General features: G+C 44.0%; 3 protein-coding genes across 4 annotated transcripts; 2 read left to right on the plus strand and 1 right to left on the minus strand.

Annotated features, from left to right (window-relative positions):
• The first annotated feature begins 21,387 nt into the window (after positions 1–21,387).
• Positions 21,388–104,770, plus strand: LOC147445993 (uncharacterized). Its single transcript, XM_086525313.1, has 16 exons — positions 21,388–21,567; positions 21,657–21,720; positions 22,140–22,237; positions 62,527–62,627; positions 89,493–89,571; positions 89,677–89,737; positions 89,833–89,879; positions 89,961–90,053; positions 90,152–90,242; positions 99,133–99,181; positions 101,883–101,999; positions 102,085–102,232; positions 103,527–103,619; positions 103,717–103,785; positions 103,848–103,890; positions 104,184–104,770. Exons 2-16 carry the CDS (start codon positions 21,663–21,665, stop codon positions 104,282–104,284), a joined length of 1,248 nt encoding a protein of 415 aa, XP_086381439.1. The 5' UTR covers positions 21,388–21,567; positions 21,657–21,662; the 3' UTR covers positions 104,285–104,770.
• Positions 104,771–107,158: 2,388 nt separating this feature from the next.
• LOC147445994 (uncharacterized) lies at positions 107,159–110,075 on the minus strand. 2 transcript variants are annotated; one of them, XM_086525314.1, is made up of 2 exons: positions 109,603–110,075; positions 107,159–108,725 (listed from the first exon to the last, which is right to left on the minus strand). In XM_086525314.1, exon 2 carries the CDS (start codon positions 108,447–108,449, stop codon positions 107,583–107,585), a length of 867 nt encoding a protein of 288 aa, XP_086381440.1. In that variant the 5' UTR covers positions 108,450–108,725; positions 109,603–110,075; the 3' UTR covers positions 107,159–107,582. The 2 variants fall into 2 exon arrangements, with proteins under 2 accessions (XP_086381440.1, XP_086381441.1); XM_086525315.1 differs by lacking the exon at positions 109,603–110,075 and adding an exon at positions 109,107–109,548.
• A 16,202-nt stretch (positions 110,076–126,277) lies between these two features.
• On the plus strand, positions 126,278–131,182 carry LOC147445995 (uncharacterized). Its single transcript, XM_086525316.1, has one exon. The coding sequence runs from the start codon at positions 129,846–129,848 to the stop codon at positions 130,350–130,352; it is 507 nt and encodes a 168-aa protein (XP_086381442.1). The 5' UTR covers positions 126,278–129,845; the 3' UTR covers positions 130,353–131,182.
• The last annotated feature ends 12,997 nt before the right edge of the window (positions 131,183–144,179 follow it).

Raw genomic sequence — 144,179 nt, forward strand, 5'->3', positions numbered from 1 at the left:
ATCTTGTACTGCTAGAAGTGCTTCTATTACAATGATGTTATCACCTTGTTCTGTTAGAGTAGTTGCTCACACTTCCAGGAAGATATGGAATGATCAATACATATTGTTTTTACCAATGTAATTTATAAAAAATCATGATAATGTAGTTACAATCCAAAATTGATCGTTGGTAACCAATGACCATCGTGTTGAGTTAGAGTATTCTGCTCACACTTCGAGATGATCCGATGTAACAAAATATTATTTAGAATACAATCCTTACCATTTGTAGGTGTAAAATATTCAAAATTTATTCCATTTACCTAAATAATGAATTATATTCTCTTTTTGGATATGTGCATACATTGTAAAACTATTGTTGGATACAATTGACTCTGTACTTCCAATTTTTTGGCATAATCAATTAATAAATTGTCTACTTCACGTGTGATTTATGAAAAGGATCAATTTAAAAATTAAAATTGTCCATTTTTACATATCTCTTTTGTGCATCATGGTTTGTGGTCATGAGTGGACATAGTGCTTGAAATAGTGTCAAGACGAACTGCATCTCGATTGAAGTGCAAGTCTTGTCACCATGTGTTCAGTGGCAATGCTACGAGGATCAAACAGCATTTATTCAAAGTTCTGGGAAATGTTGGGCCTTGTACCTTGCCTCCACGAGACATATATGAAAGATATCCGGATTATATACAAAAAGTAAACGATGTCCTTGAGGGCAAAAGTAAAGGGGCAAGCAAAAGCGGTTGTACTATGGGAAGAAAAAATTCAATGGCTGAAGAAGAACCTGTTATGAATGAGGATAGGAATCTAATGGGAACTAAGAATAGAGAGCAGCGCCATCCTTTGATCTAGGTACATCTAGTAATGCATCTAATTCAAATAGAAGTTGTGCCGATGATATTGGAAGAGGGTTATCTACGGATCAAACACTCCATCAAGCTTTTGATAAATAGTGGTTATACATGCTGCATTTGAAGTGGATGCAAGAATTTCTCACATGTGGTATTCCATTCAATGTAGTGCGGAACCCTATCTTCAAAGATGCATTGATGAGCACGACCAAAAGAGGATTTGTGATGTTAGGTTATAATAAAATGCACATAGAGTATATTGACAAAGTCAAAGATGAGGTAGAAAGAACGCTCAAATGTACAATGTTGGATTATGTTCCTACTTTTGGATGTACTATAGCTTTGGATAAATGGACTAATTGTCAGAAAAAACCTTTAATCAATGCGATGTTGATTTGTCTCCGAGGGTCAGTATTTTTAGAAGCCATTGGCACGTCCTTGAAGGAAAAAACCATTCCCTTCCTTTCAAAGATCTATGACCGTGTTACATCAAAAGCAGGAGGGCCAAAGAATGTGACAGTCATCGTCACCACACAATGCTGCAAATTACCAAGGTGTAGGTCTTGTAATTCAAGCAAAGTATCCAAAATTAACATTGGTACCATGCACTGTAGATACTATCAATCTTCTTTTGAAAGACATTGGAAAACTTGACAAAACAAATACTACTTTGTTGGAAGAAAACACAATAGTAAAGTTCATTAGAGAGTATCAATTTTCATATGCTCCCCTTCAGAACCAAGTTGCCTAGCAAGGCATTACAAATCTTTTGTGCAACTCGGTTTGCTACTGCATATCATGTATTGTTAACATTGAAATATGTTTGACATGCGTTGGTGGAGACAAGTTTGGACAGGCAATGGGATGCATGGCTTAATAAATATCCAAGCTACCAAGCTACAATATTAAGGGTTCATCAACTAGTCAATTCTCCAGTGTTTTGGAGAAATGTGGAAAAAGTTGTCAATGTTACAAAAACCTTTGTGGACCTGTTACGCTTGGTGAATAAAGACTCTTTTGTCTTTGAAAAGGTATATTGGTATATGTCAGAAGCCATTGAAGAGCTCAAGGAATTTCAAGGATACATTGGTAGATGCAAATGCACATGCCGTTACACATCGCATCATTCACCAAAATTTTAGCTCCATGAACAATCCTCCAATTCAGGAGTGACGCATGGTTTCAAACCTGTGTGCATGCAACTCTTAGGGTCAGCTGACGGGAAAGATTCATTTCATCAATGCATTGACTATGCCAATAGGATTGGTATGTTTGGTGATCTTTGGTACATTGACGCCATCAAAAAAGTTAGCACACTATGTGGTGGAAAGAATATGGTGGAGAAAAAATAGAACTACAGCACGTAGCTGTCAGAGTATTATCGATTATTGCTTCAAGTGGTAGCTGCGAGAGAAATTGGTCTGCATTTGACTTCTTACACACCAAGAAGAGGAATAGATTAAAACCAAAACGAGCTGAGACTCTGGTATATGTGTTTTGTAATATGAGAATGTTGCATGCTCCAACCAACATTGCAATGAGAGAAATTTAACATTGATTTGGTATAAAGAAAACGCATGAAGCAGTTGCTGTTGAGGTGTAAAGTGACGGTGAGTCAAAGTGGGAGGTGGCTTCAGAATGTTTAGACATGGACGAAGTTGATAACGTGGTTCTGATGTTTGATTGTGACGACATTGTTTAAAAACACCTTTGGTACAATATACTTGTAATCAAAATGAGTTTGCTAGCCATATCTTATGATATCTCTCTTTTTGCCATATCACTTTGTATCTTATGATTGTCAATCACTTTTATTTTATACTTATTGTATAGAATTTATAACCACGATGAAAAAGAGACAAAGAGTTTAATATCAGAGTTGATTATGTAAAATGATTACAAAAGTTGGTATGGAGGATTACAACAATAGAATGTATAGCTTTTACAACTCAGCATGATGCTTTCATGATGTTTGAGGTCAATTAGGATGATAAACCTTGTCGGCAATGCAGCCAAGCCCAATGCCCACGTTAGGAGGCTTATCATCCTAATTGACTCTCTTGCCTAATATGTAATGTGCATAGCACTGCTGAATAAAGTATATGACAATCTGGTTATTATTGGGGATAGCTTGTTGTTGATGAATAAACCATTGGAGAAGAACTCAAGCTAAGCCCACATGTTGCAAGTCAGAGAGCTTTACTGGTGGATTTCTCTTTGCGTGGCCACTTGTTCTAAAAAGTATATTTCGGACAAAGTTGTTCGGACATATGTCTTTGCATTGTTTATGACTCAAGGGCTCGTCTTCTAGATTTGATTCATTCTCTTGAATTCTGACAATAGCTAATAAGTCTGATTGTCCACATCAAATTTGCTCCGCGCTGATAATTTGTTGTGCCATATTGTAATCAATGTCTTTAGCCATCTCTACAAACAAAATACCAAAATCCAACAACCATATAACCAATGCAAATCTTTTGCAAATTGAAATTGATTAATCAATATATATGTTGGGTTTCAGGCCTCGTGGCCAGGTTGTGGCCGGACACCCGCCCACTTATTGATTGGTTAGAATCGAAGAGTTGAATTTCTTGAGAAAGCTTTGAATCTCTGTAGGTCACAGGTTGTGTTCAGAGCAAGGAATTGAGGGATGCAGTGAGAAAAATTTGAGTTTTAGAGAGCAATCAAAAGCAAGTGCACACAAATTGGCATAGTCGTGCAGTGAATTGACCAGAGCAAGGTTGGACACGGTCCTCAACATTGGGGGAAAATAGCAAACAACGTGAGCACTCAAACGAGTGTTGGAATGAGCACAATGAGCAGGGCTATGGCCAAATTGAAGCCAAAACAAGGGTCGAAACGCGCCTGAAATGAAAATCTGGCTGCACAATTGCAGTTTAAAGGACTCCATAGAAACTTGAGACACACACTCTCCAAGTGGAATCACCTGAATCGGAGATCGTTGATGACAGCTCTCAAGAAAATCGAAGTCGCTTCCTAGACTAATCATGCCTACTTCTCCAAGCTCTTCAGACACAATCAGGCTTTGATACCATGTCAAGAGATAGAGAAGGAGAGATCTTGAGCTCTTGCAAGCACGCACACACACAAATAGATGGAGGCAAAAGACTGTATTTCTTCTTCTTCACAAACTCAAGATAAGAGTTCTACAAAACATAAGAAAAAATACAACATAAAATGGGAACTAGTACAACGGTCTAGTATGAACTGCTAGTGAGTGAGGTGAGTAGATAAGTGTTCCATCACTCCGGTAGGTAGACCAACTTAGTGTAGTCCAGCTGTAGTATCCACCAAGGCGCGCCAATGATGATGAATGTCGGTGATAGTCATCCAAGAGTCGTACATGTTGAGCTTGACATCTCAACACCAATGAGCAACCAATCACCTTGATATAGGCCCTCTATAAATGACTCAAGTCCCTTTGACATACAAACATGGTCACCTGTGGCATGTGAGCTATTATAAAACTTGGTGCCTACATCATTGCCCTCGACAACATTTTTTCTTTATTTTCATACCTTACTCTAGAAATAATATCTACAACTGGATTCTCTTTACCCACAATATGCTTAAATTTGGGATTCATAAAATTTATGTAGGCAATCAATCTCAACATAGGCAATGTCGAGAGTTGAGCAGATTGTGATCATTCCAAGAAGGGGTAGACAATCAGTCTCCACTATTACATTTGCTTCTATCAAATACTTTCATCACATTTCAATCCTATGAATTCTCTCCATTATTCTCTTTTCACCTGTGGATAATTGCGTTGACAAGCACTTAGGACCTTTACTCCAAATCTCACCACACATTGCTTTCCATTGTCATCATTTTGCCCAATCGCCCATCTGATTCCTGTGGGGTCAGTATCCATTCTCACAATCACATGTCTTCCACGTTAATAGTTTACTTTCCTCAAAGTTGGAGACATAAGAAACAACTTCTAAAATTTCCGCATGACATGTCTATGCATTTCTTCCCATCAAATTTTTTGGTTCTTTCTCAAGAGTTGATACAAAGGTTTTGCCACATGCACATAATGTGGAATCCAAATAACACATGCAGCCAAGAACCTTCAAACCTCAGTCACATTACTAGATGTTTCTTTTATGCTTAAAAGTAGGTCTAATAGACATAAGATATAATAAAATTAAAAAAATTGATAATTCTCGCATTTTGTGAAAAACTATATGTAGTAAAAAAATTAAAGGGGCCCATTGCCAAATTAAAACAAAAGAATATTTCAATGTTTTCATAGAAAAAAGGTAGGTTTAATAGGCATAGGATATAATAAAATTTTTAAATTTGGTAATTTCCATATTTTGTGAAAAATTTTAAATGTATAAAAAATATAAAATAAAAAGATACATTAAAAATTTAAACAAAAGAATATTTTAATTTTTTTTATAAGAAAAGATGGATTTAATAAACATAGAAAATAATAAAACAATTTAGTAAGATGAATTTTTTAAAGTCCTTAACTAAAAGGACCCTTTATTAATTCCTCACATCATGGGATCAAATTTGCTCTTTCTACTCTCATTAGATCAAATCTTTGTAGATCCCACTTCAACTTAGCAATTTAAGCTCGACACATATCAAATAAGCACCACGCAGCGAGCGACCTCGACCTCACGACCTCACCAACAAGCGAGAGATAAATCTTTGGGCTGAGCCACTCCACCTGTGAGCTATTTTGCATGAAATGCAAGCACAAACTTATTAAAAAAATGCAATCTTCTTCTCCTAGATTTGTGACGTAGCTTATCACTCTCCTACCTCCAGTTGGTTGGTTGTCCATCATTTTTTACCTCTCTCCTATGACTTTGCTTGTTATTTCCTCCCTTCTACAAAGCAACATCTCAGTTCGATTCTTACTAAAAGAATCAACCCAAGATCGTATCCACATATTCCTATCTTTTATTCTCTAAAGTCTTTTTCTATCTTTTATTCTCTAAAGTATTTTTCAAGCATGCCCCAAAAAGTGAATATAGGTTTTAGAGAATAGCATTTGAAAATCTAAGACTTTTAAAGCTTTTAAGGACACTTGTCTAGAAAAAAAATTTTGAACTACCTTCAACCCTCGAGGTGCTAAGGCTTTAGGAGGCCAAAAATTAAGGATAGAAGATAATGATACAATGTGCGTTGTTGCAAAAAAGGAATGAGTTCGTATGCATAAGATGCACAAATTTTTGGAAGTGTCAACTCCACCATAAGGCCAGTAGGGAGCCAAAACGTTGTTTTCACAAACCTATTAATTAATTAGTTTTTTTTTTTGGGGGAGGGGGGGGATTGTTTTTTTTTAATGCTTAAGGGGAAACCATAGGGCAGCACAAGCGTATAGCCTAGTGGTTAAACTTGAGTCTTTGTTCTCCTACGTGCTGAGGTCAAATCATGTCCATTAGCAATGGTTTTAAATCGTGGGTTGATAAGAGATGCTAATTAGAGATGCTGAAGCATCTTGGGGAGATTCTGTGTAATGGAAAGAGAAAGTAGAGCCAGTAGTATGTCCCTACAATCTTTACTTAAAGAGACCAGCCTTACAAGGTACTTTGTAGTAGCCAAGATTGGAGAAATTTACAAAACTCACAAGAAAGATAAAGTAGCACTAGTCGAGAAATTTGTTCAACCCTTCAAAACATTGCTTCAATCAACCTATGCCATTTTCTAGATTCATTGGGAGGCATATATTGGGTCAATGACTCTTCATTAGACGAAATCAACCCGTGATTCCCTCCCTGTCTCCTCATTTCCCAAACAAAAAAGGGCACCCACCCCGGCCCCACGCGTCGTAGCCCTTTCTCTCGTCCTACAGCATAGAGCGTCTCTCTCTCTCTCTCTCTCTCTATCTCTCTCTCTCTCTCTCTCTCTCTCTCTCTCTCTCTCTCTCTCTCTCTCTCTCTCTCTCTCTCTCTCGCCTGAGTTGCATTCGCCCAGAGCTACGACCCACACGAAGCTTGCCCTGCCCCCTTCCCCATCCTCTCCTACTGCTGCAGCATCCCCCCCGCCCAAGTTGCGGATTAAGCTGGACATGCAAGCTATGACGCCTTGCTGCCCATAGTGCGAGCGCGATTTGCCCTCTTTGTTGCAGCGGGGCTAGGCCTTCCCCTCTATGTCACCACACACGGCCTTCCCAATGAGCTGCACTGGAAACCAGCATGCACACTTCTTTCCAACATTCCCAGTGGGCCTGCAACATGCGGAGCCTCAGGAAACCATCCAGCCTGACACACACACACACACACACACACACACACACACACACACACACACACACACACACACACACACACACACACACAGAGATCACTCCCCCATCCTGTGTTGGGCACATATCAGGCAATTGCTGCCTCGTCTTTCCTTGCCTAATACTCCCGACCTGCTACCCAAACTCATCTAGTAATGAGACCATCGTCCTTATCTCCATCTCCCACTTGGTGGGCACAATATCCCCATCTCCCACTTGGTGGGCACAGTACCTTGGCCTATCTGACGCACCTACATGCACCAGACAAGGCTCTTCATGAAACGAGAAACATAAAAATCTCTCTCTCTTGCTCTCCTGACACACGGACACCTCTTTTTGTCTCCTCTTTCTCTCTCTTTCCACGTGTAGGCTCCTCCCCTTTTACCTTGGGAGTATCTCATGAGATTCTTCCTAATTCGACGTGCTTGCAAAATTTGGGAGACATATTGGGTCGTTTTGCAAGCATTAATTAATTACTCATTGCGATGCCAAGAGAATCTTGCAATCCTAAATGAAAATCAGATTGGCCTGTCGCCATCAACCCCCCCCCCCCTCGCGCTTGTAGCCATCCCCATCGCCATCGCCATCTACCTTCGTTCGGCCCGACAAACACCCTCATACAAAATACTCCCCCTCCGAAGCCTACAATGCATGTCTGTGTTTGTCCATCGCTGCCTCTCTCTCTCTCTCTCTCTCTCTCTCTCTCTCTCTCTCTCTCTCTCTCTCTCTCTCTCTCACACACACACACACACACACACACACACACACACACAATTTCTGCGCGTCGTGCCCTCCCCCCCGATGCCCTGCTCTTGCGCATCTTCTTCTGCCTCACGATGTCCTGCTCTCAGAAAATCACCTCCTGTCCTTACGAACGTTATCCACCGGCTTCTACCTCCTCCTCTCATCTCCTTGCTTAATTAGCGCGCCACAAACACCGAGATACAAAAGAAAAAGATATCTTTTTGCTCACTCAGACCCTCGCCTCATCTATCATTTTTTCACTCTCTCCAGGCGTCACCACCTTCACCTCCCACACGAAAATTTCAAAAATTGCGAAGAGGAAATTGTATAAAGTTAGGTTTATTCTTTTGATTTTTACAATATTTTTCTCTATTTTGATTTCAGACAGAGTCTCTCCTTTTTCGCTTGGCCTCAAGCCGCGTCCACGTGCCACCCTCCCTTCCACTTACTTTACCTTCCATCCAAACCTTTGCCAAAGCATCTTCAAAGGTTCTAATTAATTCAGCTGCTTCGAAAAATTAGGGAGACATCGTAGATTGATTGATTAGGTTCCAACTCTCCCCACATGGAGGGGGTAGTTGTAAATTTTTCAAATGATTGGATTGATGTGATCTCTTTCTCATACTCTCACAAATAGGTGAAAGACGGAGCAACCTTTGCATTTTCTAACGACACCTCTTTGAGATGGGTTTTTTTTTTTTTTGGGGGGGGGGGGGGGGGGGGGGGGGGGGGGGGGGGGGGGGGGGCGGCTTAACTAAAAAACAGTTACCGCATGTGGATCTAGCTTATTAGGGATCACCACATGTGTAGTTAGATACGGACAGGTTACCCCCACCTCACTTGAATGGCATGGAACTTAGTCTAAGTAAGTGTCATCATTACAAACTTCTAGCCATCATAATGACTCATCATTAGTATTTAATGTTGGTAGAGATCACATTTTACTTATTTTTTGGCTTGTTTTATGGACAAGGATGAAAAGTTATTCATTTCCTGTTGATGGGCATGTATCATGCAAGGAGGGAAGTAAAACTATTGAAGACAAAGAAATCATGTACTTTATGGGAGGGTGGGGTCTTGACTTTAAAAGATATTTCCGAAGGTGGGTACTTCACTTTTTGGCTTTGATTATGTTACATCTTGGGAGAAATTGTGGAGTATGGACCGTTTGAGAAAGCTTGTTTGGTAGTGCCACATCTCACGTTAATGATGACAAATTTTTTGGCTTTTTAAAAGAAGCTTTAGAGATGTGTTGGGTTAGGCATACTTTCAATGTTTTCAGTTATTCATTTAGAATGATAAAGTGAAGTTTCACCTTGCATAATTTTAGTAGGTTCTATACATTCTATACATACATACACATACACACACAATACAAATAAGTAAATATATAATATATGTTAATGAGTTATTTTTATTATATGAAAATTTATTTATTTATTTATCATTTTATATACATACATATATATTTATATATATTTTTGTATTTATTTATATTATATATATTTATATATATATATATATATATATATATATGAGCAAACCATGGTAAAGAGAAGAAAAATTGGTGCAATGATGTCAAAACTTAGTTCAAAAATCTCACAAATTTCAAAAACTTTGCTAGTAATTTTTGTTTGCTTCTTTGAGAGGACACTCGATTGCATAATAAAGAGACATTCTCGAATACTGCTTCACCTTATATAATTCTAGTTAAACTCAACCTGATGATTTTATCACTTTCTTATTGTTTTAAAAAACCATCGTGACCCTTTCACTTGTTTTTTACACTATTTTTTGTGGGAGGGACATTAAGTAAGCATTACCTTATGTAGGACCTTGTAAAGGGATGTCACCACTTGTTAACATCTCTCTTTAAAGAGGGTCATTGAGTATTGGGTCACACAAAATCTTTCTCATCACTTTAGATGGCTTATGCCATTTTCCATGGAGGAAATTTATTGGTAGAGCTCAACTCCCAGTGCTTGTCATTTCATAAGTGGCCAAGTATGGTCTTAATCACTAATGAACATCTTTTTACATTGGGAATTGTGCATAGCTACTAGAAAATTATCATACTATCTTGCACCTGCTGCAACCTATTTTGCTAAAATGGCGTCAGTTTGGAGCTTCATTTGTGACACTTCCATCCCGATTCTGCAGCTATGAGTAGCAACAGCCCTGACATTTTCAGTGATCTTAATGTGAAAGTAAAGAGAGAAGGAGATAGAACATACCTTGCTATCTAAAATAACGACAAATCCAGTCTCCATCCTCTTCTCCTCTTTTTAAATGTAGAGAAAGAGGTGTGTAGAAAAAGAGAGAGAATGCGTTTTTTTTAAAATTGAGAGTGAATTGGAAGGGAGGCACAAGCGATATTGCTAGTGCCTCCAATTTCTTTTCTTTTCTTTTTTTGGTTCACTCTTGTCTATCTTTCCCTGTATACCCAAAAAAAGAATATCATGAATGACATTAGAGAAATCTCTATTGCCCTCATACCCACTCTCTCTTTTCTTTGGTATAGTCTCTCTCTCAATATCTCTTGCCCCCTCTATCTCTCTCTCTCCCCTCTCTCCTCTCCATCCCTTACCCTCTCCTCTCTTTTTCTTCCCTCTCTCTCTCTCTCTCTCTCTCTCTCTCTCTCTCTCACACACACACACACACACACACACACACACTCACTCACTCTCACACACACACTCATTAAAAATTGACTTGTGTCAATGCATTTAAGGAGATGCAAACAAAATAAGATACTATATATAGACATGACTCATTTGAGTTGCTCATTTTTCCCTGCTACTAGTGCTCCAATTTTCTTTAGACATCCACCATTAAATCCTTCCCCCATTTCTCTCTCCCCACCATTTGGCACTTTGTTGGTTCTTTTAGAAGCTAACATAAATGCACCAACTAGTCTTAATGAGGAGCTTTATACACAATGTGATGAAGGTGAACCGATATTGTTACCATTGCAAAATGAAGGAAAAGTTGATAGCTTTCCCCTATATATTTTGGATGCTAAAATTTCAGCCGAATATGTGGCATTCTTAGATCCTCCTGCAAGACCTATATCCGCAATAAGCCCAATTTAGTGGTATTTTCTTCTGATGAAGAAGAAGAAGAATTTTTGTGCAATCCCAACAACAAAGTAGCAAAGGATGGGGTGATCAACTTAGACTCTCCATTACAGGAGTGTCGTAAGAGGGGCGGGGTTTCCAACAAGGAAGCTATAAGCGTAGTCAAGCTAGCTTTACATCCCTCCTTACGATTTCATCTTCTGAATGAAAATGGATGGAAGAAATTCCATCATGCTAAAATGGGAACATGATATTTGAATCACCACCCCAGCCAGTTATAGAGAAGTCAGCAATGGATGGAATGGAGCAATCAATGGATGGTCACATGTGGACAAATCCAACTACCACAAACATCACATTTTTGGCAATTAGTATACTGAAATTTTATTGTGGAGGGGATTTTGGATGTCTTTGTAGAGTGATCTCAAGTTTTGTCTACTAGAATTTGTAATGGATCATCTTGGACATCTATGGTTTCTTATTATTTTACTTCATATACAATGGATAATAAATGGAATGACAAGTATATGGATGTGGTATATAGGTAAATCGAATGAGAGACCAATGCCAAATGATGACGTGATAAAGTACGAAACCTTGAAGTGCTTTTATTGTCAACATGTGCCTGTTATTCCAAGAAACTTGTGACTGTCATGTATTCTACATTTTCCCAATTGATAGACGATATACTCAGTCCATGGTGCACCAAGGGTTCCATGACGATGAAGTCAAACTAGGGTCATCCAAAAGCATCATCGCAAGGGTGAGGACATTAGTGGTTGAGGTCGCGGATATGCTTGGCATCCAAGCCACCCTGAGAAAAATCCAAATGGAGGTGGTAAAGGTCATTTATCTATCCGTGCTTCAACCTTCTTTAGATCAGTGCACGTCACACGGACATGTTGAGTTGTTGGTTCTGTCGCAAGAAATATTTCCTCTCAGTAAAAGTCAAAGGTATGGGAATTGCATTTTTTCCAACTAGTAGTGTTTTATGTTTCTAATCTTCCTTCATGATATCCGCAGGATAAAGAATTGGGTGCATAACTTCCATGGAGAATCAAGTTCTGAAGGGGGAGAGTCACACCATCTTCATTCCACTCGAATATTGGGATGAGAGCATAGAGAGGTTTTGTAGCAACTGTATACATGCAGATAAACCTTTGATAATAGCCGCAATGGCCCATAAAGGCTTGTACCTCTCTAACTTTGGGGGGTCTTGGAAGAGCAACAATAACTTGTATCTTCTTGAGATCTGTAGAATGCCATTTTTAGACACTATATGTCTCAAAATCTTGCCCTGTCTTACCATAAAGACACATTTTTCAGGATTTCGGAAAATGTAATAAGTTTTGCACATTGGATAGGGGGAAAGGGGAACACACCCGGCACACAAACAATATGCCTCTCTATAGCCCATGATAATCACTGCATCCCAATCCACTAGAGTTCACCTTGAAAACTCGCACAATTGACAACACACCACACCAAATTTTGCATGTTTACGACCGTACCACAGCACACACCGTTCTCTCTTTCTCTCTCACACACGCAAAGGCTCGGGGAGGCACACACAATTCAAACATCAGCACTATACGATGGGAGCAAAACAGAGAAGAGAAGGGGAGAAAGAGGAATGAACGGAAACAAGTCCTAATACGGGTTGCTTTAACTGTGGCAAAAAACATCATCTACGACAACCATGAAACCTGCTGCTACAACCGGCTTGGCATGACACCATCGAGCATAAAAAAAACTGGCAATCTCTAGATCCATCACTGTGTGTGGCCCTCCTCATTGAGAGCAGCAAGAAAAGTCTCTGTATCAGTGCCCTCATTGGCTCCGAGCTTTCTCTCCCAAGGCTCCTCCTTGCAAGAAAACCACCTCCTCTCTAGCTCTTCTCCACATGAACTCCTGCAAGCAACCCCCCTTGAACTTGCCAAGAACTCCCCCTTAAAGCAAAAAATTTGGCCTCTATAGGACGTGTAAGACCTTCCTCTATTTTGGGCCCACTTTTTCCTTTTTTAGCCCTGCCGTTCCCGTAGGGAAGACTCCCCCTTTTACTTCTCAATTTAAAAATTTGCGGCCTTTGAAGGCTCGCGACTTGCATGAGCCACCTCAAGCTAGGCATGCCACATCAGCACTACCCAACGCAATCAACAATCACCAACGACAACGACGACGACGAGAACCACTGCACTCAACACCTCAGCGCGCCAAACACTAACAGAACACCCGAGAGCAGTGCCTGACAGGAATCACCATCACTAGGAGCTCGTGAGAGCCTTTCTCCAACTGATTAAACCAAGAGGGTGTGCCACTCAAGCTATATACCATGCATCCGATCCTTGTACTTTTCCCTATGGGATTTGTATTGGCCATGTGGCGGGCCATGAGACACTGAACCTCCACACTCCCCACTATCTCTTCAAAGACCACCGCAAAAAGCTCTTGACAAAAGAAATTCCCCCTACTTTGAGTAGCAACCATTCTCTGCTTAATGAACCACTTGCCAAGCCATGAATTGCCACCGAAACTCCCGGTACTTGGCTCCAAATGGTACAAACCCCATTCCTTTTCGGCTTTGTTGACTCCTCCAACCATCAGCACCAAAACTAGGAGAAGTCATTTGATGATGCACTGACGGCACTTGCTGCCATTTTCAATTTCTAATATCTCACCGATCCAATGTCCGATTGACAAGTCGTAAAGTCCCATGGCCTTCATTTGCCGTATTCTTCACATACAAATCCTGCCGAGGCTCCAAAAATCCCAAACGACACACCGATTGAGGCGACCAAGTTGGCATAGAACTGGCCCCCCCAGTGAAACTTCATCTGGCAATAACTTGGCATCCGTAACTCCAAATGACAATCGTCTCTTCGTTGAGAATGCACACACAGGTCATCCATATAAATCTCTAAGAATTGTTTTATTTACTCCTTGAATGCATGACTCATCAGCCTCTGGAATGTGACAGGTGCATTGGTTAAACTGAATGGCACATGTGATAAGAAAATATGTCTCATTCTATGGCAAAGGCCATTTTGTTTTGATCCGCTGGCTTTATGGCAAGCTGATTATAGCCCAAAAATCCATCAAGAAAGCTATACGCTTCCTTGCCCATTACTCTCTGAATCACATGATCTGTGATGGGTAAGGGGTAGTTTTCTCTTATCGTGGCAGCATTTACCTACTTGTGTCTTTCGGTTCACATTGTTTGCAACTCGCTTGATTTTGCTTCAACTCCTCATAGTAAGAGGCCCGACACTTTCCTAGCTGCACTGCGCACTTCTTGACACATTTTTTGTGAAACCAATGTGAAGTAAGATAGGATGAGGGATCAAAAGCTTCAACGTAGTTCTCAAATCAAATCTTCGAAGCTATGGAGCAATAGGAGCAACAAGGCATGCAATTTGATCCAATCACAATTCAAGTGTTTCAAGCCTTTGCTGTGTTTATGCAACAACAACAAGCTGCTGAAAGAAGGAAACTTTCTTCAACCAAATTTCTTCAATGAGTGGTGAATAAAATGGACCAATTTAATGGTAAATATGTAACAAAGTATCTTTGTGGGTATCTAAAGGAAATGGAGCTGCATCGAGTGCCTGAAGCATAGACGGTACAAAATTTTGACCTAGCTTTAGTTCCCGAGATCAGAGACCATGTAAGGGGAATTAGAAATGAACATGGGGAAACTTGCGAAGCATTTAAATTAGCCTTAAAGGAAGATTATTTCATGGAGAAGCCATCGATCTCACCGAAGAGGAAGAGAAGCTTTTGATAGCTACTCTTAAACAATATAGAGATGTGTTTGCTTAGTCATACAAGGATCTTAAGGGAGTGGATCCGAGCATATGTCAATACAGGATACCACTTAAGAGTGATGCTAAGCTGCACAAACAACGTCCTTATACATATAATGAGACATTTTCAAAGAAAACAAAAGAGGAGATAGATATTCTTAAAGAAGTAGAGTTTTTCTATGAGATATATAAGCTTAAAGAAGCAGAGTTTATCTATGAGATAGAGCACACAGAGTGGGTGTCGCCAATTGTGGTAGTACCCAAAAAATAAGGCAAATTGTGAGTGTGCATAAGACAAACATAAAATGAGAAAATTTCCATAAATTAAAGCTTTGCTTAAAGAAAAAACCAAGTTCAACTCAAAACTCTTGTGTGTGTGAAGATTTGGTATAGACTCACTCCCAATAGCATAGAGCAGTGCTCTTTTTTGCCTTGATAAAAACCCTAAATTAACGCTTCAATTATTCATTGTGACTGTTTCATGAAAACTTCAGAACTTCATTAGAGAATCTCAAGTATTTATTTGAAGAGGGGACCCCCTAATTGGCAGCCTTATAGCCTTGAACATGTAGTGGAAACGGTTGGGGATTATAATGGCACCTTGACTTGGAACGGCCGTATCTCCTTTGTTAGATGTCTAAAAGGGCTGATTCTTGGCTCTAGAAACTCACTCTCAACTTGAGAAGGGATAGAAAATCATGATACAAGTTTTTGAGCTATTTTATGTTGATTATTGGGTGTTGTTTGACCATTTTAAGGCCATTTTTAGCCCTTTTCACCCCACAAATGCCCTTTTTGTTTGTAAAATGCCCAAACGAGCTAGGAAAAATCCCTAGATTGGTGGAGAATCCTCTTGGGCTCAAATTTCATGTTTAAATTCATTTTCCCACTTGACAAGCACTTTGGACACATCTTTTATGTCTATATACGAGAGCACATACGAAACCTACTATTGTTGGTCGAGATCATCCGCATTGAACTTTCTGGGCGAGACAAGTGCTCAACCATGTTGCATTAGGTCCATTGGCATTCCCAAACATATTAGGGACCATTTATATTTAAGAAGCACTTACCACACTCAATAGAGGGCCATAAATCCCTATAAAGGTATGTACACGACAACAACCGTTCCCACAGATAGCACACTATGTACATGGTGGCACTTGGTCCCACATAAACAAATGCATAAGAAGTGAAGTGAAAAATTATATTTCACACTATAAATGTGCCATGACATGAAATCTTCTGGATCATTCACATTTAAGAGGCACTTAGGACGCTACATCGAAGGCAACCAGTAAACTCACGAAACCTAAAGACACTTAGGATGTTAGCAGCCTCAATTGCCTACGATATTTATAGCAACCTATCTTATAATTTCAATTTTTTATTTGCAAGTGCTTTTAGGTCTAGTCATTTGTGGACTAGATGGGGTGAGGCACAAACTTAAGTTTGAATCTCCACCCCATCTAGGTCGGGAACAACCCCATGGTTTTCCATCTTGACAGTTTGGATCCTTGAATGGGTTTTTTGACCTCGAAAGGATGGAGGTTTGAACTTAAGTTTGAGCCTCCAAACCATCTAGTTTAGAAATAGGCTCATGGTAATTGCAAAAAAATGGTTTCAATTATGGTAAGTTTTGAGCATAGTCTTTGACTAGCTTATAAGGAGTCGATAGATGGCTCAAAATCATCATATTAGAAGCTTATGATAAGACAAAGTCTATTGAATTAGACTCAAAATCATATACTACATGAGTCCAAAGATTGGTCTTTGTGCAAACATACTTGGATTTTTTTATTACAAAGCAATCAATTTATAAGTTGAATTTAGAAAAATCAAGCACTTTATAGCCCTTGTTTTGGATACATGTATGCAAATTACTTGATGAAATGGATTATTTTTATTGAAATCTTTAAAAATGGGACTTGAATAAATCCCAAAAATTCATAAATATATCTTAAATGTGTTGATGATGGGTCAAGGGATCCATACGTATATATGTCACTTTTAAGAGTTGAATAAGTATTTGATTTTCATACACAATATGAGGCATTTGGCTTAACCTTGGAAGGGATAGTGTTGGCTTGGTTCTAACCATTGATTATAGACGCTTTTTCAAACATTGAACAACTTTTGCAAAAAATTGGAGAGGCTTTCCCTAAAAGGGGGATTAGGCACAACACGGTATCACATATCTATGCTTTCAAGAAAAAAAACACTAAAAAGGTGACGGCAATGTTGCTTCATTCAAACAATACCACATGAGAGTTACCACAGGAGGAATGATTGTCAGGCCTCTTTATAGAGGGCTTATAAAAATGAAACTCTCAAAAAAATCCACACATAAGAGGATGTACCACCTTTGAACAGGTCACTAGAGAAGCTTTATATCTAATTGACAATTCTAAGGCCTACAGAGAGGTGACAAAAGATGTAGACAATGCAACTAGTAGTGCCTCTTCTACGACTAGTAAATCCACAACAAAATGGATTGTTCAAACTCCTACAATTCTGAACATTGATCAATTGGTTGAAGAAGTGGTAAGGAGAATGAACCAAGGCTATTACAACCAGAACTTTTTGCGGGAGAGGCCACTACCACCTCCAAGATTCCCAATGGATCAAAATAGGATTGTGTCAGGCGTTGAGAGACCGCAACCATCATAGGTGTCACAACCCTTGAGAAAACATTATTCCATGAATGAGAACACCTTAATGTTCATATCCAATCAAGAGTATGGATCAAAGACCATTCTTACTAGGCAAGAACAACCATCGGCTGCACCACCAGCTACGCAATAAGTAGGACCATGGTATGAATGTGGAGGTGATCATTGGACAAAGAGTTGTCCACACAAGTTGTGCACGGTCAGTCTCTTAGAGTGGTTGAAAATTAGACCACATCCATGGAGAGAAGTGGAAAAAATCTAGAAAAAATGGGATTGAAAATTCCTCTTTAAGATATTCCCTTAGATGATCAAACGTAAAATGACACAAGAGAAACCTAAGGCAAAACCAATACCTATAAACAAGGTGGGTGATTATTGTGAAGGGGAAGAAGGGAATGCCACCTTGCCAATGGAACATAAAGGGATAAAAACAATTTCTATACTTGATAGCGGGGCCAGAGTGGCCATAGCCACCAAAGAGGTTACGGAAAAATGGAAAAAAAATGGCTCTTAGAAAAACTAGAATGAAACTACAACACACAAATGGTTATGTTGAGAGACCTATGGGTATGTTGGAATAAATAGTTGTAACATCTTGTGGGATAGATACGAACATACATTTGCAATAGTAGATTTTGAGAAAGACAATAATTTTATTTTGATATCATTTTGGGGTGTCCATTCATGAGACAACTTAAAATGATACAAGATTGGGGCTACGTCCATATCTACTTGAGTCACAAAGAGGTTACAGGAAGGATCAATGTAAAATACCATAGCTATAGAGGTATTAGTCGTAGAGGAATTTGACCCAGCAATGGTCAATGAGTAAGAGATACCTGCATGGCTACAAAGTAAAGTACATCTCTGGATGTGTGGAGCTTCTGAGTGTGAGAGTTTGGCGAGAGAAAATTGCATCTTAGAGAGGGACCAGTAGAGGACAAAGAGTATATCCCAAAACCATTTCTTGAGGATTTATTTGAGCCATTTGGATGGATCGTATCTTGGCTACTCTAGAATTGTGCATAAATGAAACAATGCCTATAAAGTTTTGTGATGAGGAAGGCTTTGACATAGGTCCCTATTTTATGATAAAAATGTTGTAGGAAGCTAATGAAAATTGTGAGTATGAAAGCTGAAAATGTGAAACAAACAACTATGTTATGAATCATGATGAAAAAGTACAAATGAAGGAAGAAAAGCAACCACAATAATATGTCATCATTGACATACCTGAAGAATTATAGTTGTTTCAAAGAAGATCAAGAAAAGAACAAGGATAAGGCAAAAGATCGAATGTCTCCTACATTGATCAAATTCAGTTTATGTGGAGAAACTCGTGGAGAAATAGGACTCAAAATTACATGTTCAACAATGATAGATCCTTATGCTACAAAGATTCTAATGTCTTATGGCACTTGGATAATGATGGGAAAGTTGCCAATCAAAGAGCTAGAAGAAATAGTGTACACAAGCTCTAAAATGCCGACTCCTAGCTTTTGGTGTGGTACAAGCCATTCTCAAGTTGAGTACCGGGAAGTTCAAGAACAATTTCTACATAATCGACTCCCATCACATCAAAGAGAGTCTGGTCCTAGCAAAAAGCTAGATGAACATCTTCTTGTAAAAAAAAGCTTCAACAACAACAATTGTAATAGTTCCAGAAGGTAACAGAGGTGAAGCTAAAGCAACCACTGAAGCAATTCAACCTCACAAGAAAACTTTATCTTCAATGAGTCTCCATCAAACTTCCTACACATCCTCTATATCAAAAGCCAAACCATCAAGATGGATGTCATGCCATGGAGCATTTATAGTGTGAAATATAAATTTTCACCTCACTTATTATGTATTATTTTATGTGGAACCAAGTGCCATCATGTACATAGTGTGCTATGTGTGAGAACGGTTACTACCATGTACATACCTTAATGGGGAGTTATGGCCCTCGATGCAACACAGTAAGTGCTTCTTAAATGTAATGTCATGCTATGGCATGTTTATAGTGCGAAATATAAATTTTCACCTCACTTCTTATGCATTTGTTTATGTGGGACCAAGTGCCATCATGCACATAGTGTGCTATGTGTGGGAACGATTGTTGCTATGTACATACCTTAAGTAACAGGGAGTTATGCCTCTCGATGCAGCACCATAAGTGCTTCTTAAGGTAAATGATCCTAATATGCTTTGGTAAAGTCGATGGATCTAATGAACATGGTCGAGCACTCGTCTCACCTCGAAAGTTCAATACGGACGATCTCAGCAAAAAAAATGCAAGTTTTGAGCGTGGCCATAAAAGATGTGTTCAAAGTGGTAGAATAATGAGGTTCAACATGAAATTTGAGCCAAAGTGCGTTTTCCACAAATTTAGGGATTTTTAAAAGCTCGTTTGAACATTTTACGAACAAAAAGAACATTTTTGTGCTAAAAAGGGCTAAAAATGGTCATAAATAGCATAAAATAGCTCAAAATGCCACATTACTCATGAGGCCATCCTTTCTCAAGTTGAGAGTTAGTTTATAGAGGCAAGATTGAGCTCTTTTGGACATCTAACAAAGGAGATAAAAATTCCAAATGAGGATGCTAGTACAGTCCCATGCTATTTCCACTGCATGTTCGAGGCTGTGTGGGTTTCCCCTCTTTAAATAATCACTTGAGCTTCTCTATTGAAGTTCTGAAGCTACCATGATATGGTCACAATGAATAATTGAAGCGTTAATTTACGTTTTGTATCAAGGCGAAAGAGCATTGTTCGTGCAATTGGAAGCGAGGTTACACCAAATCTTCACAGACACAAGAGATTTGAGTTGATCTTGATTTTTTAAAAAAGAAGCTTTCATGGATGTATTTTTCTCATTTTATGTGTGTCTTTTGCTTTGGATTGTTTGCAATTCGCTTGATTTTTCTTTGAACCCTCACAATCAGGTGTACGATGCTTTACTAGCTCCATTGTGCACTTCTTGACAACATTGGAGAGGAGGAATGGTAACACACCCAGACACTCCAAATTGCCCCTCTATAGCTAAGGGCATTCACAACACCCCACTCCTCTCAAAGATCACCTTCAAAACGACACACTTTCACAAAAACGCACACACAACTGTGCACCAACAAACACAAATGCACCCTTGAGAAGAATCAACCACCATGCACTGTTTCTATCGCACATACCACAACCATACACAATACCTCTCTTACTCTCTCCCCCTCTCTCTTCTTACCACAAGCGGTCTGGGGAACACACTTCCACACTGACATCGTCACACCAAAGAGCAACAGAAGGAGAAGAGGAGGTGGGGGGATAGACAACAGAGGGGCCACAATGGAGCTTGATTCAATCACCAAAAATACCACACAACACTACACCCTTCCAAAAACTTCTTTGCAAACTTCCTTTGGCTCCAAAAAAGCCCTACACAAACTCACTTACACAACGTTGACGGCACCTCTCTAGCTTGCAGGGCCAAAAGACCCTAAACAGACTAAGAAATGCCCCTTATAGGGTGAACCTAGGACGTCATGGCTTCCATGCAAAATCTTATGACCACTCTATTACATGTCACGTGCCTATGGGTGTACACTACGACAATTTACTCCTAGTTTACTTGATAATTCGACGATGGAGACCAAGCTCATTCCACCTCACCTAATCTGGGGCCTAGATCCCGTCTGAGGGACCCCGTGTTAGACAAGGACGAGGCTTTAAAGGTCCTTAGTGATAATCGATACATGCAAGTGACAAAGGTATTTTTTTTGTTGCCTTGTTGACCCCAACCTAGTCACATAGTGGGCGCCCAAAACAAGTCCCCATTTTGGACGTCCACAACAAGATGGACCGTGCGCGCCCAACAGCATGGTGAGGTGGACCACACAGTTCAAACATCAGCCTTAACTTTTCGTCCGCTAGATCGGCGCCTTTCAAAAAGCATGTTTTCTTTAGTCAAAAAACAAGCAGCAGCAAGTTGGCTAAATTGCAAATTCAGTACGAGCATACTCTCTTTTACTCGTAATCTTCTGCGCACCACACTCTCATAGTTTATATCTTATCGACCCACCTCTACAATTCTGCTGAATTGCAGAAGCACTCTTGTCGGTGTTGATTGTGTTGCAACTTGCAAACCAGCAGCTTGAGATCTATTATCAGTGGTAAACTTGCTTAATTGAACTTTTCTGAATACAGTAGAAGCTCTGAATTCACCTAAAGCTTCAGCTTCTTCTCTTTCATGATTGCTCAGGCAGTTATGGCAAGCTCTGAAGAGGTGAATGTAGCTGTCATCATGGTTGGAGGCCCTACCAAAGGTAAGATGTATGCTTATGCCTGTGAGCATGGGTGCCCGTGCACATACACATGCTTTTTACGTGTTCACCTCTGCATCATTGGCTTGGATGGTGCATGGCTTTTTATCAAACTAGTAATTTCACGAGTGATACTTGAACATTATGCCAGATTGGCCAACATCAGGGATAATTTTCTAGATGTACTTGTTCTGGAAGAGTTTTCATCTAGTGAAGAAGCTGTTTGTGTATGTGCCTGCATGCAATAGTATAGCTATGCGGCTGGATCCTCTCAACCCACTTGGGCTTGCATGTGCATGTGCATGGACTGTACTGCATATGTGGATGCTGAAACAAAAAGAAGTTGAAAGTTTCGAGCTGCTTATGGCTACCTCAGCTGCTTTGGGCTATCTGAGGAATCTTATGTTTACTTGTGCAATCAGGAACCCGATTTCGTCCTCTATCATTGAATCTTGCAAAACCCTTGTTTCCCTTGGCCGGTCATGCAATGGTGCATCATCCAATTCTTGCCTGTAAGAAGGTGATTTTCAAATACAATTTGAATTTCTCTGTTGGGTATGGTTTTCCATTTTTCTTTTTTTCAAAACCTTTAAGTGAAAGCGAAAGGCCTATTTATAGAGTTATTTTTTGTTTGTGTCTTCAACCAACGCCACATGCATGTGCTTAGGTTTTGGTGTTAAGGTATCGATACTAGAGTCAGAATTATGCTGCACAAGCTGCCAGTCTGTTTACTATAATGGCTGAAAATCAGCTTGTGCAAGCCCACTGTGATACTGTATCACTGACCGGAAAGGTCCAATGGCTTCCGTATCTCCATCAGAGGAGAGAAATCTGCGTTTTTGGAGGCAGTGGCAGGAGGTTTCTTGGCTGTGTTTCCAACTCAATTTGGAGGCCCTGTACCTGCATCTTTCACCCTTGGAGAGAAGGATATGCGGTGCTGCGTTTTCCCTGCAGAAGACGAGCTTTGGGGTCTTATCTGCAACCCTGGGGAACCCCCAATGTATGTTATGGGGGCCTTGTACTTGTGTTTTTCAGCCTTGGAGAGAAGTGTGCGGTTGCTGCGTTTTGCCAGCAGAGGAGGGACGTTTTCGCCCCAAAGAGATGAGCCAGATCTGCATCTTTACAACTTATTTCGGAGAAGACTTGATTAGCTTTGGTTTTTCAGCCGTGGAGAAGTGTGTTTATGACCACGCTTTGTGAGTCAAAGGCGGTTGTATTGTGCTGTATTTTCAGCCTGTACCTTCTTGGACTTGCTGCGGCAATTTCTGGCTATAAAGATTACATTTTGGAAGTTGGGAGGTTTGTTTGCTGTGTTTTCAGCATTGATTGTGGACTTGATATGTTGAAGGGCAATGGAGATTCTAATATTTGGTACACCAATGGAGACATGGTGGCGATAGTTTGCATTGGAATTTCAAGGTCCCTAGAGGAAGATGTGTTGCTAGAGATAGTCTAGATCCTTTTACATATTTTCTTTGGCAGTTGATGAGAGTTGTCCTATCAAGCTTTATGTAGCCTATTTGCTTTGGGTGGTTTATCTCTTGGCAAGGGGATGCATGTTGTGGATCGAGCATCTAGTCCAGAATTTTTCTTAATTAGGTGGAATAGCTGGATTGATGGTATTGGCTGGAGGTGTTGCAACTATCTCATGCCTGTGCTTTATAGCTAGAGGGGGTTTGTGCCACTTGCAGAGACAATGTGTCTCGATATAGGAGCAGGCTCTTTACTCAAAAAAGAAATGTTGATGCTTCTGGGTCTAGTGAAGTGAAAGACTAGTAGATCTTTGTTCCACATGTGGTATGGAAGGATCTTTTCGAAAGCATTACCTGAACTGGCTTGATGCAGAATCCCCAAGCCATACTCTTGTTTACTTCTACCCGCGAGTCCTTTGCCTAGATGGTATTGGAGTTCTAGAGGGCGATTCCAAGTTGCACTAAGAGACTTCGAGGAGGATAGGCCTCTTGTATCCCCTTTGCAGCAGGCTCAAGGAGTTATGCTAGCTTCTTTGGTAGAGCCTAGACCTCTTGTTCAGTTTGTTTGCGAAAGCTATGGACGAGGCGAGGATTGTTTATCTTTGTAATCCTCAGTCACGGGACATCTATAGCATGTTGGCCTCTTGCATTGTGAGCTCTAAGGAGTATGTTTGCTCACCCTGTCACAAAATGATGGCATGGCATGTCAGCCCTAGAAACTGACAAGAATTCAAGAATAAATCTTTCCAACTTATGGGGTCCCGTCCGATGGGGCCCACAGGACATAAAGACTTTAAAAAAATATACTTGCGTGGGAAGAGCCGACGTGACAGACTGTACGGACTGTCGTAAGTCGCGCTGGGTGCTGACGTGGCAGGCCGTACTGACGCGTGTAATTCGCGGCGCAAAACGCGTTGGCAGCGCTGCTGCTTTAGATGTTTTTGAGACTTGAAGCTTTTTACGTACGAAGGCCATGGGCCTATAAAGTTGTACTATCTAGGGTCTCTCCTCCCTCAGATTAGCCTGGGAGGAGCACTGAGAGGAGCACTTTGCTCAATCATTAATATAAATATAAATACCGAAAGGGGCGCCAGACTTTGGGGCCAATACCTCTGGGCACAGAACTACTCCGGGCCGTGTCGTCTCTCTTGAATTTTGATAAGCTTTGTTAAGTGATTTTTAAAGTGTTTTTTCGCATGTCGTGCCAGATTCTTGACTTGGGGTGTCCAAATCCGTTATAGTGGTATTAGAACTCAATTGATTTTTCCTTCTATTGGAGATCGATCCCTTCTACCGCGACACACATGGATTCAGTCAATGAATCCCGCAAGGATCAAACCAATCCACCTGACGACTCAGGGTCGGGTGAGAACATGGAAGATTGAATGGACAACGCCCACCTTTTGTCGACTCGAGAGAAGAATACCGGCCATTCCCACCGACGGAATATGAACGAATGGAGATGCAGCGTCAACAGCAGGTTGATGTGTAACAAACTTGGACACTCCAAGTCAAGATTCTACCACGACTGTCACAAACTGCTGACGTGTCAAAGCCTAAAGAATGGAGCCAACTTACAGATGCCGGCCAAGGGGCCTAAACCCTAAGAAGAGCAAGTAACAGAAGAAGTCCTACCACCTTATGGGGACCCCGTCCGATGGGGCGCCAAGTGACATAAAGATTAAAATAAAGCAAGACCCGCAGCTGATGACGTGGCAGTTTTCGAAAATTGCACTGACATGATGATGTGGCAGGCTGTACGGAATTTCCGCGTTGTGCACTGGCTGATGACGTGGGAGTTGTACGGATTTCCGTAAATTGCGTTGGCAGCTTTTTGGCTTTGCTTTTGGACCAAATGCTTTTGAGTTTGAAGGATTTTCACTGTAAACTGCTTTTGGGGCCTAGGGCCTTTAAATATGAGGTTAGGGCTCATTCTCTGGCATGCTTCGTGGAGGAGATGCAGAGTTTGAAGTACCGGCTTGTACTGTGTTGATGCAAAATAAAGAAATACCGAAAGGGGCGCTAGGGTTTGGGGCCAATACTCTCTGGGGTGAAATTCCGCAACTCCGTGTCGCGTGTCGTCTCTCTCTTTCAGTTAGTTGTTATTAGAGTGCTAAAAGTCTGTTCTTTTCTATTGGCACGTGGGGCCCGGACCCTTGTGGTTATTTACGGGGGGAGTATTGTTGTTGTGACTCTCGGACCGGACCTGGATGGTTATGCGGGAGGAGTATTAGGAAGTCTGAGCAGTGGTTACTCTCAGCACCTCCAAACGACGCAGGCTGTGGTCTGGGGGGCGTTTGGTTGTAAAAGGCCTCTATATCTCATGGCCCAGACCTTTTTAGGTTATTTGCGGGAGAAGTGATGAGGGAGTTGTTGAACAGCTCATGGCCCGGACCTGGATGGTTATTTGCGGGGGAGTGTTCATCGGCGGCTTTATGTTTCTATGTCTTGTAACATGCATATGTAAGCATTTGTGTTGCATTGTGATGTATCAACCACTGAATATTCCTAATTGGATGAGATTGCCTGGGTATGTAATTTTAGTGCATCAAGACACCCGTGGAAGATCAGTACGGTTTGGGTGTGATGGCTAATTTTACTACGCCGGAATATCAAGAGTTCCGATCTGGACGAAAGGAGAAGCTAACTCCTTGATCAAAAGAGCTGAAAGGAGAAGCTAACTCCTTCATCAAAAGAGCCGAAAGGAGAAGCTAACTCCTTAACAAAAAGAGCAAACTGAATGTCCCTCGGAATGTCCCTCGGAAATTATTGAGCTAACTTGAGTTGTTTTGCAGATATGCTGTAATCGCGGACGACTACTCTCTTTCAAGAAGGGGAGATGTCACAAACTGCTGACATGTCAAAGCCTAAAGAATGGAGCCAACTTACAGATTCCGGCCGAGGGGCCTAAACCCTAAGAAGAGCAAGTAACAGAAAAAGTCCTACCAACTTATGGGGACCCCGTCCGATGGGCCCCTAGTGACATAAAGATTAAAATAAAGCAGGACCCACAGTTGATGACATGGCAGTTTTCGAAAATTGCGTTGACATGGTGACGTGGCAAGTTGTACGGATTTCCGCGTTTTGCGCTGGCTGATGACGTGGCAGTTGTACGGATTTCCGTAAATTGTGTTGGTAGCTCTTTGGCTTTGCTTTTGGACTAGATGCTTTTGAGTTTGAAGGCTTTTCACTGTAAACTGCTTTTGGGGCCTAGGGCCTTTAAATATGAGGTTAGGGCTCATTCTCTGGCATGCTTCCTGGAGAAGATGCAGAGTCTGAAGTACCGGCTTGTACTGTGTTGATGCAAAATAAAGAAATACCGAAAGGGGCACTAGGGTTTGGGGCCAATACTCTCTGGGGTGAAATTCCGCCACTCCGTGTCGCGTGTCGTCTGTCTCTTTCAGTTCAATTGTTATTAAAGTGCTAAAAGTCTGTTCTTTTCGATTGGCACGTGGTGCTCGTCTTGTGACAGCGACACAACAGATATTTACTTCAAAACAATTCACAATTCACAATTGATTCGACATGGCCCGACAGAGTTCAGTGCCTAGAGATATTGGCCTCAGAGACTGGCGCCCCTTTTAGTATTTCTTTTTGTTATAATCTGCAACTCAAAGTACAAGGAGTGGGAGGGGTCTCACTCTCAGACTCTGCGTCCAGATGCTCTGAGTTGTGAGGGCCCTGCCCACTTATTTATAAATTACAAGGGATGCCCAAAAGCAGAGCCCCAAAATCAAAAGCCCTTGGGCTTTTAAAAATAAAGCAACTCATCTCACAAGCCTTGCTTGATAAATAAAGCAACTTTGCGTAAGATTTTCAGCCAGCTTTGCATGGGAAAAAGCAATCCGCACAGCTCAGCCACATCAACGCTTTTTCCACCGTTCTGCTGCCCCACTCTAGGGTTGTGTCGGGTCATGCCACGTCACTAGTTTGTGACATACCCCACTCTTGAAAGCATTGTAATTGCCCTCGATTACGCTTGCAAAACAGACACAAGCCATAAACTGTCTTAGCAGACACTGACTGTTAGTACCGACGCACCGTGTACCAATCGACAGTCACATCACATGACATCACATGACAAATCACATTCAAAATTCATTCGGATCTCAGACCACGATTAATCGGCAACGTATTTAGCAATCGCATCTAGATCCACTCGGACCTCATAGATGCCCGATTAACTAATCCTTATTGCAATCACGTCTATCGAGATCTTTCAGACCGAAATGGTGCAGTGTCACAAACTGGTGACATGGCTGCCCAGTACACACACACCCTCTTGCAGGAACCCCCGCTAAATGATGACGTGACCGCACTGTACGGACAGGCTCGCATTTTGCGGCGCATATCACGGAGATCCGTACAGCTGGCGGGCAGCTTTTGCATGGGCAGCTTTTGTGACAGTTTTGCCTTGCTTTATTTTGGCTACGCAATTTGAGAGAGAGAGAGAGAGAGAGAGAGAGAGAGAGAGAGAGAGAGCTTTTGCTTTATTCTCTCAAGAGAGAGAGCTTGTGAGAGAGAGACAGGCTTTTGGTTTTGAAGCTTTTGGGCTCTGCTTTTGGCATCCCTTGTAACCTTTAAATAAGTGGGCAGGCTTCCCACTTCTCAGAGCATCTGCAGGTAGAGTCTGAGAGTGAGAGCCTCCCACTCACTTGTACTTTTGCAACAGATTAATACAAAAACAAATACCGAAAGGGGCGCCAGTCTTTGGGGCCAATATCTCTAGGCACGGAACTCTGCCGGGCCAGTGTCGAATCAATTGTGAACTGTGTGTTTTGAAGTGAATTCTTGTGGTGTCGCGGTAGAATCTCAACTTGGAGTGTCCAAGTCTGTTATAGTGGTATCAGAGCACGACCGATTTCTCTTCTACCAGGAAATCCGATCCTTTTTACGCGGCACTTATGGCTTCAGATAAAGATCAGTTGACTTCCTCTGCATCCGGAGATGCGGGAAGAGATCACAACGAGGATTCACGCGAGGAGTACGGCCCGCTTCGACCTACTCAGGCGAAGCTTGAAGAGATGGAGCGTCGACGATTGATCCGCAATGCAACAAAGATGATGCTAAATTTTGCAAAGGACCCGAAATTTGCAAAATTTATGAGTCAGACCTCCTTCGACGAGGTGCACGCACAGTGGCGGCAGACCACAAAACCCCCTCAAACCGGCACTGAAGAAACCTCCTACTCCAAGGATGTATACAAAGCAAGAATTAAAAGAGGTGGTTGATGCACGAATTGCTCAGCTTTTTGACGAGCAGACAAAGCATAACAAAAAGCAGAAGAAAGGAATTGACTTTCCGGGTTATCTGGGTCGTCAGTCTACATTTGCATCGGCAAGAAAGCAGAAGAAGCGTGTTCGATTTGAAGGAGTACCCAATTCTTCTTCTTTTTCTTCTTCTGAGAGTTCTTCTGGCTCCTCTGACTCGAGCGAAGAAGACAGAAAAGCCAAAAAGCGAAGCAAAAAGAAAAGCTTCGGAAAGGGTAAGAAAAAGGCAAAGAAGCCTAAATCTCGCCCAGTTGTTGACAGTTCTACTGAGGACTCGTCTTCGGATAGTTCGGACCCTGATGACAACAGCTTTTACGCAAAGAAGAAGAATTTTTATAAAGCCAACCAGTATGACTTCATGGAAGATAAAAGCAAGAAAGTCCGAGAGTTTAAGGAAGGTGGACAGTCAATTAAATTTGACACATTTTCTGGTTATAGAGATGCTTCGAAGGCTTTGTCTTTCATACAAAATTTTGACATAGCTTTCTCTAGAGGGCGTTACTCAGAGCACTCCAAGATTCAGAGAGCTACCTCTTACTTCAAAGGAAATGCTCAAACTTGGTGGTCCATGCTTTTATTAAGCAAGACAGCGCCAGTTAAAGCTTTTTATTTCTTCTTGGCTGACTTGAGAGTACGAACGCGACATACAAATTTCTTGGAACCATCTTCGGATGACCAAGAAGGATACATTGGACGCTTATTGCAAAAGATTCTGGAGCTCTTTTCTACCAGCCTCTTCATTTAAGAAGATCTCGTTCAAAGAACAGATTGAGCGGTTTACCTTGGGTCTTCCTACAGAGATCCGAGATCACTACTTAGAGCAAAAGTCAGATTCCATATAGGAACTGATGAGTCATGCGAAACGGGGTTTTGCCATTCACTCGAGCAATTTGACCTACCCCACAGATGAAATCATGATGCAAAGGACCGAACAGACTTCGCAGTAGCGGGATATTCCATTCAGGATGGCTACTTGATGAAGAAAACCATGTTGTGCGTTACACAGCCGTTGAGGGAAAAGGTTATGACCGAATGCCACTGTCCACCTTTTACGGGTCACCGCAGCATTGCTACCACCTTGAAAGGGGTAGAGAGATACTTCTTTTGGCTGAGACTCAAGAAGGAGGACGAGTTTGTGTGCAGTTGCTTGGTATGCCAGAAAGTCAAGTTTGACAGGCATAAAGCATAGGGATTGTTACAGCCTTTGCCCATACCCACCCGCCCTTGGGAAAGTATTGCAATGGATTTCATTTTTTATCTCCCGAGAACACAGATTGGTCACGATGGTATTTGGACTGTTATTGATAGATTTAGCAAGCAGGCTCATTTCATTCCAGTGAAGAAAACAGTCAAGCCGGATCACTTAGCGAGACTGTTTGTGGCCCAGATTTTCATATTACATGGCATGCCTGAGACGATTGTCTCCGACAGGGACCCCATATTCACGAGTTTGTTTTGGAAGGCAATCTGGGAGAACATTGGCACGCTGTTGCAGTTCTCATCATCTTTCCACCCGCAGACTGACGGGCAATCTGAGATTGCTAATTCAGTGGTACTAGATTTATTGAAGTCTTACATCTCTGATTAGAAGACTCAATGGGAAAAGTATTTACCTTCGGTGGGATTTGCCTATAACAGCACGGTACACTCTTCGACGGGAAGGCGCCGTTTGAGATTATTGAAGGTGCTCTGAAGGTTCCACCCTTCCTAAGCACGAAGATAAGATTTTTGAAGCCGATGAGTACACGCGCGACTTGGACACGGCTTTTGCCAAGGTCCGCAAGGCTTTGCAAAAATCTCAGGAAAGACAGAAAAAGGCAGCAGATCGCCATCTTCGCGATTTGAAATTGAAGGAGAACGATTGGGTGCTCTTACGTTTTGAGAATGCACACCTGAGAAAGAAAAAGGGAAAGGAGAGGCTTTTTCCAAAGCTTAGTATGCGATACTACGGACCTTTCCAGTTCTCCGAAAAGATAAATAATGTCTCCTTCCGACTGAAGCTGCCCGACACTTGGAGGATTCACAATGCTTTTCATGTGAGTCTCTTGAAGCCTTTTAAAGGCGATGTGCCCGAAGATTGGGGAGCCTGATGAGCAACCCGAAGTGGAAGAAAACGAGGAGATCGTGCATTGGATGCGAAGTGGATGGAGGAGGAGGACCTAGCAGATACTCCTCAGATTGTGAAACTTTACCTTGAAGCTTTTGGTTTAGCATAGTCTATTCCAAATGGAACCCAGAATTCAGCTTGGCCAGATATCTGGTGCAGTGGGTATGCACAAGAGGGGAGTTACTCCGCTCCTTTGTCAACAGATGCCTCGATTTTTGATACTAGAGTCATTGATATCTCTTTGAGCTTCAGGGATAGTGAGAGCTGACAGTATTTTGCTGTATGACTTTATGAAATGGAATTTCCTATAATATGATACTGATTTGTTCTTGACTTATTTAAGTGCAGGAACTGATAGACGAAATGACTACAGCATTTTGGTCTAAATGATCTCGATAGACATGGTTGCAATAGGGATTAGTCAATCGGGCATCTATGAGGTTCTGAGTGGATCTAGATGCGATTGCTAATTGCATTGCCGATAAATCATGGTCTGAGATCCGTATGAATGTTGAATGTGATTTATCATGTGATGTCAAGTGATGTCCTGTGATGTGACTGTCGATTGGTACATGTGCTAGATGTGTGTTTCTAGTGCGTCGTTACTAACAGTCAGTGTCTGCTAAGACAATTTATGGCTTCTGTCTATTTTGCAGGCATAATCGAGGGCAATTACAATGCTTTCAAGAGGGGGGTATGTCACAAACTGGTGACGTGGCTGCCCAGTACACACACACACCCTCTTGCAGGAACCCCTGCTAAATGATGACGTGGCTGCACCGTACGGACAAGCCCGCCTTTTGCGGCGCATATCACGGAGATCTGTACAGTTGGCGGGTAGCTTTTGCGTGGGCAGCTTTTGCGGCAGTTTTGCCTTGCTTTATTTTGGCTACGCAATTAGAGAGAGAGAGAGAGAGAGAGAGAGAGAGAGAGAGAGAGAGAGAGAGAGAGAGAGAGAGAGAGAGAGAGAGAGAGAGAGCTTTTGCATTATTCTCTCAAAAGAGAGAGCTTGTGAGAGAGAGACAAGCTTTTGATTTTGAAGCTTTTGGGCTCTGCTCTTGGCATCCTTTGTAACCTTTAAATAAGTGGGCAGGCTTCCCACTTCTCAGAGCATCTGGACGCAAAGTCTGAGAGTGAGAGCCTCCCACTCACTTGTACTTTTGCAACAGATTAATACAAAAAGAAATACCGAAAGGGGCGCCAGTCTTTGGGGCCAATATCTCTAGGCACGGTACTTCGCTGGGCCAGTGTCGAATCAATTGTGAATTTGAACTGTTTTGAAGTGAATTCTTGCGGAGTCGCGGTAGAATCTCGACTTGGAGTGTCCAAGTCTGGAACATGCAGTCATTTCGTCTATCAGTTCCTGCACTTAGAAAAATCAAGAACAAATCAGTATCATATTATCGAGAATTCCAGTTCATAAATTCATACAACAGAATACTGTCAGCTCATAGTATCCCTGAAACTCAAAAGAGACATCAGTGACTTAAGTATCAAAAATCGGGGCAATCTGTTGACAAAGGAGTGGAGCGACTCCCCTTTTGTGTATACCCGCTGTGCCAAATTCCGCCCAGTTGAGTTTGGGTTCAATTTGGAATAGACTATGCTAAACCAAATGCTTCAAGGTAAAGGTTCACAATCTGAGGAGTATTTGCCAGGTCCTCCTGCTCCATCCACTTCGCATCCAATGCGGGATAGTTCTTGAATTTAACCAAGAACCGCCTTATCATTTTACCTTTTACCTTTCTATCTTTATGTGCCAAAATCTGTTTCTGGAACGAGTATCTCCTCGTTTTCCTCCACTTTGGGTTACTCATTGGGCTCTCCATCATCGTGCACATCGCCTTTAAAAGGCTTTAGGAGACTCACAAGAAAAGCATTGTGAATCCTCCATGTATCGGGTAGCTTCAGTCTAAAGGAGACATCATTTATCTTTTCGGAAATCTGGAAAGGTCCATAGTATATCATGCTAAGCTTTGGAAAAAGCAGCTCCTTTCCCTTTTTCTTTCTCAAGCGTGCCTTCTCAAAACGTAAGAGCACCCAATCGTTCTCCTTTAATTTCAAATCACGACGATGTCGATCTGCTTCCTTTTTCTGTCTTTCCTGAGATTTCTCCAAAGCCTCTGGACCTTGGCAAAAGCCGTGTCCAAGTCCCGTATGTACTCATTGGCTTCAAAAATCTTATCTTTCTTGCTTAGGAAGGGTGGAATCTTCGTAGCACCTTCAATAATCTCAAAGGGCGCCTTCCCCGTCGAAGAGTGAATCGTGTTATTGTAGGCAAATTCCACCAAAGGCAAATACTTTTCCCATTGAGTCTTCTGATCCGAGATGTAAGACTTCAATAAATCCAATACGACTGAATTTGCAATTTTCGATTGCCCATTTGTCTGTGGGTGGAAAGATGACGAGAACTGCAACCGCATGGCAATGTTCTCCCAAATAGCCTTCCAAAACAAACTCGTGAATCTGGGGTCTCTGTCGGAGACAATTGTCTCAGGTATGCCATGTAATCTGAAGATCTGAGCCACAAACAGTCTCACTAAGTGATCCGGCTTGACTGTCTTCTTGGCTGGAATGAAATGAGCTTGCTTGCTAAATTTGTCAATAACAGTCCAGATACCATCATGCCCACTCTGTGTTCTCGGGAGATACAAAAATGAAATACATTGCAATACTTTCCCAGAGGCGGGTGGGTATGGGTAAAGGCTGTAACAATCCCTGTGCTTTATTCCTGTCAAACTTGACCTTCTGGCATACCAAGCAACTCCGTACAAAATCGTCCACGTCCTTGAGTCTCAGCCAAAAGAAATATCTCTCCACACCTTTCAAGGTGGTAGCAATGCCGTGGTGACCGGTAAAAGGTGGACAGTGGCATTCGGTTAAAACCTTTTCCCTCAACGGCTGTGTAACGCACAACATCGTTTTCTTCATCAAGTAGCCATCCCGAATGAAATATCCCACTACTACCTCCCCATTCCGTATTCGAGTGAAAATATCTACAAAATCTGTATGTGTGGCATACTGATCGACCATATCCTCGAAGCTCCTATGATGCATCGCGGAAATAGCCAAAACCAACGGCTTCCGGGACAAAGCATCTGCCACCAAGTTCTTCTGTCCCTGCACATGGACAATCTAGAAGTGAAATTGTGACAAGATGTTCGCCCACCGCATCTGCTTTTCCGATAGCTACTTCTTTGACAAGAAGTAGCGTAAACTCTGGTAATCTATGAAGACCGTAAGATCGGCTTCGAGTAGGTAATGTCGCCACTGAGTAAGCGCATGGATAACCGCCAAAAGCTCTTTCTCATATATATGTGCTGTCAATTCCGGCCTTGAGAACAATCGGCTCTCGTAGGCAATGACATGGCCTTCTTGCATTAAGACCGCGCCTAGACTATGACCACAAGCATCACAATATACTTCGAATGACTTCTGCAAATCCGGCAAAGTCAAAACTAGTCCTGTAGTCAATTTCTCTTTCAATGTTTGAAAGATAGTCACCTCTGTGGGTCCCCACGAGAAAGGGACTCCTTTCTGTGTCAAGATATACAAAGGGGAAGCAACCTCTGCAAACTTTCTAATGAATCGCCGGTAGTAAGAACATAAGCCCAAGAAGCTTCTAACTTTATGGACATTCTTCAAATCGGGCCAATGGATCCCAAAAGGCATCACCAAAAACTCGAATAAACCGAAAGTCGTCCGAAAAGCTGTCTTGTAGACATCTCCCGGCATGATTCGGATCTAATGATATCCGCTCTTCAAATCGATCCTGCTGAAACAAGAGGATCCCTGTAGTCGGTCTAGAATATCATCAATCCTAGGAATCGGAAATCTGTTCTTGATGATGATTTTGTTGAGAGCTCTATAGTCAATGCACATTCTCCAAGATCCATCTTTCTTCAAAACCAACAACACTGGAGAGCAGTAAGTTGAAGTACTCGGCTGCATAAGACACTTTTCCAAGAGGTCTTTCGCTTGGTTCATAATCTCTTCATTATGGGCTCGGCTCACACGGTAAGGTGGCCGGTTCGGTGGTGTGCTTCCAAGTATCAAATCAATGGTATGATCCTCGGGACGAGCTGGTGGCAACTTGCCTTGCAGGCCCTCAGAAAAGCTATCGGTGTGATTGTGGAGAAAATCTTGGCGTTCTATTTCTAGATCAGACATATTTGTCCTATGATCATCATTCAACTCTTTCAAAAAGATTGAGTAAACAAACAGACTGGATTTCATTAATTTTGAAACGGCCAAAGCCGATACAATAGGGGCAGACTCACCCTTAAGTTTCGCATCAAGTACAATGGTTCGGCCCTTTTCTGTAGTCAAAGTCGCTTTTTTCGCCCGATAATCGACCACGGCGTTGTTCTTATGGTACCAGGAAATTCCTAGGAGGACATCACAACCTTCCAAGGGCATTATGTAGAAGTTCTCGTGCCCCAAATACCCTTGACAATGCAATTGAAGTTTGCCAATGGCAGGTGTAATGGCTACGTCCTTGTCGGGTGCCGCTAGAATTGCCTCTGCTAGTGGTCCCATCCAATCGGGTGTAATCTCAGGCCGCGTGGCCAATTCAGGTGAAATGAAGTTGGTCTTGGCTCCTCCATCGAAGAAAATCAGGGCTTCTTGATTGCAAAAGGTCAAGTTTGATAGGCATAAGTCACCAGGACTTCTACAGTCTTTACCCATACCTCCCGTCCCTGGGAAAGCATTGCCATGGATTTCATTTTTTATCTTCCCAAGACTCAAAGTGGGCATGATGGCATTTGGACAGTCATTGACAGATTCAGCAAGCAGGCCCACTTCATTCCAATAAAGAAGACAGTCGAGCCCGATCATTTGGCAAAACTGTCTCACAGATTTTCCGATTTCACGGCATGCTTGAGTCCATAGTCTTGGACAGAGACCCCCAATTCATTAGTTTGTTTTGGAGGGCAATCTGGGAGAACATTGACACGCGGCTGTAGTTCTTGTCCTCATTTTACCCACAGACAGACGTGCAATCTAAGATGACCAATTTAGTGGTTTTGGATTTATTGAAGTCTTACATTTCGGATCAAAAGACTCAAATGGGAAAAGTATTTGCCCTTGGTGGAGTTTGTCTACAAGAACACAATTCATTCATCGACAGGGTAGGCGCCATTTGAGGTAATCGAGGGTGCTAAGAAGGTACCACCATTTCTAAGCACACCAAGGATGAGATTTTTGAAGCGGATCAGTACACACGAGATCTAGACATTGTTTTTTCTAAGGCTCGTGAGGCTCTTGAGAAGTCTCAAGCACGGCATAAGAAGGTAGCCGATAAACATCGACGCGACTTACAGCTGAAGGAGGATGATTGGGTGCTCTTATGGTTTGAGAAGGCACGCTTGATAAAACGGAAGGGAAAGTAAGTATGCGCTACTATGGCCCTTTCCAGATTCAAGAGAAGATAAATGATGTATCCTTTAGACTGCAGGTGCGAGATACTTGGAAGATTCACAATGCTTTTCATCTGAGTCTCTTGAAACCTTTCAAAGGTGAGGTGCCAGCTGACAAGGAGCCTGAGGAGCAACCTGATGTAGAAGAGAGCAAGGAGATTCTCGTTCCAGAACAAATACTGGCTCACAAGGAAAGGAAAGTGAAAGGTAAAGTGATAAGGCGGTTCTTAGTTAAATTCAAGAACTATCCGGCGGATGCGAAGTGGATGGAGGAGGACTTGCCAGATACTCCTCACGTACGGTCACGTACGACGGGTACACGTACGAAGATGTGCGGTACTAATCAAACTAAAAAAAAATTAGACATGCGTTGACGTAACGTACGGTGCAAAAAAAAAATCATACGTGTTGCACACTACAAGAGAGACTGAACCAAGAAGTTTTAAAACTCAGAAGTTAGAACATGATAGTTCATATGAGTCATGACATAGACCTTAGTACTTCGTACTAAGTACTTGCAACTTAAGTCTTACAAGTTAGAACATGAAAGATCTGTCCATGGACATTGGAAACAGCAATGTCCGAAAAAAGAAGAATCATGATCTCCAAAGTGGTGGCGGCCATAGTAGATCCGCTACCCGAGCCTCGCCGCACATAGGTCATGGTTTTTTGAGCCAATGCAGCCATTGGGCTCTTGGTCAAATGCAGTCGAAATTGCGAAACGATCCCACCCCACAAATCCCTCCCCCACCCCCCTCAAAAAAAAAAAAAATCCCGGACAAGTCATGTACGGAACGTACGAGTTGTACGATACGCCGTACGAGGACAACCTTGGTTGAATCTAGTGCATACGGTACTTCACAAGAGGGGAGTTACTCCGCTCCTTTGTCACAGGTTACCCAGACGGAATAAAGTCACTGGTTTTCCTTTGGATTTAAGAAATATTGATGGACTGATAATATTCTATTGTATGACTTTATGAAAGAAGTACTCGAAATGGGAATTCCCGAAATGAATTTGATTTACGTGTGCTCTCTCATGTGAGTAGCGTCTGACTGCATGTTTAAAAGATGAAATGACTCCAACAATTCGGTCTTGTGATTCCATATGAGATGGACAAGATATCAATAAGATTTAGTCAATTGAAGACATTTGTGGAGATTTGGGATAGATCTAGATGTGATTGCTAAACACGTTGCTAATAGATCATGGTCCGATATCTCGATGGACGATATGTTGTGGATGTGATTTGAATGTTAAGTGACTGTCGTCTTTGTGCAAGTGCTTGATTTGTATTGTCTAGTGCGTCAGTACTTAGAGTCAGTGTCTGTTGAACTGGTTTCTGTCGTATGTTTCATTTTGCAGGCGTAATTACAACTCTTTCAAGAGGGGGGTATGTCACAAAATGATGGCGTGGCATATCCGCCCTAGAAACTGACAAAACTTAAAGAATAAGTTGTTTGCAACTTATGGGGTCCTGTCCGATGGGGGCCAAGGGACATATAGACTTTACAAAAATAAAGACTTGGGTGGGGAGTGCTGACGTGGCATGTTTTACTGATTGCCGTAAATGACGTTGGCTGCTGATGTGGCAGGCCATACATATGCCCGTAATTCGCGGCGCAAAAGCGTTGGCAACGTTGTTGCTTTTGGAAGGACCAGATGTTTTTGAGACTTGAAGCTTTTTATGTACTGCTTTTGGAAGGCATGGGCCTATACAGTTGTAACTAGGGTCTCTCCTCCCTCAAATTAGCTTGGGAGCACTGAGCAAAGAGGACCCTCGAACTTTGTACTTTGCTCAAGCATTAATGTTAAAATAAATACTGAAAGGGGCGCCAGACTTTGGGGGCAATACGTCTGGGCACGGAACTACGACGGGCTGTGTCTCTCTTGAATTGTAAAAATCATGGACCTATACAGTTGTAACTAGGGTCTCTCCTCCCTCAGATTAGCTTGGGAGCACTTAGCAGAGAGGACCCTCGGACTTTGTCTCCCTCTCTCTCTTTTTAGATCCAACAAGGGGGCGACCCTATTTTCAGCCCCTAGAAAAGCAGGGTGCCCCCACATTAGCCCTCTATTTCTGCCGCCCCCCTACACCTATAAAAGCAAGCCCCAACTTCGGGCAGTTTTGGCAAGTGCCACAAGAGGAAGAGATCGAGGAGGTTCTACTACAATGACAGCGCAAGTTCACGCGACAAGTTTGCAGTTGGAGGTTGCTTTTGATGGGTTGTGGCTAAGCAGTTGTCTCATGCACCGTGAGCAGAGGTATCTCTTAGCGAGTCTGAGACTGCATCTCCTGTAGCTGCACCTTCTTGCCCGCTGTGTGTCTCCTGAAGCAGATGCCGGATCACCGTCAACAGGGTCTACACCATGCAGCACAGCGTTTCGAGAGGGAACTCAGCCTCTTGGGGCTTCATCGCCTAGGAGAGCAATCGATTGGGGCCCTGCGTTTTCTACAACGTTTCAAGATGATTCCAAAGCTTGCCGTGTCTTGCCAGTGCCAAGGGTTCCACTCCTTACTTTGGCGGCCCACCTGATGGGTGCAGCTATGGGGGATGCCACGTGAGAGGTGTAATGGCGAGAAGGGTGGTATGCAGGTAAGATTAAGTTCAAAGTTCACTTTGCTAACTTTGCATGCCAAGCTATATATGTAAGGTTATTTTTACACAAACATCAATCATCAATCATAGCGTGCTTGTTACAAGCTGTGTCGAATTCTCTCTCTCTCTCTCTCTCTCTCTCTCTCTCTCTCTCTCTCTCTCTCTCTCTCTCTCTCTCTCTCTCTCTCTCTCTCTCTCTCTCTCTCTCTCTCTCTCGGTTGCTCTGCACTTCCTCGCCATGTCTGCAATCCGGTACCACCCACCATAGCCACAACCCATCATCTAGTATCAGAGCCCAGGTGGGCCGCCAAAGTAAGGAGGAGTGGAACTCTTGGCGCTAGCAAGACACGGCAAGCTTTGGAATCATCTTGAAACGTTGCAGAAAACTCAGGGCCCCAATCGATTGCTCTCCTAGGCGGTGAAGCCCCAAGAGGCTGAGTTCCCTCTCAAAACGCTGTGCTGCATGGTGTAGGCCCTGTTGACGGTGATCCGGCATCTGCTTCAGGAGACACACAACAGGCAGGAAGGTGCAGCTACAGGAGATGCAGTCTCAAACTCGCTAGGAGATACCTTTGCTCACGGTGCATGAGACAACTGCTCTGATACCATATGATAGGTGCAGATATGGGGGATGCCGCTGAGAGGTTCCATGGCGAGAAGGAAGGCATGCAGATTAGATTAAGTTCAAAGTTCACTTTGCATGTTAACTTTGCATGGCAAGCTATATATGTAAGGTTATTTTTACACAAACATCAAACATCAATCATAGCGTGCTTGTTACAAGCTGTGTCGAATTCTCTCTCTCTCGCTCTCGGTTGCTCTTACCAGTATCAAACCAGAGTAAAACAATTCAAATCGGCACCAAAACAGGTTCAAAACAGATACCATCCATTTCAAACAAATTCCAAACAGGATTACCAAACAAGATCAAATAGAACTCAAACTTCAAAAGCAATCTCGACATCAATCGAGCTCGAAAAGTCGATTGACTTTCCATCTTGAAACCTGCACCAAAAATTAGGTTTAGGTTCCTTCCATGAGGTCGTAGCCGAGCACAGCATGGTCCGTCAGCTCTTGGACAAACAGTGTTGCTTTGGCGGCGATGGTAGTCCCAAGATAGCAATCGCACTAAACCTCCAAGGTTTGCTCTTGAAGAGACATCTACTGAGAGATGTCGAGAAATTTCAAGATATAATCTGCTAGGGTTTCCATGGCAAGCATTTCAGGATACCCCACTCTGCTAGAAGTTGCACTCCGAAGGAAGATGTCAGAAACCATATAACTTCGGGCAAATTTTATTTTTTTCCCCTTGAAAGCTTGCCAAGTACTTGGAGTATGCTGCTTGGTAGCTGTAGACATCAACATCTGCATGGCACTACTTCTGAGAAAAACAGTGACTTGAAACAAATCTGGATCCTTCTCTTGCAAATGATCTTAATTGGCTTATGACCTGTAAGACATGAGCGGTGAAGACGGGAGCGCGCCCGATGCGCGATGAAGTAAGGGTGGGAGTGGCTAATAGGTCCGGGTTAGAGGGTGAAGATCTCTCAAATAAAATTCCATCAATAGCTCCGTCTGCTCTTTTGTAGGACCGGTATGCTTTCAGAAAAGCACACGCCTAATGCTCTGATACCACTCTCACAAGATGGGCACCACGTGCCCGCCACGTGCCAATAGAAAAGAACAGACTGAACAAACTTTTAGCACTTCATTAACAATTGAACTAAGAGAGAGAGACGACACGCGACACAGAGTGGCGGAATTCCACCTTACAGAGTATTGGCCCCAAACCTTGGCGCCCCTTTTGGTATTTCTTTATATTGCATCAACACAGTACAAGCCGGTACTCCACACTCTGCAACTTCGCCAGGAAGCATGCTAGAGAATGAGCCCTAGCCTCATATCTAAAGGCCCTTGGCCTAAAAAGCAATTACGGTGAAAAGCCTTCAAACTTAAAAGCATTTGGTCCAAAAGCAAAGCCAAAAAGCTGCCAGCATAAATCACGAAAATCCGTACAGCCTGCCACGTCATCAGCCAACGCAATTTTCGGAAATCTCCCTGCTGCCCTTAGGTTTAGGGTTAGGGTTTCTGCAGTTTTAGGGTTAGGGTTTCCAGAATTAGGGTTTTTGCAGTTTTAGGGTTAGGGTTTTCAGAATTAGGGTTTGCAGGTTTTAGGGTTAGGTTTTCCAGAATTAGGGTTTCAGCAGTTAGGGTTTTTGGCAGAAATTAGGGTTAGGGTTTCTACTCTCAGGCAGCCACGTCATCACTTTGTGACAGTTAAGGCCCCTCAGCTACATCTGTAAGTTGGCTCCATTCTTTAGGCTTTGACACGTTAGCAGTTTGTTACAACCCACCATAGCCACAAAGAGACTCGGTACAGCAGTAGAAAAAACAACACGCTCTCTACTCGCCATGGACCCCCACCGCTATCATCCTCCATAACCTTCACCCTACAGCTTTTGTCCAGGAGCAACAGGTAATGATTTGTGTATGAGTTCTTCAAGTGTTCGCTACTGTATTTGTGTTTTGCACGTACTCTACCTCGCGTCATTTAGAGGAATAATCGATTAGAGCAATATAAATCGGAATATATGTAGGCCACCAAGAACAGATACTTCTGATGCATCACATTGGCAGAGAGCATCGAGAAGAAGTATTTGACCATCTCTGATGCGGCATGGGATGGGTGACATAGAGCATGGCGTCGGCGTTGTTCCATAAGTTGGTTGAGAAATGACTAAGTGATGGGTATTCGTGATGCGTCACATGGTGGGTGACAGAAGCATCGAAAAGGGAATATTCCATAGTCAGGAGGTATTCCGAGCTGAGTTAGAGTTGTGTAGAAGAAATGAGGCAAGCACTTTAAGGAAGATGAGATGCTTTCTCATAAAGGAGCATATGTTGGCATTTCATCTCTCTCTCTCTCTCTCTCTCTCTCTCTCTCTCTCTCTCTCTATGAGAGCTTGATGAGGGGAGAGGCTAGCCAATCTCAGAGATGGATCACAGATTTCTTTAGGGCCGACACTGGGCAGCCGGAGGAGCATCTACCACAGCAAAGCTCACATTCTCCTCACACTAGAGGCACACTGATCGACGAGCGACCGAGCTCGGGAGATCCAAACGCCCACGATTGCAAAGGACTACACAGCATCGATGGATGCTACAAGAGAGGATTCGGATCACTTTGGCCAGACATGCATGACGCTCGGTTAGATTACTTACCATGGAGGAGATTGATGAGATCCGCTAGCGACGGATGATGGACCTCCTGTGATTCAGATTTTCTGAGGATTGTACACCCTGCCCATTTTGTATGAGCTTCTACTCATATATCCCCACACACCCACGTTGTGTTGTATTAGCCCTCATTCACTACATCCACCCCCTATTCATATCCTGCACAGTTCTAGTTAGCTGCTTAGTTCACATCTAGCAGTTTAGGATTTTAGAGTAACCTTTTTTCAGTACCTTTTTATTTTTGGTATTCAGACATTGTATTAGATTCACCATGTTGTAATACTTTGGTCTCATAGGTCATTTTGGCCTTTTGAAGACTTTAATATAACATTTTATTTCATTTCTCTCTCTCTTTGGCGTGGGCAGCAAGCCAGCAGCTTTTCCCCTCTCTAGGTGCCCACTATTCCTCTAGTTTTTCTGACAAACCCTACTCTTGCCCGTCCCTAGTGACTATAAAAGCAACCTAGCACCACCCAAGTTTTGGGCAAGAGTTGGAGCAAGAAAACAAGGCGCCAGAGTTTCTACCCTGCTGCTGCAGATTTCAGCCACCTAGAAGAAGTTGCCGACGACCCCTATGGCTACCCCAAGTGCAGGAGTTGACGGCAAGACCAAGTAGGCAAGCTCCATCGCAAAGAAGTGCCTTCGAAGATTGTTTTCATTGTGACAAGCTGTTGTTTTTCTCTGTTTTCAGCCCATACACGTCGTAGATGGGGATGATTTACGAGAAGGAAAGCCGAGAGCACACCTCCTTTGTGTGTATGATTGAAAGAGGAGCTTCTTTGCATAGAGATCTCTTCCGGGAGTTGTTTTCCGAGAACCAAGTTGCTTTCCGAGTTCCAAGTCTTCTAAGGTGATGCTTTTCATGTTTTATGCTAAGTGTTTGTGTGCAAGTGCACTTGTGCACGAGGAAGTAGGAGTAGAGGAAGGCATGAGCCTTTGTAAGAGAAAAGCGCTTTGTGTAAACAAAGCCAGATCAGCCCAAGGGTTTCACACCCCGAGATTGGGAGTAGATCCATAGATCTAAGAGTGGTAGACTCTCGAGTTGGGTCAAGGAGTAGAGATTCTTGAGGAGGGACTTGATGTCTAGGATTGAGGAGCAAATGTCACAAACTGGTGACGTGGCATGGTGACACACACACACTCTCTCCTGAAGCAGTCCCGGAAATCACGGACAGCTAACGTGGCAATTACGTACGGAAAAAGCAGCTTTTGTGTGGGCTGGTTTCTACGCAAGAGAGAGAGAGAGAGCTTTTGAGGATTACTTGCTTTATTTTTAATTCCCAAGAGAGCTTGTGAGATTAACTGCTTTATTTTTGCAAGGCTTTTTATGGGTGGCTTTTGGGGCTGTGCTTTTGGCATCCCTTGTAAACCTTTATAAGTGTGGCTTGGGCTCCCACTCTGCAGAGCATCTGGACGCAGAGTCTGAGAGTGAGACCCTCCCACTCCCTTGTACTTTGTGCAATAGATTTAATACAAAAAGAAATACCGAAAGGGGCGCCAATTTTTAGGGCCAATACCTCTTGGCACGGAACTCGGCCGGGCCAGTGTCGAAACTAATTGTGAACTATTTTGAAGTGAATTCCTGTCGTGTCGCGGTGGATTCTTGACTTGGAGTGTCCAAGTCTGTTACAGCAAATGCTAAGATTTCTATGGGAGAGGCCTCTGGGAAGAGAGTCAGGACCAAGTTAAAGGGCGTTCCAGAGGTGAGAACCTTGGTTCTCGAGGATCCTGCGTCAGGAACAGAGGTTCATAGGATTAGGGTTTGGCCCTGAGATTAGGAAGTAGAGGCTCCTGAGCTCCATCAAGTCCGAGATCTAGAATGGACGTGGTAATTTGTTCGGTTCAAGTGCTCGTATAATGACTTCTCCCCAATAATAAAGATACTTTTTTTTGGAGGGAGGGGGGATCAACCCATCTTGTGGTCTCAATACTGTCTCACTCTTCTTCTCTCTCTCAATTTCTCTCTATATAAATTAGCTTCAATATTAAATGATAAAGTCTATTTATTAGAGTATATTTTATGTTGTTATTCGCTTCCATTTTTGACAGTGGTATCAAAGCAAGGTCTCTTCTCTTTCTCTACAAAGGAGGATGACTCTGGCAAGATACGGGAAGGAGCCATGACAAGCCAAGAGAGAAGCAAGGATGAGGAACTTCAGAACTTGCAATGAAAGCTTGCAGGGTTGGAAGATTTTTTCTCTCTGTAAGGAGTCAACAAGACATGGGATTCTTTGAGGAGGCGATGAGAGCATGATGCTCAAGAACCTAGAAAATTCGAGGAGCGGAATGCTCGAGATCCTTAAACGCCCAAAAGTGAGCCGAATTCTTCTATTTCAATTGAGAGAGTTTCAAAGACCTTTCTCTGTCATCCACAGTTCCACCTCACTCCTCTTTTAGAATGCCCATGAACATTAAGTCTAGAACCATAGCCAAGAAATCCCGCCATTCTTGGAAGGATATGAAGGTGGTCTCTCAATCTGAGAACACTGTAGTCAAGTTTGATACTTTTGACGGAGAGGAGATGTCCCAAAAGCTACCTCTTTCATTTGATAGTTTAAAGTTGCCTTTGCTGATGGTAATTTCTTAGAAGAGTCAAAGATGAGGTATGTGAGCAGCCTCAAGGGGACTGCGAAAACTTGGTGGTATATCAAAACGTCACAGGGAACTCAGGAAGGGAACTTGGACTCAATTCAAGGCCGAGCTTTTGGAGAAAAATTTTCCTCTCCACTTTGAGGAAGGCATCAGAGAAGATTGGGATTTGTTTGCCCAAAAGGAGACGAGCGAGTCATAGTATACGTGAACACGTCAACTCTTTCCTAGGTGGCTCCATCCTTGATCCTTTCTGATGGAGAAAAGATGAAGATGTTCAACGAAGGACTTTTACTCAAACTTTGTAGAAACATGAAGATGTATCTGCAAAATACTTTGCAACGGATGGTGGAGTTAGCAATGCAAGCTGAAAGTTTACACTATGAAGAATGTGTTCCCTTCAGTGGGATGAGAACCCTAGAGAAGGGAACGGTATTTTTATTGCCTCTCCTTGATGGATGTAGTGTTATCCCGAGGAAATTTTGGAGTAAAGGAATTCTATCTAAACTCCTAAGTTCTGCACAGAAGACCCTCAACTTTAAGTGAGAGGGGTAGCCTTTGATCAAAGTTATGTCTTTGAGGAAAACATAAAATGCATTTTTTCTTCTTTGATTTTTCACACAAGGTATGGATGTTTCTAACAAACACTGATCACTCTTGAGTGTTTATTAGAGTAGATTTGAGTTAGTAAATTGTGATAAACTGGTTTGACCAACCAATCTGGTGCACACGGGACTGCACAAGAGGGGAGTTACTCCGCTCCTTTGTCACAGATTACCTAGATGGAATAAAGTCACTGATTTTCCTTTGAATTTCAGGGATAATGATGGGATGATAGTATTTTGTTGAATGACTTTATGAAAGAAGTACTTCAAACTGGGAATTTCTGAAATTAATCTGCTACATGTTCTCTTACATGTGAGTAGCGTTCGAGTGCATGTTTGAAAGACGAAATGACTACAGCATTTTGGTCTTGTTTTCCGGAGAGATGAGATGGACATGATAGTGACAAGATTTAGTCAATTGAGATATCTTTGGAGATCAGTGACAGATCTAGGTGTGATTGCTAAATACGTTGCCGAATGATCATGATTCTCATCCAAGATCTCGATGGAAGTAGTGATGTGAATGTGATTTGAATGTTCAGTGTGAATTTAATGTGTGATTTATGAATTGCATGCTATGTGGATGTAATGTCTTGTGGGGATGGTCATGGGCATGGTTTTCTTGATTGAAATGTGACATGAAAAGATATGAATTAGATAGTAACCCGATTTAGTAGATCAAGGATATCCATAAAAAGGTCAGTGTGGTCTGGATGTGATCGCTTAATGGTTACAATGATCAGGATTTGTATTTGAGACCCTTGATAGAAATATAATTGATCAGACTGATGTCTTTGTAGAAGTGCTAGATTGGTTGAGTCTGGTGCATGAGTACATAGAGTCAGTTTCTACTGAAGAAAGTTTTCTGGCCTTTGGCTATTTTTGCATGTGTAATCGAGGGCAATTACAATTCTTTCAAGAGAGGGAAATGTCACAAAGTGATGACGTGGCAGATCGTACGGAACTGCTGACGTGACACACTGTATGACAGAAACTTTAAAACCACTAAACTTTGAACGAGAGAGAGAGAGAGAGAGAGAGAGAGAGAGAGAGAGAGAGAGAGAGAGAGAGAGAGAGAGAGAGAGAGACAGTTCCGCGCCCAGAAGCATTGGCCCCAAAGACTAGCGCCCCTTTCGATATTTCTTTATCATTGATCATTGCAAAGTACTACTTCCGAGGGACCTTTGCCCTCAGACTCTGTGTCCAGATGCTCTACAGAGTGAGGCCCCAGGGGCTCTTATAAACAATACAAGGGATGCCCAGAAGCAGAGCCCCAAAAGCAGAGCATCTATGTCCAGATGCTCTGCAGAGTGAGGCCCCAGGGGCTCTTATAAACAATACAAGGGATGCCCAAAAGCATAGTCCCAAAAGCAATCAGGTTCAAAAGCACTAAACCCAAAAGCATCTGCTCTCAAAAGCTCCTTCAAAAGCGGCCAGCAGCTAGCAACGCAAAATGCGGAAATCCGTACAACCTGCCACGTCACCACGAGTAGCACAATTTACGAAAATCTCCCTCGAAGGTACTTTATGCTCCGAAGCTGGGATTTCATCTTATGTTTGTGCATGAGGTGTGTAAGCTAGGCATGGAGGTGATTTTTACAGAGGATGCGGTATCTATTGGGGATCGAGACTTTGGCAAGGAGGTTAGAGGGGGCTCAGTGGAGAACGGACATGCTCTTTCTTCAGCAATCAAGATATCTATTGGTGATCTTTGGCATTACAGATTTGGTCATTTGAACAATGATGCTCTTCGACTTGCTTTTCGTGAGCAGATGCTTACAAGCTTACCATATGTTGCACGTAAGCATGGGAAATGCATTACTTGCATTCATGGGAAGCAACATCGAGATGCTATTCAGAGGCTTACTACACGCCGAGTCATTGCTGCTTTGGAGTTGGTTCACACCGACCTTTGTGGACCTAGGTCCTATGCAGACTCCTTGCCTTGGAAAAGCTCTCTATTTCATGTTGCTAGTGGACGATTTCAACTGCTTTACTTGGGTATATTTTGTACAACACAAGTCCGCGGCATTTGGCCTCTTCAAGAATCGGCGTGCTCTTGTGGAGAGGGAGAGCAATAAAGTGTTGAAGACTATTCGGTCGGACAAAGGTGGAGCATTCATTCAGTTTTGTACAGACAATGGCATCAAGTGAGAGCTTGTGAATACTGGATTGCCTTCAGAGAATGGAGTTGTGGAGCGGAAGAGTAGGACAGTGGTTGAGATGGCACGGACTATGCTTGAGCATAGAGACCTCCCAAACTCTCTATGGACGGAGGCAGTTGCGACGGCAGTTCATACCATAAATTGATTTCTTGTTGGGGGTAAATGCCCTAACGTCACTTCCGATCTCCTTCGGACGGCTTCCACCGCGTAGCTTTGCAAATATATTTTTTACATATTTTTAGCCCACCATTTTGGGCATGTACAAGAATTACCTCATTTTATTGACCTTTGGGCCACTTGGACTATTTTCAAAGGTTTCACATTGTCCAAGTGATCAAATGGCCCATTTTAATAAAAGATTCCCAAAAACCTCATCACTTGAGTTTTTGGACTTCTAAAAACTTACGTTGCTCTCTCCTGCAGCAAGCGCTCAACCCTCTTTCTGCCTCTCTGCACTCCACCTACGTGCACGCACTTTGACAGACTTGGACACTCCAAGTTAAGAATCAACCGCGACAGCACCAAATAACCACTTCAAAACAAGTCATAGATCACAATAGATGTACACTGGCCCGGCGGAGTTCCGTGCCTAGAGATATTGGCCCCAAAGACAGGCGCCCCTTTCGGTATTTCTTTGTATATTAATCAAATCAAAGTACAAGAGAGTGGCTAGGGTTTCACTCTCAGACTCTGCGTCCAGATGCTCTGAAAAGTGAGGCCCTCACCACTAATTTAAAGGTTACAAGGGATGCCCAAAAGCAGAGCCCCAAAAGCTTTTTAAAATAAAAAGCATCAGTTCTCTCTCTCTCTTAGAGAGTCTTTTCTCTTTTTTTTATTAAAAAAAAAGCAAAATTCTCGTCGCTCATCATTTTCAAAAATTAAAAAAAAAATTTAAAAAAATAAAATTCAGCCTCCGCGATTTCCAAAAATTAGGGTTTGCAGGAATTTTAGGGTTTCTGGCAGAAATTAGGGTTTCTGTTGTCCACCACGTCATCACTTTGTGACATACCCCCCTCTTGAAAGCATTGTAATCGACCGCGATTACGCCTGCAAAACCGACAAAAGCCATAAACCGTCTTAGCAGACACTGACTGTTAGTACCTATGTACTAGAAACACACATCTAGCACATGTATAAAATCGACAGTCACATCAGACGACATCACAGGACATCACATGACATTCAACATTCATTCGGATCTTAGACCATGATTTATCGGCAATGTAGCTAGCAATCACATCTAGGTCCAATCGGGACCTCATCGATGTCCGATTGACTAACCCCTATTGCAACCATGTCTATTCGAGATCAATCAGACCAAAATGTTGCAGTCATTTCGGCTATCAGTTCCTGCACTCAAGAGAAGTCAAGAACAAATCAGTATCATTATCAGGAATTCCATTTCATAAAGTCATCCAGTAGAATACTGTGAGCTCTCAGTATCCCTGAAGCTCAGAGAGACATCAGTGACTTTAGTATCAAAACCGAGGCATCTGTTGACAAAGGAGCGGAGTAACTCCCCTCTTGTGCATCCCACTGCACCAGATCTTCGGCCAAGCTGAATTTATGGGTTCCGTTTGGAGTAGACTATGCTAAACCAAAACATCGAGGTAAAGTTTCACAATCCGAGGAGTATCTGCTAGGTCCTCCTCCTCCATCCACTTCGCATCAAATGCAGGAAAGTTCTTGAACTAAACCAAGAACCGCCTTCGGACTTTACCTTTCTTCGTATCGTTATGTGCCAAAATCTTTCAGGAACAAGGATCTCCTCGTTTTCTTCCACTTCGGGTTGCTCATCAGGCTCCCCATCATCAGGCACATCACCCTTAACAGGGTTCAAGACACTCACATGCAATGCATTAGGAATCCTCCAAGTATCTGGCAGTTTCAATCGGAAGGAGACATCATTTATCTTGTCAGTGATCTGGAAAGGTCCGTAGTATCGCATACTAAGCTTTGGAAAAAGCCTCTCCTTTCCCTTTTTCTTTCGTAGGCGTGCCTTCTCAAAAGTAAGAGCACCCAATCATCCTCCTTCAATTTCAAGTCACGACGATGGCTATCCGCTGCCTTTTTCTGTCGTTCTTGAGAATCCTGCAAAGTCTCGCGAACCTTGGCAAAAGCCGTATCCAAATCTCGCGAATGTTCATCCGCTTCAAATATCTAATCTTTCGTGCTCAGGAAGGATGGAACCTTCGTAGCACTTTCAACAATCTCACATGGCGTCTTCCCCGTCGAAGAGTGTATCGTGTTATTGTAGGCAAATTCCACCAAAGGTAAGTTCTTTTCCCATTGAGTCTTCTGATCCGAGATACAAGACTTCAATAAATCTAAAATCACTGAATTGGCAATCTCAAATTGCCGTCAGTCTGCAAGTGGAACGATGACGAGAACTAACCGCGTGCCAATGTTCTCCCAAATTGCCTTCCAAAACAAACTCATAAATCTGGGGTCTCTGTCGAAGACAATCGTCTCAGACGTGCCATGTAATCGGAAAATCATCGTTATCATTCTGTGTTCTTGGGAGATCAAAAATGAAATCCATTGCAATACTTTCCCAGGGGTGGGTGGGTATGGGTAAAGGCTGTAACAATCCGTGTGCCTTATGCCTGTCAAACTTGACCTTCTGGCATACTGAGCAACTGCGCACAAACTCTTTCACATCCTTTTTGAGTCTCGGCCCAAAGAAGTATCTCTCTACCCCTTTCATGGTGGTAGCAATTCCGTGGTGACCCGTAAAAGGTGGACAATGGCATTCAGTCATAACCTTTTCCCTCAACGGCTGTGTAACGCACAACATAGTCTTTTTCATCAAGTAGCCTTCCCGAAGGGAGTATCCAGCTACTGTCTCCCCATCCCGTATCCGTGTGAAAATATCTGCAAAATCTGTATCTGTGGCATACTGATCGACCATATCCTCGAAGCTCCTATGATGTATCGCGGAAATAGCCAGAACCAACAGTTTCCGAGACAAAGCATCTGCCACCACATTCTTCTGTCCCTGCACATGGACAATCTGGAAGTGGAACTGTGACAAGATGTTCGCCCACCGCATCTGCTTTTACGAAAGCTGCTTCTGTGACAAGAAGTAGCGCAAACTCTGATGGTCTGTAAAGACAGTAAAATCCGCTCCGAGTGGGTAATGCCGCCACTGAGTAAGAGCATGGATAACCGCCAATAGCTCTTTCTCATAAATCTGTGCTATCATCTCCGGCCTAGAGAACAAACGGCTCTCGTAAGCTATGACATGGCCTTCTTGCATCAAGACCGCACCCAGACTACGACCACAAGCATCACAATATACTTCAAATGACTTCTGCTAGTCCGACAAAGTCAAAATAGGTCCCGTAGTCAATTCTCTTTCAATGTCCGAAAGGCAGTCACCTCTGTGGGTCCCCACGAAAAAGGTACTCCTTTCTGTGTCACGGTATGCAAAGGGGAAGCAACCTCTGCAAACTTTCGTATGAACCGCCTGTAGTACGAACACAGTCCCAAGAAGCTTCTAACTTCATGGACATTCCTCAAATCGGGCCAATCACGGATAGTCTCTATCTTGGCCGGGTCCATTTGCACTCCTGCTGCTGCTGACACAATGTGTCCCAAAAAGTGTATCTCTGATAGGAAAAATTCACTTTTCTTTGCATTAATCACTAACGTGTGATCTCGTAATGCCTGAAAGACTTGAAGCAGATGATCTTTGTGTTCTACCTCATTCTTGGAGAAAACAATGATGTCGTCAAAGAAAGTGCTAACAAATAGCGTGTACTCTCGAAAAATCATGTCCATCATCCGGTTAAATGTCGCAGGAGCATTGGTTAAGCCAAAAGCCATCACCAAAAACTCAAATAACCCACAAGTCGTCCGAAAAGCTGTCTTGTAGACATCTCCTGGCGCTATCCTGATCTGATGATATCCACTCTTCAAGTCAATCCTTCTAAAGCACGAGGATCCCTGTAACCTGTCCAGTATATCATCGATCCTAGGAATCGGAAATCTGTTCTTGATGGTGATTTTGTTGAGAGCGCTATAATCGATGCACATTCTCCACGATCCGTCTTTCTTCAAAACCAACAAAACTGGAGAGCAATACGGTGAAGTACTAGGCTGGACAAGACCCTTTTCCAAGAGGTCTTTCACTGGGTTCATAATCTTTTCATTTTGTACTCGGCTCACACGATAAGGTGGCCGATTCGGTGGCGTGCTTCCAGGTATCAGATCAATGGTTTGATCTTCAGGCCCTCTGAAAAGCAATCGGCATGAGTGTGGAAAAAAATCTTGGCGTTCTTTTGATCAGGTCAAAACATATTCAACCTTTATCCAGCGTTCAGTTCTCTCCCAAAAGAATGAGTAAGAAACTGAAGTTTATCAAGTACAATCTCTAAGCCCTTCATTTATCAAAGTCGCTTTCTTAGCCCGGTAGTCAACCACGGCGCAGTTCTTGTGGTACCAAGGGATCCTGAGTAGAACGTCACTCGTGTGCCCTGAACACCCCTGTCATTGCAAACGAAGTTTGCCAATGCTCGGTGTAATGGCAACATCCCATTCGGGTGCCAGTCGAACTACGTCCGCCTGTGGCGTCAATCTGTCGGGCGTAATTCCAAATCGAGCCGCCAATTCCAAGTGAAAAGAAGTTGGCCTTGGCTCCTTCAAAAGAGCTTCCTGATCCTTCACTTTGCCCCAAAAGCGGCAAAGTTTGTACTTTCATTCATTAGATTCGGTGCAGGTCCCACGCCATGTGGTACTAGTTCTGCTTTTCTATCTGCCTTTTCTGCCACATTCCTTAGCTGCTCTCGAACTCTGAGACCTGTCGTCGTCTTTATCATTCTGTTCTTTCTGTGCCTTGTTAGGGCACTTCGCGGAGATATGTCCCTGCTCCCGCATCCAAAGCACTTCCCCTCTCTGATGAAGCGAGCTCTCTCCTCAGGAGTAAGCTTGGGTCGTGCATCATTTTTCTCTGGGTTGCTCTTTTTCTTTCTACTTTCATTCCCAGAAGTCGTTTGGCTCGTTGTGTCATGGCCTCATCTGTGGGGTAGGTCAGACTGCCAGAGTGAATGGCAAAGCCCCGCTTCGCATGACTCATCAACTCCTGAATAGAAGCTAACTTCTGTTCCAAGCAGTGATCTCGGATCTCTGTAGGTAGACCCAAGGTAAACCGCTCAATCTGTTCTCTGAACGAGATCTTCTTGAATGAAGAGGCTGGTAGAAAAGAGCTCCAGAATCTTTTACAATAAGCATTGATTGTATCTTTCTTGGTCATCCGAAGATGGTTCCAAGCAGCTCGTACATCTCGTTCATATTCTTGCGTCAACCAAGAAGAAATAAAAAGCTTCTTAAATTTTAGCCATTTAACTGGCGCACTCTTGTCAAAAGAAGCGTGGACCACCAAGTACGAGCATTCCCCTTAAGGTAAGAGGTAGCTCTCCGAATCTTAGAGTGCTCTGAATAGCGTCCTCCCGCGAAAGCGATGTCAAACTACTGTATAAAAGACAAAGCCTTCGAAGCATCTGAGTATCCTGAAAAGTATCAAACTTGATCGAGTGGCCACCTTCCTTAAACTCTCGGACTTTCTTGCTTTTATCTTCGAGAAAGTCATACTGGTTGGCTTTGTAAAAATTCTTCTTGTTCGTATAAAACTTTCCGTCATCGGAATCTGAGCTGTCTGTAGAGGAGTCCTCAGTAGAACTGTCAGTCTCTAGGCGAGATGTAGCCTTCTTTGCCTTTTTCTTGCCCTTTCCGAAGCTTTGTTTCTTGCTTCGCTTTTTACCTTTTCTGTCTTCTTTGCTCGAATCCGAGGAGCTAGAAGAACTATCAGAAGAAGAAGAAGAAGAAGAAGAAGAACTGGGTACTCCTTCAAATCAAACACGCTTCTTCTGTTTCTTTGCCTTGTCAAAAGTCGACTGACGACCCAAATAACCTGGAAAGTCAATGCTTTTCTTCTGCTTTTTGCTGTGCTTTTTGGCTTTCTTTTGTGCGTCAAAAAGCTGAGCAATCCGTGCATCAACCACGTTCTCCAGTTCCTTCTCCGTATATTTTCTTGGAGGCAAAAGGTTTCTTGAGAGCGGGTTTCGGGAGTGGGGTTGTGGTTCTCTGCCACTCCATCTGTACCTCTTCCAAAGAGGTCTGGTTCATATATTTTGCCATCTTCGGGTCCTTGGCAAAATTGAGCATCATCTTTGTTGCATCGCCGATCAACTGGCGACGCTCCATCTCTCGCCGCTCCGCCTAAGTAGGCCAAGGCGGGCCATACTCTCTACCAGAATCTTCGTTGTGATCCCAGCCCGCATCTCCAGATACAGAGGGAGTCGACTGATCATTGCCTGAAGCCATAGGTGCCGCGGAATAAAAAAATCGGGGATCGGATTTCCCGTAGAAGAGAAATCGGCCGTGCTCTGATACCACTGTAACAGACTTGGACACTCCAAGTCAAGAATCAACCGCGACAACACCAAATAACCACTTCAAAACAAGTCACAGATCACAATAGATGTACACTGGCCCGGCGGAGTTCCGTGCCTAGAGATATTGGCCCCAAAGACTGGCGCCACTTTCGGTATTTCTTTGTATATTAATCAAATCAAAGTACAAGAGAGTGGCTAGGGTTTCACTCTCAGACTCTGCGTCCAGATGCTCTGAAAAGTGAGGCCCTCACCACTAATTTAAAGGTTACAAGGGATGCCCAAAAGCAGAGCCCCAAAAGCTTTTTAAAATAAAAAGCATCAGTTCTCTCTCTCTTAGAGACTCTTTTCTCTTTTTTTTATTAAAAAAAAAAGCAAAATTCGTGTCGCTCATCATTTTCAAAATAAAAAATAAAAAAATTCAGCCTCCGAGATTTTCGGAAATTAGGGTTTCTGGCAGAAATGAGGGTTTGCAGGAATTTAGGGTTTCTAGCAGAAATTAGGGTTTCTGCTGTCCGCCAAGTCATCACTTTGTGACACACTTTGTTGCCCAAACTTACCCAACTTGGGTTCCCGAACCTTCTCTTTTAACTGGTAGCAGAGCCTCATGCAAATTCCTCATGAGGAGTTTGTCGCGAACAGCTGAGGATTGCCGCTCTACATCCTCGAGAAGCTTTCTCTCCCATTTGACGAAGTTTTCATCGCGGGTAGTCTCTCCGACAAGGAAATTTGTAAACAAAGGTGTTTTTAATCCATTTTTGGACAAATTTTAGCATTTATAGGTCAATTTTAGCAATGAAAATCAGGCATTTTGATGCACATAGCTTGCACATTTATCAATTTGTGGTTTGTGCACCTGCAATTGTGAAAATCCCCGAATTTTTTGGTGAGAAATTCGAAAATTCAGCATGTTGTAATTTTTTGCCGAAAATTTCAAAAATTAATAAATTTTAGAAAATTCGAAGGGGAGCTTCTATAAGTGTTGTAATACCTTTGTGGCACTTTTTTTTGCAAAAAGTTTTCAAAAATGAATGAAATTTTCGCAAATTACTAATTTCTGAAATTTTTTCAGAAATTTAATTTTCAGTTTTTTGTGCACAAAAGTGATAATATAGCCTCCTTCTCTTCGGACGTGAAGAATCTCTTCGAAATCAAGAGATTGAGGGCACTGGATCTGATTTGTGGATAGAGAGAATGCAAGGCAACCTTTAGCTATGATAGATGAGGCGTGGTTAAATCTAAATAAGAAGGCTATTGCGTATGTAAAAATGGTTGTTTCGGATGGCGCACATCATCGCATCAGCAAGAGATTGAGACTGACAGATTTAGGAGAGTACCAACAGAGGCCAGGATATGCTGGTTGTGTCATATAGAGCCAGAGAAAGATTTACATCACATTTTTCATTGCCCGGTATACTATGAGATACGAGACTGCTTTCATCGTCTATTCAGAGAGGGCTTTAGACCATTGGCTAGAGTCATGAGATATCAAGATCAGAGATGCCTCGGGTTGTTTTTGCTAGAGCTGCGTAGATACAAGGAGAGAACCGTAAGGGAACGGTGGTTGCACTAGATTAGGGTTAAAGGTTGCACCATGTTCCTAAAGGCCCCCAATAGGAACAGAAGTCTGGGAGGGTTTTCGGTTAGAGGCTCTTGCACTTTCTGATGCCGGAGGAGGGGGTACCACCTAGGGCATCAGAGGGGGCAACATGTAGTTTAAGAAGTGTCGTAAGCTTTACAGCATCGAGAGATTCTGCCGAGGATGCTGCGAAGCTTGTCGAGAAGAAACTGTAGATACTCTATAGAATCCAAGAACGCCATTGTGCTCTGTCTGTTCTATTTGAACAGACTTTGGACGCTTCAAAACAATTGAAATGAAAGAGATGCACGACACATGAGACACGGAATGGCAGAGTTCCATCCGAAGAGAGCATTGGCCCCAACGTGCTTGTGTTGGTGTGAATGGTGGTGCAGCCAAAGTTGGTCGACCGAAGAAGATTGCATGGGCAGGTATGTACAGGCTAGCAGATACAGGGCAAAGGGCTAGAGCAGCTACAAAGATCCTGGGCTGACAGGTAGTAGCGGATATGTATGACTGATGCGGTTTACATGCCAAGAAGGGCTCCAAAAGAGGCTAATTTGGGTGGCAGATGAAGGAGGTTCAAGGTGCAATCTTTGGGCCTAGATATGTAGAGCTTGAAGTGCTGAAGGAGCAGGTCCAGACGGCTCATCAAACAGAGCTACGGAGCCCAAAGTATTGGAGTTTGAAGGTGCAGTGCGTTGTAGATCCTCGTCGGGCAAGGCAGCTGGGGACAGGTGGCCCAAGTGGATGTCAGTGTATAAACGCGTGGTGCTCGAGTTACGGAGCATACCCGTCTTTTCAGATTGCAGATTGGAGCTACGGATTGCAAGTTATGGCCATCTAAAGTTTTGCTGGGGGTTGGGTTGATCGCATGGGGATTCGTGCCATTTGGCATTTTTTGGGCTCGACAGGGTTCGAGTAGATAGAGCATACAGTGTGGAGTCAGTAGGGATTGACGGTTCATGATTCTGAGCCTCGAGCGCCAAGTTACGGCCTGATGAAGTTGAGAGCATTTGGCGGTATTGATCTTATAGATGATTTTTTTTTGGTTTTGGCGGCCTCGGTTCGAGGTCTTCCCAGATTCCAGATAAGGTGGGGGTTATGCGGCTTGAAGCCGGAAGCAAGCAGTCTCGGCTGGGCTTCGCAAATCGGGAATCGGACCAGCAGATGGCAGTTGGCAAGCAGGGCAAAGAGGTTGGATTATTTGGGGGTTTTTTTTCATAGTTACCAGGACCGGGAACGGGGGACAGGAACGGGAGGGTCCGGAATGGGAATGGAACAGGGAGGAGAAGGGGGGACCGGAACGGTCAACTAAAGTAATGTTTGAATTACCTCCATTCAGCTTAGTCCTAAACAACCCCAAAACTGCCCGCAAATCTGCCCCCAAACCTGCCCGCAAACTGTCCCAAATATGTCTCGCAAATATGCCCCCAAATGCCTACTTCTGCCCGTCCCGCCCCGCGTTCTACCATTCCGTGTCACGTTCTGCCCCATCACCCCTCGTTCCGGAACACCGTTCTGGTTACACCCTGTTCCGGAACGGTGTTCGGTTTCTGACTCCATTTGGGAACAGGACTCGTCCGGAACACCGTTTTCGAACGTTTCGGCTGCTTTCCGCCCATTTCCTATCACGCTGGTTTTTTTAAAAAGCCTTTTTGAAAATTTTTGAAGGCTTGGAGGTGAGGGCTCTAGAGGCCGCCACGTGGCGCTGCCTTAGTCCATATGCGCAGCTCGAGTCCCTTGGAGGAGTCTTTATATAGTGCAGTGTGGCCACTATTCGTGTGTACAAGGGAGAAGGGAGAGCTCTCCCACCCTTTGGGCTATGGCGATGGCGCCATGGGCGCTGTTTATGTTGTGCGCAGTGGCGCGCTGGCGCAGTCAGGCGGTTTTTAGCTGGCGGTGGCCGGCGGTTGGCAACGTTCATTGGCTCTGGACGAGCGGCAGGCGGGGATGATGTGGCGGTTCGCCCGGTTGGGGCAGTTCACACGCGCCCATAGGGGCCAAGCTTTTTTGAGGGGAAGGAACCCCCCACTAGCGATATCGCTGGTGCCATGGGGGGGGGGGGTGTCCTACGATAGTTGGCACAGAGGGGGAAAGAGGGCAGATCCAATGCAAAGAGAGAGAGAGAGAGAGAGAGAGAGAGAGAGAGAGAGAGAGAGAGAGAGAGAGAGAGAGAGAGTTTAAAGATTCCCCAAGGGGGGTTCCATATGCAAAAAGGGCGAGTTCAAAGGGCCCAGAGGGCAATCCAAAGCGGGCATTCCAAGCAGCCAAACAATGTGAAGTGTCTACCATGCAAGAGTTTCCAAAAAAAGTAAGCCAAATGCAAGCAATGCAAGGAAAATTCTAAAAGGGGCTCACGTTGAAGTGCACGAGCTGGGAATGCTCCCATTGTTTTCTTTTTGAGGTCTTTGAGCCACCCCTATAAAAGGGGATGAACATGATTTTTCATGGGCTTTTTGCCAATGCTGCTTTTTGCGATTAGGCTTCTTGGCCATTGTGCTCTTTAGCCGAGGATTGTGCCGGCTCAAGGCTTTTTTGTATGGTTGTGTTGGTGATAGAAGAATCCCTCATTGCTGCTTCTTGGTGTCAATTCCCCCTCCCCCCTTCTCTTCTTTGCTTGTGTGCGTGTGTTTTCGGGCGTGTGTGTCCCCCCGAGGTTTGTCGTGCAAAGAGAGATATAGAGAGGTTGTGTGCGTGTGGAAGGCTATGAATTGGGCAAAGCGGAATGATTGGGTTTGTTTGGTGCATCGCAAAGCGTGTGTGCGTATGGTCGTGTGCAGGCGGTGGTTTGCTTGCGGATAGTGTCGAGTTTTGAAGTTGAACTCTAGTGGATTAGGGCGCTATGTAAACCCTGGGCTATAGTGAAGCATTGTGTTGTGTGCTGGGTGTGTTCTCCTTTCCCCCTCTCCATCTACTGGTGCCCCCACGGAGGAGTTGTCTGATGCTCCTATTTGAGGTTTCAAGCAAGGTTTTGTAGCCGACGAAACGGTTGGCTGATGGTCGAAGTGTTCGGTGGTAGAGTTTGAAGCTAGCAGAGATGGTAGAGCCAAGTTTTGGTCCCATATTTACGGGCGTTGAAGATCCTGAGGATTGGTTAGCGGATTTCGAGTTATGGCTGCTGTCGATGCATATGTTGATGGATGCGGAGAAGTTGCAGACGGTGCCGTTGTTGATGCGCGGACGGGCCAAGATTTGGTTCAATGGTTTAAAGGGCAGGGATCGAGGAGCATGGCAGGAGTTGCGAAATCAGATTCTGGAGCGGTTTCGAGAGGTGGTTACTGCAAAGGAAGCTGGTGCAAAGCTAAAGGCGGTACGCTAGGATGTGAGTAAGGATTTTTCTATTTTCATTGAGCAGTTTGAAGCGTGTTGGAGGCAATTAGAGGTTGCTATTGGGGTAAAGGGCAATCGCTGTTTGAAGCTGTCGAAGTTGCTAGAGTGCTTGCATCTGAGGATTAGAGAAAAGGTGGAAGACGGTGCGGATACATATGAAGACATGGTCTATCTGGCCAAGATGAAGAGCAGAAAGGTAAAGCGGAAGCTGGAATTTGGCGTGTTGAATCATGCAGATTATGTGCCCGTTGCGAAGGTTGCAAAGTGTTCTTTGGTCCGACCAAAGGCAGTTCCAATTGTTCGAAATGCAGAGCCTATGGAGGTAAGGCCTATGGTTGGTTATGTTCCTTGGAGGTTTCCAGTTTGTGGTGTGCATGTGCCGAGGGTGGACGAGCTTGTCAATGAGAAGAAGCCCCATATCGAGGTGAACCAAGGTGCAAAAGTGGTAGAAGATGTTGAGGTTCTACTGTGGATTAAAGAGGTAAAGCCTGTTCTTGTGGAAAGTTTGCATGAAAAGGTAGTAGAGTGCAATCAGGTTGCGGATACCGAGGGTTCAGAAGCAGGTGGAGAAAGTGATCAAAGTCATGAAGATGATCAAATATTTGTGGAGCAGCAAGCGGATGAAGATGCAGATACGGAGTCGGTATATGATGCCGGTGATGATGAAGATACAAGCTCAAGTTGTTGCGAGACAAGCGAGGAGGATAGAGTGGATGTGTCCACATCCTATGGCGGAGAAACGGAGTTTGACGAACCTGAGCTGGTAAAGGTAAAGCTGCCTTATTATATGTTTGGTGATATGGTGATAGCTAATGTTCAAGAAGAGCAGGGAACGGAGCAAGCCGATGTGTTTGATGGAGACCAAGTGGAGGAGTCTATGCCCACCAATGGAGTTATATAGAAAGAGACGGTGCAGATTCTTGCAGCAAGGGATGAAGTGGCCCTACCCATGGATGATGATCAGGAGGATGCAGTGTGGGGAGAATTTCTCTCTACCTTGGCAGAGCATGATGCAGCGATAGAAGAGGTGATTGAAGCACAAGCAGCTAAAGCTGAGAGGTAAGTGGAGTTGATTGATCTTGAAGAGCAACTGGTTACAGCAGGAGGGAGGAGGGCTGGATGATGCTGGAATCGAGTGTGTGGCCAAAGAGGAGGTTGGGTTGCCAAAGACGGTGGAGATTCCGACACAGCAAACATGTCCAGTGGTGGATAAAGGAGAATCCCAGACAGTGGCTTTGCTTCCATTGAAGGTATGTGAGCTATGGTTGATGAATATGGTGGTAGATAGAGCTATGTGGTGGATGACTCAATAGATACAAGGGTCTATGGTCGAGGCCTTCACTTTACTTGGTTGGAAGGGAGGGTCAGACATGTGTTTGAGCTTGTTGTTAGGTACATGTTTTTTGGATGGTGGTATGCTTGGTGCTGCTCGGTATGGAGTAGACAGTTTGCAAATGAATGCATGGAGTGTTGAAGGCAGGCTATGGGCAGCCTATATACATGATGGGCTACGTGCTTGGGTACGGCACTATGGTGAGCATGTACAAATGGGTGGACGACACCAATTGCACGTGTTTGATCCACGCGGAAGTTATCTGATGCAGGGGGTGGGGCAACCCACTTGAAGGTTTGGCAGTAGGATGCAATAAGACTATGTGTATATGGTTTTGGTTTTCTCATAGTGTGTGCCAGGTTTTGCAGTTAGAAGTGGAATAAAGCTCTTTTTTGGTTGAGCATAAATGCTTAACTGGGGGGTGGGCAATGATGGTGCAGCCAAAGTTGGTCGATCATAGAAGATGGTGGGCAGGTATGTACAGGCTAGCAGATGTAGGGCAAAAGGATAGAGCAGCTAAAAAGATCCTGGGCAAACAGGTAGCAGCGGATATGTATGGATGATGCGGTTTACAAGCCAAGAAGGGCTCCAAAAGGGGCTAATTTGGGTAGCAGATGAAGGAGGTTCAAGGTGCAATCTCAACACCTAGATATGTAGAGCTTGAAGTGTTGAAGGAGCAGGTCCAGACGGCTCATCAAGCAGAGCTACGGAGCCCAAGATATTGGAGTTTGAAGGTGCGATGTGTTGCAGATCCTCGCCGGGCAAGGCAGCTGGGGACAGGTGGCCCAAGTGGATGTCAGTGTATAGACGCATAGTGCTCGAGTTACGGAGCATACCCGTCTTTTCAGATTGCAGATCAGAGCTAGGGATTGCAAGTTATAGCCATCTGAGGTTTGGTCGGGGGCCGGGTTGGTGCCCAGTTGACCGCATGGGGATTCATACCATTTGGCATTTTTTGGACCTCGATTGGGTTCAAGCAGATAGAGCATACAGTGTGGAGTCAACAGGGATTGACGGCTCGTGATTATGAGCCTCGAGCGCCGAGTTACGGCCTGATGAAATTGGGAGCATTTGGCGGTAGTGAGCCTACATATGATTTTTTTTTGGTTTTGGCGGCCTTGGTTCGAGGTCTTCCCAGATTCTAGTGGGGGATATGCGGCTTGAAGCCGGAAGCAAGGAGTTTCGGCCGGGCTTCGCGGATCGGGAATCGGATCACTAGGTGGCACTTGGCAAGCAGGGCAAAGAGGTTGGATTATTTGGGGTTTATTTTTTTAAAAGCCTTTTTGAAATTCTTTGAAGGCTTGGAGGTGAGGGCTCTGGAGGCCGCCACGTGGCGCTGCCTTAGTCCCATACGTGGAGCTCAAGGCCCTTGGAGGACTCTTTATATAGTGCAGTGTTGTGGCCACTATTCGTGTGTACAAGGGAGAAGGGAGAGCTCTCCAACCCCATGGGCTATGGCGATGGCACCATGGGTGCTGCTTATGCTGTGTGCAGTGGCGCGCTGGCACAGTCGGGCGGTTTTTAGCTAGCGGCGGCCGGCAGTTGGCGGCGTCCGGTGGCTCTGGACAAGCGGCAGGCGGAGATGATGTAGCTGTTCGCCCTACTGGGGGAGTTCACACACGCCCATAGGGGCCAAGCTTTTTTGAGGGGAAGGGAAACCCCCACTAACGATATTGCTAGTGCCATGGGGGGGTGTCCTGCGACTGTTTGCAGAGAGGGAGAAAGAGGGCAGTTCCAATGCAGAGAGAGAGAGAGAGAGTTTAAAGATTCCCCAAGGGGGGTGCCATATGCAAAAAGGGCGAGTTCAAAGGGCCCAGAGGGCAATCCAAAGCGGGCAGTCCAAGCAGCCAAACAATGTGAAGTGTCTACCATGCAAGAGTTTCCAAAAAAAGTTAAGCCAAATGCAAGCAATGCAAGGAAAATTCTAAAAGGGGCTCAAGTTGAAGTACACGAGTTGGGAAAGCTCCCATTTTTTTCTTTTTTGGGTCTTTGAGCCACCCCTATAAAAGGGGATGAACATGATTTTTCATGGGCTTTTACAAATGCTGCTTTTTGCCATTAGGCTTCTTGGCCATTGTGCTCTTTAGCACGAGGATTGTGCCGGCTCAAGGCTTTTTTGTACGGTTGTGTTGGTGATAGAAGAATCCCTCATTGCTGCTTCTTGGTGTCAATTCCCCCTCTCCCCTTCTCTTCTCTGCTTGTGTGCGTGTGTTTCCAAGCGTGTGTGCCCCCCCGATGTTTGTCGTGCAAAGAGAGATAGAGAGAGGCTGTGTGCGTGTGGAAGGCTGTGAATTCGTCAGAGCGCAATGATTGGGTCTATTTGGTGCATGGCAAAGCATGTGTGCGTATGGTCGTGTGCAGGCGGTGGTTTGCTTGCGGATAGTGTCAAGTTTTGAAGGTGAACTCTAGTGGATTGGGGTGCTGTGTAAACCTTGGGCTATAGTGAGGCATTGTGTTGTGTGCTGGGTGTGTTCCCCTTTCCCCCTGTCCAACAGTGTCCATGTGTTTATGTTTGCTAAATTTCTTATTGTCGCTACTGGGTTAAAATACAAATTAAAGCTGAAGCTAGTTTTGCTATTGGTCATTGTGGTGAATTTGAATTGACATAATGTTATGATGCTTTATCTCTTCTACTGATGCTTGTCAAGGTTTTTTGGCTTACTAAATGAAAATATACAAATGTTTAACATTGTGATTGTGATTGCAGATACCAAATCTGGCTCACATCTATCTTGTTGGTTTCTATGAAGAGAGAGAATTTACATTATATGTGTCTGCTGTTTCAAATGAGCTCAAAGTTCCTGTGAGGTAATATGTTTGCACTTGTCAAAGGCATGTCTTCTTTTCTAGCTGGTTTTGCTTGCTTTAATTCTCTTCATTACCATTGATAGCTATATTACCGGCTTGTTTTTCATTGCAGCAAGAATGGACTTTTATATGTGATCTTGACTTACATTTTTGCAAGGAAACTTGCAAAATTTTAGAAAGTTCTATTTCTATGCATCTTATGTTTGTGTACTCAAAGCTAATTACCCAAGCGTGACGCAAAGGAGTTATGAAAAAAATTGAATAGGGCATGTCATTTGCCAAAGCATGGAGAAGGTGACGGAGAATAGAGATGTCATTTTGTTTACAGAGACCCATCAGAGTTACGAGAGGGGTTTACCCTTGGTGCAGGTCTTTCAATAGGAGTTGACCTTCAAAAGGATCACACAGTGACATGGTTGCTCTACAGGTTTAGGTGGAATTGCTCTATTATTTTGGAGGAAGCTTCACGACAGGGTCAGTGTAGTGAGCAGAGATGAGGATACTAGGTCTATGTGAATGAGGGTTCGCCTCTCTAGCTTGTAGTTAACTACTATTGCTACAAGCCCCCAAGAGGCTCTACATATGCTAGGTGCGGGACAAACAACCACACTCTGATGTTTTAGGGTTAGGGTTTTTGAGTTGAGCTCTCTCTTGCCCCCTCCGTGCCACACGAGATCACTAGAGCAGTGCTAGCAGCCCCATGGGCCCTATGGAGATAGAGGTGCTTACCAGATCAATCTCCTTTATGCATAGCTTATGGGGATACTACTTGAGACAGATATGCCACATTGGCCCTTGAATCTTCTAGACAGTTAGCTTTACAGGGGGACACATCATGCTGTTATGCACAAATGTCATCATGGTTCCAGATACTGTAGCAAGGCTTCAGTGTCACTGGCACGGGACAGACAGTTAGCTACAATTGGGCTGGAGTTCACATTGGACGGACTCTTGCCTAGGCAATGACACGTGGCGGGGATACGGGTGGTAGCCTAGCCGACACAGGGCCATATTACCACCACCACAGTTTGGAGATGGACTTAACTGGATTGGATATTTTGTGAGTTGTTGGTGGCCCTTTTGGTTGTATATATCCGTACTTGTTTGGAGTCATTGGCATCATCATCTACTTTGTATGGTCAAGCGTCTTGAGTCTCGAGTCTAGAGTTCATGCACAGCACGTCTGCACCATCCTTGCACATTTGAGTCTCGACACTCCCATTGTACCCGGGAGTTCTGAGCATGGAGTTGAGTGTGCTGCCATGCCAGAGTCTGTACAGAGTCTGTACTGTTTCATTCGAGTCAGTCGAGTCCCATGTTGTTGATGAGTCGCTGTGTTGCTCTGTTATTCATTGTTTTCAGTGTCTTCATTCTGTTGGAATGAGATTTCACGCACATTTCACTGAGGAGGACCCACTATAGAGAGCACGACACATTATCTCTCCTACAGGTGCTCTCATTTTTGGCACGCCCTGTAGGACCTCAACTAAAGTCTCGCTTCGTCGAGAGTCAAGTCAAGGAGCTAGCAGGTTTAAGCTCTCACTTGTGCTAGTCTGTTGGTTTCGACTGGTCTGGTCCAGCTTCAGCTTGGTCTCGTCCAACTTTCCCTCAACCAGCTTGTCTAGTCTCTCGTGCTGGTCTAGTAGTCTCTCGTCCAAGACTAGCCAGGTGGTCTAGTCACTCGCCCTGGTCTAGTGGAGTCTGGACCAGTGTTGAGTAAGTTAAAGGTCTTCGTGCCCAAAGCTTGGATGGGCTTCTGATTACTGCATGACACATACAAGGTAGTCAAAAGAGCGATAAAGTCCACTACTAAGTCCTCTGAAGTACTACCATTGGAAACGCAAACCCTTTGTGCCCAATAGAAGTCCACCATCCTCGTTACCCCTACCTTCCTACGCAGCTACCTCCACTCCCTCAACCAATTCTATACCTCCTGGGTCCCCTTCCGCAGTACAGTTCTCAACCACTGTGTTACAGCAACCTCTTGAGCAACAGACTCAGGATTAGATAGCCATGGAAGAGCTGACAAGCGTTCTGGCTAAGGTGAACATCAAGTTCCTGACTTTCAAAGGTCTCTCCATAGAGGATGCCGAGGACAATGCTCGGAGATTTGTATCCCTCTGCAGGGGCTGTGGCCTCGAAGACGCCTACCTAGTACTCTTGCCATCCACCTTGGATGGCTTAGCAGATAAATGGTACAGTCAATTTGCAAAGAACCACTTTACGACTTGGGCCACATTATGACAACAGTTTTGTTAAGCTTTCATACCATGGGCCTTTCAAGAGAAGGTTCTGGATGAGTTGCCCAACCTGATACTCCAGCCCAATGAGACTTTTGCAAAACTCATGACCAGAACAAAGTGTTTGGTCGCCAAGCTTCCCCAGCAACCAGGTGAATTTATGGTCAAGAAGTGGATAGAGAAGGCTCTTCCTAAGACTTCTCAACAAAAGCTCAAAGAGAGTGTCTGACTTGAAGCCATCCTGGAGGAGTTTGTTGCTGCTGCTACTAGGATAGAGGAGGCAAGGAAGCTATTCAACGACTCTCCTCAGGTAGAGACTGCCTCTGTACTCCCGGGAAGTCCATCTGACCCCTTGACCTCCTTACGCAGGGAACTCGAAGCTCTAAAGTTACAACAAGCTCTTCAAGGGGAGAGATCCTTCTCTCTTAGATAGGAGAAGCCTCCACATTGCGAGGCTTTGGACCAAATCAAGCGCGAGCTAGAAGAGCTCAGGTCTTAGTAGGAGACTAAGGCTATGGTCTGGTGTAGCTCATGCCGCTCTCCAAGGCACCCTCCACATGAGTGCCCCCTTTGGGCTTATTGCCACTTCTGTGAAAAGTCTGGACATGAGGACAAGGATTGCTACTACCTAAAGGGATTGCAGAAAATACAGCAAAGTCTCGGTTCTACTCTCCAGTAGGGGTTAGCACCTATATCCAACATGGTTTTCCCTATGGCCATCCAAACTACATGCCACCCTTGCTAAATATCCCTCTTATGCAAGGTATGCCAAGCACTTTTCCCTCTCAAAGTTTTTATCATTCCAATGCCCCCTCCACCCCTCGGAGCTTCTACACTTCATCCTCTACCTCGATGCAGCAGGAGCAGAGACCACCTCGTCCCCCGCCTCACCCGTCCAATCGGCCTATTTTATGCTACAGATGCTGGGAATATGGACATTACCAAAGCAAATGTCCTTTACCTGAAGGTTCTCCTCCTTGCCGTCATTGCCCCGAAGCTGAGGACCACTACAACAAGGATTGTCCCAAGCAAATGGCATCTTTGTCTTCAGGTCCAAGTCAGAACCAACAAGAGTTCACATTTCCGAAGATGAACCTGATAACGGTGAGCACCCATCCCTCAGCCGTCACCTGCTACTCATGTGGTTACCCCTAAGGATAGGCCACAGCAAATGGAGGAGGCTGCTCGTGTCCTCACTCGGGCACAAAGAGCAGCTCTCAGTCTCAGCCTTCCAAAAGGTCCACCTCGTCCATCCCCACTTCCACAAATGAGTATACCTGCCCTAAGTGACAAGCCATCCACTGGTGCTAAGAGCCGACCAATCTCCATGCTATCTGATATTAATGGAGCTTTCTTGGAAGCAGTGGCTGACTTGCAACAAATCAAAGTACTAGAGGAATCTCAGATTGAAGGAGCCAAGCCTACAGGAGAAGCTATCTTGAAGAACACCTTTGAGCAAGTGTCAGTTTATGACATGCTTCGTCTCGATGCAAATCTAAGAAGTGACACCCTTACAGTCAGTCAATCTGTGTACCCGGGTGCAGGGCCTAGTGGTGGGCACCTCCCAGTACAGCCCTCAGAGTCCTACATGATCTCCTATCCCGCTGCTCCCCTTACTGATTACAGGAGTCCTCGTCTCACTGTATCTATTCTTGGGTGCCGATTCTCCGGTGTCATCGTCGATGGTGGATCTGGCATCAATCTGATGCCTGAGTTCACTATGTTGGCTTTAGGTCTGCAGCCTACCCGGCCTGCTCCCTTCACAGTTACGTTGGCCGACCAAAGGACACTCTACCTAGTGGGCATAGTGGACAAGGTGCCTCTGCAAGTACAAGACTTCACCTTTAGCTTGGATTTTGTTGTGGTTTGTCTCCCCCAGGTTAAGGGAGGATTTCCTTTGCTCATCGGCAGACCATGGCTGCGGCACACTAAAGCATTTCATGATTGGGGAAACGACGCCATGTGGATGTATACTCCTGGCTTCCCAATGAAACCCATTTGACTTGAAGGAGGCATGGATCTAGTAGTTTCAACTCTCATCATAGTTATTTGTCAGTGGCATCCAACCTCGACCTGGAGAAGCCTACCCCACCTGACGGGTCCGACGAAGACATACTGCAATAGTTGGAGGCTACCACATCGATGCCATGCTATGTGGTTTCTGTTGAACCCTTGCCCGAGGATACACCCTCTGCCCTTGCTCCTCCAGCTGAGACCAGTGAGCCACATCATCCAGAAGCAAGTGTGATAGTCACTGAGGATCACACTTCAGTTGCCCCCTTGATGGAAGCCATCGGCCTTGGCGAACCTATAACACACCATAGAAGGGGGAAGAAATCTCCTTTGCAAGAGTTCACCAACGTCTCACCTCCCTCCTTAGCTTCCTCTGTGTCTGACTCCCCGACCACACAAGAGCACCTTCGAGGAGTTTCCACCAAGATGGTTGCAAGAAGAGTATGCTGATTTTCACATTGATCAGACACCAGCCCATGATGTCTCGAAGCTCCAAGAGGCGACACAATCTTCCTCTTTTGATGCACCCGCGCCAGCTACACCTCCTGACCGGTCAAAGAAGTCAACCTGGGCAACCTTGACAACCCTCAGCCCATCCTAATAGCCGCTTGGCTATGGGATCTCCCCGCGCTACTCGATTAGATAGTCTCTTTTATGCACTCTTTTAAAGATGTTTTTGTCTGGTCTTACAAAGATTTGGAAGGAATTTCACTAGAATTGGGTGTCCATACTATCCCTTTGGTTGAAGAGGTTAAGCCAGTCAGAGGCTGAGCCTACAAGCTCAACCCTAAGTATGCAAAAGTCGTCAAACTGGAGCTAAAAAAATATAAGAGGCAGGGATCATTGTACCTGTGGAGCACTCTGAGTGGCTATCACCCATGGTCATAGCGCCTAAGAAGCAATCCAATGAAATCCGCGTGTGCGTCGACTACCGCGCTCTGAACAAGGTAACAATCTTAGATGGTTTTCCCACACCCTTCACTGAACGTGTACTCGAATATGTTGCAGGGCACATACTTTATTGTTTCGTGGATGGGTTCAGTGGCCACGATCAGTTGGGCATCCATCCTGGTGATCAGATCGAAACTGCTTTTGTGAAGTTTCGACTCCATGGGGTATTTTCATTTACACCAGAATGTCTTTTGGGTTGCAAAACGCTCCACCTCTTTCAATCGAACAATATATCTCATCTTTTATTCTCTGCTCACAGATCATCTTCGCATATTCATGGACGATTTTTCGACCTTCTCCGGTGCTCAATGTTCCATCCCAGTGGAGAATCTGGAGGAGCATCTCGCTCAGCTCACTACCGTCTTCCTCGGGTGTAGAGAGGCACGCCTGAAGCTCAATCCGAACAAATGTCATTTTTTGGTCACTGAAGGTACGCTTTGGTTTAGCGCCTGACCTAGAGAAGATAGTAGCCATCTTGAGGTTGCCTCCTCCAATCAATCCCAAAGGTGTACAGAGCTTTGTAGGCCACACAGGCTATCATTGTAGGTTCATCCGTATGTATGCACAGGTGGCTCAACCATTTACACGCCTGACCAGTGCTATTGTACCCTTCCAATGATAAAAGCCTGAGGCCGAAGCATTTACTTATCAAAAAAATCGCTTCATTGAAGCACCTATTCTAGTTGTCCCCGATTGGTCTCTCACTTTTTATATGCATACGGATGCTAGTTAGACTGTTGTGTTGACTCAACCTAGCAAGGAGTTCAACCTGGATCAGCCCATTCACTATGCAAGTCGACTGCTCACTAAGGTAGAGCACAACTATAGCACGACGGAAAGGGAAGGTTTGGCTATTGTGTATGCTCTACAAAAATTTCGTCACTATTTATTAGGGGTCCACTTCACAATTATTAATGATCACCATGCTTTGCGCTATCTGCTTAATAAGCCACAAGTTGCAGGTCGAGTGTGACAGTGATTACTTCTCTTTCAGGAGTTTGATTTTGAGGTGGTCCTCTGTCCCGGCAAGCATCACGTCATGGCTGACCATCTCTCTCGCATTCCGACAGGTGAGGCAGCTGTAGGGATTGCGAGTGACTTTTCCGATAGCAATTTCTTTAAGGTGGATACCACTCCGTAATGGTACAACGATGTATTGCATTTGCTATCCACTGGCCTGTACCTAGAGGATGCATCCCCCTTGTAGAAGAGAAGATTGTTGTTGAAGTTTCGCCCATTCACTCTGATAGGAGGTCAGCACTACAAGTCGGGACCAGATGGTGTTCTGAGGCGGTGTGTCTCCCCCCATGAAGTTGAGCATATTCTTGAGGATGCCCACAATGGTCCCATTGGTGGCCATTATCTTGGTCACATCGCCTCCCAAAAAATTCTACAAAGTGGTCTATGGTGGCCTCATGTATTTAGGGATGGAATAGCTCATGTCAATGTTTGTGATGTTTGTCAATGCTGTGGACCGAAACCAAGTAAGCAGTCCAACCGTCCTTTGCAGGTCTCTATGGCATGGTTACCCTTTGAGAGATGGGGCTTAGACTTGTGGGTCTAATTTCTTCCCCTTCTCAACGAGGTAATCGAAAGTATCTGCTTGTGGCTACAGATTATGCAACCAAGTGAGTAGAGGTACTAGCAACCACCCATTGTATTGGCAATACTGTAGCAAACTTTTGTATGAAAATATATCGTGTAGGTTTGGGTGCCCTCTGGAGATCACCAGTGATCGGGGCAGTCACTTTGTCAATGAGCTAATTTTGACTTTGCTCGCTAACTATAAGATTTCTCATCGCAAATCTTGCACCTATTACCCTAGAACCAATGGGCAGGCTGAGAGCACAAACAAGGTTCTTATCGCCCTCCTACAGAAAGCATGTCATCTCCATCGGGTGTTATGGGCTCATACTATCCACGGCACCCTCTGGGCATACCGCACTTTTTTTCAAAGCCACAACCAATCACACACCATTTCAACTAGCCTTCGGCTTGGAAGCCATAGCTCCGTTTGAATTCAACTCAAGATCTCCTCTAGTAGGTAGTCTGCGTGCCGATTGGGGTATGGACTCTGCCTATGTCTCTCGTCTCTCCCTGTTGGACGAGAGCCGCGTATTGGCTTCCCAAGCTTTGCAAGCAAAGCAACTTTGGCGCAAAGCATGGCATGATTGTCATCATCGCAAACCTCAAATAGTACAAGGCTCGCTCATGCTGCTATATCAGGCAAGATATCTGAACAAAGCAAAGAAGCTTGTTCCAGCCTAGCAAGGGTCATACAGAGTACAAGAGATTTTACCACAAGGAGCAATACAACTAGCCACTTTGGATGGTGTTCTTTTGCCGCTTGTAAATGGCTCCAGAGTAAAATGCTATCATCCCTCATAATAAGCCATCTGTAGCTGTTCTAATATAAGTTTAAGTTCCAACGTTCCCATCCTCTTAGCATATGCCCTCATTCTTTCCTTCATTTAACCTCACACAGAGAATTTTGCCTTGCAAATCCTTCAGACTCTCATGTGCTCATCTATCCCCAAAAATTTCTTCCCTTGGACTCATTTCTTCCCAACTGCCACACAGTGTGCTCTGTTCTGTCCCACAACTTCTTGTATTCGGATCATTGTTTCCATTCAATTTTTATTGCCTTGTTGTATTGTCAATTGGTTCACACAATTGGTTCTTTAATCAAGTATCTTTCTCATGGAACTTCCACTTCACATTTCTCATTGGTATTACTTTTGCAATGTCCCTTCGCCATGGTCTTTGTGATTTATTTTTCACCAATCCCCTTGGGTTCGGTTTCTATCCAGAGTGCTGAATTTATCTCAACTAGCACCTCTCAGCGTAAAAACGTATTTGCCGTGTTCATCCTGGCGGCTTTCCTACGTCAATTCTCTTTCCCTTCTTCTTCTTCCCGTCGCTCTCAATGTGGACTCGATGTCCTTGGTCATTTTGATAGTAGGCGTCCTCTCTCAATTCTGCACGCTACATTTGAAAGTTGCAGCAACTCTAAGTATTCGTTCTTCGTCCTCTACAACTATTCAATCTTTGTCCTCTGTAAGTATTCAATCTTCAAAGATTTCTCCTCTACACTTTTTGCCCTCACCCCCTCGAACCTGTCTACTCTACCCTCTCCCAACACCCCTCTCCCAACACCCCTCTCTACCCCTCGCCCCTACCCACCCCCTCTCTAACTACACTCGACCCTCCCTCTCAATCGCTCGCCCATACCTACCTACCCTCCCGTCTCCCTCTCCTCGTCCCTCACCATCCTCCCCTCGTCTCTCACCAGTCCCCCTTCGCTCCTACCCCCCCCCCCCCCCCCCCCCCCCCCCGTCGTCCCTACCCACCTCCTCGCCCCTAAGTAGCCCCCTCGCCCCTCTCGCTCCGAAAGATTATCTATCCAACGGCCCTGCCCTTCGGCCATCTGCGGCTCCTACTCAACTAAGATAGCAATTACGTTCACAGGGCTCTGCCTCCCAAGTACTCAGGAATTCCTTCGGCTTCTACACTTCGTTCGCTTAGCAGTAACTCATAGTCACGTCTATACAGGTCTGTACAGAGACAACCACGGAATATCTACAAGTTAATGTATGCTATTGTGCAATATTCAGCTCTGTTGAATGTAAGCTTCTGAAGTGCGTAGACGGAGTACTTGACAGTTACACAATTACAGAGACTCAAGTGTGACACAATACATCTGTATCACTGTGGCTGGTAGTAGATTACAAAGAAAGACCTTGCGTCAGAAGCCTGCACTGTCTGATAGAACTGGGAGTTCTTTTGTGGAAGACGCAGGACACAGTAGCCATGGCCTCACAGATCTGTCTTCAAGTGATTACAGTGATGAAAGTTATCAAGTATCTCCAGAGGCCTCGGATTCAGACTCTAGCTTTGAATCAGACCCTTTTGGCGACCAGGACAAACATTTTAAAGACAAAGCGAACATCAGATCAGCAGGCCTGCAACATCGAAAAGTCAAGCCAAATTCAGCTTGAATTTTTACCTTCAGCTACCTCATCCATCCCTTGGAAAAGTTCTATCCCGAGATCAGCTACAAACGCTATGTCTTACGGCATTGGTGGCTACCTACTGATGTTCCTGTGGATATGGTCTCTGAAGCTTTTCCCAGAGGTACGGGGTTACACACTTACTGCTATTCGCATTGGTCTTGCCTTGGGAATGACAAGCTTTCCAGTCTTGAAACCGGCTAGTAGAACCTACTCACAACTTTCGAAAGATACGACCATTCAAGCATGCCAAGAGCTGCTTAGTGTTGATCACACTGAGTATGCAAGGAATAAAAAGCTTTTGGCCATCTTCATGTAGCAGGCTACAATGTCACTTTCACAGGACACTCAGTTAGTACAGTTGGTCTGGTGTGAACCGTCTGGTCTGGTTCACACTGGACGCACTCTCTGTGCTGGGCTGGGCAGTGACACGCGGCAAGATACGGACGGTGGTCTAGTGGACATCGTGGCCAGGTCACCACCACCACTCACTTTGGAGATTGGCTTAGGTGGCTGACATTTATGGGCCGTTGGGTCATTATCATCATCTTCTTCACATCTTCACGTAGTCGTTTAGAGTGAGTCTATACACAGAGCACTGATTCACCGTCCCTACACATCTGAGCCTCGACACCCCATTGTACCTGAGAGTCCTGGGCTGGAGCTGAGTGTGCTGCCACACCAGAGTCTGTATCAGTTCTTTGAGATAGTCGAGTCATTTGTTGTGGTCTACTGTTGCTGTTGTGTGTTGCTGTTGTGTCTCTGTGAGCTCAGTTGTTGTCTATTGTTTCCCTTCTTTTCAGTCTGTTTGAATGAGATTGTCACGCACATTGCACTGAGGACCACCCACTGTAGAGAGCACGACACATTATCCGCGCTACAGGTGCTCTCATTTTGGCGATCACGGTGGGACCTCAATTGAAATCTCACTTTGTGAGGTACAAATCTTGAAGCTAGTTGGGTCTATCTAGCTTCACCTACCTTGCCTAGCTTCGCCTCCCTTGCCTTGCATTGTTCTCCTCTCGCCTTGTCCAACTGGTCTAGTCCTCCTTCGCCCTGGTCCAACCTGTCCTCGTCCTTGGTCTAGACCTCCTCGACCCTGGCCTAGTCCTCCTCGTCCTTGGTCTAGTCCTCCTCGTCCTGGTCCACCCAGCTTGGTCTAGTCACTTGCCTAGTCTAGTAGAGTCTAGACCAGTCTTCAGCCAGTTCAAGGTTTTCTTGCCCAAAGCTTGGTTGGTTTGGTGGTCCCTGCATGACCCATACAAGGCAGTCAGTCGAGCGTCAAAGCGCACTCCTGAGTCCTCTGAAGTACTACAACAGAAGACGACCCTTGGAACCCGTTAGAAGTCCATCAACCTCATCACCCATACCTCCACATATGACATCACCCATTCCTCCCTCCTGTTCCACATCTTCCAGATCACCTTCTCCAGTAAAGCTCTCTCCTATTCTGCTACAGCAGGCCACTGAGCAATAGGCTTAGCAAGGTGCCATGGAGCCGTTGGCTAGCGTTTTGGCTAAGGTAAACATCAAGTTCCCTACATTCAAAGGACTCTCTTTAGAAGATGCTGACGACCATGCAAGGAGATTTGTATCTCTGTAGGGATCGTGGTCTTGACAGGGAAGATGCGTATTTGGTACTCTTTCCATCCACCTTGGATGGCTTAGCAGACAAATGGTACAGCCAGTTTGCAGAGAACCATTTTGCAACTTGGGCAGCCTTAAGACAATAGTTATGTGCAGCTTTCAGGCCAGGTGACTACCAGGAGAAGGTGTTGGATGAGTTGGCCAACATGGTGCTCCAGCCAGAGGAGACTTTTACAGAACTTATGACGAAAACCAAGTCTCTGGTTGCCAAGCTTCCCCAGCAACAGGTGAATTTATGGTTAAGAAGTGGGTAGAGAAGGCGCTTCCCAAAACTTCTCAGCAAAAACTACGAGTCTCCGACCCAATGCCACTCTAGAGGAGTTCATCGCAACTGCTACGAGGATAGAGGGGGCTAGGAAGCTGTTCACCAACCCCCCTCACATAGAGACCCCCTCTATGTTTTTGGAAAGTCCTTCTGATCCTTTAACTTCTTTACGCAGGGAATTGGAAGCCCTAAAGTTACAGCGATCTCTTCTAAAAGAGAGGTCCTTCTCTCTTAGACATGAGAAGCCTCCACATCACGAGGCATTGGAACAGATCAAGCACGAGCTAGAAGAGCTCAAGGGTCAGCAAGAGACTAAGGCTACGGTTTGGTGTAGCTCATGCCGCTCTCCAGGGCACCCTCCACAAGAATGCCCCCTTCGGGTTTACTGCCACTTCTGTGAAAAATCTGGACATGAGGACAAGAACTGTTACTACCTCAAGGGATTGCGACAAATACAGCAAAATCTTGGTCCTACTCTTCAACAAGGGCCAGCACCTGTATCCAACATGGTTTCGCCTTGTGGCCATCCACACCATATGCCACCTTTGCTGACAACCCCTCCTGGTATGCCAAGTACTTTTCCGTCTCAGAGCTTTTATCATACCCTTGCTCCCTCATCACCTCAAAGATTCTATGCCTCCACCTCCAACTCAATGCACCAGGAGCAAGGACCACCTCGCCCTTCGACTCGCCCTTTGAATCAGCCCATTTTATGCTACAGATGCGGGGAATATGGGCATTACCAAAGCAAATGCCCCCTGCCAGAAGTGTCCCCTCCTTGCTGTCATTGCCCTGAAACGAAGGATCACTACAATAAGGATTGCCCTAAACTTCGTGCATCCACGCCTTCGAACTCAAGTCAAAGCCAGAATGAGTTTGTCTTCCCAAAGCTCAATTTGATAGCAGTGAGCACCGTTTCTCAGCCGCCCCCTTCTACCCACGTGGTTACCCCTCAAAATAAGACACAGCAGTTGGCAGAGGAGCCATCGGGTATCCTCACCCGGGCCCAGTGAGCCGCTCTCGGTCTTAGCATTCAAGCAAGTTCAACTCCCCCACACAGTCTCACACGAGTGGTTACCCTGCCTGTAGTTGTTATCAAGCGATCCCCCAGTGCCATGAAAGAATCCAAATCTTTGCTCTCCGATATTGATGACGCTTTCTTGGAAGCAGTTTCCGATCTACAACAGATCAAGGTACTCAAGAAACCACTGGTAGAACAGGAAAAGATTACAGCAGAGACAGTCTTGAAGAACACCTTCCAACAAGTGTCCCTCTATGACGTGCTGCGACTAGATGCAAATTTTAGAAGTGACACCCTTGTTGTTATTCAGTCACTTTATCCTGGAGCAGGTCCTAGTGGCGGGCACCTCCCAGTGCGACCATCAGAGTCCTATATGATATCCAATCCCGCTGCGCCACTCACTGATTATAGAAGCCCTCGCCTGACGGTGTCCGTTTTGGGTCGGCAATTCTCAGGAGTGATAGTGGATGGTGGATCTGGCATCAACCTGATGCCCGAGTTCACTATGTTAGCTCTAGGTCTACAACCTACTCGCCTTGCTCCCTTCACAGTTACATTGGCCGACCAGCGGACAGTCTACCCAGTGGGCATAGTGGACAATGTGCCTCTGTAGGTACAGGACTTTACTTTTAACTTGGATTTTGTTGTGGTTCGTCTTCCCCAGGTTGAGGGCGGATTTCCTTTGCTCATTGGAAGACCATGGCTGCGACACACTAAAGCACTTCATGATTGGGGAAACGATGCAATGTGGATACATACTTCTGGCTCCCCAATGCAACCCATTCTCTTAGAAGGAGGTATGGATCCCGTGGTGCAGCAAGTTTCTTTGTCAATGGAAACCAACCCTGAACAAGAACAACCTACTACACGTAAAGGGTCAGATGAGGATCTATTAGAGTGGTTGGATGCTACCAAATCTATGCCTTGTTATGGAGTCTCTATTCACTCTTTGCCGGCAGGTACACCCTCTTCCAATGTTTCCTTGGTGGACGCCTTTGAATTTGGTACGCCTATGAAGAATCATAGAAGCGGGAGGAAATCACCGCTACAAGAGTTCACCCCCCTTCAAACATCAGTGGAGTCTGCTTCTACGACCAGAACAAAGCTCTCCTCTGGGTCTGGCGAACTCCCTTCACGGAGCCCGGCCTGCTTGAAGAATTCCCTCCTCTTGATAGTTGTCTTGCTCATGGTACATCCTCTTGCTCTCCATCGACTACCGCGCTCTATAGCAACTCAACTTTCAGCTCTTGCTCTCCACCAACTGCCGCGCTTTGTAGCCTATCAACTTTCAGTTAGTCCTACATTTTTTCCCCTCGACCCTAGTCCCCATGCCCACTCACCCTCGCCCCTAAGTCCCTTGCCCTTGCCCCTACCCAATCCCACCCCCTTGTCCCTACCCTCTCTCAACCCTCGCCCCTACCCTCTCTTACCCTCGCCCCTACCCACCCCCCCCCTTCCCCTCGCCCCTACCCTCTCTTGCCCTCGCCCCTACCCACCCCCCTCATCCTTACCCACCCCCTCTCGCCCCTACCCTCTCTTGCCCTCGCCCCTACCCACCCCCTCTCTTCCCCTCGCCCCTACCCACCCCCTTCCACCACTCGCCCCTATCTAAACTTCCCCACCCCTCTCAGCCTCAGCCTCAGCCTCATCTCCCCCACCCCGCTGATCTACATTGTGTCTTCAGTAGCCTCAAGCTCCCTTTGCAACCTAAGAAATCTCGTCAAAGAGTCTGCATTCCAATCTGCTTCGTGAACCCTTCCTGCTCTTCCTCAACAACTAGGATTGAAATCTACAACTTCTTCAGGAGCCTCTCATATGCCTCCTTCAGAGCAACTACACTTCATTGGTTTTCAGCTCGAGAAGTGCCAAGAGTTTGTTGCAGCTCTTCACACTCTACTTGGAACTTCCTAGAATTCTCTTGAACTGTCATCATCTCTACATAAGAATCCGCCATCCTGTGTTCGAGCAGAGAAACCTCCTCCAATTGTTGAATTCTCTTGCCAGCTGCAATCATTTCTTGCATGGTTGGGCCAAGCACCTACTTCAAGAAAGATGTACATGCGGTACCTATTGGTTTTATTTCACAGTTTTTCAGTATTTCCTAGTTTTTCAATATTTCCTCTCACCGAGACGGTGAGTGGTCTTGTGGCGGGCAACCTGTAGCAGGCTACAGTGTCACTTTCACAGGACACTCAGTTAGTACAGTTGGTCTGGTGTGTAGCGTCTGGTCTGATTCACACTGGACGGACTCTCTGTGCTGGGCTGGGCAGTGACACGTGGCAGGATGCGGACGGTGGTCTAGTGGTCATCGTGGCCAGGTCACCACCACCACTCACTTTGGAGATTGGCTTAGGTGGCTGACATTTATGGGCCGTTGGGTCATTATCATCATCTTCTTCACATCTTCACGTAGTCGTTTAGAGTGAGTCTATACACAGAGCACTGATTCACCATCCCTGCACATCTGAGCCTCGACACCCCATTGTACCTCAGAGTCCTGGGCTGGAGCTGAGTGTGCTGCCACGCCAGAGTCTGTATCAGTTCTTTGAGATAGTCGAGTCATTTGTTGAGGTCTATTGTTGCTGTTGTGTCTCTGTGAGCTTAGTTGTTGTCTATTGTTTCCCTTCTTTTCAGTCTGTTTGAGTGAGATTGTCACGCACATTGCACTGAGGACCACCCACTGTAGAGAGCACGACACATTATCCGCGCTACACTTCAAATATTACTTTCTGCTCAGAGATGCTAAAGAATGTAAGGGAAGACGTGATGTGATTACGATCTTCTCTCACTGTGATGGCCTCTACTGCTTGATTCACATTATACCATGTGGATTTCATCAGATTCTCTATATCTCCCTACAGTCCCGGGCCAAACGATTTAGAGCACAGGTGTAATGTGTACAATCGAGCTTTCAATGTTTTACAACTGCTATGTTTGCTTGAGTCATAAATATACATGTTAGCCTTGTGGATGTGGATGTGGATATGCAACGTGTGCACTCAAAACGTGTGCACTCAAAAAAAAGGAGGAAAAAAGTGGTGAAAGACACAGTCGAGTCACTACTTTTGTTACCAATATCAGAGAGTCAGCAGACTAGGGCAACGCACCTTGCACAATGCTCATCGTCAACTTCTGCTCCTCTTCTACGTAGCCGGTGCTTTGCTCTAGTCTTTCAGATCACACTCTTCATGTCTCAGTTGTGGATTCTTTATCGTGTGCTCCTCTTCCTACCTCTCCTATCTTCACTTCTACCACAGTGACTACCTTCCATACCCCGCCTACAGTTGTCTCTTCCCCTATAACTATCCCAGCTACACCCACTCCACCTGTCTCAGCTACATCTACTATGCATCCTACTAGTTCATTAGCAGTGCCACCTGCAAGCCTTGTCCCACTAGACACCTCTATAAGATCCTCAACAGTGGTGGACTCTATCCGCTCTTTCGGCTATCTGAGAAGATACTGATGGAGTCTAGACAGGCTATTGCTACCATTGAGCTTGGTGCAGAGAGATTAGCTGCTACTCACCAGCGACACTCAGCCACATGCAGCTATGGAAGGGTCTCTGCGTGTCGCCGAGAGTGTGATCGCGGATAGAGACGCTACAGATAACTATTTTTCGGTCCAGCTATCATGGAAGAAGGGACAACAAAAAACCATAAGTATAGCTTCAAATAAACCGAGTGTATATATGTAAATAACGCTAATGACTTAAGTATAGGTGACCAAAACACACTTTCAAGGTTTCTCGTGGGAACCCTACTCTTCATTCCATATTTACCATTAGGTGTGCGTTTAATATTAGGGGTGAGTTCTCTATATGTAAATTATGGTTTAGCCGGTATCTTTATAAATAAATGAGTGTTTCATCTATGCTTACGTATTTTAATTTATATATTTCCTCTTTTACTATCACTTGTAAATATCCATATAGAATAATAAATAAAATTTGATGATTTACTTCACATGGAAAACAACTTGAGATGGAGGTATTCGAAGCAAATATTCATTTCCTACAATTTTCAAGGAGGCTTTAATGCAAAAGAAGAGGAAGAGTTCTACTTGTAATTGTCTTCTTAGGATGGGTAGTCTTCAAAGGCTATGGAAAAGGAAATACCACTATTGTTCTCCATAGGCTTTTATGCAAAGTGAAAAAGAATGGGGACACATAATACATAGGAAATTGAAAACATGAAGGACTTTAGGCAGCATTCAAATTTAAAAAAATGGACTCGTCACTTGTTGTCTAGATACAAACTCGTTTTTGAGTCTCTCCTACTATTGTAGTCAATATTTTCTCTCTTTTGTTTCTTTTAAAATAAAAAACGGCACTTTGACCAATCATCATGATCCTGGGAGCTTGTTCGTGCCTCTCTAGGGCTCTAAAATGCACCTATCCATGAAAAACAACCCATATCTTTTTTTCTCTATTTTTTTATATTCATTTTACACACTCTCTTTTCATTACACACACACCATTTCACTAGCAAGAAGAAGAATCTTCAGAGATTTGGCTCTGGCTTCTATGTCTACATATTACATTACTTTTCAAGCATACTCCACCTATTTTTCTTGCTCTATCTCTTATATCCTACCTTCATAGCTCTACTTTCCTATGAATTTCATCCACAAAGCAGCAAACGAAGGATAAATTTAGCGAAGTCCCGACTCCATTCAATGGAATCAATACACAACACGCGAAAATGGCGGCAACAATTCAACAAAAAAGAAGGAGAATCTTTCAGATTGGACTATGTTGTTATCTCTCCAATTTCACCATATGTAAATTTTTCTTTATGCTATCAATTGTATAAATCCATACTAACTCTAACTCTAAGAATCTTACTAACCTATTAACCTACTAACCTACACTCTAATGCTACCACCTATCTCTTCACTTAAATCAACTATCTCCTAAAGAAAGCTTTGTTATGTAATTAAAAGTGATCATGCAAATTCTAATCCCTCCAAAACCCTATAAAAAGAGAGCCTCTCTTTGCAATGAAAAATATATGAGAAGAAGAAGTGAGAAGTTTAGGAAAGAAGAGTGCGAGAGGCTACAAGCTTTGCGCAAGAAGCCTTGCATTATGCCATGCTAATTTTGTGAGTGCAAATATCCATAACCTTTGTTCAATGCTTGCTAAATCTGCAAATGCAAAGTGCTTTACATAGTGTATGCCTAAGAGAAGAGAGGAGAGGAATTAGAGGTTGTTTCTACAATTGTATGTTCATTTTTGTGGTCTCATCAAAGAAGAGGTAGTTTGGGCTCCGCGTCTTAATGGTGTTCTTTCATCTTGTATTTGCTAAACATCATGGAATCTCCGCAATTGTAAGTTTTTTCAAGTGTCTTGTGTTTGTTGGTTGTTTAAGTGACTTTTTGTGTGTGTAGCCTTAGCCTCGAGTAAGCTGTTGTAAGAAGGTTGCAAAGTGGAGAGGACTCTCTTGACCCAAAGACAATACATGGGGTGGTTAGGTTTGAGTGTGTGTTTTGTGTTAATAACAAATGGGACCTGAAATTCTAATAGTTGTAGTCTCATTTTTGTTTAACCTATGTGTTGTGGTTTTGTTTTAGTTGAGTTGCTCATATCACTTATCCGTTTTCTCAAAGCTTTGAGTATGCATGCTTGAAGGTTTTCACGACGTTGGCTAAGAAACGTGGTCTCTCTCTCTCTCTCTCTCTCTGCCTTCGCTCTTGTCCTATTTCGTGATACAAAAAACTAGGTGGTGCCCCTATATTTTCTAGATTTTGTGTGTGGTATTTGGGTGTGTTGTTGTGTTTGGAGTCTGTGTGTTATGTTTTTGTGAGGCCCTCAATCCCTATGAGCAGTATGAGAGCCTTGAGAGGTGTATAGAGGCCACTTCTCTTGTCGCTTGCCCCGGAATTTAAGTCCCATTTGTCATCAACACAAAACACACTCAAATCTTGCCACCCCATGCATTGTCTTAGGGGCAAGAGAATCCTCTCCACTCCCGTGCTCCTCATAGTATTTGAGGGTCTAACACAAACCCCAAATACAACAACACACCCAAATACCACACACAAAATTTGGAAAATATAGGGACACCACCTTGTTTTTGGTATCACGAACTATGACGTGAGCGAAGGTGTAGAGAGAGAGAGAGAGAGAGAGAGAGAGAGATGAAAGAGATACCATGTCTTTATCCACCACCATGAAAAATCCTCAAGCATACATGCTCAAAGCTTCAAGGAGATTGATAAGTGATATAAGCACCTTAGCTAAAACAAAACCACAACACATAGGCTCGTCCTCTTCACCTTGCAACCCTCTTACAACGGCTTACTCGAGGCTAGGGCTACACATACAAAACGTCATGCAAACAATCAACAAACAACAGGACACTTGAAACACTTACAATGGCGTAGATTCTATGATGTTTAGCAGACACACGATGAAAGAACACCATCAAAACGCGGAACCCAAAACCACCTCTTCTTTAATGAGACCACCAAAATAAGCATACAATTGTAGAAGCAACCTCCAATTCCTTTCTTCTCTTGTCTTTGTCTCACACTACACAAAGCACTTTGCATTTGCGAATTTATCAAGCATTGGGCAAAGGTTATGGCTATTTGCACTTACAAAGCTAGCATGGCATAATGCAAGGTTTCTTGCGCAAAGTTTGTAGCCTCTCTCACACTTGCTCTCGCATTCTTCTTCTCTAGACTTCTCACTTCTTCTTCACATGTATACCTCATTACAAAGAGAGGCTCTCCTTTTATAAGTTTATGGAAGGATTAGAATTTTCGCGATCACTTTTAATTACACGTAACAAAGCTTCCTTTAGGAGGTAATTGATTACGGTGAAGAGATAGGTAATAGGACTAGAGTTTAGGTTAGTAGGTTAGTAAGAGTTAGTGTTAGTATAGATTTATAAGGCGGATAATATAATGGGAATTTTACAAATGGTGAAATTTGTGAGGTGAGAAAGTCGCCGAATCTGGAAGATTCTCCTTCTTTGTTGTTGAATTGTCGCCGCCATTTTTGTGTCTCGTGTTTTGATTCCATTCGATGGAGTCGGTACTTCGCTAAGTTTATTTTTTGTAATCGTTTAGTGTGGATGAAACTCACAAGAAATTAGACCTATGGAGCTAGGATATGAGATAGAGCAAGAAAAAATAGCTAGAAAAGTAATATAATATGTAGATATTCACATAGAAGCCATAGCCAAATCTGTGAAGCTTCTTCTTCATGTTAGTGAAAATGGTGTGTGTGTGTGTGTGTGTGTATGTGTGTAATGAAAAAAGAGTGTAAAATGAATATGAAAAATCAAGAGAAAAGATATGGGCTGGGATAGATGAATCTTAAAGCCCTAGAGAGGCCCGAACAATCCCATGGGATCATGATGATTGGTCACAGAGCTTATTTTATTGTAAAAGAAGCAGGAGAAAGAAAATATTGACTAAAATATTAAGAGAGACTCAAAAATGATTTTGTATCTTGGCAGCAAGTGATAAGTCTATTTTTTCCATTTGAATGCTGTCCAAAGTCCTTATGTCTCTAATTTTCTATGTATTATATAACTTTATTCTTGATACTTTGCATAAAAGCTTATGGAGAACAATAGTGATATTTCCTTTTCCATAGCCTTTAAAAACTACCCATCATAGGAAGACAATTATAAGTAGAACTCTTTCGCTTCTTTTGCATTGAAGCCCCTTTGAAAGTTGTAGAAAATGGGCATTTGCTTTGAATACCTCCATCCCATGTTGTTTCCCATGTGAAGTAAATCACCAAATTTTATTTATTATTGTATATGGATATTCACAAGTGATAGTAAAAGAGAAAATATATATACTAAAATACCTAAGCATAGGTGAAACACTTATATATTTATGAAGATATTTTTCAAACCATAATTTACATATAAGAAACTCACCTTTAATATTATACGTACACCTAATGGTAAAGATAGAACAAAAAAGTAGAGGTTCCTACAAGAAACTTTGAAAGTGTGTTTTGGTGACCTATGCTAAATTAAGTTATTAGCATTATTCATATATATACACTCGGTTTATTTGGGGCTATGCTTATGGTCTTTTGTTGTTCCTTTTTTCATAGTAGCTGGACCGAAAAATAGCTATCACTACCATTTTTGCGACACGCATTGAAAGAGAAGTCTCAAATCATTAATGACCTTCAACTCACGTACAAGGATTTCGTGAAATGCTACTACACGGAGATATCCGGGTTCAGACTCTAGTGGGTATAGGATATCGATGGACGCGGTCGGGGACACAGGTATAGACCCGTGTTGGATATGCACAGCCAGGTACTTCTACACAGTTCATGGGACCCTCTCCGCAGACTCCTGTAGGATATGCTCAGCCTCAGCAATTCCCATACTATCCTCAGGGGTTTCAACAACAAGTACCCATGCCACAGATGCAGCCGACACAGAAACTTCCTTGCGATGGTTTTGTTGGTGCACACCACCATGGTTGTGTCAGAGGCGGCCTCAGTACACTTCAAGACAGGTGCTTCCATCCATTGAGCAGCAGGTGGCTTCTTCCTACAACTCTCTCTCTCTTTGGGTGACAGGACCCGGCTGCACTGCTCCACTTTCTTATATGCAATAGTGTTTCTTTTGAGCTATTTCAGTATCTGAGTGGTTTCTTTTTGCAGTTCAGTGTTCCTCTCACGGAGACGGTGAGCGGTCTTGTGGCGGGCAACCTGTAGCAGGGCTACAGTGTCACTGGCATGAAACAGACAGTTAGTTATAGTGGGCTGGAGTTCACATTGAACGGACTCTCGCCTAGGCAGTAACACGTGGCGAGGATATGAGTGGTAGTCTAGCCGACACGAGCCAGATCACCACCACTACAGTTTGGAGTAGACTTAGTTGGATTAGATATTTTGTGAGTCGTTGGTGGTTCTCTATGATTGTATAAATCCGTAGTTGTTTGGAGTCATTGGCATCATCATCTACTTTGTATGGTCGAGCGTCTTGCGTCTCAAGTCTGGAGTTCATGCACAACACGTCTGCACCATCCCTACACATTTGAGCCTCAACACCCCCATTGTACCCATGAGTTTTGGGCATGGAGCTGAGTGTGTTGCCATGCCAGAGTCTGTATTGGTTCATTTGAGTTAGTCGAGTCTCATGTTGTTCAGGTTCTACTGTTGATTCGCCGTGTTGCTCCATTATTCATTGTTTGAAGTGAGATTTCACGCACATTGCACTGAGGAGCACCCACTGTAGAGAGCATGACACGTTATCTCCGCTACAGATACATGGATTCAGCATGGATAGCTTGTCTCCCTTCAGCATTCCATTGATGCACCATCGCTGTCTTTTACACGTTTGGAGATTACTAGACTCGTTCCCAAGTACCTGACCCAGTTGGACACCAGGAGGACATGGATAGAGTTGACACAAGAGTTGGGCACGAAGATGTCTTTCTATAGAGAGAATCTTCTCTAACTCACAGGGGATCCATTTGTGATTTGACCCAACTATTTGGATACACATCTATCTCATGGGTCACGGTGTGCCATCGGTCATAGATATAGACATCTTCACACCAGCTTGAGATTGAGGCCGGTAGATTCCTAGGTATACCAACAGCTAGCAGGATATGCAGCCTATGCCATATAGAGCCAGAGACAAAGATGCATTATATAATGTCAGTGCACAGTGTATTATGAGATACAGGGTCGCTTCCATTGTCTATTTAGAGAGGGCTTCAGACCCTTCTCCAGAGTCATGAGCTATCAAGACCAGAGATGTCTTGGATTGTACCTACGTGAGTTACACAGACATGAAGATAGTTTACTGAGGAGATATGGAGAGAGACAATCCTAGAGACAGATTAGTGATTTCTTCACACCAAACGCTGGACAGATAGAGGAGAAGCCACCACTGCAAAGCTCAGCTCATACTCACACACGCGGTACTCTCAGTGACCAAGCATTGGAGCTAGGGAGATCGAGACACCCACGACTAAGGAGAGGAGCTTCACAGCATCGACGGAGACTACAACAGAGGATTCAAGCCATACTATCTTGACATCCAGAGTACATATGAGGATGGATTCATCACCCATTATATCACCCTCTTGTATTGGGCACCCATTGTATCAATGGTCACACATATCCCACACAGTTCCAGATAGTAGCACTTCGTATCTCTTCTTTTTGGTACTCAGACATGGTACCAGATTCACCAATTGTAGCGGATTGGTCTCATAGGTCATTTTGGCCTTTTGAAGACATTAATATATCATTTCATTTCTCTCCCCTACCGGAGGCTCCACCTGTCTCTCTCTTGTGATTGCAAGTGGCGGAGGGAGAGGAGGAGGGGGGGGGGGGGGTTGTGCGGTTGTTTGCTTATCAGGTATTTTAAGTCAAAACGCCTTATAGGCTTTGAAACTTTTAATTCAAAGTTAGGGCCCTATAAATCGGGCCGTAGGGTGACCACTTTTGGACATTCCGAGTTTCACATGCTGGAAGAGGACCTGGACACTTAGACAAAGAAGAGGACTTGCAGATTCTTGCCATCTAGCCGTACTCTTACCGAATCAATAAACAATTACTCAACCAAGGGTGCTGACAGTGGCGGTTCAGATTCATCGACACTCTTGTGCAGGAGCATCCTGCTCCAATATCTTCTCCCTTCACTCTATTTGTTAGTTTTCTTCAGTTATTCAAGTTGGTTTGAAGTGCTAAAGTTTGATTCAAGCATGCAATGATCAGTAGTTCATTGATTGCTTTTCAATCGCTTGCCGTAAATGATAACACTGGTGTCAGAGCTTGTGCTTCTTTGTCCCCTGCAATCCTAAGCACGGTGCTATCATCCTATCATCATGGAGGCGGATCATGGAGATCATCATGATGGCGGTGGAGATGTTCCACAGAGTCCCCCTACCTAGAGACTTGTGGAGGAGACCTATATGCAGCTAGGACATTGTCACCCATCATTGGTCACATCTTCAAGGCTCCAGCGAAGGGTCTCCTTGACGCTTGGGCTATGCATCCTGCAGTGCCTTTGCACCTTGCAGGGGACTACGAGGACCCTGCCAACTATAAGACCATCATGATTGGCCACGTGTTGGCCAAGATGTATGGAGAAGTTTTTGAGTCAGAATTGAGACATATGCAGAGCACCAGGGCCCCCAGCCCGAGAACAGGTGGGATTTAGATGCAGGATCACATTTTGGCACTCAGTTTCCTTATAGAGTAGGTTAAGAGCAGAGGAAGGTGCCTTTATCGCTGCCTTGTGGTTTTCTGCAAAGCTATCCTTGGGTGTCCTGTTGGAGACGTCTCTAATAGATAATACAGTGAGAGCTCAAAAATCAGCAACACTGTTGGTGTAAAGGAAGGCTTCCCCCTAGCATCAACTCTGTTTGGGATATACATAGGTGAGTTTGAGATTATATACAGAGTAAAGGAGGTGCTGAGGTTGAGACTGCTGGCACGCAGGTCCACATCATGCTGCACTTGGATGCTATTGGTTTGAATATCGAGTAACAGGAGGGAATACAGCGGCACCTACATGCATTGGAGGTTTTCTGTGTAGACAGAGGCCTCAGTGAACCTTGGGAAAACCAATGATATGATCTCTGATACCTCAGCCCAAGTACCGGGACGATCATTCTTCACATTCAATGGCCAACAAATAGAGGTCTCTGACTCATATGTGTACGTGAGGATTACCTTTACCAGCAAGACAAGGAGATTGTCGATGCTACAAGCTTCTCTGGACCGTTTAGGCACAACCATATACTTCATTGGCCATGCTCAAGAGACTGTGTCATCAGGGACATTTTCCAGGATCCACGCTCAAAGTGCTGGCTGTTTTGACACTCTAGTGACACCAGGCCTGATGTATGCAGCCCATGTTTGGACACCAGGCCTATCATCACCTCTCATGGAGCAAGCTAGAAGACCTCAAATTTTGCTGCTATCACACAGGGCTCGCAGCAAACCATCAGTACCATATGATATCTGAGAGCTGAGGTTGACTTACAATTTGATCATAGCACATGTCAACATCGTCCATACACAAAAGACTGCAAGATGCAATATGATCGTGTGATGAGTTTATTAGTGTGTGGAAGTTTGATGGAGATGGAGGAGGAGAGAGGGAGACTGATAAGCTCGATGGAGATGGGGAGAAGCTTGGTGGACATAATGCGGGCTTTGCTTGCAAGTTTCTATAATGCTTGAGGGCTTGCTTGCTTGAGAAAGAGACATGCGTTTTCTTTTATTAATTTTAGGGCTCAAGAGCTGGCCTTGTGGAATCAGAGAGAAGTAGTGGGAAGCAGAGAGAAAGAAAGAAAGATTTTTTAACGTCTATAAAGAGGCTGAAATCGGCCTATGAGATAAATCAAAGTACATGAGGTGGGTGTCCTCTGTGTATCTATAAAGGATAAAAGGGTACAAAAGTAAAAGTAAACTATCCTGTGTAATGTCTGGGGGGAGGTCATACAAAGAGGGTGGGGGTGGAGCTCCAAAAACTGGGGGAGAGATGCAATCCTATATGCTGGGGTAAATACAATCATGAGATGCTATCCTATCTCTAACTCCATCCAGTCCCATAATCAGGGTGTAATACATGATGCATGGGTGGGTAGGGTGCGGACAATCCGTGTAAGATGGTGGCTGGATCTGCAAAAGCCCGAGTACGTCGCTCCTCAAGGATCTGGAGAGAGAGAGAGAGAGAGAGAGAGAGAGAGAGAGAGAGAGAGAGAGAAAGAAAATGAAATGAAATGGAATGAAATGTTATATTAACGTCTTCAAAAGGCCAAAGTGACCTATGAGACCAGAAAGTTACAATGTGATGGATCTGATACAAAGTCAGAGTAACAAGATGACAAAATGACAAAATAAAATACTATGGAATTCTAAATTGCTAGGTGTGAACTAAGCAGCTAGCTGGGATAGCTAGATCACAAGAGATCCAGCATCGGTTGCTGGCGGATCTCATCAATCTCCTCCATGGTCAGTAGTCTGACCGGGCGTCGTGCGTGTCGGGCCAAAGTGATCCAAATCCTCTGATGCAGCCTCCGTCGATACTGTGTAGTCCTCCGCAGTCGTGGGCGACTGGATCTCCCCAGCTCGGTCGCTCGGTGTGCCTCTGGTGTGAGGCGACGAGCTCTGCTATGGTAGTAGCTCCTCCGGGTGTCCAGTGGCAGCTCTAAAGAAGTCTACGATCTGTCTCTGAGACTGGCTAGCCTCTCCTCTCATCAAGCTCTCTCTGTGTCTGCGCAGCTCGAGCAAAAACAGACCCAGGCATCTCTAATCCTCGTACCGCATGACTCTGGAGAGTAGTCCAAAGCCCTCTCTGAACAAGCAATGGAAGCGGCCTCGTATCTCGTAGTAGACGGGGCAGTGGCATGTGTAGTGCAACTCTGTTCCAGGCTCGATGTCACACAGGGGGCATATCCTGACCTCTGTTGGTACTCCGCTGTATCTCCCAGTCTCGATCCGCAGCTGGTGTGCGTGTGCGTGTGCGTGTGCGTGTGCGTGTGCGTGTGCGTGTGCGTGTGCGTGTGCGTGCGTGCGTGCGTGTGTGTGTGTGTTTGTGAGAGAGAGAGAGAGAGAGAGAGAGAGAGAGAGAGAGAGAGAGAGAGAGAGAGAAAGAAAGAAAGAAAGAAAGAAAGAAAGATTTTTAACGTCTATGTCAGGCCGAAATCGGCCTATGAGACAAATCAAATGTACATGGTGTGTATGTCATCCGTCTATCGGAAAGACAAATGAAACAAAAACTGATACAAAACTGAACTGAGTGTAGGTAGTGGGGTATCTGAGGAGGGATGGAGCTCTATCTCTAGGGGTATATGCATGTCTATATGCTCAAGGTAGTACAATCATGAGAATGCATCAAGCTATCTAGCTCCATCCTGTACTAATGGGGGGATGTAAGATGTGGTACATGGGCGGGTCTGGTGCCAAGGCTGCCCGGATGAAAGCTGTCGGGTCGGCCCTCATCCGGGCCACTCGCTCCTCAGTGGCACGGCGCTCCCGGGCTCGGATCTCCTCGATCTGTCGGTGGTGGGAGCTCGCGCCCCTGTAGCCTGTGACTCGTGGTCGTCGTCTAGCTCGGCTCACCTCCGCCTGTGGGAGTGTCACTCCCCTCTGAGTGTCTGGTGGGGGAGGGGCGGTAATCCTCTGAAAGAAGTCTGAGAGAGAGAGAGAGAGAGAGAGAGAGAGAGAGAGAGAGGGGGGGGGGGGGGGAGTGGGAAGTAGAGGCGGGGGGGGGGGGGGGGGGGGGGGGGGGGTTTCTGTGCGTCAAATACTGAAGTTTGTATATGATAACGGGGAACGATGGGGTCATGGCTCATGAAAGAGTCTTAATTTGGAGGAAATTGGCATTTGGGTCCTTGAATGACAAGCCCATGCTAAAAAGCTGAGAAGTCTATGGAGAGGGGAGGAGAGAATGTGCACACCCTGAGTGCCCCTTGATGAGAAGCAAGGGGCCTGAAAAGTGGGCTCTAAGCACTCAAGCACTTAACTGGGGCTTTTGGACGATCAGATTTTATGCCACAGGTCGGACATTTCGGGCTAGATGTCCAGCTGTACCAGCTGAGGGCCCTAGTCCGATCAGAATAGACAACTATGGACTTAAGAGCTATTTAAATCCATGATGGCCCATGCGGTAAGGCATTTTTATGCTAGATCATGTGTGGAGGATCAAACAGGTTGCATGCTCTGCTATCATGTGGTGGATATTGACTTTGTTTGTGTTGGTTCTCAGGTACTTGCGTGAGGATAAACCACATGGTTCTGCTGGGGGTCTATATAACTTTAGAGACTGGCTTATGGAGGATGATCCAGTATGTTGATACCTATGATAGTTCAGTTATCAGAGTTCCTGTTTTCTGCTTTTTCTGTGTATATTACCGGGATGAAGATAAGATCTATGTAGCTTTGTCTGGCAGACCAACATATTTGTCATGAATTGCGACGTGTGCTGCAGCTTCCCTTTATCTGACATGCTGGGTAAGGAATGTCACAATTTATTGGTCTTGATGAGTGCATTTGATTCCATTTTAGGCATCATTGTGCACTGTGGCATGTTTTCTGATTCCCTGCAGTGGCACACTCGAAGTACAATGGCATTGGTACTCTACTTGTTAAGAAGGCAAGAATATTTTTGAGGTGTTGAGCTTTGAAGAGTTTCAATGATAGCCAAAAAGCCCCTGATGGGAACACCTATTTTCAGGTATCTGCTGAATCTGCCAGTGAATTTGGTGAGTTGGTATCAGATCCAGAAACAGGGGAGCTTTTGCATTATGCTGAAAAGCCAGAGACATTTGTAAGAGTTTGCTATAGCAAATTTAACGGTATCTCATGGCATTTGTGTTTAAGCATTGAATTTGGATATGTTACATCTTGTAAGTGTGTGGCTTGTAGGTTAGCGAGTGGATCAATTGTGGAGTTTACATTTTCACTCCACAAATATTTCTTGCCATTCAAGATGTTGCATCCCAACGAAAAGACCATGGTAGGTGCATTTTATCATTTCACTTGGTTTCTGGACAGACATCTGTTTATTACCCAGTGGAACAAAGCCTCTTCTAACAATTTTCCACAGCTCTGCCTTCTCCTAAGAATTCAGGTTGCGTCCTGTACTGTACTCTATTTTACGTGTGTTCTGATACCTGAAGCAGGTGGCATGGATGTAGGTGTTGTGAGGATATCAAAAGAGAGTGCGAGGTATGGGTGTTCGGCACCAACAGGAAGTGGCGGTAAAGTGAGGGAGGTGATCAGATGTGTGGTTTGTGGATCCAAGTATATAGTCCACTGTCTATCCCCCTCGGAGAGTGATGGCGGCATGTCAGTCAACTTGAGTTGGGCAACTAGGCCATCTCATTATAAATAATGAGATGGTGTTATTTTTAGGCTTTTGATTTTCAGCTTTTGGGCTCTGCTTTTAACATCCCTTGTAAATTCTTTGAATTGGTCTTTGGGCTCCCACTTTGGAGAGCATCTGGACGCAGAGTCTGAGAGTGAGACCCGAAGGCTCGCTTGTACTTTGAGTTGCAAATTAATATAAAAAGAAACATCAAAAGGGGCGCCAGTCTTTGGGGTCAATATCTCTAGGCACGGAACTCCGTGGGGCCAGTGTCGAATAAATTGTGAACTGTGAACTGTTATGAAGTGGTTATTTGGTGCTGTCGTGGTACATTCTTGACTTGGAGTGTCCAAGTCTGTTACACCTTCTTCTCCCACGAGAGAAGCTCGACAAGCGCGTCACATGTTTCTATCGCATGTTACTCCCATTCTTTCGATGCGGCAAGCCCAAGACTTGGAAGTTGTTTTCACCGAGTCGGAATTGTATGCCAGCTTGCTTGATTTGGGTCGATGGAGAGCTCCTGGTTGGGATGGTCTCTCTGTGGAATTTTTCTTGTCTTTCTGGGATTATTTGAAGTTGCCTATATTGTTCATGATGAATACTGCTTGGGAACAACAGGAATTGCCCTCCTCTTGGAAAGAAGGTTTGCTCAAGCTGATTCCTAAGCATGCATTGTGTGAAGAATTCTCACATTGGCGGCCTATTACACTCATGCCTGTGGTATATAAATTAATGGCAAAAATGCTTGCTAACTGACTCAAGTGCTTTCTGCATGAAGGCTTGCATCAATCTCAATACGGCTTCATTCCGCGACGTCAAATTGCTGATAACCTCGCGAATGTCATCATTGGTATGGAATATGCAAAATATACTCGACAGGATGTCTTAGTCATGCAGGTCGACATTGAAAAGGCATTAGATATTGTTCTTTGGGATTACATTGCGGATACCATGCGATATTTGGACTTTGGGCCTAGGCTATTTCGTGTCTTGCTTTTCTTGTATGCACACAGTACTTCTACAGGCTTGCTGGATGGTTCTCTCACAGAATCTTGGCCTTTGGGACGGTCGGTAAGGCAGGGCTGCCCTCTGAATGCTTTGCTTTATGCGATCGCTACTCATCCCCCGTTTATGTATTTGGATTCCTTGACTTCCACTGGTAGGCTACATGGCCTGACTTTACCTTCTGGTCGGCAGTTTGCTGGTCAGGCTTATGCGGATGACTCTTTGTTCATGCCTCGTAATAACTATGATGATGTACAGCAGATTATGCATACTCTTAACTTGTTTGGATTGGCAGCAAGTCTCAAAGTTAACTTTTGCAAATCCAAGCTATTGCCTCTGAAAGAGTGTGACTGGCGCGGGGAGATTGTTCCTCCACATGTTTTAGTTTGCCATTTGGGTTATCCGATGGGTTGGAATGTATCAGCTATGCAGAAACTGGATTGGGTGCTCCAACGTCTGCATTCCAAGTTGAATTATTGGAAATTGTCCACATGGCCACTTCCTGTGCATCTCAGGATTGTCCAATACATCCTTGTGGCTTATGTGCAGTTTTACTTGCCTTTGTTATCCTGGCCTCGGTTTCACTTGCAGTCCCTCATGTCCAATACCATTACTTGAGATTTCCTTTGCTGCATATCAACGTGCGGAGATGATTGCGGCCCATGACTTCTCCTCATCTTCCTTCATAACCCATATTTCTTCTCTCATGGTATTCAATTCTTCCATCATAAATGGCTGAATTTTGCCTTCTTCGAGCCGCCCACTTTTTGTTGCAAGTTCACCTTGGAAAGTTCGGATTGTGGCTTCTTGTGAAGCCGCTTGCACTTCGACGCGAAAAATCCTTTCGGATAGGTTCTTCTTCTCCTCTTTCCATTCCTCCATCTTTTGAAGAAAGGTTGCCTCCATCTCTTTCTTCCACTCCTTCACTTCAACTTCAAGTGTTGATATCTGCTTGTTGGTGATCAAGAACTTCATGTTGAGAGGGAGGCGGGCTATAGCCACTAGGGAGGCCGTGTGAAAGGGGTCAACGGGTAGCCCAATGGAGGGAGACCATGAGAGAGAGAGAGAGAGAGAGACTAAAAACAATCGGAAAAATACAAGAAACTCTAAAAAACAGCAAGAAACGCTTGTGAAACCCTAAAAAACAGAAAAAATCAGCTTCAAAACTTTTAAAAAACAGCAAAACACATGTAAAACCCTACAAAACGGTAAAAAACAATTTCGAAACCCTAAAAAATAGCAAGAAACAGTGACAAAACCCTAAAAATCAGTAGAAAACAGTGGCAAAACCCTACTAAGCAAGAAAAAAACAGTTTCGAAACCCTAAAAACTGCAAAAAAGAGGTGGCAAAGCCCTAAGAGAGTGAGAGAGAGTCCAAACCCATGGGGGCGAGAAATGAAATGAAATGTTATATTAACGTCTTCAAAAGGCCAAAATGACCTATGAGACCAATTTGTTACAAAACAGTGAATCTGATACCATGTCTAGCTACAAAAGAAACTAAAACAAAATACTACTGCTACAAGCTGGAACTATGTGAATGTGAAACAATGATAGAATGGGGGGTGGAGAAATGGTGAGGATCTATCCTCATCTGCATTCTGCGTAGAGAGAGAGAGAGAGAGAGAGAGAGAGAGAGAGAGAGAGAGAGAGAGAGAAATGAAATGAAATGAAATGTTATATTAACATCTTCAAAAGGCCAAAGTGACCTATGAGACCAAAAAGTTACAGTGTGGTGGATGTGATACATACAAAAAACAAAAAATGACAAAATAAAATACTATGGAATCCTAAACTGCCAAGTGTGAGCTAAGCAGCTAGGTGGGATAGCTAAATCACAAAATATCCAGCATCAGTCGCTGGCGGATCTCATCAATCTCCTCCATGGTCAATAGCCTGACCGGGCGTCGTGCATGTCAGGCCAAAGTGATCCGAATCCTCTGATGCAGCCTCCGTCGATGCTATGTAGTCCTCCGCAGTTGTGGGCGTCTGGATCTCCCTAGCTCGATCGCTCGGTCGATCAGTGTGCCTCTGGTGTGAGGCGACGAGCTCTCCTGTGGTAGTAGCTCCTCCAGGTCTCCAGTGTCTTGCCCTGAAGAAGTCTGTGATCTGTCTCTGAGATTGGCTAGCCTCTCTCCTCATCAGGCTCTCTCTGTGTCAGTGTAGCTCGAGCAAAAACAAGCCCATGCATCTCTGATCCTCGTACTGCATGACTCTGGAGAGTGGTCCGAAGCCCTCTCTGAATAAGCAGTGGAAGCGGCCACGTATCTCGTAGTAAACGGGGCAGTGGCAAGTGTAGTGCAACTCTGTCTCAGGCTCCATGTCACACAGGAGGCATGTCCTAGCCTCTGCTGGTACTCCACTGTATCTCCCAGTCTCGATCCGCAGTTGGTGTGAAGATGTGCGTATCTGACCAATAGCACATCGTATCCCATGAGACAAGTGGGTGTCCATGTCTCTTGGCCTCGTCACAAAACCGTCCTCCATAAGCTGGAGAAGATGCTCTCTGTAGAAAGCTATCTTCGTGCCCAACTCCTGTGCTGGCTGTATCCATGTCCTCCTGGTGTCTAGCTGAGTCAGGTCCTGGCGGATGAGCCCGGTGATCTCGGACTGTGTAAGAGTCAGAGAGGGTGCATCCAGTGAGTACTAGAAGGGGGGCAATCTGTCTATGTTGAACCCATGCGCCTGAAACCATGATGTCATTTCCCCATACCTGCATGTTGTATCTCCCCGCATGGCTAATTGTCGAGAGGACTCAAGTGCAAGGCGGGCATATCTGTCTCTGGGAAGTTCCCACATGCGGTGTATGAGGGAGACAGATCTGGTGAGGGTCTCCACCACTAGTGGGGGGGCAGCTAGCTCTGCCCGGATAATGGCACGTCGTACTGAAGCTTTGGCTCTAATGAGCCGCGAGATCATAGAGACTAGTGGCTTCTCCATGTCCCCCCATCCATCAGTGCAACCTGAGGCCTTGGGACTGAGGCTGGGGATAGTTAATGATTTTTTACAAAGTCTATGTTATGCTCGTGATACATGAAGCTTTCCATCTTCATTGCATCACCTAGGTCACAAGGAACACAAAGATTGTATTGTACCAAGTCTCTCTCGATGGGAGAAACTATAATACAAATGCCTATTGGAGGGGGGACCGGCTCCACATAAATCCGGTCCTCCCATGATGGTCCAATGAAGGTCCCCAGATCTCAGCTCCATAGAGCAATGCAGAAGCCACCAAAGTGTCAAAGAGCCAGAGCTTCGTCCGAGGCTCCTAAAACTGATCATGTGAACACATCCTCTCCAATCTACCCAATGCTGTGTGGGCTCTGGTCAGTCTAGTCTCTGCTGCTCTCCTCAATGAAAATGCTGGTCCACTGAAAACCACTCCAAGGTAAGTGTAAGCATCTATATACTCCATTGTCTCCTGGCCGTCTGTGAATGCGGGCGCTGACCTCCTGATCCAGTGTGGGGTGGTATTAAATACCATGACCTTGGTTTTACCAAGGTTGGCAGACAAACCACTTTCATGGGCGAACCTATGCAAAGCATCCAAGTGACGTTGCATCCCTTCGGAGAGTCGGAGATCAACACAATATCATCAGCATATAACAATAATGGAATCCATGTCCTTGCTAGCTGTGTACCTCTATCACCATCTCTCTCAATGTAGTCAGAAACCTCATCCACATACATACCAAATAGAGTAGGAGAGAGCGGGCAACCCTGGTTCACTCCAATAGTGGAGTGAACCGCTGTAGATAGGCCCTCTGTGCCATGACATAATCCATTGTGCTGGCTCCATGTCTGTGTGGAAAGCATGTAAAATCTTTGTAGGCCATTCAAGATGACCAATCCATGTGCAGTCCCCATGTCTATCAAGTGTCGTCCATACTCAGTATGTTCCCCATCCTATGATAGTCTGGATAGGCCCGTCTCTGCAACATCCAGCTCTCTCATCATCTCCTCTGAAGTATCATAAAAAATTGTCTGATGATGGGCAGTCCTAGCATTGAAGTCCCCTAAAATGATGATGTCACCATCTCTAGAGAACTCCCAGATGTCATCATCCAAAATAGAAAAGGGGGACTGTCCTCTAGGTTGTGCATACATTGACGTACTCGGGGGAAAGTAGCAAATAGCAATGTAAAGATCTCAGTCTCACCCACATGTACCTAGCTTGCTCATCCCTGCGAGCTATATGTATCAATGGCTGTATCTCCTCCTTGAATAACACTGCCACTCCTCCTGAACCCTACCCTCTGTGCTCTGATCGTGTCTCCTGTCTACAGGTGGTCTCCCATCTGTATCCACTAATGGGGGAGAGAGAGAGAGAGAGAGAGAGAGAGAGAGAGAGAGAGAGAGAGAGAGAGAGAGAGAGAGAGAGAGAGAAAGAAATGAAATGAAATGAAATGAAATGTTATATTAACGTCTTCAAAAGGCCAAAGTGACCTATGAGATCAGAAAGTTACAGTGCGGTGTATCTGATACAAAGTCAGATTAACAAAATAAATTAAGCTAGGATAACAAGATATAAATACCGCGGAATCCTAAACTAAGCTGATAGGTGTGAAAGGTGAAAGGCGTGAAATGTGTGAACTAAGCAGTACAATGTGTAGACAATATGGGAGGGAAGTAGAGATCCATCTTCATAGAGATCCATCTTCATCTGCACTCTGGACGACAAGAAAGTATGGCTCGAATCCTTTGCTGTAGCCTCCTTCGAAACTGTGTAGCTCCTCTTCTCCATCGGGGTCGTCTAGATCTGCCTAGCTCCAATGCTCGGTCTATGAGAATGCCAGTAGTGCTGGCAGACCTCTCCACTGTTGGTTGCTCCTCTGTCTGTTCTTCTGGGTGTACAAGATCTAGTGGAAAGAAATCTGTGATCTGTCTCTGGGGTTGTCTCTCTTCAACTCTCCTCAGTAAAGTTTCTCTATGCTTGTGTAACTCAAGTAGATATAGCCCAAGACATCTCTGATCCTCATAAGTCATGACCCTAGATAGAGGCCCAAAACCTTCTCTGAATAGACAATAAAAACGGCCTCATATCTCATAGTACACTGTGCAATGACATATGTAATGTACCTCTGTCTCTGACTCTAGATGGCATAAGCGGCATATCCTGCTATCTGCTGGTGTCCCTCTGAATCTGCGAGTCTCAATCTCGAGCTAATGTGAGGACGTGCGTATCTGGCCAATGGCACAACGCAAACCATGAGAAAGATGCATGTCCATATAGCTAGGTCGAATCACAAACCCATCCTCCGTGAGGTGGAGAAGATGCTCTCTATAGAAAGCCATCTTTGTGCCCAACTGCTGTATCGGCTCTATCCATGTCCTCCTCGTGTCCAGCTGGATCAGATCCTGACGAATGAGTCTATTAATTTCTACCCGCGTCAAAGACCTCAAGGGTGCCTGTAGAGAGTATTGAAAAGAAGGCAACCTGTCCATGGTGAAACCATGTGTCTGAAACCATGATGCCATTTGTGCATACTAGCATGATGTATCCCCATTAAGAGCTAATTGTCTGTCTAGAGCCACCCTGGCATATCTGTCTTTGGTAGTATCCCACAGACTGTGTACAAAGGAGACTGATCTGGTAAGCGCCTCAATCTCCATAGGGGGGGCAGCTAATTCCGCTCGAATGATATCATGCGGTACGGAAGCCTTGGGCTCTAATCAGTCGAGAGATCATAGATACCAGGGGCTTCTCCATACGCCTCCAACCATCCTGGCCTACAGAAGGTCCCCAAACCTGCACCCCATATAACATAGTAGAGGCAACCAAAGTATCAAAGAGCCATAACTTTGTCCTAGGTTCTTGGAACTGAATCTGCGAACACATCCTCTCCATTCCTCCCAGAGCCGCACCAGCTCTAGTTAGTCTAGTCTTTGCTGCTCTTCTCAAAGAAAATCTCGTCCCAGTAAAGACTACCCCCAGGTAAGTGTATGCATCTATATACTCCACAATCTCCTAACCATATTTGAAAGTAGGTACTGATCTCCTGACCCATTGCGGTGTGGTGTTAAACACCATAACCTTGGTTTTACCTAGGTTGCACACAATCCACTATCCTCTGCAAAACTGCGTAGTGCATCCAAATGTCGTTGCATACCTTCTGGTGAGTCAGATATCAGACCTGATGTGTGGGGCCAATATGCGACATCAATATATACGGAGAGAGAAATGAAATGAAATGAAATGATATATTAACGTCTACAAGAGGCCAAAATGACCTATGAGACCAACTGATTACAATGATGAGTCTAGTACCAAGTCTGGGTACAAACAAGAAAACTACAAACAAAGAAATGATAGGAGTGCTACCGACTCCTATGGGTGGCTGGTAGGCTGAGCAATGGTATCATGCCATAAAGGTACAAAGTGGGGATAAGTGTCACCATGATACAATATAGCAGTAGCATGAAGCCTATCCCGATCGACATTCTGGGTGTCGTGCTAGAATCCTGTGGATCCTCTGCCGCAATCTCCGCTGGTGCTGCGTGGCCCCCCTCCTCAGTCGCGGTCGTCTCGATCTCCCTAACTCAATAGCTCGATCAATGAGAGTACCGCTGATGTGTGTATGGGTGGGAACCGAGCTCTCTGGTGGTGGTGTCCTCTCTGACTCTGTGGTACTCAGACTGAAGAAATCTGAGATGCGTCTCTGGGACTGTCTCTGTCTTTGCCCATTCAATAGAGCGTCTCTATGTCTCTGAATCTCAAGTAGGAATAATCCGAGACATCTTTGATCCTGATATCTCATGACTCTGTCTAACGAGTCAAAACCATCTCTGAATAGACAATGAAAGCGTCCCCGTATCTCATAGTAGACTGTGCAGCGACATATGTAGTGAAACTCTGTCTCTGGCTCTGCATGGCATAACTGACATATCCTACTGTCTGCTGGTATGCCTCTGAATCTACCTGTCTCAATCCCAAGCTGGTGTGAAGATGTGCGAATCTGGCCAATAGCACATCGTAACCTATGAGATAGATGTGTGTCCATGTAACTGGGCCGTGTGACAAATCCGTCTGTCGTGAGTTGAAGAAGATGTTCTCTATAGAAAACCCTCTTCGTACCCAATTCCCGTGATGGTTCTATCTCCTCTTGCTATCAAGCTGGATAAGATCCTGCCGAATGAGTCTAGTAGTCTCCATCCGCGTAAGAGCCAAGGATGGTGCATCAAGAGAATACTGGAAAGGGGGCAGCCTGTCCATGCTGAAACCATGCCTCTGAAACCATGAGCTCATCTGTGCGTACCAACATGATGTATCTCCCTGTAATGCCAGCTGTCTGGATGACTCGAGAGCAAGCCTGGCATACCTGTCCCTGGTGGTGTCCCATAAGCTGTGTACAAATGATACTGATCTGGTGAGTGCCTCAACCTCCATAGGTGGGGCAGCCAGCTCCGCTCGTATGATGTCATGTGGGACTGAGAGAGAGAGAGAGAGAGAGAGAGAGAGAGAGAGAGAGAGAGCTTGTGTCTAATGTTTTCTATTGCAACCTCCTGAGTTTACGCTTCGTAAATGGTCTTGCAGCTACTATGCGACGAGTGTCCAGTTTTGAAGCTCTTCAGATAACTACCAAGTGAGTAGATGGACATTTGCAATTTGCCACTCATTATATTTGTTGGATGAAGTGTTCTCTCTATGTTTCATGTTGTTTAATAGAATCCAGGAAATCCTCTTCTAACCACATCTTTGTCAAGCAAAATTACTGGACGGTGGTGAAATAAAACCTTTAGTGAAGAAAGCTTCTTTGAAGTCCTGTGCTACAAAATCACAAGACCACACAAAAATCGAATCCCCTAGATAGTGAATTATGTAAGAGAGAGGACTTTAGTTGGGCTTCATGGGGTTACATGACTACCATTGTGTGATTACCAAGGAGGACACAAAACAAAGATGGGTATCCTAGGTTTGTGGCATATCATCCATCCTGCAGGATGGAGCAGGTGATCTTTCTATGTTTCCTAGATAAGAATGCAATCAAGTTTCAATGCGCTGCCTCCTGTCTAGCTCTACATTGTATGTGCAACTCCTCAACTTGTGTTGTATGAAAGTCTGAAAAGGCAAAAGATCTTTCTATGTTTGCTGAATGAAAACAAGGTCCTAGTCACTGCAAGTTCTCAATCTGTGCCACATGAACCACCAGAAGACCAAGTCTCGGTGGTTGGGATCCCTCTGGAATGGTAAGTCATGTGAAACTTGTGTGCAGCATTGGTGTGGACATGCCAGCCTGTATGAGCAGTTTTCATGTTGGGCTGCACAGACAAGAAGCAGGTTCATGGAATGAACGACAACATATCTGCGTTTGCGGAACCAGGCTGCTACAAATGAGCAGAAAGATCACAAAAAGAGATTCATGTCAACTTCTTGAGAAAGCCAAATTGACCTATGGGACGAAACTTACATCCTTGTCTGATATATGGGACCAAATTTACATTCGTACGTAATGTATGAGTACCTTAATCTGCTACCACGGCGTGGAGATCTCATTGGCACCTACATGAGTCTCCCAAGGCAGCTGCTTCAGTGGCTTAAAAGGCAGCTGGATCCCCACAGTAAGATTTCTTTTACGTGGCCTCCATGCTCTACCAAATGTGAGTGGTGATCCAGTGGGTGGGTCAGGCAATGAGTGTAGTACTCAGGGCTGTCAAATTACTGCTTTATTTTCCACCAGATGGGACATCTTTGAAGGATTTCCCTTGTCGAAAGTCTTGTCTGGCTCAACAGTCCACAATAAGTTGTAGAGCCATCAGGGATGACACCAGCTCCATTTGCATCTACCTCGGCAGCACAGGCAACCACAGCTCCGGGTTGGGACAATCAAGGGTGGTGCCTCATGGCTGCAGGAGGGTTCAGTAGGGGCGCCGCCCTGAGCCTTAGGTGAGTGTGCAGCCGCCAGTCTCGAGTTCCCATAGTGAACTGATGGCTGGGACCTGTTGGGACATCATGAGCAGTCCACACAAGAGAATACCGTTCAGCAATCTGTACCACCGTGTGCTACCTCAGCTGACCCTTTAGGCAGTTCTTTCCTCCCTTCGCAGCCTCCACTTTCTTCCTTGCCGCCACCAGCTTCCAGCTCCATTCACCACCCTCTCCAGTGCCCGCAACCACCTCAACTATCCCGCCCTCTGATATCACTATAATACATCTGTGAGTTGTGCATTTGTCGGGGCCCTGGGGAGTGAAGCCGCTCCAACGGCCATGGAGCACCGACAATAGGATATTACTAAGGATTTCTTGAATGATTTCTGGTCTGGACTATTCGCTAGGCTTGCAGGATTACAGTTTCCAGACACCATCTTGCATGTTGAAAGGGCTAATGTCAAAGTGTTATAGATGTGTCCCTGGTATCTTCATCTTTGAAGTAGAATAGGGTATGTAGTGATCCTCTCGCACAGTTGACTAATATGATCCTTTGGACAATCTACAGTGAGCTATTTGTGCTTGTCTGAAACCGCAATTGTGGGAGGTGTGCACTTGTTCAATGATGGCACATGATATATAATGCCTTCATGTATCCCTGTTCCAGAGTCAATGAAGAAAAGAGAAGAACATAGAAGATGGTCTTTGTAGAAAGCCATTTTCTTGAAAAGATTGAGCTTTATCTTGGCTATGTATTCATTCTGGTGACATACTCTCTGACGACCTTATGGGGACTCTGTCGGAGTCACAGGAAGGCATTCAGTGTTTCCCCATATTGCTTGTACATGGACCTATGGTCGATTTTATATAATGCCAGGGTCAGAAGCCCCACATTTTTACCCCAAAAAAAAAGGCATTGAATCAATGATCTTAGCATATAGTTTACACCTCGTGTTGGCTGCTAAGGGTGCTCGAGGACTCTAATGCTAGGGTCAAATGTTTTTGTCATGGAAGCTTTTGAAATGTCTCACCTCCACCTCCATCTCTATTCAACGCATGCCATATGGCATGAATGATTTTGATGGATCATGTTTGCGATATCATATGTGTTTTAGGGTTGTCTTCGCCCGCCATAGCCAAGCTCACTTCTAAGTTTTGAAAGTCACAGCCTGTATTCCCCCCCTTATGGATGTCTGGGTATGTCTCTCCCAAACCGAAACAAGACATTTTTTGGGAGAGCCATAGACCTGTCATCTGCAACGTTGCTGTCAAAGAGCCCCTGGCATCAAATTGGGTTAAGTTCTGTTTGTGTGGCTGTTGAATTAGAGTGGGAAGAAATTTCTTTATTTCAGTTGCTATGATTTGATTTAAGTCTCGTTTCAATCAAAAGCAAGTCATTTTCCCTTGAACGGTGGCAGGTCAGGGCAAACAGACTTTGTAAGACTGGACCAGGATATTCTCACACCCTTAGCTGGAAAGAAGAAGCTCTATACCTTTGAGACTACAGAATTTTGGGAGCAGATAAAGACACCTGGGTACTTGTCTTGTTTTGCTGATTTCAATCTTTTATACTTGATTTTGGAATGCTGTGTTGATTGGGCTTACCGCAGAATTTTTCAGCATGTCGTTAAGGTGCTCGGCTCTTTACCTTGCACAATATCGACAAACCGCACCAGAGTTCTTAGCAAAAGGGGATGGTGTGAGAAGTGCAACGTACATCGGAGATGTTTATGTTCATCCTTCTGCAAAAGTTCACCCCACAGCTAAGGTTATAATCATTTGCATTCAATTGAATGTGGCTGTGAATGTATCTGTGCAAGTTCTTCGGTTTATGTTTAATGGTGTAATTGGCATATGCCCTGTCAACTAGCTTTGTGTAGCTCTTTCCGTTTCTTCGTTCAGTACACTGCGTAATGGCAAAGTCTACCCTGCACCTCCAGAGCCATGGTAGAAACTCACTACATAGACCTTTGTTTGAATGTATGCTCGTACATGTGTGCATGTGGTGAAAATTGTAGTATGGATGCAGAAAAAGATTTGAGTACTAGAAGATTATAAACTGGATTGCCAGTGAGATGAAGTTTTGAAAAGGTAACGTGCAGCTAACGGAAAACTGAAATAAGACAGAAGACCTTAATAGAACTATCTGAAATCAAGTAAGTCTTTAGAAGATAGATACATCTTGGATCATGAGTGTTAATCTTGTAAAGAAGGCTAAGACATGATTAAATAATTTATTTAATTAAGAGTCAAGACAGCCGAAATCTGAAAGGAGAGTGGAACCCTTGTGCTGACTCCTTTGCCTATTTGGCCCATCCCCAAAATAGCAGCATGGAGAGAAAGGATAAGAAACCTTTTCCCCTTTCTGGTAAAGATGATGGGATCTCACACTGCAGTGCTTCGGATGCTGGGAAGCTGGTGAGTGCCGGAAATCATGCAATCGATGTCTTCGCTCTCCACACACCAGAAGAACCTCATTGCTGCGTGTGGCACAGAGGATGAGTCACTTGCCATGTGGCATGTGCACCGCTCCACAATATGTCTAACATCTCTGAAGCGCTCGCTGTCACGTCCCCTTGAAAACGTGTTTCCGCTTCTTATTACGTGTTTCCCGTGTTCCCATGTATTGATCTTGCTACTACTATGGCATGTAGAGTGTTGGATTTTATATTGATACCTTGTTCTAGACCCACTATTAGGCATGAATGACAAAATTAGGACTATTAAAAAGTTTAGTCATCAGTACTATGCATGATGAAGCTGGTGTTATATAGGCGTGTTTTTCAGTAGCTTGCTTTTCAAATGAATTTGAGCTTTTCCTGGATCCATCCGGTGTATATGCATGTTGGACATTCCAATCATCATACTAATCAAATGTCAACAATTCAAAAGAATACAGTGAAATGTGTGTCCATGCATGCGTTTTTGTGCACGTGCGCACGAGAGAGAGAGAGAGAGAGAGAGAGAGAGAGAGAGAGAGAGAGAGAGTATTTCTTTTTTGTAATCAATACAATTACACCTTATGGAAAAAAACTGAGACAGAGATGGTTTGGAATTGATAGGTGGGTCCAAATGTCTCCATCTCTGCAAATGCTCGTGTTGGTCCCGGTGTAAGACTGATAGGATGTATCTTACTAGATGGTGTGGAGGTGAAGGTATATATTTGAACTTCTTTTCCCTCTGCCTTTTTGATAACTAACAGATTTCCAAGCATGCCTCTCATGGCAACCTCTCTATGCTGCATGATTATAGGAAAATGCTGTGATAATGCATTCTATCATTGGATGGAAGTCCTCCATTGGAAGATGGGCAAGAGTACAGGTGAGTCCTCTTGATGTGGCTTGATGGCTCTATGTTCACACTAACATGATCGTTTGTCACAGGGAATCGGCAATTATGCTGCCAAATTGGGAATAACAATACTTGGTAAGGCGATTGTGTGTGTGTGCGCGCGCGCCCACACGCGGGCGTGCATGTGTGCTACTTTTATTGCTTTTAAGTTTCAAACTTTGGATAGTGATGCAATATTCTTCATGGGTTTTTCTCGTTTTGAGGTTTCCCATCAATAGTAACATGCATCTTTACTACAAAGAAAATATGTGTGTGTGTGTGTGTGTGAGAGAGAGAGAGAGAGAGGGATCATCTGTTGATGCGGTTCTATTATTTGCATGCATGCACATGCGGTCTGCATCCTTTAAAGCACAAGCTTTAACTTGCAGGTGAAGATGTTTCTGTGGAAGATGAAGTTGTTGTGACAAGCTGCATAGTTCTTCCTCACAAAACTCTCAACATCAATGTACATGAGGAGATTATCCTTTAGGCTAGCCTCAAGTTATGACCGTAAAGGCCACTAGTGTGACATGATCAATTCTTTATTCAATAGTTTCACCAGAAAAACAGTGTGGACAGCCAAAAGAGTCAGCCAAGGCAAATTCTTGTAGTTTTCCCGTCGAAAAAAAAGGCATCCTTTTTGTATTTCGTCAACCGATTGTATTTATGAGAATTGCAATCTGCCCAAGATTAGACCAGAAAAAGTGAATCCCACTCTATGAGCAAGCATCTCTACATATGCTTTTCCATTGAGTTACAACCGATTGCCAAGCCGGTATTATGTCCTTGGCAAATGCCACTTGTCGACTACACCACAATATGTAAAATAATGTTGTTTCTATTTCATACATCTAGTACATCAAAATCCAAATCACACTAGGGTTGTGGCCCCCTGATCTTCCAAAACCTCTCCAACTTGTGCTTGAGCTTATTATATGGTGATTTCTTTTACAATGTGGAACTAGATGTTGGTTCCTATGGTTCATTTAGAATGCCAGAAATTACTATGCTTTTGATGAAGTCTCTTTGGTTAAGGCTACTTATGCCAGTCTATTCCAAAATGTGGTGTTCCCAAACTCTCTCCCATCATTTCATATTAGACAAGGAGTCTTGTTGGATGCTTTGTCTTCAAACGGAGGACTTTCAAGAAGTTTGACGGCTATGTCAAAAATGTTGATTGCAAAAGACAAAATCTCACCCATCAACATGAAAAGTAAACTATTTGTCAGAAGGATTGTGCTGAAAACAAAACAGGGATCGATGGCGGTTACCCATCAATGTTTCTGCATTGTCAGCCTGTGACCAAGCTGACCTTTGTACATCCTTTTGGATATAAAAATAAACTAGCCGGAGGTTTGAACGAACAAAAACTCGGGAGTGCTCAAGCTCAACATTCCTGTTATTGCTATCAAGGCTCTTAATTGAATGTTGAAATACTCCATGTTAAGCCGGTTGTGACATGTTCAACCATGTTGGTATGATGTATCTTCTACAAGTTAAATCTCCTTTCAAAGGGTAGCAAGGAGATTGAAGGGTCCTACTTCCAAAATCCCCCCCATGTGCCGGTTAAAATCAACAGTGGTACTCTCTTTTAAAAAGGATCACTGAAGACCATTATAGACCTACCTGATCTTAACAAGAAGTCTTGCCCCATGGACTTGGGGAGTAATCCTTTTTTTCTTTTTGCCTTTCGTCGGCATGAGTTAATCCAATGGAAATTCTTCATATGGATTTGAAATGGGGGAGCATAGCATGAGAGGGAAAGTTGGAACCCTCATGAGAAAAATCAAAAGCATTCAGAATTTTCAGTTTTTTAGCATGTATCTCCATCATGAGTATTGCACAACAAAAATGCCAGAGCTGTCTACTCTGATTTTGTACAGTGCTTTCTTCCACTTCATTTCCAACTGTATCCTCAAAACACATGATTCTACATCGTTTACAGTCTTTGCCATGCCATATATTTCCAAAGTTAAGGGTCACCTAGATCTTGCCCATTGACATGAGAGCTTTACTGTTTCTAGATGCAATTAGAAACCTGGTAGACAATGATTTCTCTTGAAGAAAAGAGCTATGCTCAACGGTTAATTTTGACAAGAACGACTTAAATTGTAAGTGTGGCACATGAAAACTCAAATGGGCTTTGTTAGGCGCTGGTAGTGTCTCTGGGTCTTTCTAACACAGACATTCTTTTCCTTGAGTTGTGATGTTTATAATGTTTCGTTGAACTCGATGATCTCCCAGCTTAGAATATGTTGTATAATGTTTTGTGGCAGTGAGGAAAAGCAACCCCTCCAAGCCCCCTTCTTGTATGATGCTTTTTCGCGCCGGGATGGAAACTCAATATATTCACCCTACTCTTATGGTAGCTACTATGGTAAAAAGAAAAAAAATTGGGCTTATTAGCTTCTATCAACTCACGTAACATGGGGGTTGAGGTAGAGATGAGACCCACGTTTCTTGGCTCACACTCAAAGCACCTTCTTGAATGTCTCATGCCAATTGTATTCTTTACTCGCAATACAAGAACTGGGGCTCAGCCAAAATGTATATGAAGGGGACCCTTGCATCCCTAGAGATTCAAGGAATGCATCCTATCAGTTTTGCGTCATTTAGAGCACAAGTGCACTCCAGCTTTGTGACATTTTGTGTCATTTAGAGCTCAAACGCAGTCCACCTTGATTCTAGCACACAACCAGTTACTGAGACAGATCACAAGATAGCAAATTGTAAGAGGCTACTATACTTGCACCCCCCTCTGCAAGTGCTATTATACCCCTATATTGTTGCAAGCAGGCTTGGAACACACAGAAGACGTGTCATAATAATGATTGACGTGCGTCTCCCATATCACCCACGGCTATGGTACGCATCCTCTCTACTTCTGGCCGCTGAGTGCAACATTACTTTTTAGGCTCGAGTACTTGCTCAAGCTCCGCAGTCCGACAGGATCGAAATGCATGGTACAGAGCCTTGCGAAGCTAGTGAAGCAGACAAAATAGGTGAAAGCGTTACGTGGGACCCTCAATCTCAGCTTTACTGCCACAGCATTGGCCCCATTACCTTAGAGTTTATCAAAACAAAGTGAGATTTCTAGCAGGCATGCTTTACTCCCGTGTTCTAGACATAGAATAAGTAGTGCCTTCTTGACGACACACGCATGCCAACACTGGAGGCAGGATGCAGGCAACAGAGGCAGGTGGAGTGGAGCAGACAAAAACACACAAATGCACAATGATGTGAGACACCAGAACTCGATAAAAACCCTTCTTAAAGTATCAGCAGCTTGTAAAATTGTGTTTAACAGTATAAATGTGACAAAAACCACCCACCACCATGGGAGTACAAGAATCAGACTTCAAGATAGCAGAATTGGAGTGATAAGTTTCAGACTGAAGACTTATTACAAACCCCCGTGTAAGGGGTAAAATAAATGAAAAAATGGCCTTTCAAAGTATGTCAAGCCTTGACACACAGGTTTTAAAAAACAAGAAAGAAAAGGTCAGTAAATTGAGGACTTTATGAAGCATGCCCAAGAGCAGGAGCTATTGTAATGGTCTGCTTGCATGGACTGAGAGCATGGGCAGACTCTCGAGCTTGCAATGCGCAGTAGCATCCTTTTATCAATGGTAAAAGGTTTGCTCTTCCTTCCGAAGACATCTTTGAACCAGGGTGAAGCATACCAAATGTTATACTGCAACCAACAATTCAACACAGGTTGGGCTTATTTGTATGCCAAGCTCACCTTGCAAAGCCCTTATGTGTGCACATGGAGCTTCTCGTGTCTGCTACTCGCTCTTCCATGCGTGTAGCATCAACGAATAGCCATTCAAGCGGACCAGATCTTGCGACGACCTTAAACTCCTCGCCCCTGCTAGCTTCATTACAGAAATGCTGCCATTAAGATCTCCTGACCACTTCACTGCACTTGCTTTGCTATTTAGAGGCTTCTCCAGACCAACAGAGGCCTGGAAAATAAAAGTAGCATTAGCTTTGCTTGGACTCCCTGATGAGTTGAAGATCCAGTTGTGGACATCCCAAAACACTTCAATAGGTATTCCATCCACAAACACAGTTTGGTTGCCTCGGAACTTCCACTCCAAGTTCTTCACTTGCACCACCAATTGCTTGTCCACTGTAATATACAAGTATGGATCCTTTGGTGTATTGGTCTGGCACTCGATCACTATGTCGTAGGCTTTTCCTGCCTCACCAAATTGAGCTTTTGCGAAGAACTGCTTATTTCCAAAAACATGTTCTTTCCTCGAGATCAATGTTGCCTCAATGGTCGGCGGCCTTGCTCTAGTCTGCTTGTAAGCTTCCTTCACCTTGTCCCCCAGAAGTAGAACCACCTCCTCATTCGACACAACTGCAACATAGAACCCTTCTTTGGGCTCAGGACCGTATGCATATTTTGCATTCGACAAGTCCCAGAACACATCGACCTTGTGACCACATACTTCGAAACTCTTGACACCATATCTGTTCCAAAAGGACCAAGGCTTCATTTTCACTTTGCATGTGTACTGGCATGAAGGGTCATCTATAGTAACACAAAGACCTTTGCCCTTAACATTCTTAAGCCATGTGATGGTAACATGCCGGCATAAACCAGCAAGCTTGGTCTCATACTGACAGGTTACAAGGTTTTGCATTGTCACTATGATGGCCTCAGGCAGCTTAGCCTGAAGATAAGCAAGCTGTGCACTATAAGAGACACATCAAAGAGTCTCGTGCATAGTCAATGCCCCTGGTCAACACTTTCAGCGTCCGGATCATCTGCTCAAACTGTGGTAGCAACCTGTGGAGAGAAAACCCTCCCTCCTTCACGAACTATGTCTAAGAAAACTCCCCATTTGCATACATTGAAAGTGCATTTGTCATGTGTACTTCGATCTTGAGAAGATTGGCGACATCCTCCTCCAGATCAGCTGTTCACAATAAATCCCACCAAAGCAATGCATTCAAATCTCTTACACATGGGAGGTGGCACAAGAAATTTAGGGTGATCTAACATGCACATGCTAGCAACATTGCAGCAAACAAGAGTCTGCGTATGCACGGAGGTAAGACACCACACATGCTTACAAAGTCAGAGAGTTGGAGCTAATAGAGTGCATGCAGGGCAATGATTTACACTTGCAGGAGGCCAAGGACTAGTAGGATCAACAAGAGACCCTGGAGAGCACTCTTCGTGGCATCCAAGAAAAAGGCAGGTAAAATCAGGGACCGGGAGATCAATGCAAGCAGAGATAATGATATGGTTGAATCAGCTATGGAGAATTAATGCCTGAAATAAGGATAAAATTGACCTGCAACTCTCAAGAAGGCCGCATACTTGCACAAATTGAGAAATCCATAGGCATAGATATGCATTGGCCAGGTGGGCTAAGACAAATGCTTGGAATTTGAGAGAAGACCAAGGCCAAAAAAGGATACATTGTGTGCAATGTGCATACCATCCGAAAGCAATGCGAATGAACAGAAGGGTTGAGGCAGAGGCAGACAATGAAACAGAAAGGAAACTGTAGATAAGGGGTGTAAAACAAACACACATGAAGAAAAGCACAAGCGAAACGAGAAATGGTATACTTTGCCCACGCAAAGATAAAAAAGGGAAGGAGACAACAGTCACAACATAGACACACATAAACAGAGATAGGGACGAATCCGGACGATGTGTGTGTGTATGTGTGTGTGTGTGTGTGTGTGAGATTTACAAAAAAAAATGTGTGTGTCTGTGTGTGTGTGTGTGGCGCTTGACTGTGTGTGTGTGTTAGTGAGTGAATGCGTGCGTACGATAAGTACCTGATAAAGAAGCTCTAGATGTGTTAGTCTCCCTTTCATGGACACCCTTCTCTTGCTTGTCGATGTACAGCCTTGGCAGGTGTGGGCTTCATCGCGCTTTCCTGGCACCTATGTGCAGAGAGAGGAGCTCCCACAGAGCGAAAAACGTCTTGGCTTCTCCGTTCACAGCACCCAGCAGCCAGCCCAAACTGCCCACCAAAACAAGAGCCTCTGACCAAGTGCGTTTTGCCAGCTTGAGTTTGTGTTCTGTGAGTGCCCACCTGGCCCCACCATTCTGTGTGTGAGTCCGCTCACCAACACCACCGTTTCTCTCGCTTTTCTACTCGAGGGCCCACATTCTTCTACTCTCTCCCCAACTCTCTCTTTGAGCCTTTGAGGCTTCAGGCTATCAAGTTTCGCCTTCAGGTGGAAAATAGGAATTCTTCATTCCCTTCTCTCTCCCCCTCTCTCTCTCGCGCACACACACAGGAGAGGCATGCATGATCTTTTGTGGCCAGCCTGGAGCAAGGGTTGTGTTTGGTTTGTGTGGAGTGGGGCAAGGGGGACATATATCTTATAATTAGCGTGGATTCTTCTAATAGCCCCACTTTCATCCATTCACATGCACTATGCACATACTAAGGGTATACAAAGTGACTGTTACACGTGCATGTCATAACAACATCCCCAATTGCCCCTAGTCTAAAATGACCTCCTAGTCCCTATGTCTAAAATGACCTCCGAAGTCTTCCCGTTGTGTCGAAACCGTAAAAGTAGGAGAATGTTGTAGTTCAATGTTGGGAAGAAGAATCCCCCTTTTAACTATTGGTAAGGGTTCCTTGAAAATGTGCCCACAACCTCCTCCTCAATTTTCACATGTTTTTCTCAGTAGTAATCTGTGAGAATATATTAAGCAAAGAAACTTTTTATAGACACATGATGCCAACCTTTTGTGTGACATGTCACAGGCAAGTCCAAATATTCATCACTTGCTTATTTAATTTGCATTAGTAAAATGCATTCCAATTTTTGGAAGGAATTTCTTGAGAGCAGTAATTCAATTTTGCTTTGTTAAAGTGCCTCCCTTGAGATAGGCTCTAGTTTCGTCGCAACTTAACAGCAAAAAAGGTAGAGCATCTTGCTTGAGATAGGCTCTCCACTTAGTTACCCAATAAGAGCAATAACTTTGCTCAATTTGAGCACCTAGTTTGAAATAGGCTCCACTTCCAATATAAGAAATAACTAGAGGTTCATTTTGGCCCAAGGAATAGTCTCCTATGAAGATAAGGATCGCAATCATTCAGTTTCATTTATTTGCTATGAGCAGATAGTTCCACATATGAGTACTAGCTTTGGTACTTATCACATGGATCAATTCACTTTATGCAACTTTAGACCAGAGAAATGTTAGGAAATAAGACGTAGCTAAATAGATAATTGAGTAGATTACTTAATGGAGAGAAACAGATTTATATACACGAGATTATAGAGTAGAGAGAGAGAGAGAGTACACACGATATACGTGGTTCACCCAATGTAAGCTACGTCCACGGGAAAGCAGCCACTCAATGGCTTTAGTACTTCAAAACAAGAAGTAGTTTACAAAGGGATTATACCCTTAATGGAGCTCCCGCCTTGCTTCACTCTCACCACCTCACACTCACCTTGTTGCATCAACTTCACACTATGAAATGTGTGTAGAAATGGCCTCCTTTTATAGGCCAAAAGGGCTACCCTCTCTTATGAGAGACAGCCATGTGTAGCCGCCCTTGTGCGAATAAGTCCAAATCGGACCCTCCAATCCGCCCATGTGTGGCCGCCCTTGAGAAGACAAGTCCGCTTTTGAATTCGGCCACCGGCCATTGAATTCGGCCACCGGCCACCAGCCATTGACTTCCGACCACCGGCCACCGGCCATTGACTTCCGACTACCGGCCATCGGCCATTGACTACCGGCCACCGGCCAACCGACCGGTTGTTTTTCAACCACTTTCCGACCGCCATCCGGCCATAATATTCCGGCGAAAAAAAAAGTTTCGGGGGCCTCCGCCCCCAAGGCCTTTAAAGTTGCCCCTGATTCTTGTCCGTGAAAATTTTGGTTTCCGGTGCGTGATTTTCCTTCACGCACGATGGCTTCTCCTCATAATGGGGGCCTTACAAATGTGCGCTTTTACCACAGAAAATTACAAGGGTAAATCATGCTCCATACTTAAGAAGAACCCACTTGGAGACTGATCTCCAAACCAAACCTGTGACTGCTTTCCATTCTGGCTTCTTATCCTTGAATGCCAATTGAAGATGAGCAAAAGCTCAACTTCTCCTTGTTGACCACCTTTGTAAACATGTCTGCAGGATTTTCACTTGTATGCACCTTTCCTAGCTTTAGTTGTCCCTCTTCCAAAAGAGTGCGTATGAAGTGATATCTCACCTCAATGTGCTTTGTCCTTGAATGAAAGGCTGAGTTCTTCGCAAGATGGATAGTGCTTTGGCTATCACTGTACAAGACACAATTGTCTTGTTTGAATCCAAGCTCTTCTAAGAATCTGTGAAGCCACAGAATTTCTTTGCTTGCCTCCGTCATTGCTACATACTCTGCTTCCGTGGTAGAAAGTGAAACCACTTTCTACAGCTTTGAAGCCCAGCTTACTACTGTGCCTCCAACCGTGAACACATAGCCAGTAGTGCTCCTTCGAGTATCTTTGTCACCTGCCATATCTGCATTAGCATACCCTTCTAGAAAAATATCAGTTCCTCCAAAATACAAAGCATTTGTTGTTGTCCCTTTTAGATACCTAAGTATCCACTTCACAGCTTGCCAATGCTCTTTACCTAGGTTGTCCATGAACCTACTCACAACTCCCACTGCATGTGCAATGTCTGGCCTTGTCCAGACCATAGCATACATTAGAGAACCTACCGCTGCAGCATATGGAACTTTAGACATATAGGCTATCTCCTCTTGTGTCTTTGGACACATATCCTTCATTAGTTTAAAATGACCAGCCAAAGGTGTAGAAACTGGTTTTGCATTTTGCATTGCAAACCTTTCTAGTACCTTCTTGATGTAATCTTCTTGAGATAGCTTTATTGTCTTCTTCGTCCTGTCCCTTGATATTTTCATACCAAGTATCCTCTTTGCAGTACCTAAATCTTTCATTGAAAAAGATTTGGACAGCTCCTCTTTTAGGTCTTTGATGTCCTGCATGTTAGCACTTGCAATCAACATGTCATCAACATACAACATTAAGATGATGAATTTCCCATCTCCCAAATTCTCCGTGTAGACGCAGTGATCCGAGTTGCATCTTGTGAATCCATGATCCAACATCCATCGATCAAACTTCAAGTACCATTGTCTTGATGCTTTCTTTAAACCATACAAGGTCTTCTTTAATCTACAAACCATTTTCTCCTTACCTTTTACTTCATACCCCTTTGGTTAAGGCATGTAGATTTTCTCCTCTAAGTCACCGTGAGGGAATGCCGTATTTAAATCCATTTACTCGAGATTTAGATCATGAGCAGCCACAAGGCTTAAGACAAGCATAATTGAGTTCATTTTTACAACAGGAGAAAATATTTCATTGAAGTCAATACCTTTCTTTTGAGAAAAACCTTTTACCACAAGCCTAGATTTGCACCTTTTCTTCCCACCTTCTTCTTCCTTTAGCTTCTACACCCATTTGTTTTGAAGTGCCCGCTTACCTTTAGGCAACTCAACCAACTCCCATGTTTGGTTGCGATGCAGTGAGTCCATCTCCACTTGCATGCTCTTCGTCCATTCTTCTTTGGATTCATGTTGCATAGCTTCTTCATATGATTCCGGCTCTCCAGAATCTGAGATCAAAAGATGGTTGAAGGAAGGAACAAACCTTTCAGGAGGTCTACTTGCTCTTGTAGATCTTCGGGGAATAGGTTGAGGCTCCTCATTTGGTTGACGTTGTTGCACATTGTCACCGTTTGCAGTCCTTGAATCTTCACCGTCCTCAAGCTCCATGTACTCATCACCTGTTTCTTTTGTTTGTTTTCTTTCCAAGTTTTCTTTGTACATATTTTGTTCGTTAAAAATTACATCCCTAATCCTTAAGATTTTACCATCTTCAGGATTCCATAGGCGATACCCAAAGTCTCCTTCTCCATAGCCAATGAAGAAACACTTTTTAGACTTTGCATCTAACTTTGATCTTAGGCTTCTATCTATGTGCATGAAAGCCTCACACCCAAACACTTTGAGAAATGCATAATTCACCGGTTTACCTGCCCATGCCTCTTTTGGAACTCCCCCATCCAATGCCGTTGAGGGTGACCGATTGATTAAGTACACAGACGTACTTACAGCTTCCGCCCAAAGCTCAAGCGGTAGGCCTGCATGTAGCCGCATGCTTCGTGCTCGTTCCATGATTGTCCTGTTCATCCTTTCCGAAATCCCATTTTGTTGAGGTGTCCTTGGGGTTGTCCTTTGCCTCCGAATGCCATTGCTATCACAAAAGCTTTCAAAAGCTTGGCTGCAATATTCGCCTCCATTGTCGGATCTGAGGCATTTAACCTTTGTACCTGTTTCATTCTCCACAAAGACTTTCCACCTTTGAAATATGGAAAATACATCGGATTTATTCTTCATGACATAAACCCATGTTTTTTTAGTCGCATCGTCTATGAATGTTACATAGTACAATGAGCCACCAAGTGATGGTGTACTTGCAGGACCCCAAACATCAGAATGAACCAACTCAAGTTTTTTATTTTTTCTTCATTTCTTGATTTTTGAAATTTTACCCTCTTTTGTTTACCATAAACACAATCTTCACAGAACTCTAAGTCCACTTCTTTCAAACCTGGTAGAAGCTTCTTTGTTTGAAGGATTTGCATTCCTTTGGCACTCATATGCCCAAGTCGGTAGTGCCACACCGCACTGTCAACTTCTGTAGTTGCTGCACAAGCTGAAGGTTGCGTGCTAACAGTACACAAGTAAAGTGTACCGACTTTTTCACCCTTGGCAACCACCAAAGATCCCTTTGAGATCTTCCACCGTTTGTTTCCGAATGCAATGTTGTGACCTTCATCGTCCAATTGTCCTGTAGAGATCAAATTTTTGCGAAGAGAAGGAACATGCCTAACATCTTTAAGCTTCCATTCATTTCCGTTAGCAGTTTTGACAGAAACTGTACCTTTGCCGACAATCTCACAAGCTTCATCATCTCCCAAGTATACATACCCAAAATTACCTTTGGTGTAGTCTTGGAAATGTTGCTTGTGTGGTGTCGCATGGAATGAAGCCCCGGAATCTACTATCCAGGAATTAGACACATTGTCTAATGAGAGAATTAGAGCATCTTGCTCTACTTTACCTGCCACATTGGCCTCCGATGCTGGCTGGTTGTCTTGAGACTCTGTCTCCTTCTTCCTCTTGGACCAGCAATCCTTCTTGACGTGGCCCTTCTTGCCGCAGTTCCAACATTCAAGAACTGACTTTGTGCGTGACTTGCTCCGCCTTGAGCGATCACGACCCTTTTGGTTTTTGAACCTCTCCTTAAGCCTTTCTCTTGTTTCCACTGATAGTGCAGCACTTGATGATTCTCCTGTGCTTCTCCTTCGTATTTCCTCGCTTAGGAGAACACCCACAACATTATCAAACTTAAGAGTATTTGTGCCAGAGATAGAATTACTTACAGCCATCACAAGGCTGTACCAACTATCCGGTAGAGATGATAGTATAAGGAGAGCTCGCACTTCGTCATCGAAATTGATTTTCACTGATCGAAGTTGACTTATGTTTGTGTTAAAGTCATTTAGGTGTTCTGCAACTGAACCATTCTCTGTTATCTTTAGATTGAACAAGCGCTTCATAAGAAATACCTTATTGGATGCCGATGGTTTCTCGTAGAAGTCGTCAAGTGACTTCATCAAGTCCTCCGTGGTCTTCATCTCCGAAACATTGAAGGCCACCGTTGACGCCAAGCTTAACCGGATTGTTCCCAGTGCCTTTCGATCAAGGACAATCCATGCTTCATCTGCCATTGTTGCGGGCTTCTTTGCAAGACCGCCTAGTGGCAAATAGAGGTCCTTCTAGTAGAGATAGTCTTCAATCTGCATCTTCCAATGTTGGTAGTTTTTGCCGTTGAACTTCTCAATCTTGAGCTTCCCTTCCTCCGTCATAACTCCCACTCAATTCAAGGAATCCTTTCCTTGAGATAATTTAGCTACGAACAAACCTTGCTCTGATACCAGTTGTTAGGAAATAAGACGTAGCTAAATAGATAATTGAGTAGATTACTTAATGGAGAGAGACAGATTTATATACACGAGATTATAGAGTAGAGAGAGAGAGAGAGGGTACACACGATATACGTGGTTCACCCAATGTGGGCTACGTCCACGGGAAAGCAGCCACTCAATGGCTTTAGTACTTCAAAACAAGAAGTAGTTTACAAAGGGATTATACCCTTAATGGAGCTCCCGCCTTGCTTCACTCTCACCACCTCACACTCACCTTGTTGCATCAACTTCACACTATGAAATGTGTGTAGAAATGGCCTCCTTTTATAGGCCAAAAGGGCTACCCTCTCTTATGAGAGACAGCCATGTGTAGCCGCCCTTGTGCGAATAAGTCCAAATCGGACCCTCCAATCCGCACATGTGTGGCCGCCCTTGAGAAGACAAGTCCGCTTTTGAATTCGGCCACCGGCTACCGGCCATTGACTTCCGACCACCGGCCACCGGCCATTGACTACTGGCCACCGACCAACCGACCGGTTGTTTTTCGACCACTTTCCAGCCGCCATCTGACCATAATATTCTGGCGAAAAAGAATATTCCGGCGAAAAAAAAGTCTCGGGGGCCTCCGCCCCCGAGGCCTTTAAAGTTGCCCCTGATTCTTGTTCGTGAAAATTTTGGTTTCCGGTGAGTGATTTTCCTTCACACACAATGGCTTCTCCTCATAATGGGGGCCTTACAAATGTGCGCTTTTACCACAGAAAATTACAAGGGTAAATCAGGCTCCATACTTAACAAGAAACATTGTTGTTCTTCGAAGGCATTGTTCCAATGATGTTTTTGTAAATGCAAACTCTCCTTGAAGGGGGGAAGTAATGTCAAGACAAGGGTAAGACTGGGGCTGAGCTCAGTCCATAGGCAAGGCCGGCTGGGTGTGCATGTTTAGGGGCTTCTAAAGATAGGCTATGGGTCCATAAGAGGAGATGGCTAGGTGGAAAGTAGCATGTTAGTACCCCTTGTCCTTTCATGGCACTTGATGCAAAAGTTGCAATAAGGAGGAGGGTGAACTTGCAAAACACACCCAAAGATATTAAAAACGATATCGACAGCATCATACTTGAGAGTCGTGAAACATAAGAAAAATGAAGGCGAGAGTGATAGAGCATCATTTAGCATGCACACCTTTGAGATTGGAGTGCTACGCATGCAAGTGAGAGAGACAATGGGAGACTGTGAGGAGAGAAGGAGAAGAATGATGCAAGCACTAGAGCAAAGGCTACTCCTCGCCCCATACGAGCCCCTCAATGAACCTACGCAATGAGCCTAATAACTAGTGTGAGAAGAGAGAGAGAGAAAGAGAGTTTAAATAGATGTTTCTCTATTATTCATAAAAGACTCTTATTAGTATGCATCTTTATATCATCCGTTAGATCTTGAGAGCCAACCAAAAATAAGAGATAGTTTTTCACCTTTCAACCATATGATAAGTATATGCTAGTATATCATAGATAGATACTACATACTCCTCTGTCAAAAAAGCAATTTTCCTTGGTTGCTATATTATCAATCTGCATGTCATAACTTGTCAAAAATACAAGTTAAAAATACATAGTATGTAGACCATATATAAAGCAATATTTTCTTATGCCTTCGGTCACCCACATATATACTAGTATAGGTAATGTGTCATGTCCTTATGTCTAAGGATTACATTTGTCAAAATCATCATTCAAAAATTAAGATTCATCAATACTACAACAATTTCATCATCATATCATCATGAAGTCATCAATAGTATAAATTAAATTCAAGTCCACATCATTTTCAAAATATACTCAAAAAAAATAAAACGACACTAATATCACTATTGGCCAACCACACGAAGTATGATTTTGTAATTGGTCTTGCTTTAATTGGTGAATGCACTAGTGTTGCTTAAACTTGCCAATTTGCACCTAAGGTCATTTTGCCTAAAGAGATAAATCTTCATTGAGAGGATGCTACATAAACTGATGAATTTGCATTGTCATCATGCTCCAAAATGTCTTTGCTAGTAATTTGAGCTTAAAAATTTAGTGGTTGGTTTAAAGGAAGACTTACAATCATCGTTAAAGAAAGACTTTACTCTAAATGGCCCTTATAAGTCTGGCTTTATTTGCAAAGAGTATAACATGACAAAAGACTAGTTAAAGTATGGTAATGAATTTGGAGTATGCTAATGAAAACCTACGTGGGTCTTCTTGGCTTCCATTAACTAGAATCTTTGAAGATTCCTTCAACCGCTCCCTTGCAAGGCAGTCACAATTGTAATACCATCATGCATGGCTTGAGAATCAAACATGTGATAGTACATTCATAATGGACCTTATGAGCTGAGCCAATTCACCTCTACTGCTTTGTTGACCCCTGCCTCACACCTGGACTATAAAAGAAAAGCTTCTGTTTGTGATGCGCCAATCTCTTCCCCCTCATGCAACACATGACACCCTCACAAGGTCAACTACCCCCACAGAATGTGCGACAGCTATGAGGCAAGGTGCCGAACGATTCCATCCTCCTTGGCATTCTGACTCACCTTGGTTGCCCCTTTCTCTACCTATGTTGGTGCCACGTAGATGGATTGTTGCAGCTCCATGTTCGTCCCTGCTGCCAGGTGTCTCTACTCTACGCCTGACTTGTTAGTCCCATCCCTTGCACACCACCTCACTCTTTCCTTCTATTTCTTTTTCCAGCAAAAGGATCTAGGGAGATTCGTATTAATTCACTCCAAAAAATGATTGTGCCCCACCTGCTGAATTTTGAGTATAAGTCCTTACCTTAAGAAACAATTTGCCATTTTTCTTTGAAGACAAAAATGTTACCATAGGTACACAAGTAGTATAATCATATTGAAACATATAAATACACAAAGCCAATTTTCAAATAAATGCCTTTTTAAATAAATGCTAGTGAAGTTATTTAAAAACTAGCGTACTTGATCACATCTAGGACAATACATTAAAGTGAAGAAGATTGGATATTTATAAAGGAGTAAGTTTCTGTTAGACATGTATCAAAATCATAGAATTCAACTAATATGAGTTGTACATGCTAGAGAAGTTGCTATCCGGGTGAGAGTAATGCCATAAAGCATTATGACTATTATGTAAACTAGATTTAGAGTAAGTCAAAGCAAGGTCTCTAAGCTAAATCCTACCATGAAAAAAGAATCTCACATGAAAACAGACACGACTTGAACTTGTCTCCAAAATTTAATCGATGAAAGTTATACAATCCCTTTAACAAACCCTCCGACCGCCCCCGTCTAACAATCATGATAAATTTCTCCAATAGAAACCGATTCATCCCACTCAAGGTATGAGGAATTTGATATCTTGCATGTGCATAAGGATGTGAAAGTTGTGCTCAAGGAGCAGAAGGAAGGGCAAACCAATGTGCTTGAGGAAGTCCAAGTGGAGGAGTGCAGACCTACAGAAGTGGATGGGCAGGTAAAGACGTTATGTGGTTCCATGTTGATGGTTGTGCCTATTAAACTTGTAATGGAGTGTGCTACAGTGGTGCAACAGGTACGCAGTTTTGCCATGAAAGATAAAGCAAGCTTGGCTATGGAAGGAGACTAGGGCGGTGCAGTAGAGGATGACTCTCTACTTCCTTTGGCTGAGGATGAAGAAGAAGAGTAGGTGATTGAAGAGCGGGCAGATGGAGTTGACAAGGAGGAGGAGCCGGTTGACCTTGAAGATGCTGAGGGGCTTGATGATGTTGGAATTGAGTTTGAAGAGGAGATGAAGGAGAGAATGGATCCAATGATAGAACAGATGCAATGCTCTATGGTGCATGATGGAGATTCCCAGGTTGTGTTCAAGATTTTTGAAGAGGTATGTGATTCATGGTTGAAAAGTATGCTTGTAAGTGCAGTAGTCTAGTGTGTTATCTGACAGATACGGAGTTCTCTTGAGAGAGGTGCTCCACCTTACATGGTTGGGAGGGAGGGTTAGATGCATTTGTTGGATCGGATTATGTGTTGGTAGAGCCAGGTATGTTGAGGAGGCAGGATAATGTTCAAAGAGGTGCAAAGGTACTATGGGCCTATTGTGTGCATAGACGGTTACGTGCTTGGGTGAAGCATTATTGGAGGTCGATGCGGATGGATGGAAGAGAGCAAAGCCAGATGTTTGATACAAGAGGTTAGACTATGCAAGGGATGGTGAAACCCACTTGAGGATTGGCAGTAGGAAGTAGGTGTAAGGCTTTGTACATATGGTAGTGTTTTTTGGTTTGCTCACTGTGTTCTCTAGTTTTGCACTTTCTAGGCGAATAGAGTAGTTTTTTGGTTGAACATGAATGCTCAACAAGGGGGTTGGGCAATGATGGTGCATCCAAAGTTGGTCGGTGCTACAAAGAGTGCACATCAGGGCTGTACAGGCTCTCAAGGGTTGCCAAAGTGATGGGGCAACTAGAAAGAGCAAGAGCATGCAATGAGCAACAGTTATGTGTGCTAAATATAATTTTCAAGGCCAAAGTACTATGTTATGATGCCTATCAAAGGTGCATGTTTAAAGTGTTGAAATGAAAGTGACATAGGTGGCCCTCAGTATGCTCTACAAGCTGGTCCAAACGGCTCATCAAATAGAGCTACATGGTGAAAGTTATGGATGTTCAAAGTTGAGGGTGTTTGCAAATTCCGGACGGACATGATAGGTGATCAAAGCTAATATCAATGGATAGATATGAAGAGCTCGTCATGTGGAGCATGTCGGTCTTTTTAGATCATCGATTGGAGTCCCGGATGCCAAGATATTGCCAATGGGAGTTTTATCGGGGGCCACTCCTGTGCCAAATTGGTCGCCCTGGTCAGGGTGCCATCTGAGGTTTTTGGAGCCTCGCCAGGTTTTTATGTGAAGTATGCGGTGTATGAAGGTCATAGAGTAATTGATGGCATGTCAAACAGAGTTTAGATCGGCAAGATACTGGGGTTTGAAGATGGCGGCAATTGTCGACACTCTGGTAGTAGATGAATTTTTGCCAATTTGGGACGCGTCGTTCGAAGGTCTAGCAAAGTCGAAAAGTGTCAAGACCGGCACATATGGAAGTCAGGAACCTGTCTTTTGGTGGGACTTTACATCTTGATCACCGAGTCGGTGAGCATCAGATGGCACGTGGTTCAAAGGAGGGACATATAGGAATTTTTTTGAAGTTTTCAAAGGGTGACTTTAGAGTCATGGGACAAGGAGGTGCCACGTGGCATGTTATATGACCCATATACAAAAGAGTGGGCTCCAAGTGAATGGTATATATATACCATCATGGCCTATAGGAGTATTGTACAAGGAGAGGGAGCTCAGCCCGACAACCATTTTCAACGGCGTTGGCGGATCTATGATGATGTGGCATGGCTAGGGGTGGGTTCGCGTGATGTTTGAAGCCACAAACCTTTTAATTGAAGAGGGAGTTCCCTTAGCTGGTTGTCAAGGCACCATGAAAACCATGTGAGCTCTCCCACATGCTTTGGCATCCAAGACTCGTCGAAAATAGCAAGCATTGGGTCACATGCAAGGTTTGAGCTAAAAATAGAAGGTTGTCGACCAAAAATAGAAGGACTTCATACGCAGCTTTTTTGGCCTCATTTGGGAGGAAGAGAGAAGCTTGGAGGAGCCTTTGGGAGAAGCTTTTTGGACAGCGGGAGAGCTCTCAACGAGGAGAGCTTTCGGAGCAGAAGAAGAAGATTGTCAAAGTGTTTCTTGTGTGCTTGGCGAGGTCATTGCGATGGAGCCGATGCTAGCAAATTTCATGGTAATTGTAGATGGTGATTTTGGTCGAAATTGAAGCAAACCATAGCCGATTTTTGTGTCGTTTCTTCCCCCTTTTTCTCGTCTTTGCTCTACTCAAAGTGCTTGGTGTCAATGTGTGAGATGTGTGTGCCTCCTTGGGCCTCTGTGTGTGTGAGAGAGAAAGAGAGAGTGGTGTGTGCTATGTGAAGGTTGCAAACGGGCAAGATTGGTGTGGTGTGTTGTCAATTGATCGTGTGAAGCGTGCATGTGTTGGTATGCGTGCAAACGGTGATCTTTATGCGAAGGTGTTGAGTTTTGAAGGTGAAATCTAGTGGATTGGGGTGCAGTGTGTATCATGGGCTATAGAGAGGCAATTGTTTGTGTGTCGGGTGTGTTCCCCTTTCCCCGCTTTTCAGCGGCTCGAGTATGATTGGGAGTGCATCGAGATTGTGATTGCGAGTGTGTGTGTGTGTGAGAGAGAGATTGGCATTGAGAGTGAGAGTGAGGCGCAATTGAGAGTGAGATAGTTTGGGGGTGGTCAAGAGGTTATAATACGAGCTAAGCTTCTTCTGTAATAATCAATATTAATACATATTATCTTTTCTTGCTTCATTTTTTGCGTACTTTATCAATTTTTATTTGTGTCAATCTATTTCTCTCTCTTGTGTTGTATCACAACTAGAGGTTTTTGTTAGAGTTTTGGCATCTCAAGTGAACTGCCCAATATGGTCCCATTATTTATTTTGGCTTTTAGGTATTTATTTAATTATTTGTCAAAGTTTGGGGAGGGCAATTTACTAAGGTTGCTATATAAGCAACCCCTTGCCTTCATTGTATATACATTCAGTTATTCATTGCCGAGGTTGATTGGTTCATGAGACTCTCTCTCTCTCTCTCTCTCTCTCTCTCTCTCTCTCTCTCTCTCTCTCTCTCTATGCTTTCACATCATCGACTTTGACATGGTATCAGAGCCTTGGTAGAGGCCGAGCTTCACCTTGAGAGGAGAAGAAGTCCCTCGTCGTTGGCATCTCGTTCCCACCCTTTGTCGCTGTCCAATCGGCGCCATCTTCCACTTCCTTTGTCTCCTGTAGTGTTTCAAAATACTAGTTGCCTAGCCTTTTGGCAATGCCCCCCTCCTTCCTGCTGTGTGTTTTGAAACGTTGCTGCCCACAAGAATTTTCTCCCCCTGCTAACAACATCGTTGCCCCCCCAACCCGACTGCGTTTTGAAACGCTGCTTGACCGGGGACTACTGGCTCCTACAAGTGTCTGTTGCCTTGTAGTGGCTAGGCAACTTCAAGTAGCATTTTGATGCGCCATCTGCAAAGGCTTTAGGCAACACACTTGTCAATGGCACCATCACCCTTCCCCAGCAGCCAGCGTTTTAAAACGTTGAGGGCTGAGAGGGCACTTTTTGAAAGAAGAGTAGGAAGGTGAGGCTTTGTGCCCAATTTGCGGATTTTGTGGAGCGGCTAGGGAGCACTTTGAAGCTCAAGCTTTTGAGCGAATATTGGTGGATTGGCATGGGAAACGAAGAGGTGAAACTTGGAGTTCAAGTTATCAGTGTTTGGCCCGTATTTCGGAGTTCAATGCACATGCATCTAGCAAGGAACCAATCATACGTATCTAAAACACTATGAATGAGTGTAGCAATCCATGGTTCAGTCATGGACGGGATGTGTTCCACAGTTCATTATCTTGGAGTATTATATTTTGGATGTGGTGTGTTCATAGTTCACGAATGGGGATTTTTGGACGTAGAGTGGTCTACAGTTCAAATTTTCTACAAAGGCAATCGATGCTCAAGATGGCATTATTTTCAGGTACAAAGTTGACAGTAACAAAACCGAGGTGTATACAGTAGTCCAAGGCCTTCTATCGGGGTGTCCATGGTAGCTTCTTCATAGACTTGGTCTCACTATTGATGTCCATTATGAGCTGCAAAGAGGGTGTTAGAGTTTTGGCATCTCAAGTGAACCGCCCAATGTGGTCCCATTATTTATTTTGGCTTTTAGGTATTTATTTTACTTATTCGTCAAAGGATTCGTTCAGGAGACTCTCTCTCTCTCTCTCTCTCTCTCTCTCTCTCTCTCCCCCCCCCCCCCCCCCCCCCCCCCCCCCTCCCCCGTCTCTACGCTTCAGCATCGTCAATTTTGACAGTTTTGCCATTTGAGCATCAATTACTATACCATTCCCCCTTGATGCCCACTCAACATTTAGCTTGAGTAGTGTCAAAAAAAAATCCAAGTGTCAGGTAGGGCCAAAAAAATTAGTGAAATATGGATTTTGTTTTTTTTTGTAATGGACTTATCACTTGAGGCAGTTGCCTCTTCTACTAGTCGGTTGTCACTTGTCAAAACTATAATCGATTGAAACGAGCTTTACCTCATAATGATGGGTCCACATGTACATTTACCCTCCACATGCGGCATAATGCAGCAAGATCCCTAAAACTTCTTAACTCCACAAATTAATGGATGTTGCAGTGTACCCAATAATGACCGCACCAGAAATGCACCTACATTGCTTTAATTTTAAGCTATTTTCCCATACTATTGTGCATTGCTTTTAACTTGAGTAGCCAAACATGATCCTAGGTATGATCAAGGATAACTTTCAAAACTCACTCTTCGTAGTGTCCTGATAGAGTGAAGAGATATCTGGGTTTTCACATCTCCTAGGGCAGTATGATTATACTCTTGCACATTGTCTCCAGTTTCAATCGCAAAAGATGATATGACATGTGACCAAGCTATTATCAACCAACACACTCTTAGTGTATAAAAATAGAAATGCAAACCAAATTAGCAACACAATTTTTGTACTTGCTCGTAGCCATATATTCATCATAATATTTGTAGCACCTTGTATGTCTAGATAACAACAACACTCATACAGTTGCACATTTGTGCTAATTGAGTAGCCAAAAATGATCTACTTATGATCATGCTTGGCTCAAAATTGTATACTCATAGTGTCTTAGTGAATGAGAATGTATTTAGGTTTGAACACTAACCAAGCAGTGTACTCACCCTTTTACACGATCATTTCATAGAGGTACTTAGAAAGCAACGAGAAAATCTAGAACAGTATCACTTATCTATAGCACATTGAATATCCCATGCCACCAATATTTCACAGAGAAGAAATATTGTCGCAAACATCCACTTTGTTGTATCTAGCAAAGATAGATTTAGCTTTTCTAATCGCCAACTTTTAAAGTGCGTTAGAGTAAAGTTGTTAAGAACAAAAACATCTTGTGTACATTGCATGCTAGTACACAACGAATCTTATGAGAGGCACCTTGTGCAAAGCATAGTGAATTGGGACCCTACAATGAATCTTATGAGAGGCACCTTGTACAAAGCATAGTGATTTGAGACCCTTCTGTCGATGAAAAAATCATGTTGTCATAGACGTAACTAAATCGTCAAGGCACTCCTTACATGTGACATAGATTAGAACAACGGAACTTTTAAGTGAATCTAGAAAAATAAATGCCATTGAGAATCAACAAAATGGGCAAAATAAATGTCAAAAAAGAAAGGTTCATAACTAGAAGGTCATAAATTTTTGAATAGGGCAAAATAAATGCCGAAAAAACTTGTCGCTTAAAATCTCCGTAGAGAGAAAAATAAATGCCAATCATAAATCTTTTATGCACCATTGTGCAGAACTCCATAGACATTGTCAAGCAAAGAGTCAAACTGAAAACCTGGTTATTTATGCACCATTGTGCATGCTTTGTACTTGACAAAACAATGATACTTGGCATAGTGTAACGTATCGTAGTAGAAGCGTAAAAAACCTTCTTGTGTGGAGTTAAATCAGAGTTAAATTCACCGTGCTAGGTGCCTTGCTTAATAGATAGAGAGGTAAAAGTACCCCTTTATCTCGATAGCCATGCTCCATCTGCCTATTTTTGTAAACATGATGATACCAAATATAATGGTTTGTACATAAGTTGTCATAATGGTGCCTTGTAGCAAGTAACTTGCAAATAACGCATGTCACAATTGCAATGACAAAAAGGTACCTCATATCTTTGAAGAATAAAGAAGTAGCCATGCAACAAGCAAATAATGCAATAATCGGAAACCAAAGAAAAATACCCAAACCTAGTTGCTCGTCCTCAACCTCTTGGCTTTATACATGTGAAACCCATTGAGCTCAATAAGGAGCTTATGTAATCACGAGCACACATATGAGTTTGTGTGCCCTTGAATAGGAGTTTTCATCCTTGTTTTCCAAAATTCTGAGGAAAATAGTGCTTCATTTCCCGATTGGAGCCCTTCTAGCCCAATTCAAGATGCAAATTTTTTGCCTAGTGTTGAATCCACCGCCTATTGCCTAGCTTTGAATCCGGCTATTGGAAGCATAAGTTTTGATGAAAAATTCATCGCTTTGCCGACTATAGCATCTCCATCATCATCATGTTGGAAGGAAGATTTTTGCCATCCTTGGACCAAGGCTCCCTTGGAGCACCTCAATACTCCTAGCATGCAAAACTTTCTGGAAAAGTAGGGGAAAGCAAAGAAGGTTAGAAGAAATTGCACCTTGTTTGTTGAATTCTCGATTGGCTTCCATGAAATTTCCCAAATTTCCAAAGCCAAAGGCTCAAGCTTGAGCTCGTATATATCCTCTTTTATTTGTTTTGGCCGGGGGGGGGGGGGGGGGGTTGGGGCAGAATAGGGTACCCAAAATTCTAATAGTATGAACAATTGAGCCTCCAAGATCAGGTATCGTGCATTATTGCGTGAGCAAGGAAAGAAGAAGACGCTCAACCCACTTTGAGCCATGTGAGCTTGTATGCGTGAAATGTAATAGGCATATCTTGCCCTAGCACAGCTATTTGATACCACTAGTTGATACCACTAGTACACCCGTTCTATTAACCCTCTATTTAGCCCCCCTCCCCCTCCTTAGTGTGTGCAAGAGTCATTTCACGTGATATTCATGCCTCAAAGAATTTCTCCATGGCAAGTCTCGTGAGAGAGAGGGAGTGTATGCACCTACAAACCCATGCAAAACGTCCATGACCTTCCTCCCTAGAACCGAGTGCTCTGATATCACCAAAAGGACAAGGGGGAATTGACATGCTACTCTCCACCCAATCATCTCCTCTTATAGACCTGTAGCCTATCTGTAGGAGCCCTTGTGTGTGCACACCTAGCCAACATGAAAGGGCACGTGTTGCCCGTGAGTGCGCGTGCGGTGCGTGCAGTGAGGGAGAGACCAAGAGTGGGTGGAGTAGGTGACCGTTATGGTCACACTCCTTATTCTTCTATATATAAGAATAAGGCCAATGGTCAGTGGGCGGCCGGGCAATGGGCGCCTGGCCCGAGGATGAGACACACCACCTTTACCCCAACAAGCTCCCACTTAAAGACGACTATGCCTATAAGTGGGTCCTACTAGTCAGCTCCTAGTATATACAAGATATAGGTGAGAGACTCTCTCAACCTATGCCCACCGGCTCACTCACTCCATCTACATACAGTAGCATCGGCTCTAAGCAAGCATGAGAATCCATGCTAGAGCCTGTATGCAAATCCCGCAGACAACCCTGTAAGGTCTGCAATGCTCCACTAAGCATCATGCTAGCATCAGTCCTAACAGAACTGGCAATCCCTGCTGCAAAAGAACCAACTGCAATAGCCAAGTCGGGCCTCGACAAAAGCAAGTCAAACATGAGACGCCCAACGCTGACGACATATGCACAATCGTGGCTCTGTCAGCCTCCTCAGTATTATATGCATCTACTGCATCCTCAGGAACACTCATCACTATTGGGTGTGTCTCTTGTGACACGGGGATCTCTGTATCCCGCTCATCCAAAAGTGGAACCCTGTGCCCTGGCATAGATACCCTGTGTCTAGGTACCTCATTGTCAATATCTAGCATAAGCCAGTCAAAGAAATCCCAATCTGTCATCTCTGCATGTGCCTCTACTAGGGAACTGTCATGCTCTACCTCTGTCTGCACAAACTCTGACAACACCTGCTGTGACTCACTGGAGCAATCTCACCCCATCTCTGCTACCACAGAGTCAACTGACATGTCCTGTACAGCTACATCCTCTGTCTCTGGAGCATACTGGAGCTCACTAGCGAAGGAGACTCGCCTCGTCTCTCGCTCATCACACGTCAGTGTAGTAATTGAGACTATGTCGTCTCGTACATTGGATACCTGCAGTGGATACACAACATAAGGCCTAGCTCCACAAGCTATCACAAGTCTACCCAACTGTATCTGGAAAGACTGCTCTCTAAGTAGTATCTGACAGCCCTGCTGTCGTAAGCATATCACTGAGATCAAACTCTATGCAATCCCGGGAACATAGCGCACATGTGACAAAGTATACGATGCACCATTGGGAAGTAATAAGCATACATCTCCAGCACCCTCTATGTCATGCGATGAACCATCAGCCAAGTGCACACATCCAAGACTCCCACTAGCAAAACTGCTAAACCAGTCACGACAAGGTGTGACATGGAATGGTGCTAACTCATCAGGAGATGGTGCCACCTATGGACAACAGATATCTTGGGTGTAAGCTAGAGGTAAATGTGACATCACCGTCACTGGCATAAGAAGCCAACTCTCTAGCATCTGACAAACCTGTATGTGCATCACGCATCTGTCTCCGCTACTGTCTCATGTGTCTAAAACAGTAGCGTCTAATGTGCCTTGTGTGACCACAATGCCAACATCGCATATACCTGGAAGAATGAGATCTACGTCTCCCATGCGTCGACTCAACACTGTCACACATCATACTGTCAATGCATAAACAAATCATGCATCAACCCTATGCATCCAATGGCTCAACATTGCATATTCATAACCCGCATGCTATGGTCTCATGCTCGGAAAACTCATCGAGTGAGAACGTCCAACAAAATAAAGGTCACCTATAAACACATGTAACCACTAGAGCACCAAACCTCACTCCTGCGAGAGTGGAAACCAATGGACCAAACTGTCCAAACCTGTCAATGTGAGAGTCCAACTCAATCACAAACTATGGCAAGAATCCTAGAGAAAATCCGGCAAAGTCTCCCTTGTAAAAATGACTGAAAAGTCAAACCAAAACTGCCATAATCCGGCAACACAAGTAGTAATCCAACTCAAGTGAAGCCCTGCGAGGCTATGCGCATAATTAGACTCAAAGTCTAGCACTCCCAAGGGTCCAATATCAAGTCAACATGACCAAAACGCTCTCTATACGACTATAGAGGGAAGACAACATGTGGAGTGTCACAAAAGCACAAGACCTGTCAACCAAGTCCACAATAGGCATACATACGCCAAAACCCTGGCAAACTGCTCACTCCTGAACAAGTATATCTGCGAACCTGTATCCTGAGCTATCGTAAGCTCACCTGCACAAAACCTGTGCTAGAATCCTCTGCTAAACCACAGAGTCAACATACATATCATCAACTGGAAAACCATCAGCTGTAACTGTAACCACAAAGTGCATACATCACCACATACGACCATACAAACCAATGTCTGTAAAACCTGTCACTGTGAAGACACCACCTGTGATGTTGTCACCGAAAAACTACGCCTTAGCTGGAATAAATGTCGTCAACTGGAACCGAACGAAAACAAACACACCACCTGTGTGAATGTCGATGCAGATACTATGCCTCTGAGTGTCCAAAACTCAGGAACAGTCTCTCAAGAGACCTTGTGAGAGTAAGACAAACTCCCACTAAAATCGCACTCTCTCTCAATGCCGAGAGCACCTGTGCAAATATAATACCTGCTCAGTAGTCGCCATGGTGACGCTGCCGTCGAGACAAAATCGCCGAGAAGTGGCTCTGGAAAAATCTGTCAAAGCCTGGATCGTGTCGATCGTCGAGAGTTCACTCCAAAAAAGTGTGTTGGAGCTCGGGATCAATGGAAAGATCGATGGTAAGAGAGTGGTGTCGTCGATCGAGAAAGTCGCTCTCGCCGATAAGAGTGGTCAAAATGGTGTCAATGTAGGTAGGTGGAGGAGGTCGTGGAGCCGAGTAGCCGTGTTGATGTCGAAATCCAAGCACACACACACACACACACTGTATGGTAATCTTGCTCTCTCTCCTCTCACTATGTTTGCTCGCACGATAGTGCGGCACGCGCCCACACACTGTAAAATAGTCACTCACTCACAATGTATATGAGACACACTCACGCACACACTTACACATGTACTTGACACACACACACATCAATGCTCTCTCACTTACACATGTAATTGACACACACACACACACACACACACGCATGAATGCTCTCTTACTTTCTCTCTCTCTCTCCTCTCTCTCTCTTTTCAGGATGCCATGGAATCTGCAGGGTAATTGAATTGTTTAAGTCAATTAAAACAAAAAATAAGGCCGCGTCTGACTCCTTCGAGCCTTATCCGGCAGCGTGTGGTGATGTTTGCTATGAAGCCATCGCTATGGCGGTCAGCGGCTCGCTAATGGTGTTGCTCTATCCCTGCTTCTTGCTTCCTTCTCAAGACCTGCCCCTCCTCTGCAGCTTTCAGCCTTTGCCTTGTGCTTGTGATGCACGCTGCTCCTTTTGGTTTCTCTGCTGCTACGCTGTTGTATTGCAACCGGGCCCGCTTAGTCCGCTGCTGAGCCTAGCCGAGCAGCAGCGTACGCTGCTACTTTTGATGATGATGCTGCTACTGCAGTACCTGTTGGGTAGGGCTTCCTCATGCATAAAGCATAAATCCCTTGCTGCAAAGCGGCCTGTTGCAATTCATTTCCTTATGCCTTTGGCTATGGTATGAATTGCTCCTACTATGGCTGGTCGAGCTCCGATTGGAGCTCCTGGCCCTGCTCGCCTTGGTGCCTCTGTGGTGCTTAACCCTGCGCTGCTCCGTTTTGGCTGATTGTTAAGCACGCTGCTCCTTTTTGGCTGATTTCCTGCATAGGCTATCTCCTTCTTGCGTTGAGCCTTAACCCAAGTCAATCAGCAGGCTATGGTCGCTTCGACTCCTGAGCTTCTATGCAGCTTGCAGCCTGCTTTGCACACCTACTTCTCTCTCCCAAGCTCACACCCAGCCTTGCAGAGAACTGATCTGCCTTCTTCTCCCCCAAGCTCAACACGAGAGCTTCGAGCTTACACCAAGCTCGCACAGCACACCAAAAAACGCAGCAAAAATTGAAAACACAACTACCTTGATCCAGTTACGGTCGGAACGGAGAGGAGGATGCACAGGGAGATACATCGGGGAAGGGGGAGCTTCCGCATGCGATGCTACACCGTAGCTCTGATACCGATTGAAAGGGCCGTGAGTGCGCATGCAGTGAGGGAGAGACCAAGAGTGGGTGGAGTAGTGACCGTTGTGGTCATACTCCTTACTCTTCCATATATAAGAATAAGGTCAGTGGTCAGTGGTCAGTGGTCAATGGGCTGTCAGGCAATGGGCGCCCGGTCCGGGGATGAGGCACACTGCCTTTACCCCAACACAACATTGCCTCGGGACTGTGCTCACCCCAAGTTTACCCTTGTCTTGACATGCCATTTTTGGCCATAGTTGACATAGGACAACTATCCATTATGGTCTTATATGATGAAAAAATATTCTTATTGCAAAGGGAATATATAATAATATGCAAAGACATCATATACAAGCAGCTTATGTGGATACAATGTTTATTGAGGATGGTGTAGGCTCTAGCAACTCTATCACAAAAGGGCCGTTATAGTTGTTTGGCAATTGTTGATCAAGAACATTAGGGAGGTAGAGATATGCAAGCTAACATATTGATCGTGTTCTTTGTTAAGAGTACCATCACTCCATTCCCTGCCGAACAAAAATTACCGAACAAGTATGGGATATTTGAGCCACTTTGTGCATAAGTTGCAATGATGCAAATGTTCCTTATTTGCATAAAGAGCCAAAGTCCAAGATTATGCAAGAGGAGGATGAAATGGATGTATTACTTTGAAAGATTACATATCTCCTTGTGCGGTTGATTGCTATTAGTGGGGTCATTTTTTATAAAACTTTTGTGTAGATGGTTCTTGATGCATCAACAGATTTCTATCAAACTTTTGCTCCCACTTAAAGGCTTGTTTAGAATGGAAAATCCAATTTTGTAATGTTTGCTCGTTGTATCTGATTATAGGAGACTAAGTCCAAGAAAAATAAGGCTACGTAGTATGCTACTATAAAGCCCATTATGGATCCTTGGAGGAGAGTGGCAATAGTGCAACCTCAAATGCTTTTTCTTTGGGTAGTCCTAGTGTGTGGACGTTTAATATGTTTGAGAAGTTTGGTGATAAAGGACAAAACAGATGAAATTGCTTACTGTAAGGCAAATAATTATGTCATTAAGCAATGTCCTAAGCTAAATGCTAAAAGAAAGAGGCCAATCCAGCATTGCAAGACATGATCGAAAGGGAAAGTGCCCATGATGAAAGCAAATACATTTTTAGCCATAAACCAAAGTTTCTTGGAATACACAAACAAAAATAGACCTATCCTTTGGAAACTTGAAATGTTGCATTTTGCCCAAAATACAACATTCTCATTTATGCTTAGATGGTCCCTCAAGAGGAGGCAACAAGCAACCATCAAAAAAATTTACTATTGTAACAAACTAGCAAAATCCAAATGACCAAATGTACATGGTAAAGTTTTATATCTATAACCATCATTGAATCACAAATTCCATATGCTAAATTCTCTAGATTTCTATATTGTAATGAGCTAGATGCTACAATCGTGTCATGTAAACTAAGGTCATGAAGGGTGCATTTCTCATCCACAAATTTTACAACAAGACCAGTGTTGCAAGTCTTGATTCTATATACAAACAATATATTAGCAATTGTGAAAGAGTTACCAATTGTGGCATCATAAGGACAAATTTACTAGCTCCCCGAAGTAGATTAGCAACATTGTTAGCATACATGATACTATTCTTATTAAGAAAAATCTCACAAGCTAGAAGTGGAAAAGTAACTATGAGACGTATCGTAGTGGCACCGTCGAAGTGTCAAACCAATGAAATGCTAGTCAACACTACCATATACACATCAAACCAAAGGGCCATTCTAGCGAGTCTACATTTAGCTATGTTTTCATAATTGTTAAGGGAGCTATCTCTTGGAAGTCATGTCTTCAAAATTGTACATCCTCTTCCACGACAAACCTTGAGCATGTTGCAATGTCAAAGGCTCTAGCAAGGAAGCTTTATGGTTGGAACATTTAGTGGGAGATTTGCACAAGGGCCAACAAATTCTAGTGTTGCATTGTTAAGAGTGCTATTGCTTTGGCAAAGAATCTCATGTTTCATTCCAAAACAAAACACATGATGTAAGGTATTATTTCATTAGGGATGTGCTAGAAGTTATGCGGATTGAGCGTCTCAAAGTCCATGACAACCTTGCGGATGCTCTGACAAAGAGCTTAGCCACGGAGAAATTTGAACATTGCATAGAGTGGATGGGTGTGGGGTGAAGCCACTGTTATGCTTCACAATTGTACAAGTTGCTGTACATAGTTTTGTGTCACTCCACTCAAGCTACATTGGTCCTTAAGTGGGAGGTTAATAGGGTAACAACCAAGTGGCTGGCGGGACAACCAATACATGCATCTACTACTATTAAGTCTATTCTTCCTTATCAAAAGAATAAGAAGTCAGCAAGAGATCGCTCACTACTTGATTCCACCCACACTCTATGTCTCCTGCTTCTCCACCGCACGCACAATGTGCATGCTCCTCACTCACGCGCACACTTCATATGGCACGTGGATATGTGGATCCAATAAAATTCAATGTCTTTCTAGAAAATTTTCATTAAGTAGAACGAGGTGCACATTAGTTTCAAGAAGAACATGAGCCAAAATTCATGTATAGGGAAATGCAAGGCCCTCTAAAATGCAATCAATCTGCAAAAGAGAGCATGTCCAAATCTATACCAAGAAAATACTACTATCTAAGAACCAAGTTAATCACAAGGCATCTAAGCCAAAGGCACTCATTTATAGCTATGAAAGCTACCCCATATTCAACAAAACAACTAGAAAAAAACATAATAGGTTGCTTCTTTCTCACTATGACATGCATTAGTTCCCAAGCATGAAGAATAAACCACTTGTGGATAGTCGTGTCATGGTGACTAGCTCAAATTGAGCTAAAAAAAGCATGTACATTTGGCAGCTATCATCTAACCCGAGATGGAAATGTGCTACTCAAGCTATCATCTACCCTTGGCCTAAAATAACGCGAGATGTAATGTGCCACTCAAGTGCAAAAGATCTGCTTAAGAGCCTACCAATGCTTAGATCCTAGGCTATGCACAAATTTTCTCGCCTCCTATCAAGAAGTATCTTGCCAAAGGCGAGAAATAGTTGGATAGGTATTGGGCCTTGGGCTACGTGAATGAGAGAGAAAAAATGGCCAAAATGCATACATCAACGAAGAACTTTGCACTCTTAAACCCTAAAAGCACTATGCTTAAGTTAGATAAACCTTATACAACTCTCTTCCTTCATTATCCTAATTTATACTACAAGTTGTTTCCTATTTGCTAGGGTTTTTGAAATTCATACAAAATCCTACAACTGAACTTCACCACGAGCCATATTTTTGCATCATGATATTGAAAATTATCCTTGTTCGTAAGCTTGGAATCTTCTTTCCCTTCTAATTCATATGCTCTAAAAATGTTTTCTCCCTTGGGTTCCGACAAAGTCCCTTGTTTTCTCTTCTTCCCGATTCCATTCTTTGACTTTGAGTTCCCCTTACAACTGGCCTAAAGGCACGTTTTTCAAGTGATTAAAGTTTCCCACACTTGAAATGTTAAAATCTCTTCGATTTATTTTCCCCAATCCATGAACCAAAACCAAAGCAGTGTTTTGGAAAAACCTTCATCCCAATACACAAATCCCTTTAAGCCAATCTTGAAGTGCAGATTTTGCCAATTAGCACTACTTTCTTGCAAAATCCAAGCAAAAAAATTCCTTTTCAATCTCCTCTCAAATGACTATCTTCAATCTCCTCTCAAATGACTATTTTCAATCTCCTCTATACTGACTAACTTCAATTTCTAACAACTCAAGGCTTCGCTAAGACACACATTTCCCAAACACTAGGCTATTTCCTTCTTATAGAAATGAAGTGACACGACATTGTACTAGCCTTGTACTACAAACTCAAATGAGGAAACCAATAGTGTGGTCATAGAGAGTAACATAAAATTAATCTCCAATGTTATTAAGACTAGGGTTTAGGCTTGCCTCCATAGGAATAGCAGTAGGCTCGTAATAATTACATTGCTTAAGTTGTATGACCAAATGAAGATGCAACACTCCCAAGTTTGAAATTTCAAATTTAAACATTCAAGTCATCAATATGCATCCCATTTGGTCTAGTCAACAACATATTATCTACATAAAAGACACACGCTTGACGTACAAAGTGCGCCTCTTAGTTCGACTATTTTGATTATCACATGCATTTATATAAGTAGGACTCATTCCATACCTATCACAAGTAGCTTTTCTTTAAGCATACAAAGCATTTTCAACATGATCACTTTGTTTTCTTGCCCTCTCTGAACAAAAATATGAGGCTATGCTACACAAACTTCCTCATGCAAACCACCCTTAAAAAGTGCAATACATATGTCCAATTCCTTGGGGGTCCACCTCAAAATATGTAAGTGTAGCATGTGTGTTCATTAGCAGGTTTTTTAAATATTTCAAAGAGTTACAGAATTACATGTACAAGAGGGGTTAAAAAATGAAAAATCTTAAAAAGTTACAAGTTTATGGTGAAGTGTGTGTGTAGAAGGGTTTTATAAATACCTCTTGAATGCATCTGCTATGGGTATTTTGTATAAGGTAGAGCCCCTAGGGTCCAATGGATGTAAATTTCAACCATTCTAAGCTATCAATGCACAAATATAGTCACATAACAAGTGGGATAAAAATCCTCATCACAATCAACATCGTTGTCTTCAGATAACCTTTTGCCATAGTGCTACCATTTTTCTTTATTTCTAGCTTGACAAACCACTTTATATCAATGGCCTTTTTTCCAAGAGGAAAATTGCACAAAGATGTGCTCTTTCTTCACAAAATCATCATACTTAGTTCGCATAGCAACCCACCAACATTTCAAGTTTTCGTATAATCAAAGAAACAAATTCCTCCTCATCACACATATTTGAACTAGCAGAGGAAAAATAATTCGATGCATAAGAGACATGGTGAGAACCTAAACAAGAAATACTAGAAATGGGTAGATACAATTGATGAATGTTTAGTAGTAGTATATACGAACTATTTTGGCATGCTTCTAACCTAGCTCTTTCATTATCAAGGATTCAAATACATTTGGATTAATAACACATTTATGTGTGAAATCATACGATGATTTTGTGCCTCCTAATTCTCTGCATGTGAGTCGAGTAAAAAGACCCGATAGAATCTTACATGTGTCTTACGATGATTTTGTGCCTCCTAATTCTCTGCATGTGAGTCTAGTAAAAAGACCCGATAGCATCTTACATGTGTCTTATAAGCAAACATATGTCTCTTTGGTGCATGACAACAATGGATGCATATATCTTCCTTAAAAACTAAAGAGCAAAAAGTCTAGATACTATTTGATTGCAAATGATACTTTTGACGTTAAAGCATAGACCAAACAATGAAAAACATGCACATGACCAATTAAAAGCTTCTTGCTATGACAAGGTTCGTACAAAATGATAGAATGGAATGCTTCAGTATGTTGCCGCAATCTTGGAAGCAGGTCAAATTGAGCAGTATCTGGGCAGATGCCTTGTGAAAAATGAAAGCAAAAGATCGTGGCAGCTCGGGTGATGACTGAGGTGGTGGCACGGGGAGATGTAGGCACCAGGTGGCCCACGAGGTGGCATGCATGGGCTATCGAGCGTGGCAGTTGCACTCAGGCGGCAAGGGACGGACATTTGCAGGAGGATTTTGAGTGTCTCGATTCAGAGCGTGACTGAGGCTTGCCATCGCTCGAATGGGTGTGTGTGTGTGTGTGTGTGTGTGTGTGTGTGTGTGTGTGTGTGTGTGTGTGCGTGCTTCAATAAGATCCTTGCTAAGTACAAAAGCATCACATGACAATCGCCAACCAAAATACATGTACAAAGCTTGGCTTTTGACCATACATCATGCTATCTCCATAATTGACTTATGTTTAAGAAACACCATTTTATCAAAGGGTATATGACATAAAACTCCCATCCTTAGTGCTCGTAGTTCATCCATATATCATTTCAAGCCTACATAGAAATTGCTTAAAACACATGAACACTTTCAACATTGTCACATAAGTGCATATACCCATGCATTCCTTGATTCGACATCAAGGAAAGTCACACAATACAAATAATTGCCAAAAGATGTACGTATTGAACCATAACTTTAGTGTGGATAGCTGAAATTTTTCACTAGCCCATAGAGAAGCTAGCATAAAATCTAGCATCCTTGGAGATACAACAAAAAACAAAGGAATTATAAGAAGACTATGGAGTCTTGATGAGCCTATTCCCATGAGGAGTCTTTCCTTACTTCTAAAACTCCTTTCCATACAAGAATCTCTATCATGCCAGGTGGCGTTTTAAGCTTGAAGAGGGAGAACTCGTTCTCTAAAGCTTCCTCTTTGGGTGATTGACTATGTATATAGGGTAAACATCCCAATAATGGGACGTGCTCCTTAGCTATCGACTATAGCATTCCACTCTCAAAAACTCACACCATTGCTCATTGTAGCAGGCTACAGTGTCACTTTCACAGGACACACAATTAGTACGGTTGGTCTGGTCTGGTTCACACTCGACGGACTTTGGGCTGGGCAGTGACATGTGGCAGGGATACAGACGGTGGTCTAGTGGACATCGTGGCCAGGTCACCACCACCACTCAGTTTGAAGATAGACTTAGATGGCTGACATTTATGAGCCGTTGGTGGGACATATGAGTAGTAGCTGTTGGGTCATCATTATCATCTTCTTCATATATGGTCTAGCGTCGTCTCTAGAGAAGCGAGTCTATACACACAGCACGTCTGCACCATCCCTGCACATCTGAGCCTCGACACCCCCCATTGTACCCATGAGTTTTGGGTGGAGCTGAGTGTGCTGCTATGCCAGAGTCTGTACTAATTCCTTTGAGATAGTCGAGTCCATACGTTTTGGTCTGCTTTTGTGTCTCTGTGTTTGATTTTCTATTATCTATTGTTTCCTGTGTTTTCATTCTATTTGAGTGAGATGTCACACGCATTGCACTGAGGAGCACCCACTGTAGAGAGCACGACACACTATCCACGCTACAGGTGCTCTCATTTTTGGCACGCCCGGTGGGACCTCAACTGAAGTCTCACTCTCTGTTGAGGTACAAATCAAGGAGCTAGCTGGTTTTTACCTAGCCTCACCTACTTCGCCTTGCACAATGTAGCCTGCTGGTCTGGTCCTCTCTCGTCGCCTTGGTCCAACCAGCTCTTGTCCTGGTCTAGTCCTTCCTCGTCCCTGGTTTAGCTAAGTGGTCTAGTCACTCGCCCTGGTCTAGTAGAGTCTAGACCGGGGTTCAGCCAGTTAAAGGTCTTCTTACCCAAAGCTTGGTTGGATTTGTGGTTACTACATGACACATACAAGGCAGTCATTAGAGCGTCAAAGCGCACTACTGAGTCCTCTGAAGTACTGACCATGGAGGAGTTGACCAATGTTTTGGCCAAGGTAAACATCAAGTTTCCTACTTTCAAGGGACTCTCCTCAGAAGATGCAGGCGACTGCAAGGAGGTTTGTATCTCTCTGTAGAGGTTGTGGTCTTAATAGAGAAGATGCTTATTTGGTGTTGTTTCCATCAACCTTGGATGGTTTAGCAAACAAGTGGTATAGTAAGTTTGCAGAGAATCACTTTCCAACTTGGGCAACTTTAAGACAACAGTTATGTGCAGCATTCAGGCCAGGTGACTTCCAAGAAAAGTTTTTGGATGAGTTGGCCGACATGGAGCTCCAGCCAGAGGAGACTTTTGCAAAACTCATGACTAAAACCAAGTCTCTGGTTGCCAAGATTCCTCAGCAACCAGGGGAATTTATGGTCAAGAAGTGGGTAGAGAAAGCTCTTCTAAAGACGTCTCAGAAGAAACTACGCAAAAGTCTTCGACCTGAAGCATCTCTGGAGCACTTTATAGCGGCCGCTACCAAGATAGAAGGAGCAAGGAAGCTATTCAAGGACCCCCTTCATGTGGAGACCGCCTCAGCACTCACAAAAAATCCCTCTGACCCCTTGCTTTCTTTACGCAGGGAGTTAGAAGCATTGAAGTTACAAAGAGCACTTCAAGAGGAGAGGTCCTTCTCTCTTAGACAAGGAAAATCTCCACAGCAAGAGGCTTTAGAACAAATCAAGCGGGAGCTAGGAGAGCTCCGGGCACAGTAAGACACTAAGCCGCCGATGGTGTGGTGTACCTCTTGTCGCTCTCCAGGGCATCCTCCTTAGGACTGCCCACTTCGAGCTTACTGCAATTTCTATGAGAAACCTGGCCATGATGACAAAGAGTGCTATTATATGAAGGGAATGCGGCAACTACAACAGAGCCTCGCCTCCAACCTTCAACAAGGGTTGACAGCTACATCCAACATGGTTTCACCCTATGGCCATCAAAACCCTATGCCACCTCTGCTGACAACGCCTCCTATGCAAGGTATGCACAACAACTTTGCATGATCTCCCAGCTTTTATCATGCTAATGCTCCTTCAGTTCCTCAAAGCTTCTACACATCAGCATCCATCCCAGTGCAGCAAGGGCCGAGACCACCTCGCCCCTCCAATAGGCCAATTTCGTGCTACAGGTGCGGGGAGTATGGACATTATCAGAGCAAATGTCCGTTGCCAGAAGGGTCCTCTCCTTGCCAACACTGCCCTGAAGCTAAGGATCACTATAGTAAGGACTGCCCAAAACAACGTGCATCCACATCTGCAAGCACAAGCCAGAAACAGTAGGAGTTTACATTCCCAAAAATCAACCTAATCACAGTAAGCACCATTCCATAGGCCTCACCTTCCACTCTTTTAGTTGCCTCTCAAAACGGGTTAAAATAGGTGGAAGAGCCTACTGGTGTGCTCACATGGGCTCAGAGAGCTGCTCTTGGTCTCAGCCTTGGTCTCAGCCTTCTTGAAAGTCCAACATTTTCATCTCCAGTCACACAAATGAGTCAACCTCCCCTAGTAGCTGACAAACCAACAGGTAGTGCCAAGAGCCAACCTACCTCTCTTCTCTCAGATATTGATGGTGTCTTCATGGAAGCGTAGAGGACTTGCAGACGGTCAAGATACCAGAGCAAGCCCTGATCAAAAGAGAGAAGCCTACAACAGAGACTATCTTGAAAAACGCCTTTCAACAAGTGTCATTGTACGACATGCTTTGACTCGATGCAAATTTTCGAAGTGACACCCTTTCCATCATTCAATCTTTGTATCCTGGTGCAGGGTCTAGTGGCGGGCACCTACCATGCAGCCCTTAGAGTCCTATATGATATCCCATCCCGCTGTACCCCTCACTGATCGTAGAAGCCCTTGTCTCACCGTGTTCGTCTTGGGGCGGCGATTCTCAGGAGTGATAGTGGATGGTGGATCTTGTTGAGATGTCGAGCTCTACACCTTGAGCTGGCATCCACTACGGGTCTTGGCCGCTTACGGCATTTACTCACTGGCGCGTTAGGTGACCGACACGGAGGATCTCTCCTTGTGATTCTACAGCTGGACTACACTTATAGTGCCAGCCTAGTACGCTTCTAGCGAGTTCACACTTAGTGACCGCATGTACATATGTGCTACTTTTCAGCTTTAGCACTTAGTCATTTTGTACTCTCTTTTCTGTGAAGAAGAGGAAGAAGCTTTCCATCTCTGTGTGCTTTGTGCTTGTCTTGTGTAGCTCTCTTGCATCCTCATTCTTTACATGGTATCAGAGCCTGGTGCAGGCAAGAGAGGCTAAGAGAGCAAGAGCATCACAATCCCTTCGTTCGCAATCCACGACCAGATGCCGAAGGCGCCTTGTGCAGCGAAAATTTTTTTAGGGGTTTTTCGCACAAGTTTCTGAACAGGTCTCCAAAGTGCAGTATACAGAGATTTACTGTACAAGTACAGTGGTTGTATGTACGCTTGATTGTGGACACTCGTTGAGTGTAGAAAGCGTTACAGGAACCACGATAGCAGGTTCAACAGATTTGCAGGTTTTTGCAGATTGCAGTTATTTTGTCTTAGTGCTTCAAGATGTCTGACGGTTTCAGTCAGATTGTTACTGAGAAGCTTGAGAAAAATAACTACCCTGCATGGAAGTTCAGAATAACAAATTTCCTAAAAGGAAAAGGTTATTGGGACTATGTAGAAGGAGACAATGAAAAGGAACCAGAGATTCCCGAGGCAAATGCTACAACAGAACAAAGGAAAGCTTTGAGGGACTGGCAACAAGGCCAGAGCAAAGTGATGTATTGGCTGTCTATGAGCATCACAGATGGCATGATGGGCTATCTACAGGATGCTGAAACCCCCGCCATTGCATGGAGAAACTTAGGCAGAGTGTTCGAGGTGAACACCAAGGCCAGGAAGCTTCAACTAAAGTCGGAGCTAAATCAGGTTAAGAGGAACAACCTCTCAATCAATGATTATGCTTTGAAGATCAAGAGTATCATTGAGGCTCTTGGATCTATTAAAGTCTCAGTGGAAGACGATGACATTGTCCGTGCATGCTTGGATGGTCTAGGAGATGAGTATGTACATTTTAGGTCTTCCATGAATACAAGAAACGGCATCCCCGTGTTCCAAGATTTGATTTCTATGCTTATTCTTGAGGAGAAGAACCTTGACACATCTTCTTCTCATGGCAGAAATAATTATGAACAGGCCTTCTATTCTAACTCCAACAGAGGTAGAGGTAGAGGTCGTGGTCGAGGCCCAAGGGGTTGCAGGGGCCAATTTCTGGAAGGTCAATCAAATCAAAACAATACAGGTGGCAGGGGAAACCAGTCTCAAGGCAGGGGGAGTCAAAGAGGTCGTGGTGCAGGATCAAGTAGGCAGCAACATACTCCAGATAGCAGAGAATGTTGGACTTGTGGTGAAAGAGGTCACATGTCACGTGACTGTCCAAAGGGAAAAGCAAGTGGAAAGAGAGAACATGGCAACTATGCATCTACTAGCAGAGATGCAGATGACAGCAAAAACGAGCGCATGTTTGTTATGCAGCATGTAATGAATACAATGACTGCAGAGAATTCCACCCAAGATGATGTTTGGTATGTGGATTCAGGTGCCTCTAATCACATGACGTCTCGTGGAGAGTGGTTTAGAGATATGCGCAAACCAGATGTGTCAGGCTATGTGCAGACAGGAGATGACACAGCTCACCCCATTGCTCATGTAGGGGACATACCTCTAAACACAAAGAGTGGGAAATCAAAGTACTTAGCAGATGTACTTCATGTCCCAAACATTACAAAGAATCTTGTTTCTGTTGGACAAATGGTTGAGCAGGGTTTGCAGGTTCGCTTCAATCCAAATGACTGTTATGTAGAAGATTTCCAGAATGGTTGTAAGCTGATCACAGAGGGCAAATGTGTGGGCAGAATGTTTACGCTGAATGTAGACATGCCTGAGGTAAAAGCTGCATTATTTGCACAGGGCACAGGTGTTGTGGCTCATATTGACATTTGGCACAAACGCATTGGCCACGTCAATGATCAGAGATTGCGTAGCATGCAATCAAAACAGATTGTAAAAGGTTTGCCCAAATTCAAGGTGGATGGTATGCATAAAGTGTGTGCAGCATGCCAGTTTGGAAAACAGTCAAAGGGCTCATTTCCACATGAGCACAATGTATGTAAAAAGCCACTTGAGGTAGTTCACACAGATGTTTGGGGTCCAACCGATACTGCAAGTATACATGGTTGCAGGTATTATGTCTCTTTCATTGATGACTATACAAGGAAAGTATGGGTCTACTTTATGCGTAACAAAAGTGAAGTTTTTGGTCACTTTCAAGACTTCAAAGTCATGATTGAGAAGGAGACAGATATGCAAATCAAGACATTGAGGTCAGATGGAGGGGGAGAGTACTTCTCCAATGATTTTTCAGATTTTCTGCGAATGCATGGTATACGCAGGCAGTTTACATGCAGATATAGTCCACAACAGAATGGGGTCGCAGAAAGGAAAAACAGGCACATTGCAGAGGTTGCACGTGCATTGATGAATGAGAAGAACATGCTTCATCATTTATGGGCTGAAGCCGTAAATACAGCTGTGTACATTATGAACAGGACACCTACAGCTGCGGTGCATGATGTAACACCTGAGGAAAAGTTTACAGGTACAAAGCCTGATTTGGCACACTTGAAAGTGTTTGGCTGCATAGCTTACGTGCATGTACCAGATGAGTTGCGTAGGAAATTGGATCCTAAAGCAGAGAAATGTATTCTTGTGGGATATTCCCTTGAACAAAAGGGGTACAGGTGCTACAATCCTACTACGCGAGAATGACGAGTGAGCAGAGATGTAGTCTTTGATGAGATGAGCAGCTGGTACAGTAATGCACATGGCACTATTGGGACTGATGTAAAAGATGATGTGGTTGTACAAAATGTGAGGCCACAGTCACAGGTTTTGAGTGGACCACAAGAGTCCTCTTCTCGTGGCTCTGTTGAGAAACCATGGAATGGTAGACTACGTACGCAGGTTACTCCACCAACAGGTACAACGAATGTATCACGAAAAGGAAAGGAAAAGGTTGATGAACCTCCCTTTATGGCTGATGCATCATCAGGTTTTTCACATGTAGACATGGATTCAGATGGTTCTGAACAAAGTCTTGATGAGGAATTTGGAATTCCGGCTATCAGGACACCTGGTGTAAGGAAAGTACAAGAAGATGCTAGAGGGCAAAGGAGTGACCCAGGACCGCGCAGATCTGATAGAGTCAGAAATCCAGTTCAGAAATTGACTTATGATGGGTATCTAGCGCATCACCAAGCCTACATGGCTAAGGTGATACAGGATGTGGAGCCCACATGTTTTGAGGATGCAGTTGGAAATGTGCATTGGGATGATGCAATGAATGAAGAGATGGCTTCATTGGAAGCAAACAACACATGGGAGTTGGTGCCATTGCCAAGTGGCAAGAAAGCTATTGGCTGTAAATGGGTGTATAAAACCAAGCATAAGGCTGATGGTAACATTGAGCGTCACAAGGCAAGGCTGGTCGCAAAGGGTTATGCACAGACGTATGGCATAGACTATGAGGAGACCTTTGCTCCAGTGGCAAAGATGACGACTGTGAGAGCTGTCATAGCAGTGGCTGCATCTAGAGGATGGATTATGCATCAAATGGATGTAAAGAATGCCTTCTTGAATGGTGAGTTGCAAGAGGAAGTGTATATGGATCAACCACCTGGTTATGTCGATCCAGGTTACCCAGATTATGTATGCAGACTTCTCAAAGCTTTGTATGGTTTGAAGCAGGGCTCTAGAGCATGGTATGACAGGATTGCCAAGTATCTTGTCAGTATTGGTTTTAGGAGAGCTCATGCTGATCATTCACTCTATGTACGTGAGAGTGATGTGGGGATTGTGGTCA

Source organism: Adiantum capillus-veneris, chromosome 12 (assembly GCF_014529385.1).
Source record: "Adiantum capillus-veneris isolate H3 chromosome 12, ASM1452938v2, whole genome shotgun sequence".
NCBI classification, from domain to species: Eukaryota; Viridiplantae; Streptophyta; class Polypodiopsida; order Polypodiales; family Pteridaceae; genus Adiantum; species Adiantum capillus-veneris.

Coding starts and splice junctions, on each gene's coding strand:
- LOC147445993 (XM_086525313.1), top strand. CDS start 21,663: ATGGCAAGCTCTGAAGAGGTGAATGTAGCTGTCATCATGGTTGGAGGC. Junction 89,880..89,960: donor GTACTCTACTTGTTAAGAAG/GCAAGAATATTT, acceptor ACCTATTTTCAG/GTATCTGCTGAATCTGCCAG. Junction 103,620..103,716: donor TAGATGGTGTGGAGGTGAAG/GTATATATTTGA, acceptor GCATGATTATAG/GAAAATGCTGTGATAATGCA.
- LOC147445994 (XM_086525314.1), bottom strand. CDS start 108,449: ATGCAAAACCTTGTAACCTGTCAGTATGAGACCAAGCTTGCTGGTTTA.
- LOC147445995 (XM_086525316.1), top strand. CDS start 129,846: ATGCTCTCTTACTTTCTCTCTCTCTCTCCTCTCTCTCTCTTTTCAGGA.